Source organism: Indicator indicator, chromosome 4 (assembly GCF_027791375.1).
Source record: "Indicator indicator isolate 239-I01 chromosome 4, UM_Iind_1.1, whole genome shotgun sequence".
Lineage (NCBI taxonomy): Eukaryota > Metazoa > Chordata > Aves > Piciformes > Indicatoridae > Indicator > Indicator indicator.
The window spans coordinates 46,417,309-46,559,742 of NC_072013.1; the positions used below are offsets into that span (position 1 = coordinate 46,417,309).

General features: G+C 42.7%; 5 protein-coding genes across 6 annotated transcripts; 2 read left to right on the plus strand and 3 right to left on the minus strand.

Moving 5' to 3' along the window:
- Window positions 1–266: 266 nt before the first annotated feature.
- Window positions 267–7,285, minus strand: FAM161B (FAM161 centrosomal protein B). Its single transcript, XM_054400749.1, has 8 exons — window positions 7,137–7,285; window positions 5,568–6,118; window positions 3,541–3,878; window positions 3,027–3,154; window positions 2,556–2,723; window positions 2,096–2,195; window positions 600–730; window positions 267–357 (listed from the first exon to the last, which is right to left on the minus strand). Exons 1-8 carry the CDS (start codon window positions 7,283–7,285, stop codon window positions 267–269), a joined length of 1,656 nt encoding a protein of 551 aa, XP_054256724.1.
- A 424-nt stretch (window positions 7,286–7,709) lies between these two features.
- COQ6 (coenzyme Q6, monooxygenase) lies at window positions 7,710–17,446 on the plus strand. The gene is made up of 12 exons (XM_054400179.1): window positions 7,710–7,869; window positions 8,126–8,260; window positions 8,984–9,042; window positions 10,117–10,240; window positions 10,660–10,790; window positions 11,167–11,274; window positions 11,377–11,439; window positions 11,740–11,847; window positions 12,255–12,457; window positions 15,309–15,424; window positions 15,850–16,016; window positions 17,346–17,446. Exons 1-12 carry the CDS (start codon window positions 7,710–7,712, stop codon window positions 17,373–17,375), a joined length of 1,404 nt encoding a protein of 467 aa, XP_054256154.1. The 3' UTR covers window positions 17,376–17,446.
- A 562-nt stretch (window positions 17,447–18,008) lies between these two features.
- ENTPD5 (ectonucleoside triphosphate diphosphohydrolase 5 (inactive)) lies at window positions 18,009–41,470 on the minus strand. The gene is made up of 14 exons (XM_054400039.1): window positions 41,434–41,470; window positions 35,660–35,937; window positions 34,345–34,424; window positions 32,271–32,414; window positions 31,401–31,476; window positions 30,466–30,501; window positions 29,570–29,658; window positions 26,824–26,903; window positions 25,159–25,220; window positions 23,768–23,869; window positions 22,765–22,905; window positions 22,353–22,409; window positions 21,798–21,913; window positions 18,009–21,616 (listed from the first exon to the last, which is right to left on the minus strand). The coding sequence occupies exons 2-14, from the start codon at window positions 35,874–35,876 to the stop codon at window positions 21,530–21,532; spliced, it is 1,287 nt and encodes a 428-aa protein (XP_054256014.1). The 5' UTR covers window positions 35,877–35,937; window positions 41,434–41,470; the 3' UTR covers window positions 18,009–21,529.
- Window positions 41,471–48,980: 7,510 nt separating this feature from the next.
- On the minus strand, window positions 48,981–59,448 carry ALDH6A1 (aldehyde dehydrogenase 6 family member A1). The gene is made up of 12 exons (XM_054400109.1): window positions 59,389–59,448; window positions 59,070–59,135; window positions 56,566–56,640; window positions 55,134–55,295; window positions 54,469–54,547; window positions 53,608–53,910; window positions 52,766–52,887; window positions 52,327–52,516; window positions 51,448–51,629; window positions 49,872–50,051; window positions 49,593–49,691; window positions 48,981–49,178 (listed from the first exon to the last, which is right to left on the minus strand). Exons 1-12 carry the CDS (start codon window positions 59,446–59,448, stop codon window positions 49,074–49,076), a joined length of 1,623 nt encoding a protein of 540 aa, XP_054256084.1. The 3' UTR covers window positions 48,981–49,073.
- A 371-nt stretch (window positions 59,449–59,819) lies between these two features.
- LIN52 (lin-52 DREAM MuvB core complex component) lies at window positions 59,820–109,878 on the plus strand. Of its 2 annotated transcripts, XM_054400096.1 has the most exons (6): window positions 59,820–59,843; window positions 59,925–59,999; window positions 60,143–60,180; window positions 60,647–60,713; window positions 62,161–62,244; window positions 108,729–109,878. In XM_054400096.1, the coding sequence occupies exons 1-6, from the start codon at window positions 59,825–59,827 to the stop codon at window positions 108,782–108,784; spliced, it is 339 nt and encodes a 112-aa protein (XP_054256071.1). In that variant the 5' UTR covers window positions 59,820–59,824; the 3' UTR covers window positions 108,785–109,878. The 2 variants fall into 2 exon arrangements, with proteins under 2 accessions (XP_054256071.1, XP_054256070.1); XM_054400095.1 differs by lacking the exon at window positions 108,729–109,878 and having other exon boundaries at window positions 62,161–63,299.
- The last annotated feature ends 32,556 nt before the right edge of the window (window positions 109,879–142,434 follow it).

Below are 142,434 nucleotides of genomic sequence, written 5' to 3' on the forward strand. Positions count from 1 at the left end.
AGCCTTCTACCACATATATCAACATTTTAAACTTTTGTTGCCTGTTCAAGAAACTGAAATAGCTCACTAAGGGAGGTTGCAGGGTTTGCTGGGCTGGACAAAATGTGCTCTGAACAACAGCTGTTCTTTTTTTCCTTTACTAAGTTCTCACATCTTAGGTGTCATCCTAAACCTTAAAGCTCCCAAGGATTAACCTGGAGAATCTTGATTCAAAAAAAAAAAAAAAAAAAAAGAGAGAGATGATGAGTGGATTCTTCTGCTAGACCTTATGTTTCCATTTCCTTTCCGTTCTGTTCCTCTTGAGGTTCTCCTTCCTGTATGGTACAGTCATCCTTTCCACCCTGAGGCCTGGACACGCTGCAGAAATAATAATCATCTAATACAGCTAATTTCTGTGTTTCTTACTTGCTGCTTTGCCTAATGCATGAGAAACAGTGCTGCAGCCACAGTGCTTAGGATAGAGAAGCCATGATGCTTAATAAGAGGAGTGAAGTTGATTTATTGCCTATTTTAGATGATACAAACTGGAATGTTTTCATGACCATGGAAAATATTTTTAGTCAAAGGGTGAAGAGTTCTACTGCATTGTTTTTTATTACCTGTGAACATCAGATTCTTCTTCCAGCAAGTCAGTGGCATCTTTCCCTTTTTTCCTTACAAATTCTTCACTTAGGCCAGCCTGATGGAGGGTGTCTCTGTAGCGACGCTCTGCTCTCTGACGAGCATTACGCTATGAAAGCAAAACTTAATCAGTAAGCGTAGAACTGGGACTTCCCCATAACACTCAAGTTGTTTTGAAGTTCATGGCTGACACATCTAATGAGAACAGGATGACAGCAGAGGCCTCATCCAAAATGTTTGTCATCCATACAGTCCAGTCCCCAATGTCTCATGTCTCTCAAAGCCAGAGCACACTTTCTCCTGCTCCCGTTCTTTTTTTCCTTTTGCTTCTACAGCATTCCAGTCTCACCAGACTAACATACTTATGTCTGACTCTGACATTCACATAGAGAATATGTGCAAAAAAGGGTTATGAGAAATTCTGGTAGCATGTTTGCTTGTAATTTGTAAGCACTAATGAGGGTGGAGTTCAATAAATGGAGAGCACCTGTGAAATAGCTTCAAATCAGCTCATCTTCATGAAACTGAAAACCAAGCATCCTGCATTCTATACCCTTATTGCCTCCAAATAAACCTTACAAATCAACATAGTCAGAGGTGACCAGAGGAACTGGCCAGGTACAGAGGGATAGAAATCTTTTCCCAGCAGGAGTAAATGCTATGAATTCTTGCCAATATGGCAAACAAGTAAATGGTGAATTCTTGCCAATATGGCAAACAAAAATTTACCCATGTTGATCATACAAATGTGTTTTCTGCCTTCATTAGTGACTCATCTGAACAGAAAGCCTGACCCAGAAGGGTACTTCCTATTGAGAAATTTTGGATCAGCATACTGTCTATGTGTCACTCTCTCTCTAACCAGGAATCATCCCTGCAAGGTGATAGAACTGAAAAAGAAAACCCAGGGGGAAAAAATAACCTTATAAGGAGTGAAGATGGTATCTGAACCTCAAGTGCAATACAGATTTGCAGCTGGTACTGTGTGATGGATGAGGTGTGCTGAATGCAACCACAGATAGCAGAGCTTCAAGGTGATATAAGCAGCCTAACTGTTGTTAATCTTTCTAGTAGCACCAGAAGCACAAAGAAAAAGTGCTCAGTTGGAGAAGGTTTTAAGAGAAAAAAAAAGTTTACAGTTTCTAGAGTATAGGTGCAGAATAGCTGTTTGTATAATTTCTGGTGTCATAAGGCCTTGACTTTCGTCAGACTACGTATTTTGATTGCAGTATATAGGAGGGACTGGAAAGGTCTATAACCAAGAAATAAGCTTTAGTGTCTTTTCAAGTGGTGTGAAGGAATCCAAATAATACCTGGGTGGCCTTTCTCTGTGTTATGTTGAACGCAGTCAAGAGACTCTGCAACCATTTGTACCTTCTTCATGAATTAACTTAAGATGATTTCTTAATGCCTGTCTTCAACAAAAGAGAATGTATCCTGTCACCCACAAACACTCCGGAACTTCGACAGTTACCTTGGTGACCTGTTCAAAGAGGTATGGTCTGTCCTTCATTCGCAGCTGCATTTCTTCCAGCTCCTTTCTGTATTCCTTTGTTCTCTCCCTCATATTTTGCCTGAAATTGAAAAGTTGCCTGTCTAGTACAGGTTCCCTCTGACTGCAGCTGATAAAGAAAAATACATTCTCAATAACCATTTTTCCCTTGAGAAATAGCTATGGTAATTATCTTGATTCCAAAAGCTGAGGCAAAAAAAAAATCCTATTGCTGGCAAGCTATGACCCATTAGCAAAACTTTTATTACTAGACTGTAAGCAGAGAACCAAAGGTGACATGTTCAGAAAACCTTCTATTTTGTGTGTTTTTCCAAATGACACACTTCAGTAGGCTTGTTTGTACAAGCCTACTGAATGACGGCCTGATGATCCCCCAGTTAGTAAAGTAAATGGTTATGTCTGTGCAGAATAGGATACTAACCAGTTCTGTTTCAACTTCTCCTTGTGTGTTTCCTCCAGACTTTTATGTGGATCCAGGGCTTTTGCTTGGCTGTTCACTGACTTTTGGATAGCCTGACATTTCTTTTTCTGTTTCTCCATCCAGTAAATTCCTTCTTTGTCCCCTTCCTTTTTTTTATCTTGGGAGTGTCTGTATAGAAAAAAAGTTTACTAAGGAGCTCACTTAAGACTGTTGGGCTACATGCTAGCAGCGAATTTAACTTTTGGAGTACTCTAAGGATTTCATAATCTCATTCATAATTTCAGACATACGAGTCTGCAGCTCTGAAATCAAGTTGAATGTAGACGAGGAATTAGCAAAGAAAATGACAGAGAAACATTTAGGAAAAGTATTTTCTATGTAGTTGATGTGATGAAGAAAAACACCAACATATTGTCTTACGTTTTGGTCATTAGTTGGTATATAGTCTTGTAGGCAAACTTTTCTACTTACCTAATAGCAGATTCTCTTTTTCTAGTTGCATCTGTAATGTACATTGGAAGGGTATTGGAGGAGAGAGAGGAAAGGCCAGTCAAAGAATGACTTTTTTGCACTGAAACCTTGGAAAGTGGCTGAGAATCCTGGAGGAAAAAAAAAAAAAGGAACTTTATTCAGTGTGTTTGTTTACACTACAGAATCTTCTCTGTTCTTGGTCTGTGAAAAAGAACAGTTGGGGTATGTGGACAATGCACTCATTCTTCTCTCTTCCATCATTAGGGATTTACATAGAGAGGGACTGAGGGGAAGCGGAGTGCTTGAGAGTATGTAAGGGTGGCTGAGCCTTAGCTGTCATAGCTCATCTCTTTGTATAGAATTTTGTTCTCTGTTTTGTCCTAGTGTTCTGTAGTACTCCCAAAACAAGGGCAGAGGTCACAGGATGTTAACCATCTATGAGGATGATAAAAATGTAAGCAGTCGCTATCTTGACTGGAGAAAGCAGTACCAGAGAAATACCCATCCATCTCACCTTTATCTTTTCATTAGCCTGCCTCTGCCTGCCATGGAGACTGGAAGTTCTTAGCTTGAATGGCTTATTACGAGTTGCCTCTTTGATTTCTTGTCTCCTTACTGCTTCCCTCTGAAAGGCCCAGTAAAGTCCTTCAAAATCCGGTACTGTTGTATTAATCCTTGGCTTGAAGCTGAAGCTTCTGTCCTGCAAGAAGCCAAGTCTTTCCTGCTTAGTTTTAGTGGCAGTTCGGGACTGAGGCTCTCTCCGACAGGCGCTCGTATCTATGGGAGCTATGGAGCTCTTAAGCAAATCCTTTGCTCTCATTTGAATGCAGATCTCTCTGTAGAGTTCAGCTTCTAATGGATCAAAATCAAAGCAATGAGAACAATGAGTGATGTCAAATGCTGTGAAACTGCCACTGCACAACTCTGAACTTTCTCTGAGGGCTGCAGCTGTATGTATAGGAGAGACCGGGCATCCTGTGTCCCCTCTCCTCACTTTCCAGCCACTCTTTCTTTGCCCCCCAGGAAAAAACAAGCTTCAAAGATACTAGAATAATCATGGTGGCATCTATTTCTTAGGCATTAATCTCTAGATACCTCTTCCACTTACTCTAATACTGAACCAGCCTTCTCCTCCTATTCTTAGGTAACTTGTGCCCTTTGTCTTGCAAAAGTGTTGTTGATTAATCAGGATTCCAATTTTCATGTGTGACTCTGTCATTACATTGACTGTGTGATCCAAATGGTCTGTTCAAATGTACTTGCAGCAGCAGATGGCTTTCCTATGTAATATGCAGCAGTGTTTGTCTATATTGGGAAAAGATTTTAAGTAGGGAGCATTTGATAGAATCTTATATGACTTCTGTGAAAAAAATTCCCCTAGAAGGAAGATGTATAGCACCGAAGTGAGTCCTTTCCTGTGCAGCACTAAATGTCTGAAGATGCAAACAGCTGGCTGTGGGTTGAGTCTTTGCTTTTTAGAAAACAAAAACAAAATCAGTACTGCTGTTTGCAAAACAAAACTTTTTTGGAGTCTATTTATAAATTTGCATTGACTCAGGTATGAAATGTTCATTCCTCCTCCCTTCTCAGATGGAACAGGGGTTTGCCCTTTGCTCTCTTTTACCTTTATAATCCATTTAATTTAGCACACCACAGCAGAATATTTTCTGCTGAAAACTGATCAGGTATATACTCAAGAAGAAAATAGTGGGAAACAATGTGTGTGGGGGAAAGGGTAAGAAAAGCCATGAGAATTATCAAGAACTGGCTTAGTTCCTATATTTAAGTGTGGAGTCTGTATTGCCTACTCCAGACTTCAAACTGTGGGGCCTTAAGCCACCTGAAAAGAAGGCAAGTGTCAGGTTATTTACCTTGTCTGTTTAGAACAGTCCTAGTACCTACTGCATGTTTTAGCTGGAGAGCAAGTGGGAAGGTAGTATCAGAGAATGTCAGGAGACTGGATTACTGTACTGTCATTTAGAACGGAGCCTGATTTAGACTCAGGAAATACTTTTCGTCTAGGGGTTCTGTGCAGTACAGATCACTTAGGGTAAAATTGGTAGTGCCAAGATGGACCTCGGACGCTTCTGTTTTCACATTTGTGCCACAAATCATTCAAGTCCCTTTAGGCATGGAATCCAAGGCAGGGAAAGATTCACAAACTGTTATGATTTGCAGCAAAAGGGGTGTGGAAATCTATCTGAAAACTATCTTGGTGTACACATGTATGCTTGTATACACAGAAATACCCAGCCATCTCACCTTTATCTTTTCATTAGCCTGCCTCTGCCTGCCATATTGCTGCTGCCAACACTGATGGAAGGCTACTAAATTTAGGACACTCTACTGTACTGTAAGGGTGTCTAGATGAAATGTAATGACCAGTGGTACACAGGAGACTAGGCAGTACCAGGGGATGTAATGATACTGGCTTTATACTTCAGGTAATGCCCTCTGAGCCATGATCCTACCTCTCAGCGTGGAGACAGCAAAGGACAGGCAGGGAATTGGTTTTTTTTTGTAGAAGCCCTGGCCTTTTACCTTTGAGTTTATCTCCAAGGAGTGGGTCATAAGTAGATTTAGGAACTTTTTTACTGGTTTGCTTCTGTTTGGAGCTCTGATTTAGGGTTGCTGCTGCCAGGAACTTTTGTCTGATAGCTTCTTTCTTTTTCTCCTCCTTCTCCAGGAAACTGAAGGGCCGCTGAGTTGAAATGAGCAGCTCCTTTCTTTTCTTTGTTGCTATTTGCCTCCGAATCTCATTCTGCTCCATTATTTCCTGATAAAGAGGCAGAAACACATGGGCAGGTACAGGCTGTGCCCGGAATTGTTTCTGACATTCAGCTTCATCCTGGCTTTGCCTTTTATCTCTATGTTTGTCTAATTCAAGAAACATGTATGCTTTCATCAGCTGGGACTTCTTGCGAGCTTCTCGCAGCGTCATTTCGAAAGGCTGAGGGATGGTGATGGAAGGAATCCAGGGAGATGAAGCACTTTTTGGCCTCAGGCAGGATTTAGGCTTTTGCTGATCCCAGGTATGGTCCGAGGTGAGGTCAATCAAGGAACTGGACTGCCTTTTGTTACCAGATGTATGACTGTGACAAAGACATTATTAAGGGGAAATAAGTTCAATTGTTAAAAGAAGGGAGACACTGCTGATTAGGATAAAGATACTGGAGGCTGAGCTGTTCATTAAAAGATAGGCCTACTGAAGTTCATGAGCAGAGCTTTGCTTGTTTTCAATTTTCCACATATTAAAATGCAGTTATGCCTACTTAGCTTTGTCATACCATTTATGATGTTGCTAGCACTCTCTTGTCAGAAAGGCCACAAGAAGTCCCAATTTTAGGGATGTCTGGTTGATACCTACTCAACATAAGACAAACTCAGGAGAGGCAACAAATTAGGTACATAGATGCAAAAATCATAACTAGTAGTACCAATGCTGGCATTCTGAAAATGCTGAGGGAAGGGCCATTGCAAGCAACTGCCTTAGTGCAACTCTTAAGAGGTTCACCTGGCAACTTTTGAAGCTGATATTTAAGAAGACCACAAAACTGATGATTAATGGGTCTCAGTGGAATAGCAAACTCCTACTAGGATGTTTGAGGCTGATTGTGAAACTGAGTAAGAAGAGATAGTTAAGGAAGGAATTAATGTGGGTTAAATGAAGGATCAGGGTGGATGATGCACAGGGAGCGGGGGGGAGTGGTAAGCAGAAGGTGCTGATCACATGTAAACAGTCTCCTGGTCCATACACTTGCCTGGTGCTTCCTGCACTCTGTTCCTCAAACTATTTCCTTTGCAAGAGCATGAGTGTGTGATCTGCTAGTGAACTTCAAGCTGGACTGACTACAAAGACAAGAGGCCTGAGAGCTAGAGGGAGAGACTGGACAGTGGATAGAAACATGTGTGATCTGCTAGCAAATTTTAAGTGTGATTAGCTGATGAGCAGGAACAGGCTTTACACTATTCATGTTTTATGTGAATACGTTTGTGGACAGAGTTTTGGTACCATATATGTGTATTTTGGGGCTTCATGCTCTCGTCACTGGCCAAAAGTGGCAGCAATCCCACATGCCACTCTCCCATCCATACCAGCTATCCTCCTACCTGAGAGCCTCCCGCAGCTTTTCACGCAGGACTGCTGCCTCCCGCATGAAATCCTCGAGTTCCTCATCCTCTTCGAATACCCCGCGATCACCGTTTAACTGTGCCTGGTGCGGTAAGCTGGGTTCTAGCGGAGACCGTCGACCTTCCATCCCGAGAGGCCGCTCCTAGCTTCGCGTCTGCTTGGCGGGAGACGCAAGAGTTGCTCCGTTACCGCCTGGGAGGAAACCGCGTCGCCTGGAAGGAAAAACAATCGAGAACTGCGCGTTTCGGGGATGCGACCCCAGCATCCCCGCCCAGCATCGGCGCTCCCCTCACCTGCAGGCCGCCGCCTCAGACCTCCAGCGGTACCTATCTCGGCTCCCACCAATCAGCGAAGCCGGCAGTATTCTGGCTCCGCCTTTTGGTCTACAAGAATCCAATCAGACTTCAAAACGGAGAGCACCTGCCGATCGCTCATTGGCGCTCGGGAGGAGGTGTTGCGGGTAGTGCCCTCCCCCAGGCGGGCTGCGTTGTCGTGGTTTCCCGGAGCAACTTCCGCTCGGAGGCGGGCGGTGTGTCGTCACTTCCGCTGTGATGGCGGTGGCGTGCGGGAGGCGGCTGCTAGTTCCGTTCGGTGGGCGGCTGCGGGCCGGCCCCCGGGCTCCACTCCGGTCTGTAGCTTCCGCTGCGCCGCTCTACGATGTGGTGGTGTCGGGCGGCGGTATGGTCGGGAGCGCCATGGCCGCCGTCCTGGGTAAGGCTTGTGACCTCGCCAACTCCGGGCCACGGCGCACGTGCCGGGGGCTACACATACATAAGATACATGTTGTTCATCTCAGTAAGAGAGTTGTGGTCATACAGCTTTAAAATGCAAAAGTTTACCTGTATGGTAAATGCCTTTTCTTATTAAGCTTTGCATCTAGTCTGTTTAATTAAAAAACACATACAGAAATAGGAGACAAGATGCTTTGTTACAATATTCTTGCCAAAAATATACTTGCTTATTTTAGGGCACGATAGCCACTTCCACGATAAGAAGATTGCTTTGCTGGAGGCTGGTCCTAGGAAAGAATATGATTGCATGCCAGACAGTTACAGTAACAGGGTCAGTTCCATCTCCCCGGGATCAGCAACCCTCCTGAGCAGTAAGTGTGATGTCTTTGTGTTTTAAACAGCGTATCTGAGCTGGTTTTATTTTGTTTAAACAAAAGCTCTGAGCATGTGCTACCATCATCTGAAGCCTAAGAAGTTGTTTACCTTTGTCTCTCAGTATGCTGCATTGTGGTGATTAAATCAGGCTCCTCTTGGATCTGTGTTCTGGTATCCTCTTGGATTCATGTCCCTCTCCGCAGGGATGTTTTCTGGTATCTAGGTCTGATTTGTTTTATGAATATTTGTGACATTAGGCTAGTGAAAGCCTGTAAATTGCTCTCTAGAGCCTCAGGGATGTTCTGTTCACGAAAGAAGCACAAACTTAAGGCTCTGTCCTTGTGATTCATTTTCATTTTAAAGGGAGATTTGAGCCTTGATTCCTTAAGAAAAATGAAACGTTCTAAACAATGATGGCTCTGCATTTCTCTGACTTTTTTATTACTTGGTGATAGCTCAGTGAGAGTTGCCTGTTAAGTCACAGTGTTCACGTGTTCCCTTTCTACTGGCTTGCATTAACAGTGACGTAATGTGAGATGCTGGAGCCGTGGAAGTGTTGAGGCAGACCTGACCCTGCCTAGGGATGGTGCAAGCAGAGTCTGGGCATTGATAGCCAGGGAGGGAGGAAGAGAGTATGGAGTGAGCTTCAGTTTTGTTTGGTTCTCAGTGTCACATGTGATCCTGTATCTCCCTGCATACGTGTCCTCCTTCTTTTTCAGGTTTTGGGGCCTGGGATCACGTCTGCAGCCTGAGAATGAAACCATTCCGGCGAATGCAGGTGCCTCACTTAGGGCTGCAAATGTGTCTGTGTGTCTGTCTACTTTGAATTCTCAGGAGTGCTTCTATTAATGATGCAAAGGGCAGATTGTGCTTTTGATGATTCCTGTTACATTTTTGGGAATGGCAGTCTGCTCAGAAATATCTCTCCTAAGAATCTTGATGTTATAGGATGAAAGGTTGATTCCTAAAGGAAGCTGTAGATATTGAGGCATGGGTACTAGTCAGGAATGACAGAAATATAGATACAGGTTTGTATTGGTTTTGGTTAATTTTCTTCATAATAACTTGCATGGTGCTGTGTTTTGGATTTGTGCTGGAAACAATGTTGATATCACAGGGTTGTTTTTGTTGGTGCTGAGCAGCACTTACACCAAGCCAAGGCTTGAACTGCTCCTCACACCACCACACCAGTGAGTAAGGTGGGGCGTGCAGAAGAAGCCAGTAGTGGGGACAGCCAGGACAGCTGAACCCAACTGACTTAAGGATTATTTCATAGCATATAATGTTATGCTCAGCAATAAAAGCTGAGGGAAAGAAGGAGGAAAGGGGGACTTCAGAGTTACAGCATTTGTGTTTCCAAGTAACCATTCTGTGTGATGGAGCCCTGCTTTCCTGGAGATGGGAAGTCTGAATGAATTCCTTGCTTTGGTGCAGCTTTTGCTTTACCAACTTTACGTCAACCCACGAATTTTCTCACTTTTACCCTTCCAGTTCTCTCTTCCATCCCATTGAGGGGGAGTGAGCAAGGGATTTGGTGGGGCTGAGCTGCCTGCTGGGGTTAACTCACAGCAAAGTGGTAGGGTAGCTTTATATGTTAATGATGCAACAGGAAGGTAAGAGTAACAAACTTTCTTTCCAGTTAGTTTTTGAGATGAAGCTAGATTACTGTATGAGAGGAATTACATGGTGTACTTCAGCATTTGGAAACAAATGCTAGTCCAGGATGTGTTCTGTAGTTCTGTGCTTCTAGACTGCCACATGCTTTCCCTGTTCAGATGGGTGTATCCGTTCATGGTCCCTGAGGAACAGTACTTGATCATGTAGCTTCATGTCATGTATTTTTTCTTTGTAGGTGTGGGATGCTTGTTCAGAAGCCATGATCGTTTTTGAGAAAGATGACTTAGATGACATGGGTTACATAGTGGAGAATGATGTCATTATGTCTGCTCTCACAAAACAGTTAGATGCAGTAGCAGGTAGTGGACAACTTCTTTAATATTTCATTTACTGTGGAGAGCTGTCAGTTACTTGCTTTCTGTTGTGTGCACTACTTTGAGAGGGGAAAAAGATAATTTATCCAACAAGTAACTCTGAGATACAGGCAGTTTCTTGAGTGGGGAGGCAGAAACTTGTCTTCTGAAGGCTACACAGCAGGAAAGCAATTCCATATGTAGTTCTTCAAAACATAGTCTCTACAAATGTAGACTTTTTTCTTTCTGGAGCAGGCCTTGCAATGACAAAAGGTTGGCTAGATCTGTCTTTCAGATTGCCTTGGGAATGGTAGGGTCAGTTCTTTGGGTGCCATTAGGGCATGTGTGGCCTTTGCTGTTGTAGTGACGTTTCCTTTGTCATGCCTGTGTCATGCTGTGACCGTGGCACTTTGTGTTCCCATCAGACCGGGTGGATGTTTTCTATGGAAGCAGAGCGGTGAGGTATACCTGGCCCCTTCCCTCTCCCAGCTGTGACGCAAGCCCTTGGGTCCAAATCGAGTTAGCTGATGGATGCAGACTTCAGACCAAATTGCTGGTAACTAGACTTGTTATTTCTGTTGATCAAGGATCATCACTCACCCAAATCTTTTCCTCTGGATTTGGTTCTGATTCTTTGTGTGCTGCTCCACCCATGTGGAGAGCTTGGGTGAGGAGAGTGGCTAACTGTGAGAGCTGCTGTGGGACGCAGTGCGTGGCCTTTTCTGTATCGGATGAAGGTGACTCTGCTGAGTTGGAGAAGAGCAGAAGGGGTCACCTCTTCTGGTTTTGGGGAAATTTTTTTTCCTTTTTTTTTTTTTTTTTCTCCCCCTGAATGAACCAAAAATGTGGATGTGCAGGCTGAAGTTTGTCGACTGGAATGTTGGTTTTCTTAGGAGTTGCTGAAGAGGTTGCTTTGTATCCCTGTTCTGCAGATTGGTGCAGATGGTCATAACTCGGTAGTCCGGAAAGAAGCTGAAATTAAGAACATTGAGCATCGGTATGACCAGTCAGCTGTAGTGGCAACCCTTCATTTGTCTGAGGTGAAATTCTGCTAACTGACTCTTCCATAAACAGCAGAACAGCTTAAATAGGTGATCCAGGTCACCAGTTTGTAACTGTCTGCTTGCTTCTTTCCCTTGTAGGCCACAGACAATAATGTAGCATGGCAGAGGTTCCTTCCCACAGGGCCAATTGCGCTTCTTCCGGTAAGGTGATTCATAGTCTCTGTAATTTATTCAAAACCCTTTTTAGTCTGTTTCTAGTAGCTTGATTTCTGTCTGTGCCTTTCTGTGCCAGTTCTGTCTCTTAAGACTCTGTCTACCTGCCCTTTACTTTTCAGTTACTGCATTTGTTTTCCTTTCCTGCTCTCTCATTTTATTGTAGCAAGTTGGGCTGGAAGAATAATGTGCAGAGGGACTGATGTGGGGCAGGGTAAAGAGGAAATCTTTGGTCATTGTTTTTTTTGTTTTTGTTTGGTTTTTCTCTTTGACATTCTTTTAAACTAGCTGTCTGACACTGCCAGCTCTCTAGTCTGGTCTACATCTCATGAACATGCATCGGAACTTCTTGCTATTGATGAGGAAAGTTTTGTGGATAGCATCAACTCTGCCTTTGTGAGTATCAGCTTTGTTGTAGGTATGAGGCTGACTGCTGTAATCCCGAGAAATACAGTGGAACCCAACAGTCTAAAGGATAGTAATGAGAGAGGTGAATTCTCAAGTTCCTTCCCCTGGTGAGGATGATACTGAAAGGACACAGCAAAGAAAAGATAACCCTGTTGGACTGAATTAGTTTTGTTCTGAAAGTCACAAATAAGCTGACCTCAATTTCCAAAAGGTGGGAAGGGTAGGCTCATCTTAGCTGGAAGCTTATACACCCTAAAACTTGTTTCTTCTGCTGTATGGTTTTGTCCAAGTGGCTAAAATTCAGTATTTGGAGCATATTCAGATTGGTTTTTTTCAGCTGGATTCTCTTGTATGTGTAGTTCGGGTTAACATCTAAAGATGTTTTTTTTTTTCAGTGGAGCAATGTAAACCACTCCGACTTCATCGATACAGCTGGGGCCATGTTTCGGTCAGCTCTGTCACTCCTGAAGCCCTCAGGGACTGCAGTCCGTCAGTTGCCCCCCAGCGTTGCTAAAGTAGATCCAGAGAGCCGAGCCATGTTCCCTCTTGGAATGGGGCATGCAACAGAGTATGTCCAGCACCGTGTGGCTCTCATTGGGTAAGGTCAGCAGCGGATCATTGAGTGAGGGGGTTGGACTCAATGGTCTTCAGAGGTCCCTTCCAACCCCTAACATCCTGTGATCCTGTGGGTGTGTGGTGTGTGCTCAGAAATGCTGTGAGTCTAGCAACTCCCAGCCAGTGTGTGATGTGTGCTCAGCAGTGACGTGAGCGTGGCAACTCCCAGCCGGTGTGTGATGTGTGCTCAGCAGTGACGTGAGCGTAGCAACTCCCAGCCGGTGTGTGATGTGCGCTCAGCAGTGACGTGAGCGTGGCAGCTCCCAGCCGGTGTGTGGTGTGTGCTCAGCAGTGACGTGAGCGTGGCAGCTCCCAGCCGGTGTGTGGTGTGCGCTCAGCAGTGACGTGAGCGTGGCAGCTCCCAGCCGGTGTGTGGTGTGTGCTCAGCAGTGACGTGAGCGTGGCAGCTCCCAGCCGGTGTGTGATGTGTGCTCAGCAGTGACGTGAGCGTGGCAGCTCCCAGCCGGTGTGTGATGTGTGCTCAGCAGTGACGTGAGCGTGGCAGCTCCCAGCCGGTGTGTGATGTGTGCTCAGCAGTGACGTGAGCGTGGCAGCTCCCAGCCGGTGTGTGGTGTGTGCTCAGCAGTGACGTGAGCGTGGCAGCTCCCAGCCGGTGTGTGGTGTGTGCTCAGCAGTGACGTGAGCGTGGCAGCTCCCAGCCGGTGTGTGGTGTGTGCTCAGCAGTGACGTGAGCGTGGCAGCTCCCAGCCGGTGTGTGGTGTGTGCTCAGCAGTGACGTGAGCGTGGCAGCTCCCAGCCGGTGTGTGGTGTGTGCTCAGCAGTGACGTGAGCGTGGCAGCTCCCAGCCGGTGTGTGGTGTGTGCTCAGCAGTGACGTGAGCGTGGCAGCTCCCAGCCGGTGTGTGGTGTGTGCTCAGCAGTGACGTGAGCGTGGCAGCTCCCAGCCGGTGTGTGGTGTGTGCTCAGCAGTGACGTGAGCGTGGCAGCTCCCAGCCGGTGTGTGGTGTGTGCTCAGCAGTGACGTGAGCGTGGCAGCTCCCAGCCGGTGTGTGGTGTGTGCTCAGCAGTGACGTGAGCGTGGCAGCTCCCAGCCGGTGTGTGATGTGTGCTCAGCAGTGACGTGAGCGTAGCAGCTCCCAGCCGGTGTGTGATGTGTGCTCAGCAGTGACGTGAGCGTGGCAGCTCCCAGCCGGTGTGGTGTGTGCTCAGCATGACGTGAGCGTGGCAGCTCCCAGCCGGTGTGTGGTGTGTGCTCAGCAGTGACGTGAGCGTGGCAGCTCCCAGCCGGTGTGTGGTGTGTGCTCAGCAGTGACGTGAGCGTGGCAGCTCCCAGCCGGTGTGTGGTGTGTGCTCAGCAGTGACGTGAGCGTGGCAGCTCCCAGCCGGTGTGTGGTGTGTGCTCAGCAGTGACGTGAGCGTGGCAGCTCCCAGCCGGTGTGTGGTGTGTGCTCAGCAGTGACGTGAGCGTGGCAGCTCCCAGCCGGTGTGTGGTGTGTGCTCAGCAGTGACGTGAGCGTGGCAGCTCCCAGCCGGTGTGTGGTGTGTGCTCAGCAGTGACGTGAGCGTGGCAGCTCCCAGCCGGTGTGTGGTGTGTGCTCAGCAGTGACGTGAGCGTGGCAGCTCCCAGCCGGTGTGTGGTGTGTGCTCAGCAGTGACGTGAGCGTGGCAGCTCCCAGCCGGTGTGTGGTGTGTGCTCAGCAGTGACGTGAGCGTGGCAGCTCCCAGCCGGTGTGTGGTGTGTGCTCAGCAGTGACGTGAGCGTGGCAGCTCCCAGCCGGTGTGTGGTGTGTGCTCAGCAGTGACGTGAGCGTGGCAGCTCCCAGCCGGTGTGTGGTGTGTGCTCAGCAGTGACGTGAGCGTGGCAGCTCCCAGCCAACACACTGGATGGTTAGACACAATTTATTGTTTCAGTGTGATTTTTATCCAGCCTCAATTTTCATTCTGTGCTCTTGTGTCAACAAAGTTCTTTTGTGTGAGTAGCCCTCTGCCCACAGTGTGTGCTTTCTATGTAAATTGTGAGACAATTTCTCTTTTCTGGTTTGTGTAGTCCCATGAAACAGTCTGGTACCCCATGCTGGACTTGTTCTTCCCCCACCCTTCTTCTTTGTTTACCAGACTGAGTTTTAAATTCACCTTTCTTGAACACAGATTGTTCCAGATAGGATGTCATAGTATGTCATGGTGGCTTACAGAAACAGGAAAATGCCTCACCTTTTGCATTCTAAGCTTGCATGTGTTTTTCTCTTCCACAGCTGCAATACACTAGTAGCTTATAGTAATTCTTGGATGCTGTATAGCATTTCAGACGCATTTCACCTTTCCAGCTTGTGACCTACTCTGTGCCTGTTTAGAGTGCATAATCTTAATTTCATTCCCAAACTTAATTTAATTTCTGTCACTTTAAGACTCCCTTACCAATATGTATGGCTTTGCCCTTTGTAGGTATGTCTGGTCATAAAAGACCCTGATTTTGTTTCTGTTCAATGATATCCCACTTCTCTTTTGCATTCATGATGTCTACATGTTTGTGAAATGTCTCAGTGACATATAGCTCCTGCTGTGCTGAGGTCACTTAGAAAAAAACTCAAGGCCTGTTCCACATGTGGAACTGTCCTCTGAGGGAGGACGTTGGCTAGTCACCTCTTCGTAACTTTTCCTTTCAGAACTATTATGTTATCTCCCCTTGGTCTTGCTTCTTACAACTGCAGAGGCAGTCAGGTAGTTCAGCACACAAGGAGGTAGTGCATAAAGCATGTATGCTGCTGTAAAGTGCTCATAGCAGAGAGGTGAGGAGTGCTGTACTGATCCCTTCTGGGGCTTGTCACCATTAAGGCTTCAGGAAAGGATATAAATTTCTGTCTTCTCTTGCTCCAGGGATGCTGCTCACAGAGTCCACCCACTTGCAGGACAAGGTGTGAACCTGGGCTTTGGTGACATTGCCTGTTTAGCTCATCACCTCCGTGCAGCAGCCTTCAATGGGAGCGATCTGGGTAAGGATCCCAGACAGTGAGGTGGCAGGAAGATGATTAGTCCGACAGGCCTTTGCTGCTAACATCAGAATAAGCACTGCCTCTGTGCAGGTTTAGACGTGCTGCTGGCCCTTGTTTGAAAGGCAAAAGTGTCTTTGAAGTAGAACTGTTTAGCTGTCAGTTGGCTGTGGAGCAGTTAAAGAATCTTGGCTGCAGCTCCCATCCCACAAATCTCAAAGTTGCTTAAGAATAAATAAATTTTGCAGGATGGAAGTTAAAAAGGTGGTGAGATGAAGAGCATTAACTGATGGAAGGAGGCCTTTATTAAAAGGGACGACTTCCCTCTTTCTGTGTTTTCAGTTGTCAGTGGAGGCTGCTATATAGATAAGAGGCACAGTTGTTTGTGGCAGTCAGTTCTAACCAAAGCATTCAATGATCTCTTCTAGGCTCCTTAAAACATCTCTTAAAGTTTGAGACTGAGCGTCAGAGGCACAATGTCTCCTTGATAGCTGCTATTGATATGCTAAAGAGGCTTTACTCTACAAAGCTGACTCCCTTGGTGTTGCTGAGGACATGGGCATTGCAAGCAACAAATGCCCTGCCTCCTGTCAAAGTAAGAATCTCATTTCAGTGAAGGCTGTAGGAAGAGTCAAGAACTATGCATGAAACGCACACAAGCCGGGAAGAGATTTTATTTTTTTTTTAACAAAACCCTTTTGTTCAGAAAATGCTACTTGTTCAAACTGAGATTTTTGTGTCCTAAATGAGCCCCAGGAGTTTCTAAATAACTGACAGCTTGGCAGTAACTGTTTTCTCCTATAGCACAAGGAAAGGGATCCAAGTGTCTGTATTCTGTATCAGTAATTAGAGGTTAGAAATCATTAGAAGTCTTTAATTTGCTACAGAATTAAAATGTGGAACCTTGAATTGCATTCCAGACACGCACTATGAAAAAACAGCTTTGTAAAGCACTTGATATCTAAGAATAAGATCAGTTGACTTGACAGATGTGGTGTGCAGCTCAAACAAGTTACCTGTTTATGTGCTGTTTTGCCTTGTGAAATTGCTCCCTCCTGACAGAATCACAGAATGTTAGGGGTTGGAAGGGACATCCAGTAATCATCAAGTCCCACCCCCCTACCAAAGCACAATCACCTAGGGCAGGCCACACGGGAACACATCCCAGGAAGGTTATGCCAGTCTCCAGAGAAGGAGACTCCACAGCTTCTCTGAGCAGCCTGTTCCAGTGCTCCATTACCCTCCCCATAAAGAAGTGTCTCCTCATGTGGAGGTGGAAAGTGCAAGTCTCTATACTGGAAGTTACCTGAGAAAGGCAGTGGTGAGGAGGTTCAGTCTTGAATGCAGACCCTCTGTTTGCAGCCTGTCTGCTTAAATTCTGCTAGATTTTCATGAGGTTCCTTCCTTAAGCCACCTGCTCTTAAAGCTCTTAAGCACCTTCAAATTTGATGCCTCATTTCTGGATTTTAATGTTTTATTCTACAAATTCAAGTCACCTCTTTCCTATTAAACTAAGGTGACCCTTTATGTTATGGTCACAGTTATAACACTACTGAAGAGCAGTAAATTCTTAAGGCATAGTAGCTGCCAGTAGCAAGATGTCTGTCTGGTAAACTAAAAAAAAGACCATGCTGCTGCTTCAGTGCTCAGAACTTTTTGTTTGAAGCAGAAAACCAAATGAAGACCTCTTTTCTGAGCCCAGAATGTGTTGATAACACCTTTGTTTTGTGCTGCTTGGGAAGGAAAGGAATGCTGCAACTTCTTCACTTTCCTAGCGTACAGGGCTGGCTGCTCTGCACTTGGCTAGAATGGCTGACCCAGAGTTGTTGCCCATATATATAAAAGGGAAGGAGACTATAAATGCTTTCTAGGATGTATGCTTCTTACCAGCTCATAAATTCCTTACCTTTTTCTTCTCTTTTAGGAGCAAATTGTGGCTTTTGCCAGCAAGTGATCTGTTGTCAGTTTGGAACAGCAGGTGACCAAGGAATGCATTGCCCTTTTAAGGACTGTGACTGACTTGAATCTTTGAATTATGTTATTTTAATTTAACAATAAAAGCAAAGGGTTGAGCTGTATATTACATCATCCACTTATTCCTGCAAAAGTTCTGCTTTATCTGCTCTCCCCAAGAGAATTTGGAGTCTCTTCCTGTAGCACCACATCTTCAGCCACAGAACCATGTACATTGTGCTTTTAATTTTGGCTCTCTGAGTTCAAAACTGAGGTGGAAGCAGCTTGTCTGTCTTTTTTTGGCAAACACAGTGCTGAATTTTGCCAGCTGCAGCTTTTGCTGATTGGTTATTTTTAGTTTTCTCTGATGTGATTTCTAGGTCTGTAGTGTCACTCCTTGGTTCTTAGCACTGGACTTAGAAAGAAGGGGCAGTTTTCATGAGAGGGAGACAGCTCCTAGTGGCAGCTATAGTCTCTCTTCCTTTCACCCTTTTCCTTGCTCTTGGTGTTTTATTTGGAATAGTGCTGTGGAACTGGCAAGTCTAAGGGCTCCATGAGAAAGAGATGCAAGACAATGATAAGATCTAAGAAAGAAAACACCACAATCTCTTGAATATTGTTAAAAATGCTTTAATTACTAAAATAGACATTCAAGATACTCTGTCTTAGGTTCCAAATTCCAGCCTCCTGCATTAGATATTTGACACTCAGAAAATCAAGTGAGCACTGCCCATGGGCCAGATTTACACATATGCTTGACCAGGATCAGGAATGAACATCAAAAAGAATGAAACCTAAGTTTTGAACTGAAAGCCATTCCTTGTGCTTGTTATTAGGCAGTTCCTGTTAGTGACCAGCTAAAAGACATTATAAGCCAGGGCTGTGAGTAGAACTCTTCTCTAAAAAGGCTGCTTAGTCTTTAGTTAGGCTAATAAATAATCTCATTGCACTAGGGTGAGGACTTGACTAGTTTCTCTAGATTCCCCCACCCACCTTTAGTAGTTCAGATGTAAACAGCAGGAGCTAAATTCTGCAATTTCTTGCAAACAAAAGCTTTGAGCAGAGTTGTTTGTTTTTCTTGTGACTGCAGAATCAGGCCCCTGAGAGAGAGCAGCAGTTTTGCTACAGTTAATAAAATGTACCACTGACAATTCAGATAACACCCTGAGCATTCAGATTTCATGCAACTTTGGTTCTGGGAAGCAGATACCCCCTACTCTAGTACCAGAGTCTGAGGCAAAGAAGACAGAAAAGAAACTTAGTCTGTGTGGTACCTGCCATGTTCTAGACCATCCTCCTCCCTTCAGACAAAACCAAACTCCTGAGTACTCCTCAGGTTCAGCATATCTTCAGTTGGCAGATCTGCTGCTGCTGCTTGTTCTCTGTGTATATAACACCCCACGTTCCTTTCCAGTGACAGCCTCACTGCTTACAGCTTTTAGCCCCAAGATCTATTAAGAGTTTGTCACAGCACTGGATCAGACTGAAAGATGACCTTTGAATTATTAAATTTGCTAGTTTTCAGGAGTAACATAGCCTGGCTAGGAACCACTCCATCCCACTTCGTGTTCTCTGAGAATATAGAAAGTCAGCACAGTCATTTACTGAAGACAAAACAAATTCATGTGCAGTTGCTTTGTGCAGACCAGACCATACACCAAGTTTTGCCAAACACTAGGAAGGGAATATCAGATGTTTGTTGCGTTGAGAAAAGGCCACAACTTTTTTTCTATGTTCAAGTAGAAGCTCATAGTGAGGAAGGAATAGAAGTTTGGAGGAATTTCCCAAGATGGATCTCAAAACAGGTTCTGGCAAGGAGGAACACAGAATACATTTCATATTTCAAAGAAAGAGCTTGAATTCGGAGTAAGATGTCAGTGGGGGGACACCTATGGGCAGCTCCAGCGCTGAGACTCCTGTTACTGACTGAACTTGTTGAAACAAAGGCACACCTTGCACCCTAGTGCCAGAAAAGCTGAGACAGGAGAAGGGGGTATCTTAATCAGTCACAGTCAAACTTTTCTTCCTGACTAGAGGAAGTGAACTGAAGTACACAGCAGGGCAAACTTCTATATCTCCAAACTGGAAAGATCAGTGAGGGCTTGAGTGTGCTACTTTCCCCCTCCCCTTGCTGGGAATTGCTGATTATTTTCAAATCCAGTCTGCAGAGAAGGTATTGTGAGGGCAATCTTTGGTTTTACAGAAGTAGGAAAGGTGTGTGATATGAAAGGGGTAACTGCAAACACCTTACAATCACAAGAGGCCAGTGGATAAAAGCTTTGCTTAGTCCCACAAGTAATATCTCTCTATTCTTACAATGAGTAACTTCATCTTTACATTTTTGGGGTGAGTAGAAGATACAATTTTTTTATGAGCTAGCTGCCAACTATTGTCTCTGCAGCTGTTTCTATTTAGGACAATGCAAGGTTTGCACTTGGAGACTAAAGATATTCAAACAATCTTGATGTTCTCCACAGCCAGTTAAACAAGAAAACCAGGATCCTGCAGCCCAGCTTTTAGCCTGTTGGACAGGACACTTTCACAAATACTGATCTTTCACTGCTTCTGTGTTTGGTGTGGAAAAGATGGCAAGAGGCACTTTAAATTGTTACTCAAAAAGCTTCTTGCTGTCTGACAGAAATCTTGGGCTTCCTAAATAGCTGCAACCCTTTCATCGGATGCGCTGCTCCTAGAGACCTGTTGTATATATTAAAAATAATTCTGGATCAATGCAGGGCCACATACACTATTTTATGGGTCTAACTCCCAGTATATTAAAGATAAATGAAGTTTAAAACAATTAAAAATGGGCAAGAGATAGGCAAATGGGATAAGAAAGCAAAACTACTTCTGCTCATCTCCCTCTCTTTCTGATGCTAATTCTGCTGTCTTCCTATTTTCATCTGTTAAACAACTTAAAAAACAATTTGTTTCCTCACAGCTCTGCCTTCAGAGGAGGTCCCTAAGGAGAGTACAGGAAGCAATAAGCCCAGATAGGAAACCACACCTCAGAGCTCACTTGGACAAAATGGGCTGTGATGATCTTATCAGCTCACTGGCCCAGGTCTCCCAGGCTGTACAATGCCTGTCTGCCTTGTGCTAGCACTAGACTTGATTCTTGGGTGAGCTGATTTAACTCAACTTTGGCATCATGAATTGGTTCACAAAAGAACCTGAGGAGCACCAGTATCAGAGGAAAGGTGGCTATGGAGGTGCTTTGCTGAGAGCAAAGAAACAGAACTGCCTCTCGCAGCAAAGAGAACCCCTGGATCAGCTGCTTCATCTCCCTGCACCCTTAATGTCCTTGTGGGTGTAATGCAACAAGCATCTCATCTGGCAGTGGAGTTTAAATAGCTGTCCCGGCTGCCTAGTTGTGTCAGTACAGCTATGTGCTATGACTACATGCTACAGGAATCCAGGAGTCAGGTTGGGCAGCCAGATGGACTTTGTGGATGCAGAGACTTGTAACGGGCAGCAGAAAGAAACTAACAGGCATTTCCTGCTTAGGAAATGACTGCTGCCTAAAGAAATGCTTGCAAAATTACAACCTCTGTTTTGGTCAACACCTTTCCCAAAACCATGCCCAAAGTGTCCTTATAGCAGGCCCCTTCTTGAAAGACTGGAGTCGACTTCCAATGTATTAGCTAACAGCCAGGTACTTGGAACACTGATGCTGGCAGTGATCCAGAGTGCTTCACTCTGCTCTGAATGACTGCTGCTGCTACCTTTAGTTTCTGTATTTAACATTTCACAAGCAAACTTATGTATGTTAAAAACAAAACAACAACACATGGGGAGGTGAAGTCAGGTGTCTGCCTCTGCCACCACGTGCCAGGTACTCTGTGCTTCTAGCCATGGGATCCTATACAAATGTGCTGGTGAAAGCTGGCTTGGAGCCCCTTACCGATTCTCTGGTGGAAGTTTAGGCATTTTGACTTTCTGAAGGCAGCTTCTGGATCACTTATGGCAATCACAATTATAAATTATACTGCAGCAGCTCTCGTTATGCATGATCTGGGGTGAAGGTCTGTGATGATCTGAAGCTTTGGCCCATGTTCTGGTCTGTGATCACCTCCAGCCCAACGGCGTACCTGAAGGTTTCAATTTGCTTTCTCAGCCTTTCAGAAATGCTGAAGTCCACAGGAATGTCACAGCTCAGTAGGTTATCCCTAAAGACTGCAGTAGATGAAAGGTAGCACCCAAAGTCCAGCTTGTCTCTATGTTGTTTACTTTCTTTGTTAGCTGTAAAGGAAGACAAAGAAGGTGTTTCTAACTGTTCTCTACATTCATCTTACACAGATGACAGTAACTACATGTAACAACCCTGGGAAGACTCAGTAGATAATTAGCCAGGGAAAAAAAAAAAAAAAAGACTAATGCATGTTGATTTATACTGAAACTGGGATTTAACTGTTTTTCTTACCTGTAAGACTGTGTTGTCCCTAAATCCAAACCCCTCCTTTAGTAAAAGAGTGATGTAAGTGAGATCCATACAGAGGAAAGGACTGGCTGAGTTGTACCACTCCATGTTATCACAGACTAGAAAAGGAAGAAAAAGAAAAAAGGGGATCTCAGCAAGCTAAGGGAGCTTTTACCCACATCATGCATCAGAACTGACCTCAAGCCAAAGCCTAGTAAAACAAGCCACCCACTTCTATTAACAGCTACATGTGACACATGATACATACTACACAGCTGTTCTCTAATGTTGGAGAACAACCCATAGACTACTTCCAGTTTCTCTTAACTCCATCCTAAGTACATCTTTTATTACAGCAACATAATCCCATACCTCTTCTGCAGCAGTTACAGATGTTGGCTAATAAAAGGTCAGTAACATAACAAAGAAGGTGTAAGTGGAATAAAAGTTAAACAAACTTACTATTCTAAAGTCAAACTCACATTATATACTGCCTATACATTCAGATTTTTGTTATTTTTTTGTCCACATCAGTTTCCCAAGTCTTGTGACAATTACCTTCTTTGGCTTTTCTTTCAAAATCTCTCACTTCCAAAACACCCCCCTCTTCATAATCTGAAAAGGAAGAGGTGAGAAAACACCATTATGGACCTGAAAGCATTTGACTTCTGTATCTGAGCTGACCCTAGAGTGCAACTCAGTGATGCTGGGCTAGGAATGAGATGTTGGTAACACAAGAGCTGCAAGAATAACTGGAGCTCTAGGCATAAATCTTATCAGAACATCAAATCACACTGTCAGCTACATATTCATTCCTTGAAGGTAGATGGTGTATTTCCTCTTTCTCAACACCATTTCTTTTCCCTTCTTCCCTGTCTGCCTGCTCCTCATGACTCCAGCCTCCAGGGTTCCTCTGGCCACCTTCTGCTTGACACCCTGACATGTAGTAGATTATGCCAAACCAATTTACCAATTAGGTTGGTGTCAGCTGCTCGATCATAGTAATAGGAGAAGGCATAGAAGGAGCTTCCACGAATCTCTTCTGGTTGGTGCAGTTGCCCTTTGACAACCTTGAGTACTTCTGAGTAGCAAGGCTTGAATCCTATTTCTCCTGTTAGGAAAGACACAGATGGGGTGAGCCAAAGGGGCATATCCAGGAGGTGGAAGAGTCAGCAGCTATAGGAAGAAAAAGGGAAGAAGCAGAGATTAAAGCATGAGAAGATGTGAGAAGAGCTTAGATATACCTACTGTAATCCAGCATGCCACTTGCATGCAGGCAAGGACTCTAAATCACCATCATCAAGTGGTATTGGATGGCACAGATCATAGCAGTATGTGAAAGGTACACTGTGCAAAACAGTGTTAAGTGCATGAAAAGCTTCCTCCACATCAGGCAAAACTTCCACTGCTATGTTCTGTGGTCAGCAGAATCTCATTTACATTTGCTGCCACTTGCTAGATTTGCCTCCCCATCATTTTATCAACCCACTCCATACACTAAACCTCCAACTCAGCTCTCACGTTCCCCATTGTAAAGCAAAGCAACATCAAACACCAAAGGACTCTTGTTCTAGTCACTAATGGTAGCAGCATCACCTTGTTTGCAGCACTAGAGAAGGTATCTTATGAAATAGTTCCACAAATGATACATTTTGGCCTTCCATTTAATGTACCCTAACACAGCTGAGGTTTTGCAGTTAGCTCCAAGCCTCACTCTCCTATCTGCACAAGTAACTCTTATCCTTTACTATATAGTTTCCATGTGTAGTAAGAGATCACATCACAGACTGAACATGGATAACACAAGCCACCTATTCCTACAGCTTCAGATTTTACTTTGTCAGAAATTCACATCTCTGACTGGATAGGTATCCTTCATAACCCAAGGTAACTGATGGAGTATTTGTCAAGGAAAACTCTGATTCTAGAGATGAGACTTATGGTAGAAGAAGCAAGAAGCCTCCTTAGTTTACCTTCTTTGTTGCCACCATACCGGTATTTCACTCCTCCAAACTGCCACTCTGCCTCCAGTTGCTTTGGCAAACAAGAGCTGTGGAACATTTGTCCATCCACAGCTGGAATGAAACCAGAGAGGAGAGTCAGAAAGGATAAAAATTAACACTGTTATCAATCCATATGCAGAACCAGGAAATAAAAGGCTGAAAGATCTTCATTAAGGTCTTGAAGCAAAGGTATGGAAATCTGAATCAATGGATGCTGCACAAACTGATTTTGAATTATGGACCAGTCTCAGTCTGGAGAATATCTGAAAGGTGCCCATTTTGTCCTGTAAGCTGCAGAGCAGCTGGGCTTGTCATTTGTTAATGAGAGGTAAGTGGTACAAAGATACCTGCATAATGGCTGTTAACCACACAAGACAAGAAACAAGAAAGGTAATAAATCAAACACACAGATACAAAATCCCTGACAAAGAGCTGATAAGCAAGACAAATAAAACAGCCGAGCAATGAAGACAGAAACTAATCAATGGCCACTACCCTTTAAGGGTTCAGTCAGAAATATTGTATCTGCTGAGAGGAAAACACGATTACTGTGGCCAACACAGCTCTCACAGAACAAGCAAACATTACTGAATGATTGTGAAGAACTGTGGGACTGTGCAAAAATTGCTATGGGATGTTTAGGAGAAGGATCAAAGGCAGGGAAAGGGGGAGTCAAGGGATCAGAGAACATGAGTCTGAGAAAATGGAGTGGGATAAAAAGAAATGAGTGGGGTAAAAAAAAGTGATGGAAAGTAAGAATCCAGAAAGTGGAAAGAAAGACTCCAGGTCCTGGCCTGGAGAGAGACTGAGAGACTGGGCAAAAGGCCCAAAGTCTGGGCAGGAAGACTGGGAGGACTTTAAGCCTGGGTCACAGATTGGGAAGACTCCGGAATGTGACTACACGTGCAGGTTAGAGAGTGGCAGTGTGTGCAATATGCTCATGGACTTAAGCTAGACTGGTCAGTGAATGCAACAGGAGGTCTTGGGGAATGCAGCAGGCCAGACAGGTACCAGAGTGGGTTTAGCCTAAACAGCAGTCCTTAGGAAAAGGATCTATTTGTGCTGTTTGTGTTTTTGTGGATGCTCAAAAAACTGTGCATTTGTGCCTAGCCACATCTAGATAATGTATGTATTTTTCCATGTCAGGAATCTGCACTTGGGCCTCACTGCTGGCTGAACATGGATCTAAGGGAAAGCAGCTGTCTGACAAGACAACTCCTTAACAAGTGCTACTCTGTTTCCAGACTGATCCGTAAGGGCAAAACCAGAAAAAACACAAGGTACAGGAAATGGGCTGCTGACACAAGGCTAAGACTAACCATCTCTTCAAGTATCTTGGGTGTTTTATCATATGAACATACCTTCCACATTCAAAGCTCCAAGTATTGCTAGTCTGGCAGCTTTTAGTCCAAACCCCAAGTAGCTGCAAAGAAAGAAAGACATTACAGTTTGAACTCTTGCACATCTGGTATGAAGCACTCATAGCTTCTTCTTAAATCCTGGAATACTTAAACTAAATTTATCTCCTCTATAAAACAGAGTTCCCTTTGCCAAAATCATGCCAAATACCCAAAGAGTGACACAAATTCTAGAATTACAGAGCTGTGAAATGGACAGAACTGCAGAAAGTGGAAAGAGCTGATGTGATGTTTCTACAAGATATTAATGAAAAGCAAAAATGCACAATCTTAAGGGGTATGAGAAGAGTGCATGGGGAAGAAGATGGCCATTCCTGTGTCACACATGTAAGACTATATGCTCTTAGGGCAGAATAGGAGAGCTGCAGAACCTCTCACTAAATGGGAGCTGTGCCTTTGTGTGAAATTCACCTGTGACTCCACATTTTAAAACTATACTCACTGCAAGCTAGGATGTGAACATTTATGAGAGTGTCATTACCTATTATTGGCTTCAGCAACATCACAGAATTGTCAGGATTGGAAGGGACCTCAAAGATCAGCCAGTTCCAGTCCCCCTGCGATGGACATCTCATACTAGATCAGGTTGCCCAGAGCCCCATCCAGCTTGGCCTTAAAAACTCCAGGGATAGCTAGATTAAAAACCTATTGGCCTTTCATTCCCACCTCTGCATTTGGTTACTTACCCCTTTTGTCATGTCAATACAGATATTTGCAGAAGAATCAGAGTTAAACTAACTTCCAGCTGCCTCATTTTTTTTTTGGATGATTTTCAAATCTCAATTATTTTATGTGACCTAATGGAGCGTAGTGGTGAATAGAGCAACCATCCCCATTAGTAAATGTAAACAGTTGGAGAGGAAGACTATGAAACCAGCTCTGTGGTCAAGTAAACGTATTCTGTAACTGAGAGGATAATCCTCACCCCACTAGTAGGGGGCTGAACTCATCTCTCTATTATAGATGGTCAGGTTTTCACTGGACTGTAAGTCATGCAGATAAATTCTGGGTTTCACTGCAGATGTCTCAAACTCCTCAATTTAATCCAGCAAGCACAATTATATTATTCCAGGCCAAGCATCCCCTTCAGTTGGCTCAAAAGTCAGTTGTGCTCCATGGTCTGGATTTAGCTGCCTCTGGTCATCTTTCTTTCGTTTACATCAGTATAGGTTTTACTTTTTGTCCAGTTGCTGATGAGATGTGCCATTCCAAACTAAGAAGAGAAGTCTCTGGAAGATCCTCTTTGCAAATCTCTGACCAGGTTCAGTTCTGACTACTGGCACAATATCCATCTTTCTGCTTGGTACAGAATATTTGCCTTGAATTCCATCCATGAGAATTCTTCTCCATAAATACAGCGACTCATCATGAGCTTCCTCTTCACTTGACAGACCAACTAATATGCCCTTGCAGTGATACTAACCACAATCCTGGAAAGCTTCCAGCCAACTAATGTCATGCCCCACTTCAACTAATGTCTCAGGCAGAAAAGAAGTAGTCTTGGTCCCAACAGCTGGTAATAGGGATGACATGGCCATCTGTGGTTAGCTCAGGGGCTGCAGAAAGATTGATCTTGCCAATGGGAACAACAGCCTTTATACTTCTTACCTGTGAGTATAGAGCTTGTAGGTGCCATTAAACATTTCAAATGAGGTAATAAAATCTTTGGGGGTTTCCTTCAAAGTTTCCTAAAAGTTAAGAAGATATCTTTTTATTTCTAGCATGCAATAAAGAATAACCAACATTGATGTAATACCATAGATACAGCTGCAGGCTTTACTGCATACTCATCTGATCTCCTCTGAAAACAAAGAATAGTTTTCCAACTGCTGTAATAACTTTTTACACTGTAGCTTTTTACACTGAGGTTATTTATATACATCTTTGTGTTACTTCTATGTACAATAGGGAAACACAACAGATCAGGATGAAAATACTTTCCAGTTCAAGATACCTGAATTTTCCAGAGTACTTATGTGCTACTTTTAAATACACAGAGTCTTGATCAAAATCAGCAGCAGTAGAAACACTCCAGTTTTGCAAATTAGACCAGACATCTCAGTACAGGAATTCAGAGGAATTAAAAATTCCAAGTGAAGTACAGACCACACTGTCACCATGTTAAATGACTTGCTAATACTCAAACACTATGACTCCAAGTCTTACAGCTGGCTTCACCTCCTGGTTTAAGTGCCTTCCTTTAAATTAACCTCTTGTTTCAACACCTTGTTTTCCTCCTTTCAAAGTCTTTCTTCTGTGTGTCCCCCCACTGGTACTCAGTCCCTAACTTCCTGCCAAACCAACATTCAAATTCTTGTAAATCTGAATCAGTTTAGGGCTCATTTACTGTTCCTTTGTTTCCAGTCCATGAGATTTCAAACTGTTTCTCTCCATCCTTTGCCAGTGACCTCATTCTCCCATCCCTTCTTGGCCCTGTGTATTCATATCACACTGTTGCTCTGGGCCAAGCAGCACAATCTCAGAGAGGGCTGAAGCTGTAGAGGACTGAAGCTGTAGAGTCCTAGCAGTTACCCTTCAAGTAACCAGATATATTAAAAAACTCAAAAACCTAAAACCAACCAACCAAAACAAAAACCTACTACCAAGTAAGATCTGGTATTGTGGAATCTTAGACAGAAGCCTGTTCTTACTATTACAGCATTCTGTTACAAATTCATACAAGAGCAAATACATGACTGCCTCAAATTGCTGGAAGGGATAAAAAAAACACTACCCAACCTGCAAATCAAAGGGAGAAATCCCTGACAAACTCTTCAGAAACATGACCTAAGTGTGTGCTTTTTGTATGAACTTAACAATACAGACAATAAGCAGACATAACCTACAAGCAGGCAACATGGCCCTGGACTCACAGATTGCATTGGATTGGGATTGGAAGGGACCCTCAAAGGTCATTTTGTCCAACCCCCCTGCAGTCAGCAGGGACACCTCCAACTAGAGCAGGCTGCCCAGGGCCACATCAAGTCTGATTTTGAATGTCTCCAGTAACAGGACCTCAACTACATCCCTGGGCAACCTGTTCCAGTATTTTACCACTCTCATTTTAAAGAGCTTCTTCCTTATGTCCAACCTAAATCTACCCTGGTCCAGATTCAATCCATTGCCCCTCATCCTATCACTGCAAGCCCTTCTAAACAGCCCTTCCCCAGCCCTCCTGTTGGTCCCCTTCAGACTCTGCACTGCCTGACAAATTCCCACCGTTGGTCCTAGTCACTAGCAAACTCCCACGACCTTTTCTTGCAACGCTCCAAGGAGATGCCTGAATCCTGAGCTGCAGTCCAGCCTGCCTCACAGCTCTATTTATTCTCCAAAACCCTGACATGCAACACCCTTTCCTGTTGGTCCAGTGCCTATTTCAGCAGGTGTTATCAACACAAAACAGAGGACAGGCCCCAGAGTGCTTTAGGCGTTGCTGAACAGGATAAGGTTGCACATCATGTTTCAACATGACTTGCCACTGCAGAACTGAAATACCCTGATATGAAAACCACATGTTTTGTGGTCTCCACACATCTTTTGAGAACCTTCCTTTCTGTAAACAAACAAGCAAACAAAGTTGAACAAAGGAGTCTTTAAGAAAGGGGAACAAAGCCAACTTTGTGCTATCCAAGTATAGAATATTACAGTGCTTTTCTAATGCCCATGTGATATCAAGCTATAGAACACCATAGTGCTCTTCTAATGCCCAGGTACTCTTCCCATGCAAACTATAGATGTGAAAAATCTGGGGCAGAGAGGGGAATTTTCAAAAAAAATGAGAAGAGAAAATGCTAAAAAAATACATAGAGGCACTGGCTAGCTATTATAAAAGACATTTGCCCCATGAGACAACAACTCCAAAATTTAATGACGATCTGCTATCAGACTGAAATTGTAAAGAAAAACAAACAAACAACACACACACACACAACAAACAAACAAAAACCCCCAAACAAAACAAATAAACAAAGCCAACAAACAACCAACCCACAAAACTCAGAGTAATATTCTTGTAGTATGCAAGAATAGTCCCTGGAAATATTCTTCATTTATTAAATACAAAATAATTGTCTGCATTAATGGAGCTTTCCCAGCCTGGGTCTGTAAACAAAAGCTGTCTCCCTTTGGTTTCACCCGTTTGCTTTCTTTCTTCCTTGTTATCCATTTGTTTGCAAATGCCTATCAGCCAACTGCTGATATCCAAAGGAACAGGAACACAGATATTCAGTATACCACAGATATTCTGCTTGCACCAGTGCTGAAAAAAAAAAAATCTATCAGAGAGCACAGTAGTGCTCAAAGGTCTTTCCACTGGCCCTGCAGTCCCATCCACGTGCTTTTAACCACTCCTCACCTCAAATCGTGGCAGGAATGTGATTTGGGTTGAGGCTCCTCCCAAGTCCAGAATCCCAACAGTATGCTGATTTTGGCCAGCCAACTGCCCTGCAAACAACATCATGCTCAGAACAGCTCCAAGTGCAAAACACTGCATTCATGTTTGACAGCCACTATCTCATCACATCATCATAGCAATACAAGGTGGCTGAGCTGGCCTTCAAAGATAAAAAGTATCACAGAGATAAGGTAGGCAAGCAGAAGGAATTACGAAAAGATTCATAGGACTTTCTTCCTTGATTCCAATTTCACCTCCAAAGAGACAAAACCAGGTAAATCTCTAGACATCCAGCAAAAGCTGAAAGGAAGATACAAAAGTCTACCCTGCAGAAGACTGTCAGGGAGAGTACATGAATTCTGACACCACCAGGCAGCTGGTCAAGAACAGTAGAAGAAAGATACCAAGAGCAAAACCAGCTATTATAATTTCTCTTCACCCAGTGCAGCTTTTTTACATGCTCCAGCATCTACCAGAGCATTGATTTTCTTTCTTTTTTCAGTGGATTGCATTCCCAGAACAACTTAGAGGGCTAGAGCACCAGTGCGTTCCCTGTTAATGCCACAGTTGCATAGTTCACAGTGGGATGAAGATCACCATAAAATTTGCTTCCCACTTTAACTCCCCCGGTATGTTAGAGCTTGCCAGTGCCTCCTAGGCCTTCTGGATGAAGAGGCCTACTTCTTACTACAGGTGTGGCTAACCCTCTGGAACACAGCCCATCCAAGACAATTCATTGCTCGAGCCACAATGGGGAGAAAAAGCAGGACATGGCAACCAAGGAAGAGTGAGTTTGTCTACCTCCACACGAGAGACTCAAGTTCATATCTAGAGAGAAGTTATATAGAATTAACTACCTGTCAAAAAGTTCACGGTGACCCAGGCTAAAATTCCTGCAATGAAAAAAACCACAAAGTCACCACTGAACACTCCCACAGCCTCCTCCCCACCATTCCCACTCCTTCACATGTTATTTATTTACCTGAAAATCATTACTAACTTAACACAACTGCCCTAAACTCCAGAGATTAATTCCCACTTATGCATATGTCAGGATATAAGATGAATGTAACACCACAGATGACACACAGGATTATTACCTGCCTATTCTCCAAGTTAATACATCTGCAAACGTAGCCAAACTGTTACAGCAGTCTGTTCTGCACTGCAAAATCATCACTCACTCAAAACCTACAATATATTTCACATCATCTTGTATGTTACTTCTTTTACTACTTTACTAGCTCAGTTTTTCCCATCAGAATATTTTTATTATTTATTTCATTACCAAATTTTTTTTACTTGCCAATTATCCTTCATTCTCCTCTAATACTCAAAATGCTTTCAACACTAACCCGAAAGTTGCTGAGCTAATCATAATAGGCTATTTTTAATGCTGATATTGCAGAGTTCATGAGGCATTTTACATAAGCTTCCTATATATTGCCATGTACACCATCTTTTTTCCACTAGTTCCCAAGAGCAGGTTTCAGTTAGTTAGCTTGCATTAGCCTGCATAATTATTTCTGAGATGAGGCCCTGTACTGGAACCTCAGAAGGTCTCAGAGGAACCTTCACTGAGCTAACTCATAAATCTCTTTGTGTGTCTGCATTTCCAGCCTAACAGATGACCAGGTAACCACCTAGTTAAAGCAGGACTGCATTGTTTCAAACAGGGTTGAAACCTTCTATTTATTCTCGGTTTAGGGACCATTTCTCCTTCCATCCCACATTCATAAGATCTCTCTAGCATCTCTCTTTGCTTTCACTTTTTCCTCCTTACAAAATGTACCTTCATAAGACCCGTCCATGATGCTAACACTGTCCTCTGGAACAAGAAATGGTGATTCCTCAAAGACTTCTCTCACCTGAAGAAAGAAACAGTGATTAGATTCCTTAGTCCTACAAGTCTTGTTCTTCCCAGAGGGTGACAGAGAAAGTTTTCTTTTACACTGGAGTATGAAATAAGATAAGTTTGTGTAGCAGGCAGTATTCTTCTTCTTTCAAGGACCAGGAAAGAAATAAAGAAGTATCATAGAATGGTCCAGGCTGGAAGGGACCTCCAAAAGTCATCCAGTCCAACCTCCCTGCAGTCAGCAGGGACATCCCCAACTAGATCAGGTTGCCCAGGGCCTCGTCAAGCCTCACCTTGAATAGCTCCAGGGAAGGGGCCTCAACTACGTCCCTGGGCAACCTGTTCCAGTGTTCCACCACTCTCATAGTGAAGAACTTCTTCCTGATATCCAATCTAGATCTGCCCTTCTCTAGTCTGAAGCCATTGCCCCTTGTCCTGTCACCACAGACCCTTGTAAACAATCTCTCTCCATCCCTCCTGTAAGCCCCCCTCAGATACTGGAAGGCTGCTATCAGTTTTCCCCAGAGCCTCCTCTTTTCCAGGCTATCATAGGTCTCTCTCCCCATGTTTTCCATCCACATCAAGACAGAGGATTTCAGGGCCATACAAGAAAATCTGTGAAGTCCGTGAGTTTTGTGCTGTGATGGGATCACAGTCAATTTTCATAGCTGAAACACTCTTACGGTAAATAGAATGGAGAAATGAACCATGAAAGATGAAACAGTGTAAACCACTGGCTGAAGCCATGACAAACAGGAAAAGCAATACTAAAGATTACTTAAAGTATCCAAAAGATCTTAGTATTACCTCCAAAAGTAGAGCCTGAGCTTTCTCCTCTGACAGCAAACGCAGTCCAGCTGTGGCTTTTAATACTACAGGGGTCTTCTTCCAAAGAGAAGGTGGCACAGCATCTACAGCTATGGCCAGCAATCTTTTGACAGATTCAGCACCCTAAATTCAGGAAAAAAAAATTCTTACCATTTCCTCCTACAGGACAACAGAAAATAGACCTCCCAATTCCCTCTCAACACTAGTGAAACCAATATTCAACAGAGATACTTCACCCACTCCCAAGATAACTATAAAAACTGCTCTAGACATCTCATTAGAACCTGTGCTATATCTTAGCTGAGAGAAATGTCACCCTTTGTGGAAGGTATTTTTTGGAAAGGATGGAGGGAGGTGAGGGAACTGATTAGCTGACAAACCTAAACATCTTGCAGTGAAACTAAATGATGCAATTACTGACTGAAGTTACAAAGGTCAGGGGCAATGTCTATAGATTTCAGTGAATGCCATATAAGAACTCTGGTGTGTCCACAGCAAATAGTGTAATTAAAATGCTATCTGTAAAATTATTACCACATGAGCTACAGCTATCACTACTGGGCTTTCAGTTATTTACAGTGCTTTCACAACTACAGTTTGGCCTTAGAAAAAAAATACTCTTCTGTCACATTTCTAGAAATTTCTTTTGAGGTGAATTCTTTCCCTCTCCTATCCAACAACAATAAAAAAAAATATTTAGTGAAATGATGGAAGACATTAAAGTTTAAAAAAATCCAAAGCCATTTGCTCTTCCATAAAGTTTCTTACTCAAATTTCTGTAGCACTTTATGCAACTGAGAAACCTGAAACTCCCCTTATGCTAAGGCCCTGACTCCAAGACTACTAAAGCACACAAAGTAGAGTATCTAATCTATCATTCCTCTGGCACCTCCTTTAGCCTGTGAAATGTCTGACTGTCAGTGCAGGAGACCTGGAAAATGACAGCTTCCTTCAGAACTGGCCCTGTGTAAGACAATAACTGAATTATTTTAGCATACTCTGCTCTGTTAATAATTTCTGCCTCCTGATCCAATAGAGTGGCATGGAACAAGTGTACTGTGCAGGAACTCACAACCACCACAACCTGAAAATAAAGAGGGCACCTCACTCCTATTATTTTATTAAAATTACAGCTGTTTGTGTTATCAATACTTCTGATAGTGTAAGATGGAACTGTTCGACTGTGCGTATAAACAAAAGAACAAAAGTCCTGTGGCAGGAGAAGAGTAACTGCCTGTACCTGAATCATTATTCAGCTAAAATTGTAATCAGGTATTTGAACTGAGCGTAACTGAAGCGAGTCCTGCATATCACTGAGCACTTGCTTCTATGCCATGATTCCAAAGATAATAGAAATTAATCAAAACAAATTACTGGAAGTCTGAGGATAGAAGCAGAAAATACACTTAAGGACTAGCTTAACCTGCCAAGCCCATCTTTATGCTTCCCCTTCTCCATAACTTATTAACAAAAATTAACTTTCCTAGATCTGATTATACAAACAAACAAAAAATTACACATTTTTAAGAGTCAGAAAAACGCACCCTCTTTGCTTGTCAGTGTAACATGACTAAAAAAGAAAACCCTCACAGTCTTAATCCCTTATTTTCTTCTAAACTAAACAAACCAAAACCATTTTGACCATGACTAGCACTGAAAATTTCAACAAAAAGGAAAAATGGAGAAAATTACTAGTAAATGAGACAGGAGTATATATTAGCTCATATTTGGGGTAGCTATAGGGGAAATAAACTTTGAATATGGATTCTGCTAGAGCAAAAAAAATCACTTTGTCTTTGAAACTTCTTAAAGACACATAGTCTAGTTATATACAGCATTTAAGCAATCAATTAAGCCACTGATCCACTGATGAAATACATAAAACAACAGTTCCCTTTTCACTGATTAACTCACAAAAATAGAGCAATAGGCTTAGATAGTCTATGAGTAGAACTTCTGCATTTTTCTGGACTCTTTGCATTATAACTTGGTAGAGTTCAACTGATATTAGCAGAAGCAAGACCTACTCACAGAGACTGAAGGAGAGCCTTACCTTTTCAGGCTGATCAGCATATGCAGAAAGACCTGGCTTCACAGACTCAAAGATTTCCCCTTCTAATTCTGGAAGGCTTTCTGCACAAACAATACATTGCATGAAACAATCAACCACTAGAACCTTTTTCTTTAATTGCAAAAAAAGTTTGCCTGCAACTCCTGTAAAGTGACTGTCACTGATTTCCCCTTGCAAACAATACCATTTGCCTCCTAAACCAAGAACTGCTCCTTCACTTCAGGAGCATATCTAACACAATGCTACCCTTGTATCCCCCAAGTTCACAAACAATTTATTAACATCAGGCTTTTATAACTGGAAGTATGTCCACTCTGCATTTATGAACTACAATGAGTTACAGCAATGTTGTATGACTCTTGCCTCATCTTAGTAAAATTTCTTTGCCTTTCTGTTCCCAAGCTAACTGTGAAATACTAATTGATATTAAGACACACACAGTTGGCTTATGATTACCCTTAAGTGATTCTTCCAGTTCAGAAACACAGAACAGAGTAGACTGGTCTGCAGAGCCAAGCAGTTGCTGTTCCCAGAGCAGCTTGGGTGCAGAACCTATCCCTAAATACTGCAAATTACAAGTCAGGTTGAGTTCATCAGAGCTGGACGTTGTACTAGTCCTTCCAAACAAAGGCTGAAATCACGTGTAGGCACATGGATACTGTGGCCCTGATGACCAGACTTCAACCTTTGCAAATTTGCTGACTCTATGTACCCAAGATAATCCACCCTCTTGAATCATGTCTTGTGTGCAGCCAACTCAGGCACCTCTACAATGTGTCATAAGCAGATAGTGGTGCAGGAGTGTGGTGTGTCCGCACAGGGGAATTCTCCTGGAAATGGCTCTGACCTTTGCTGCTTATCACTCTTTAATTTACTGATTTTAATTTGCTACAAAATATGACATATAAACATATGTAGAATTTAAGTGTCTCTTGCTGGTAACATGTAACTTCACCAAAAAAAAGCATAAGCCTCTTTCCAAATCAATGAGACATTCATTGAAACACCTGCATAGATAAAAAATTCTTTGGAAATTCAGAATTCTCCACTATATCCAGAACGAAACCTCTTGGTTTCAAAAGATCTTAAAAAAAGAAAGACATTTTTGCAGCAAAACACCACCACAAATGGACACTAATCATCTGACAGAGGACCATTTGAAGGTCAAACTGTAGAAAATCTTCAGTTTTCCCCAAATGCTGTGCTGGGGATAAAAAAAAAAACCCAAAGAACTCTTTTGGCAAGTGTGAACATAAGTTGACACACTCCAAGAGCCCACACTGGCACAGGGTCTTACCTGGGCTCTTCTGCACAAAAGTGTAAATGTGAATTCGGGTCCCAGTGCTTCCTGCGTCAAACATTATGCCATAAAAAGTGTTGTCTTTGGCATACAGAGGGCACATGTTAGGTGGAAGGAAATCCTGAAACCACATCTCCCTGTTTGAATGGGAAAGAACAAAGGACAAAGAAGAAAATGCCAATGCTAGAAGGATGGGAAGTCTAGAAGAAGCCATATCGCCAGGACTTCTGGAGGCAGTCAGTCATGGATCAGCAATCACAGAGCTGTAGTAGGTCCTGTAGAGAAAAGCAGGAATGGAAATAACAAGAGTTCTCTACTTAAAAAGTCTGTAGAAAAAAACCAAACTAGAACACAACCTGTACAGATATATTCTGCCCTTTAAATGCATTTCAACACCTCATCCAAAAGGTGTGATTTACTGCACTTAGTGCTACCATTATATCTAAGTGATTTGTTCTTTCAGAGTGAAGTTTTATCTATTTCTTAAATGCAGAAGAGTTAAGAGTACTTTGCTTCCCACTATTTCTAATTTTTACTTTATTCAGACAATGTTTTCTCTGATTTGGCTTGAAAGTCCCCAGAACCTCTCAAAAGCCAAAATGCCAAATTCTTCTGAAAAGAAGCACCACCAAAGGGAAGCTCAGGGCAGAACCACTTTACCCAAACATTTACATGTTTGAGATGCTGTGGCAGAACACAAGTGTTATTCAGAATCACAAACAAAGAGAATTTCAGCTTGAGCTAAGAACAGCTGCTGGGAGAGATTAGCACACAGAAAGTGAAGGCACATCCTTCCAGCAGCATCCTCATCCCCAAGAGAAGCCTGTGCTGCACAAGAGGGACTGAACTGTAAGGTGCCCCCTGGGCGCTGCCTCTCAGTATTTTTCACACTTTTTCTTTCTGTCTTCCTTTTGGGTTTTCATCATTTTCTCCTGACACAGTTTTCATTTGCAGAATTACAAAAAGCCCAGCAAAATCCCACCACAACCTCACACCTAGACCAGTTGCCCTAAACACTCAAGTTGCTTATACAGCTTGTAGCAATAGCTTCAACAACCCAAGGCTCCGAAGCTGTGTGACACAGTATTGGATACCAAGATGCACCAACTACATCCCCTCTCTTTTAACATCTATCTCTTTGCATCTATTTTTCCAAAGAAATGCTAATAAAGGAAAGATAAGGGCACAGAAATAATAAGAGTTCATTAGCTGCCCAGGTAGAAAGGAGAATATACAGCTTTGTTATTTGCCTTCCAACAGGAGAAAGGAGTGCGTGGCCGGATGCCCCACTATATGCAGTACTGTCTCCACTCACATACACATGGAGTGCTCAGCATACAGAAGGTGCAAAGAGCTCCTTATCATTCTCCACACACTTGGTAACATGTCCAACCGTCCACAGCACTGAACATTCTACTTCATAAACCTGCTCTTCTGCTCTGTCCAAGACCCTCACAACACCTTGAGCCCTTACAAAGTCATTGTCTTCTAGTAATCTGCTCAGCCCCACTGTATTAATTCTCTTGAAATCTTTATTTGCTGTTACATGTTAATGCATTCCTAATCTTAATTTTTCTCCTTTCCTTTCTATATGAACCTTACATAACCTCTATTTTCACACTTCCTTCTTCCACACCCAAAAAATTCACTTATCCTCCACTACCTTTGTCCCAGATTTAGCCCTATTTATTATGGCTTTTATTATTTCCATACTTCACCTTTGTTCCCAGTTACAGCAAAGTGAGATTAATTTTTACCCATTCTCAGCATACAATGTCACACTAGGGTCATTCCTCAAGTGTCTAAATCACTCAGGCATTTAGCTGTCTCTAGGGTGAAAAAAAAAACTGGGCAGCCCACTGCAGAAGCACAACTTTGGATGTCTTCTGTGACCTTCACATTTATTCTCCCATTCCTCATAAATGCAGAGCGCTGTAGGCAGCAGCACAACCTCTTGATCTACTCTGCCTTAGAAGTACACTCTGAGAAGAGGAAAAAATGACTTTTCAATTCCACAAACAGGCAATAGTCCTGGACACTCTGTGTGACAGATCAGCTGCAGTACTTTCTAAATCATTAACATTTTGTGTGGAAATTAGTAAACACTTCCTTCTAAGCAGTAACAACTTAAAAGCCTTGTCCTGAACAGATTTCATGAAGAGTGCTGAGCCTTTTGGCAGTTTTATAGCTATGGATTTGTACTAAGATGTAGCTGGCATTACCCACCTTTGCTTAACCACAGCAAGGAGGTCTACTGAAAACCCAAGAAGCTGTGGTGTTTGAACACCATACAAGCTGCATTAGTGAATACCTTGCAGCTGGTCACTAGAGGTGTTCTTATTCTCATGCAATGTAAGGATTTTGCTTACTGAACCATCACAAATACAACCCAAGCACCTGCCTTAACAACTAACTCGAGAGTCCTATTACAAACAGTACATGTGACACTTATACAAGCCTCTGAGTCTCTGACGATCCAAAAATATCTAAGCAATTGCCATCATTAACACATACTTTTCTGGTCAAATCGGCTAGTGAATGAGCCTTAGCTTCTCAATAAATACTCCCTCACTAAGCTTCTCTTCTCTATTCTTTCTCACACATCCACCATCATTTCACACTTTCCATTCTCTATTTCTCCTCTGACTTTCTTGCTTTCCACGTTAAAAAACCAACCAAACAAATAAACAAAAAAACCCAACCCTACACAAACAACCTTGGAATTTATTTTTCTCCACCCTCATTAAGAATTGAAAAAAACCCCAACATATTGATCTTCAGCAATGACTGGTGAAGACCATTTAATCAATAACACTAGCAAAACAGTGTCCACATGAAATATAAAAATAGATGAGTAGAGTAGGAAATCCGAGACAAGAGAGGGAAATAGGCAGAACATAACAGAAACAGCAATAAAAAAGGAATCTGGAAAAACACAGAAGAAAGAATGGAAGAAAAAATTTTGGGGTAGACACAGACAAGAGATTAGTTACTGAGAAGGAGAAATATTTCCAGAAGAGTTCCCCTAGAACAACTTAAACTCCTAGCTGCTATCAGAATACAGTAGGATGGGTAAAATGAACAACCAAGAGAAAGGAGAGAACAGTAATACGAGCATGAGTTCATTAATATAAGCAAGCAGTTGAGGAGATAAAAGGCACAGGTCACCACCAGCCAGCTCCAGTTACTGCCTTCATAGATGACCAGTACTAACTGTGGATACATTAGGCACACACCTGAAGCAGGACTGAAGCAACAGCTATTCCCAGAGATTCCTAATGAAAACCACGCCAGAGTGCTGCCACAAGAGACACTGTGCCTGCACTTCTTGTCTTCACCTTTTTCTTTCAGCCAGTGGGAGTGGACTATGTATCAGGCAAATGATGAGGTCACAGAGGCACATAAAACATCAGTCAAACTGCTTTATTCAAATTTGAGTTTATCGTTGCTCAACAGGAGCACTGAAACATGCTTAGGTAATTACAGGGGACCAGCTTCAAGAAGCTGGAAGTTAACTGAGTTCAGTAAGTTAGTAAAACATTTACATGACCATTACAGATGGTCACAACAGCACCAGTGTGAGTTCAGTGACACAGGGTAGAAAGCTCATTTCCCAACCCACAAAAACATGTGTAAATATCATCTGTATAGCTACTAAACCAAAAAGCTGAAGCACATTCAATATGACGAGTTACACAGATTGTACATGTTAAAAATCATGGAATGCTGCAGAGAGACTGCCAAGGCAGAAAGCATGAAGAGGAAGAAAAACACAAACCAACCAAACAAAAAAATCCCAAACAAACAAAAAAGCCCAACAAACAAAACCCAACCAACCAAACTCTCCTTAAACAACGAAAGTAAACACAATGCCAGAATAATTATAGCAAACCTTAAGATAGCAAAACGCAACCTTACTTAAGAGTTCACAAGAGACAGAGAAACTCTGGTGACTTTCAAGACAAGAAAGTGTCACCCACGTTCTTGAATGTTTCTGACAGAAGAAGCTGCAAAATCCAAAACACAGCAAGAGGAGCATCTCCCTGCAGAAAGGAATGTCTGCTCTGAGGGAGAGGAAAACCAACATATCTGATACACAAAAATTTCCCTTCCATTTCCTAAAATATTATTGGGAACCATGTGCGCACAAAGAAAAATACTGGAAAATAATCAGAAACACTTACAACATATAAATTTTTAGGAAAATATTTTAGGAACCAAAATAGATCAAGTTATTCCTACTGTTATTTATTGCTAAAGCACACCAAAAATAATTCAGAATGGAAAGTTAATTTCCTGCACTTAATCAGGAACAAAATCTATTTTCCAGATGAGCAGCTCTTAGGGTAACAAGATCCATTTCCCAGATGAGTAGCTTTCACACTTAACATTCATGACTAGACAAATACTTTAAAGAAACAAAGTTGTTATGTTCTTTCTGGACCTTTTTTCTAGGGGAAAAAATAATAAAGCAGTTTTCTTGGATCTTCTTGGCAAAAATAGAATCGCCTTAGAAGTACACAAGTTTAAAAATCACAATAGAAAGAACAACTGGTCTCACTGGCAGAATTTTACAGCATCTCTGTAAAGAAAATGGCACAATATTCTTTGCACATACACGTTTTGGCTAAAATTCTGGATCTAGAAATTTAAACGCTAGGGGGGGAAAAAAGTAGAACCAACGCACAAACATGCGTTATCAGCAGGCTTTATCTTTAGCATTTATTTATTCTCATTTCTGCCCAAATGGGTTTTCAATTTTCCTCTTTAATTAGAACGGGGCAGTTCTCCGAGGGGCTGCTTCGTTGACCCCCTGAAGCACGCCGGCGTCTCCCCCTCCCTTCACAGCTCCCACACCGAACACCGACGGAGCTGCGAAAAGTGTCTTTTATTGGAGCAAGCGGTGCTCCGAGAGAACAGACAGCAACCTCTCTCGGATGCTGGCAGATTTTGGGTGCAGAGGGTTTCAGCTCCGGTCCAAGTCTGGGGAAAATTTCAGTTTAAATTTCAGCAGGACGCTGTGAGTTGCGTGCCTTGAAAGCGTTCACCGGAGCTTCACCCAGAACAACTTGGAGGCGTGCACCGTAACACCTCCAAATCTAGCTGCTGATAGGGCTGAACCTCCAAACGTAGCTGCTGATAGGGCTGAAGGCTTCGAACTTTTACGCACCTCAACGTCAAAGCTTTCCGCCTTCCTCCTTGTCAAGCGCAACCTGAACCCTCACACCGAACACACCTCAAAAACTTCCCCTGTCTGCACTTTCCCTCTGCGGCTCCCCCCGCTACCCTACCGCCGGCAGCGGTAAGCACCGGCCTACGGGATCCCGTGGCTCCCCTCCCGAAGCCGACACCAGTAACACCAGCCAGAAATACTGGCAGCCACACTCGTGTTTGCCTCACTACCCACCCACGGCACTACTCGGGCTTGAGGCGGGGCGTCCTTCTATCTGCCCCAGGCGGCACTGCCGCCGAGAGTAACGGAAACGCCGCAACCTTGTCGGGCTTTCTCGGCTCTCACGCCGCTCCCAGCCACCACACCGCCGCAAAGCTCCCCATCCCGAGGCGAGGGGAACAAGCACGGGGCGGGGGGGGGGCGGCTCGCCCAGCCTGGGAACGGGTCGGTGCCCGCTCCTGTACCGCGCCGGCAGAACCCGGGCGGGACGGCGGCAGCGCCCGTGCTCCTCACCCTGGGGCGGTAAGCGGGGCGGCGGGGCCGCCGTCTCCATGGCAGCGCGGCACTGTCACACACCTCCCCCTGCCCGCGCGCTCACCGGTGGCTCGGGGCGCTGGCAGCGCCGCATCTCGCCGGTCCTGTGTGTCACGTCAGCGCGCCCACGTAATGTGCCCGTCGCGGGGGTTTCGCGTCACGGGAAGGCGCCGTCCGGTTGCCATAGGAACGGGCCGCCGCGCGTGCCTCACTCGGGTTGCGGCGGGCGTCTCAAGGAAGGCAGCGTGGCGACCGGTAACCTCGGTCGTGGAGGTGAGGCCTCCGCCGTAACGGGCGAGACGGCCTGCTGTGGAGACGCGGCGGCAAGGGGTCATGGCGGGCGGGCGTCGGTCGCTGTGTTGTGTCGGCTCCTACTGCCGCAGGCTGCCCGAGTGTCCGAGAAGAAGCAGGACACGGCTGGCGTGGCGCAGTGGGAAATTGGGCTGGCGACGACCGAAACGTCTCGGGCCGAGTACTGTGAAGCTACCCGCTGGTCGGCCAGGAGCGATGTGGAGCTGCTGCTGCGACGGCAGCAGGACGCGGGGAATGAGGCGGCGGTCGTGATGGCCTGCCTCATGGAGCAAGGCCAGAAGGCGGAGGAGGTATGCGCGCAGCGGGGCAGGCCCTTCTCACTTGCCTCGGCCTCCATATACAGCTCCTTACTGTGCGGCCGTCTGTAACAAAACACCTAACGGTGGGTCCTGCCGCCAAAGACGGAGGCGGGCGGGACGGCGTTATTCCCTGCAGACCTTGCCCGTCCCGCTGCAGTGCCGGGCAGCGGCGCAGAGGGCCTGGGGAAACTAGCGGAGGGAAGGCTCTGGGCGGGCTGGGCTGCGAGGGTCTCGGCCCTGGTGCCCGCTCTGCCTGGGACCCTCTGCCTCACACAGGAACACGACGTCCCGTTTTGCTCCCCCGTGTGTACGGGAGAGGAAGCAATATCCTGGAATTGATTCAGGGGAGGGCACCGGAATGGTCGGGGGCTTTAGCGCTTGGTGTACGGGAAGAGGCAAAAGTGGTTGTTCAGCTTGAGAAATAAGAAAGCTGAAGGGGAGCCTGCTGATTTTAGCTAGATGGAGGAGGTTTTAAAGACTATAGAGCCAAACTCTACTCAGAACACAAGAAGAAGCCCTACCATGTAGCTCCTTTGTCCTCTATCACAGATTAGTTCACTTTAGCCCCGTTCCCACTTTTCTAAATTCAAGTACTAAGCAAAACCTTCAGTTAGAAAAAGAAATTGAAAATGGAAAGTATAATTAAATTATGTTAACATTCTAAGTAATAGGAAGATACAAAGCTCTGATCCTTAGGGCATTGGTGTGGTCATATGGTAGGAGATGTTTTCTTGCTTGTATTCCAGTTTTCTTTCAATACAGAATATTGTAGTCAGGCCCTTTTCCAGCTGCCTGTTCTTTCTTTCTGTATCCTTTTTTTTTTTTTTTTTTTCCCCTTTTTTAAACTAGCTAGTTTCTCTGGCACTGCACGATGTCCAAAACAGTAAGGAAGAAAACTGTCTGCCCACATAATTGTAATTCTTCAGTGGAATTACAGATCTGTTTGTATCTAATACATGCAGGTGTTTGTAGTCTAAGCTTATGTTATTTCCTATGCTTAACACAAATCAAATGCTTTTAAACGTGGTTTAATTGACCTGAATGTTGCCAGTGAGGGACCTTTCTCCTCTTTATGCAGCTTTTTGAAGGATACTTCCCCCTCCACTCCCCCAGTTAGTTTTTCATTTTATAGATTGAGAAACTGAAGCAAGAGATGATAGATTTGAAAATGCAAGCACAAGATGAGAAGAGGAGGCTGGTGAATGAACATTTTGTGCTTAACAGTGGGATCTTCTGAGCAAGCTGAAAAGTATTTTTGATTTCAGCATGAGGAACAAGCTAGGGCAGTTAACTGTTGCAGGTTTTGATGCAAACATACTGCATGAAGAAAGAACTTTGAAAAAACAGTGGCGGTGTGGGAGTTATCCCATAACTTTCAGGTAGTTATGGGAATATTTTATAACATCTGAAATAGTACTAGGAACCAGCAGAGTAAGAGTGAGGCCAGAGGCACAGCAAAAACATTTCATTTATACTGAGATAAACAATAACTACCTTGAATTATTTTGTAGTTCTCATTCCTTCATTACCATTGAACCAAGAATTGTTAAAAAGAATTGAGAAATCTGGCTTCAGTAAGAAACACAGAACTGTGCTTATCTGCACTTTGTGACAGTTATCTCCCATCAGGCAGATTCCACAAGGAACTTTATCTCATCCTCAGGTTGTGAAGAGCATAAAAGGTTATAGATTATAGATGTGTTGACTTGACCTTTTCTGAACTCTAGATGTCCACCAGAGCTGCTCTATCACTCCCCTGCCTTAGTTAAACAGAGGGAAAGGCTCCTGAGTTGAGATAAGAACAGGGAGAGATCACTCAGCAATTACCATCCCAGGCAGAACAGGCCATTTCTTCCTGGGCTCAGCTTCACTCCTGATTACCTCCTCCTCCTGAGCAATCAGCTCATCATACATCACCTCTGCCACTCCTTCCTCCTCAGAGGGAGGTCTCTTCACGTTTTTCCTGCTCCATTATGGGGCCTCTCCCACGGCAGACAGTCCTCCATGAACCTTCTCCAACATGAGTCCTTTCCACAGGCTACAGTTCATTTCACAAACTGCTCCAATGTATGCCTCTTCCTTGGCATGCACTTTCTTGGGAACAGACTGCTCCAGTGTGGGTTCTCCACAGGGTCACAAGTCCTGCCAGCAAGCCTGCTCTCCAGTGTGGGATCCTCTGTCTCCAGTGGAACTACCAGGTCCCTTCTCCAGTGTGGGCTTCCCATGGGGTCACCATCCTCCTGTGAGCATATCCACCTGCTCTGGCTTGGGGTCCTTTATGGGCTGCAGGTGGATATCTGCTCCACCATTAACCTCCCTGGGCTGTAGGGGAACTGCTTGCCTCACCATGGTCTTTGCCATGGGAATCTCTGTTCTGGTGCCTGGACTACTTCCTCCCCGTCCATCTTTACTGATCTTGGTGTCTGCAGAGTTCTTTCTCTCAAATATTCTCCCTCCTTTCTCTGCCTGTAGTTGTGCAGTCTGCAACCCCCCTTCTTAAATATGTTTTTCACAGAGATGCTGCTAGTATTGTTGATGGCCTTGGCCTTCGCCTTGGCCAGCAGTGGCTCCTTCTTCAAGGTGGCTGCCACTGGCTCTGTCAGACATGGGGGAAGCTTCTTGCAGCTTCTTACAGAAATCACTTCTGTAACACACACCCTGCACTACCAGCTACCAAAACCTTGCCACACAACCCAAATCCCGTGCTTTATGGACGTTGCTTTAAGCTTAATTGTTAATTTATAGGCTTGTTATTTCACTGGAGGGAGGCTTCTGCTGAGTTTGCAGTATTCCAATGAGGAATACCTTGTGTTTTACAAAACACTGCAGCTCAGTTCTGTGTATTCTGGGGGTTTTCTTACAGTAGTCAATGATTCTTATTTTGCTTGCTTCTAATTGAGAATTTCTGTTTTACAGGCAGACTATTATGACCAATGAATAAAAGAACTGGAAGAGAAATTTCAGAAAAAACTCAGAGAATATGGCCAAATTCAGTCTGAATTGAAATGAACAAAGGCATTTTGCAGGGAGAGAGCAGCTATGGAGAAATATCTGGAAGATGTGAGTTTGTCATAAATACACATTTGAAATACTTATTTAAAAAGCAACTTTTCTGTCTGCATGGCAGCATAGGGTTTGGGAGACAAGAAGAACTGACGTGGCAAATCTACTGGATTGTTTTCTTTAAATTTTGCAGAGAGCGAGGGAAAGCATTAGGTATCAAAATGCAGGTTCTGTAGCCAAAAACCACTTCTGTAATGGTCCAGTGCTGTGGGATAGTTCTGGTTTTTTTAGAGAGTAACATAGAATCATACAGATATGTGGATGGAGTAGAGCATTTAGTACACACTTCAAAAGCATGTATAGAGGAGCTAGCAGTTGATTATAAGCAGCATAAGTCTGACTGGTCTCTCACTAGTCAGCTCAGGGTGTGAATGCTAGTACTACATCTTTTCAACCACATAAGCTATTTAGAATATTAAACTAGGGACTGTCTTTCACTAAGCACTCAGCTCATGACCTAATTAGACATATTGGGAGCTATAATACAAATATTAAATAGTAGTATTGCATGTAAAACATCCCAGCCTGGGACAAAAAAGTATCCCAGCTGAGTGATGTGAAAAAAATGCCTTGAGCAATTTAAGTGCCTTGCTGACTCAGCTGTACTAGATTTTTTTTCAGCCATAAGAAGGGGCTTAGAAACAACACCAAATGCTTTCTGTGGGGACAAATGTTTGGTCATCAGCATGTGATTTATTAATATATAGCTGCTTTTAAGCTATGAAATGCAAGTTAGGCATTTTTCCAAGATTGCTTGAGGCATTGGACTTTGAATGATTTGCATGACTGAATGAGTAGACAAAAGATTTCTAAACCTGAGCATTAAACAGTGACAGAGTGTGTGCAAAAGACTGTCAGTGATGTGAAAATAAGGGCACAGGTGAAGTATGAAGGGTAAACAAAGCAATAATGCAAGTCAGAAAGTTAAGTGAAAATTACAGATGGTGTGAAACTTTGATGGAGTAGTGCCAGAAAAGACTACCAAATTCCCTCTTGAAGAGTTGACCCACATTTCTAGTTACATGACTGAAATAAAACACCATTGTTAAAAAAATTCTGGTTTTAATCATAGTTGAAAGAGAGTGTGGAGATTCCAAACAGGAGGCATCAGGAAGTGGTAAGATTGGAGAGAAGGGTTAAGAAAAGACTGGATGAGGCACTTAGTGCCATGGTCTAGTTGATTAGATAGGGTTGCATGATCAGTTGGACTTGATGATCTTGGAGGTCTCTTCCAATCTGGTTGATTCTGTGATTCTGATTCTGTGATTTCTTGACGAAAAGGTAAGGAGTGATAAAGAGTTAAAGAAACTATTATTAGAACAAAATTATTTCTCCTGCTGACTATAATATTCACAGTTCTTTACTGATCATTTTACAGTTCTCATGTCAATACAAAACACTTGTTTGCTTATTTGTTTCTCCTCATTCCTTTTTAGTTCTAATGATTCCTCCACACATACAGAATTTCACAATGAACTGAACTCATGTTCAATTTACAGTGCTAATTTTGGAGAGTGTACCACAGTAGCTCAGCTGCCCTGGCATTTCTTGCTTGCTCTGTTTTAGAAAACAAGTTTGGTGAGGAATTAAAACCTGGCTAACCATAAATCACCATCAGATGAGGATTATTTTGTTCTTGTGTCTTTCTCACAGAAAATACACCGGAGTTTTCACTGCTTCAGCTCCTGACGGTGCTAAAGAAGAAAGCAAAATTGGGTAAGGTTATAAATTACACCACACTATCTAACATCTCCTTCATCCTGGTTATATGTAAATGGATGCAATTGTTGCTGTCATCTCTTCCACTTTCAAATACTTTGGTTTGTCTGAAGATTAGTGGGCCTATATACAATCTGTACACAATAAATGGATGTGTAAAAAAATAAATGAATTTTTTATTTTTGTAATGTTGATCTTTTAGCAGCAGGTATTTAGACTCAGCTGTCATGGAGAAAAAAAATCTCATTCTCCCTTAAAGCCTCTTCTTATTGAAGACTGACTTTATTATTTTTGGAGATTGTCTTGTGAAATGTCATCACCATACAAGGAGATGCATTTTCAGCTAGCATAGTGAGTTTTGATTAAAAGGCAAAAATCTATTAAGCTGATACTGCATTCAGTTTAGATTCACTTAGAGAGAGTGGACCAGGATGAAGAGTGATGTGCCTGCTTTACAGATACAGATTTGGACACTACTATAGAGCTAAATTACTACACTCCAAGGCAAGCAATATTAACTTACCCTGGAGGAATAAGTAGGGAGGGGCTCTGACATGCCATCACGTCAGATATGAAGCAGTCAAGCACACAAAAGAAAAGTTAATACTTGGACATCCAAAGAGCAGATAAAGGTCATAGGCACAGAAAGGTGCAAGATTTCCTTTGGAGGGGCAGACCACCACTTCCAGAAGTGGGAGCTGAAATGAGTTGTAGCCTTTTTTTTGTATAGACAAAGTCAAACAATGTGTATGTGGAAACAGAAACAAGGCATTCCCTGAAATGAGGAAATTGGTACTGAGGTCTCTGAAATACTGTGTAAAAGGAAGATGGGGTACAGGAGTCACACACCACCCTCTCCTAAGAGGAGAATAAAGTCAACACCACACCTATATAATGTCTTGCCAAGGAACAGTCATATTCTGTAGAAATGTATTAGCATGTTTTTAATTTGTAATCAAATTGCAAGGTGAGAATTTCCCCTCTAGAATATAGCAGAGGGAAAACCCAGGATACAAACATTAGTGAATGCACAGCAATTGTAACCTGTCAGTTACAAGGTGTCTTTAGCAGAGGCAGGATACAAAGTGTTCACATTCAGGTTAAGTAAACAAGTAATGGTTACAATCATCAGAATAAGAGTATTTTCCATGGGTGCTTGAATGAGTTCCTTGCAGACCCTTCATAGCTGCATCACCTGTCAGGAACCAGAAATTTAGGCTCTCCAGCTCAAAATACACAGATTGTTTAAAAAACAGGGAATACTGAGTTTTATCCTTCTCTGGTAATGGCATCTGTACTCCCTAGAGAACATGACTGCATTTGAACAAATGTGAAAAGGAGTGAGTCAGTCAACACAAGAAATACAGCTCTAGCCAGGATACAGCCCTGGCTGCTTTGTGATTGATTTAAAAAAGCATGTTTTTTCTTCCCACTGACTTGACTACTTACTCTGCTTTCCACCCAGACCTACATGATAGCGTGACACAAAGATACATACATGTGCTAATGTTTCTATTTCCACAGTTTCATTATTTTACAAGACCTGTAGGCACCTATCTGTTATGACAGTAAAAAGGCAGCAAATAACTTTAAGGTATAACAGAACTGACAACAAGCTGGAGAGTACAAGCCACATGCACAACAGGAACAGAAGTTCTCAAGCTGTCAGAGGCACAGTAAAGGTCACTGTACTACAGAGGGATTTCTTTCATCCTCAGACAAGCAAATACACTTTCTTGAAAAATCCTTAGAAAGCTATTTCCTGAGTGTCTTGGAAACTGCTCAGCAGATGAAAGACTGACATTTTCAACTCCCAAGCTTGCTCTCTTCATTGTAGTCACTTCTGTGAGACACCCAAGGTCCCAGCTATATCACTCAAAGTACTCATCTTTGAGAAAGGTGAACGCAAAATCTTAACATGTAAGATGAAGAGGTAAATACAAATGCTACAAGAGGTAGCTGGGAGTGAGTCACTAAGGTGAAAGATAATGAAGTGGAAACCAGAGTAATATTCAAGTTCAGAGCGTCTAGAAAGAAACACAAATTAAGACCAATCTCACTGTCTGCCCTTCCAATTAGATAAGGTGGTTTCATCTATGATAAGATGTAGAGGAAAAAAGAAAGTAATTCAGCACAGCAACAGAAAACCCAGACTGTGCATTACATGACCCTGCCTGATCTGCACAGGCACAGGGGTCCTTGAGAAGATGGAGGCTTCTATTCATTCCCACAGAAATGATGATAGTCAGGACAAAGCTGGGAAGTGCAGCATAGAAGAAGGGCACGAGGAACAGCATCTGCAAATGCTGATTTAGTTTCCCATGGTTGGCATAACCACAGCAGGCTTGGTATCGGTGGCATCTTCCTCTTTCCATTGAGAAATTACAGTTTTCAGCTGTGTGTAGAACTGCACTCCCTGACGGAAAGAGGAGACATGAGGATCAGATGTTTAGCCATACGAATTCGTCAGGTCTGCACTAGTGATGTATCAAGCAGTTTTTCCTTTATCTACAGAGGACTGAGTTTTTCTCAGTGGGAACAATTCCTGTCAGCCTGTTCCTTTTACTGCTTCCCCAAAGATTCTGGTTTTGTGAGAAAGCTTGCTACTTCTTGCTCCCTTCTCAAATCTCCTAAGACAAGACTTGCTTTTTTGTATTTAAGGAGGGATTTGCTATTGCATTATGGTGGCTGTGATCACTGGCTGGCCTTCACTTTCCTGACTGGGACAGCTTCGAGGTCTCTTTACTCATGATGGCCATCTCCCCATTGCCACTGATAATGTGATTTAGCACAGTTCAACCCAACAGAGTACTCTGAATCAGTAAGATACCTGCTTGCCATAGAAATTGGTGTCCCCTCTGAAAGAAGCACGAGAGCCGGTGAAAGAGAACATGGGCAGAGGGACTGGGATTGGAACGTTGACACCCACCTAAACCAAAGGAAAGCTGCCATGTTAATCACAAGAAGTAGCAGACTGCAGATCACTCTCCAAAAGCTACTGAATTTTGTTTCCTTCTGAGGCTGAGCAGTCAGTGATTAGTTACTACAGTGGATGGCTCCCCACTATAAAAGGTGAATACTAACAGCAACAGTCCTAGCTTGAACGTACCTGCCCCACATCTACCAAGTGAGAGTATTTCCGAGCTGTGGCTCCATTGGTGGTGAAGATTGCAGTTCCATTTCCATAGGGGTTATTGTTTACCATCTTAATAGCATCATCCAAAGTGTCTGCTTCCAGAACAACTAGGACAGGTCCAAAGATTTCCTCCTTGTAGCAAGTCATGTTTGGCTGCCAAGACAAACAGCAGAAAAAGCAGCTTGCATATAGGACATAATAAAACTTATCCTAGTAAACAGGATACAGTAAAAACACATGCTGCTAATGCTCAGGATATGCTGAGGATCACCCAACATACTGCATTGCCACAGGCTATCTTTCAGTCCTCCTTGCCTTTTCACAAGTTCCCAGGCCCTGCCATCTATCTAGTCCATTAAAGAGGGCAGCACTTGTCATTTCCAGAGCGCTTTCTGCTTTTACCACCTGCCTAACCTCACTTACAAGGCTGATTAAGACCAGGATTAATTCAGCATAATTCAGTTCTTGTTGAGAAAATTACTAGAATCTGCTATCCCTTCCAACTTGGTGTCCAGGCTTTATGGCTGATAGTTAGCAACATCTGACAAATACAGGAACACCAACTGAAGAGTAATTTAACCACTAACAGCTAATTCAGCAAGCTTCAAAACATTCCCTTGAGAAGTTGTAAGTTTTACATGACTTAGTATATTATTAACCATTGCATTAAAAAAATAAGAATCACAAAATCTCAGTGAAACTTTTGAATACCTATTTATGACACAGCACCGTAAAGCGGTTTGAGATGTTTAATGAAAATAAGATGACAAAATTCTGAGACACATTAAAACCCTCAACTATCTAATAGAATAAATTCAAGAAAATACTAAGAATACGAAGTACAATAGGAGAACTTTCAAGAAGGGTTTTGCTATCATGAAATCACCCAAAGGCTCACAAGGAATTGAATACTTTTAAGGAAAACATACCAACTAATTGCATAAAAATAAAAGAATGAATGTAGGTATGAAAACTCAAGTGAATGTATGCCTGGTAAAGAATACTCCCCCCCATTAATGTCCATCTGTTGCACACCATGCATTACATTGAGAGGTTGATTCAACGTTATGAGTATATTAAAAAACAAAGACATTTTGTATCTTACCTTGAAATTATTCTCATCAAGACTTCCACAAATATTTAGCTTTTGTTTCTGCAAGTCCTTAAATTGCAAACTGAAGGAATGTGTAATGGGCTGTTTGTTGTATTCTTCCTTAGGCATCTGCTGCTGGCCATTACTACAGGTAGCACAATAGGGTTGATGGACAGTTTAACATAGTACAAACTGCCTGTCTCTTCTTTGAATTGTCTGCAATCCATCCAGGTTAAAGATCATTAACCTCACTCAGAGTGTGTTGCAGCACTGCAGATTCTTTTATCACCTCCACAGCTGCATTACAATGAGCACTTCAGTGGAACCGTGCAAGGGAAGGCTGAGCCATTTATGGACTTTCTACCTAGTGATTATTGATTACTAACTGATCTGTGTAACCCATTTTTCAGTTGGCCCTGCAATACCACTATCAAGCACTGGTTTTGGTCATCTTACCTTGACCTTGGCAAGAATTGTTGGCCCAACAAAATTGCCATTTTCATAGCCCTTCACTTTGATATTACGTCCATCTAGAAGAAGAGTGGCACCTTCTTTTACTCCTTTCTCAATCAGATGGCAAACCCGTTCCTTAGCTTGGGGACTGATTAGAGGCCCTAGGTCTGCTCCAGGCTGGTCTCCTGTGAAGAGAGAGAGAAATCAAGATTTTAACCCTGACAGCTTCCTCTTCACAAGCATCATAGAGAGAACTACACTGGCAGGAAAAATCTGAACATCCTTATGTTTCTGGGACACAGAACAAAGGTTTGAGACATTAATGAACAGTACTAGTCTGCAACTCACAATCAACAACTAAGAGAAGTCATAAGCATATGTATAATCTTATATCACTGGGAAGCTGAAGTTCAACAACAGATTCTTCTCAGACAGGAACCTTTTTCCCTTTGCAGGACTCTAATGAATGTTAGAAAGGGTGATTCTGCTAGAATTAGTAACAGTCTAGTGTTTCCAAAGCACTTGCAATTTTTCCTTTTATTACATGCTTATTGCAAATTGGAAGGATTTCTAAGTGAGGCTGCTATATAAATGACAGGTTTGAGTTAAACACAGGACACAACCTCAAAGCTCCAGTTAAAACAAGACTGATCCTGTAAATCTTGCATCACAGTCATACGCCAAGCCAGCCTTCTTACATATTCCTAAGTCCAAGACTAGGGCTATATTTCCCAATCCAGACAATCTGCTAGCTCCTACCCCTACACAAATCAATGGTACCAATAGCTCCAAGGGACACACTGTAGTATGGCAGGTACACTGACCTGAAAAGCTACAGTTGTACAGAAGCAAAGTACCTCTTAAGAAATTTTCAGTCTGTACCTGCATTTACACGTAGATTTTTGGCTCTGTCCACAAGCTCTGGCAGCCATTGCTGAGCTTCTCCCACTAGAATTGCTGTAGACAGGGCCATGCAGCGTTGGCCAGCTGCTCCAAAAGCAGCTCCAACCAACTGGTTCAAGGTGTTCTCTTTGTTGGCATCAGGCATAACCACACCATGGTTCTTGGCTCCCTGCAATGTAACACACACCCAGTCTCCCATCATTAACCACCTCAGACCACTTCTTTTCCAGTTTTCTGGCAGTATCTTCATACATTAGCGAGGATTCTGCCGCCAACAGGCTGGCAAGAGGGGCAGCCTCGTCACTTAACTATCAGTAGCAAGGTCAGCCTCTGCTGCCAAGTGGTGTGGTCTGTTTCAACATCCACAGCAGACAGAGGCAGTCTATGTGTTAGCATGTGTTCCATGCAGAAGCATTACCATGTTGGCCTGGACTCTCTTGCCATTCCGGGATCCTCTCTCGTAGATGTACTCGCCAGCCTGATTAGATCCCACAAAACTGATTGCTCTGATATCCGGGTGGTCACAAATGAAATTCACAGCTTCAAACGGGAAACAATACATTGTAACTGTGCTGCACAGCTCCCTCTGTTCCCATCCCCACAGTGCTAGAACCATATATATTTTTTTTCTTATTAAAGAACTTTCTTCTGTGTTTCTTACATCTGAGTATCCCCATTACCTCTGTGCATTTCTCCACTAATTTCTCAGCATGCATACTCCTGCTCCTGTCCTCAAACACCTGTCTCTCTGCTATCTCTTTATGCTTTGGGCATCTTCGAAGTGCCCACTGCCATCTTTTTATGCTTTGGGCATTTTCCATGGTGCTCAGGTGATGCTAAAGCAAAGTTACTGTTGTGTATTTCTATCCTCACGTTCTGAAGCTATTTGTGTGCATGTTAGGACCTATAATCCCTCAATGTGTGTTCAGCGAGGTATTTAATTCTTGTTTAGGCTTCCCTTGGGAAATGAAGATGATTTATCTGTCTATTTCAGTTGAAGCTTAGGTTGCTAAATAGAATTTGAGCACTTACATGCCTTAGGAACTCTGACCCCAGCCCTCAAATTCATATCTCCTGAAAGATTTGGTACAGGATGGCAGAGAATCTCCCAGTCTTCCTTCATCTCCATCAAGAGGGTTGAAGCATCTGTTCAAACCTATCTAACAGCAGCAGTATCAGACTCTCCAAACAGTACCTCCGCTGAATACAGACCACAGCATTTAAACACTCCAGGAATCTCTCAGGAAGGGCTATTATTACCTTCATGTTGTCCATGGATGATATTCAGGGTCCCATCGGGGGCACCAGCATCCTGAAACAGCTTAGCAAGGAACATGAGTGCTCCTGGCACACGCTCAGATGGTTTCATCAAGAAGGTGTTTCCACAAACCATAGCCATGGGGAACATCCAAAGAGGAATCATGGCTGGGAAATTGAATGGTGCAATTCCAGCACAGACGCCCAGAGGCAGACGATAGGTGCAAGTGTCCATGTCTTTAGTGATGGAGGGCATGGTCTCTCCCAGTATGAGGGATGTCACGCTGCAAGCATGTTCAACCACCTCTGCAGCAGAAAGGGCAATACGCCACTGGATGATCTCTTAAAAATTAGTCCCCAAACTCCCTTCTCACCACTGCCTTGACCGAGGTCTTCCAGCCTCTTTCCCCACACCTTAAAACTCATCGTGCTCCAGAAAATCCCTTTTCTTGGCCAAGCATCAAGAGCTCTTTGTGAATGGATTCTCTCTTGAGTGTGTCATATGTCTTTGTGATAGGAACACAGACACCACAGCCCCAGTAAAAAGCCATACATATAGTATTACTGTACCACCTGGGACTCAGCTTTAGACATCTGAGCAGAAGCAAGAAGTTCTTGGGCCTTTACAGCAATCTGTAGTCACTCATAAGTATAGGAAGGATCTAACAATTTGGAATTGATTTAAGGGAAAGCTACCTAAGGGAACTTTTCAGTTTAGAGTTACAATTGCCCCTTTTCTTTCAGTAGGGGCTATAAATGGAGCTACTTGGACAGAGTTCCAGAGCAATCAGTTGCTCAGGAGACTCTCTCCCTTCCTATGGGTTCTCAGAGCCCCTTTTTTAACAGGAGGAGCCAGCAGCTTACGGAGGCCTCGGAACACATCTCCCTCAGCATCAGCCAGGGTCTTCCCTTGCTCAAAGGTGATGAGCTTTGAAATTTCTTTCTGAAAATGGAAAACACGAAGTTTATGAATGTTAGGAAAGTGCCTGTCCATGAAATAGGGTGCAGGGATAAGACAGTTTAACAGTTGAATACCACCATAAACAGACTGAACAGAACCTGTAAAAGTCTACAATGACTAATTTGCTCCTTGTAGACAAGAAGTCAATAAGCCACACAGGTGACACTTAAGAAAATACAATCATGGATTGCCTTGTACTCTACAGCTTTCATGTGTCAGACCACAGGCACAACAAAGAAGCAATCAGGAAAATCCAAAGACATAGTAACATACTTCTCCTGCTTGTCTTTATCAATTGGCACATTCTCCATCAAGGTTGAAAGTTCTTCTTGTGGTCTTTGGGTAAAGGGACAAATGTAAAATAATAATCCCTAAGAAGCACTCTTTGTCCCCTTTTGATGAAGAATGGTTTGCTACACCTCTCAATGACAGTGTCTCAGTTGATTCCTCAATCATGGCAGCAGGACCTCATCAAGAGCTCTGTAAACTCTGAGTATCTCAATTGAATTCCTACAGTCAGTTGCAACGCATTCAGCAACAGCCATCACACACAGCTGTGGTGTCTCACCAGATTGTCTTTGATGAGTTGTTGATAACGCAGAAAGATTTGCTGGCGACTCAAAATGGATGTTTCTGACCAGGTCCAAAAAGCCTTTTTGCAAGAAGCCACAGCTGCCTCCATCTCACTGGCTGTGGCTTTTGGTACGCGGCTAACCACTTCATTTGTGGCCTGAAGAAAAAAAAAGTACATCAAAACTCAACTTTTTCCACCTGTCCTTGGCAATCATTGAACAGTCCTCTTGCATCCTGTTGTACAAGGAGCTGTAGTTCTGAGCAGAGAAGTACAGAAGAGACAGGCTTCTTCCTTGGTGCACAGAAAAGGCCTGGGCTACAACTGGAGTAGTTGGAAAATCTGCACTCTACACATTTCAAATTAAGCACCTAGAAAACTGATGCAGTGCTGATTTTTAAGCTGGAGTTTAAGTCACTTGGCTATCTTGAAGCTTTCAGAAAATACAAAGCAAAGGTTTCTGTGACTGTGGTCTGTTGCCTCTGCATCACCTTAGCTCATCTGCTGTCCCTCTTGCACATTAAATAAGTCAAGGTTCCTTTGAAAAAGCAGTGCTAATTACACACTCATGTACTAATGCTAGTTTACCTAGACTACTAACCCACAATAGTACCTTTACAAGCAGCCTTAGTTCTACTGTATTTAAACTTTAAAAGCTTGTCTTTGCCAGTTTAACCTCCTTCTGGTCACCATATAGAGACTGAATGAGCTTCATGAACATGGCTCACTGCTCTCATCACTTCCACAAAGGAAGTCAAAGTAGGGTTTTACAGAGAAGTCTTAGAAACTGCTGTCCACATTCTTACTAGGTGGGGGGAGGGTCAGAAGGGTCAAAATTCTGAGTGCAACCTCATGTCCACATCTTTGGTGGAGGACTCAGACAACTACAAGTGCTAATAATCAAAGATTATTTTGCACTGCATAGCATCCAACTTCTAAATTCACTGTGCAAAACGTGGCTTACAGATAGAAGCTCTCTGAAAGGAAAGGAGCTTCAGCTGTCAGGATTTTTTGCTGTGGTCCAAGAGTGAAATCAGTCTCTATCAGGACTCACATTCAGCTGTCATCAAATCACATCTAGTTGATTTCACATACAGGGAGAAGGAAACCTTTTGGAAACATGGCATGTTGATCACAGAGCCTTTCTATGAGCAAAGGAAACATAAGTGGAGTTTAAGCTTCCTTTCTGGAGACCAGGTTTTATAACACAGGGGAGATAAAGGAGGTCATCACTTTCCTAAGACTGCCATTTTCATATGAGAAGGAAATTGAGAAGCAGTTACACAGTGCTACATCCATCTTAAGATCCAAGTCTAAACATTTCTCCAGAAATGTATGCACTTTGTCCCTTTGCCAAATGCTTGAACAGAGGCACAGACCCTTGCTGCACACTGACTGCTAATATATACACTGAGACCACTTCACTTACCGGGTTGTGGATATCAATCCATTCAGTAGTTTTGGACTCAACAAACTTCCCATCAATGAAGAGTTTGGTTGTTGGCTGTGGAGGACAAAACACTGGACAGTGAGTGATCTCTGCCTCAAGATGCCTAAACACAAGGCTTTATTACACACAAGCCTTCATCGTTTACCACTGTGCTGCCTGCTAAAAAGTCTAGATCCAGTTTACAGCCAAGACCCAGATAACTGCTTAAGCTGAAATTTTTCATGCTCTCTGCCCCATTTTCTCTCCCTTTACACCAAAATGGCCAAAATTCTTTCTAAAAGCAGTTACAGAAAAAAATACATTGCTATGCTTAAGTTCAGAACTATTTAAATCTACTTAATCACCCAATGTTTACTAAGGTAGAAAACTGAAAACCTGTAATTCATAAATGTTCAGAAGTGACAGTTAATAATTCTCCTTCTGAGAATTCAGTGTACCCAGAGCAAACTGTACTACGTGTTTCCTTCCCACCAAGCCACTAAGTATGTTCATCTCTCCAGCTCAGAGCTGTGGGAATAAAATTGGACTTTACCCACTCCCCACTTGGTCCTGCAAAAAAGAGCAAGGGATCCACATCTGCTAAATTAACAGTGACTGTCCTGGCAGGCAGCACAGAAAATAGAACTTTCCAACTCAGGCACAGAGGGGAGAAAAGGGAAGTTTGGAATAAGAAGTTCAGGTAAATGTAGGACAGAAGTAAAAACAGGTAGAAGCTGTAACTAGCACTGGATAGGCATCAAAATTGTCATGCAGGAAAACAGATCAGGACTATGTATTAATTAAGAAACTAGGAGCTGATATTGGGAGGTAAGGAAAGAGATAGAAGAAAGCAAGAACCAGTTAACCATGCCACAAAACAGTGGCTTGGGGGGGGAACAGATAACAAGGGGAAAAAAATCTGTGGTGTGAAGTACAAAAATGGGACAGATCAACGGCATTGGGATATAATTCCAAATATATCAGGAAACTGACTAAATTAGGACATGGAATTATGAGAGGGAAATGAGGACTGAGATGCTATCCGAGGTATAACAAAGGGAAAGAGATCAGAGGAAAAATCAGGAACATAAATGGTGTTGGCTGCACAAGTAAGTACAGTGAGAAGTGGATGAGAATGAAAAAAAGTGAACAACAATGAGAGTTGGGACAAGGTGAAAAATAAGAAAGCTAGCATAAGAAGTGTAAAGAAAGACTGTTAATGGATAAACAAGGATTTGGGAGGTAACATCAAGAGTGAATGAAGAAAACCCACCAAACCCAACTTGCAGATGATTATGCAGCTGGAATTATACTTGGGAAAGACGAAGAAATCTGTCCCTACAAAACACAACCCCGTCTAGAACCTGGAAAGAAGCACAGGAAATCTAAGTCCCCTGACTGAGATTCCTGACTGTCAGTAAAGGTCTTCTAGTGCTGGTTTAAAGAATGACAAACTACTACTATCAGTCACTCCATTAGCCCATGTGCCATGTATCTGCAGCGGACCTACAAGCTCCAGTGCTTTATATCCCATGTGGACTTCAGTGCAATGGAATTTATGTTCTTTCAGATTGCTTAAAAGGGATATCTAGAAAATTGCACATACAAAGAAAAATATTTTAAGTGAGCCAGGAAATGTTGAATTAAGAGTGATCGTGCTTTTCCCTTAATATCTCCACCATTTTTTTATACGGAATAAACCCGCTGTGGGAACAAGGACTGTAGCAAAGCAGACTCTTCAGAGAATTGTGATCTAGCTGTTCAAAACTTGGACAGTGTACAGCCATGGATGCAGGGGAAAAAGAAGGCACTGCAACAGTTAAAGCTGTTTGGTATTGCCCAAAGGAAATCAAATCCTCTCCCTTCCATAAATAGGAGATAGGAGGCCAGTCCACACAGCTAGAAACAATCTTTTTTTCCCCCCACACATTATAATTAATCATCTAGTCTATATTAAGTTTTGCTGATCTTATTGAAGAGATATTACGAATTGTAAAAAAAAATCTAAAAGGACGGGGTGCACACACGGCACAAGCACATGGGAGAAAAACGAAGACGCGATGGTCTGACCTACCGCACCGCCGTTAGGTGTACCTGCTGAGCCAGGTAGGGCTCTCCGCAAGACGTAACTTGAGGCGATTCCCAGCAGGTGCCCCGGCGGCACTTCCCAGCGCCAATCAAACAAACTTGACATTGAACGCTTTTCCCTTCCCTCTAGTTGCGCACTGGGGCCCTCCGCGCCCCGAGCACGGGCAGTCCCAAGCATCTGTCCCTGAAATACCAACCCGGAGCCACGGCGACGAAAGCCGAGCTCAGCAGCTGGAAGAAAGGACCTTACAAGAGAAGATCCGAGAGCAGCCCTCGGCCGGCTGCGGAGGGCAGCAGCGGCGCCCGGCGCTTTTTCTCGCCCTCTCCTCGCCCGCTGCCTCTGCTCAGAGCGAGCGAGGCCGCTCCTCAGGCCCTTCGCCCACCCTGCCCGAAGGCTCCGCAGGACGGACACTCACCACCGAGGAAGAGGAGAAGGAGGCGGCAGCTGAAGTAATCCAGGGGGTACCATCTCTCCGTGGCAGCTGGATGGGAGGGGAAGTACAGACCAGAGCGATTCTTCAGGACTCTCGACTGCTCCCGGCCCTCCCCAGCTTGGGTCAGGCAAGCAGTCACCCACCCATCCCCCGCTGCACCGCCATTGACTACTCCCGCATCGGGACCGCCCCACCCACGGGGCCCCAGTGCCAGGTGGGCCGCGACCCCTCTCTGCCGCTCGCACTGCTGCCCCTTCCCGAGCCGCAGGAACGGGAGCGGGACGGGGGACCGCGGACTCACCCTCAACGCCACGCGTCGCCGCCCGCCCCAGGCACCACGCGCCACCGCTGCCGCCGCCATCCCGACCGAGGGTCGCTGCCTTGCGGTCCCCGACGGAGCCCCTCGGCCCGCCCCTGCCCGCCGGGGCACCGCCCCCACGCGCTCATTGGTCTCCCCCTAATTGGCCTCTTCCCTCCAGCGGAGCCTTTGCGGCCCACAGCCAATCGCCGTCAGCAAATTCCCCCGCCCCCCGTGCCAGGCCGTGGATTGGCCGTGAGAGCTAAGCCGCCCGCTGACCCTCAGAGGCTGGATCGGCCGAGCACCGCCCCCGCGGTGACGCCTCCTGGCGGTGGCCGTGGGAGCGACACGTGGTGTTCAGGGCGTGGTTTGTTTTTCCTCTCGACACGCGCTGGGGTTTTCCTCCCGCGGTGGAGACGCGTCACGTGAGGCGGGCAAGATGGCGGCTCCCACGGACGGTAGGGCGCCAGGACGTGGGCTGTGCCTCTCCGTTCCCTGTCCCGTTGGTGGGGTCGTGCCTTACCTCTTCTCTGTTGCAGGCACCGACCTGGAGACCTCGCTGCTGAGCTTCGAGAAGCTGGACCGTGCCTCCCCGGATTTGTGGCCCGAGCAGCGTAAGTCTGGCGGGCCCGCGGCCGTCTGTCAGCTGGGGCGGGAGGGGAGCCCCTTCCTGCGCAGGCCAGGCACGGGATGGTTACGGAGGGGAAACTTGGGGTGCTGCCGCCACAGGTTCTCACCCCGCGCTCTCTCTTCCTAGTGCCTGGTGTTGCTGAGTTCGCCGCCTCCTTCAAAAGTGTGAGTGATCGCTACTTCGCCTTTCGTGTTACCCGCTGCCCCAGTGGAGGTTGATCTGCTTCTTCTTGTGGGCTTTGTGTCTTTGTTCTGTACAATATATCTCCGTTATTATTTCAGTATGTGCTAACCTAATCCTTTTGCTTTCACTGTGTCTTTTATATGTATTTATGCTTCATGCTTTTTATGCTTTTTAATGTGGACATTACATCTTGGAAGAAATAATACTTTAAACTTTGGTAAATCTTCCTTTTCATACTGACTGTGATTTGTGTAATTTTTTTTAACTCTAAAAAGTCCTGGAAAGGCTAGAAAACAACACAAAACATAAAAATATGTCTGCAGAGCACCTGGAATTCTCATATTTTTTTGCTGTTAATGTAGCCAGTTTTCAATGTGAGATTAGACTTTGTATAATTCTGAAAATGCACTTGTCTGAGTACGAACTTACGGCTTTTTTTCCAAACAGCCTATTACAAATTCTCCTCCCAAGTGGATGGCTGAATTAGAAAATGATGATATCGATATGTTAAAGGGTGAGTATGGACATGGTTAGTAGGAAGTGAAGTTGTCACAGCAGTTAGGAATTCAATACTTGCTTAAAGGACTTAAAATACTCATTCTTCAGGTGTTCTGGAGATGGCCCTGTGATCTCAGATCTCTAGTCCTCCCAGGTGCAGAATCTTCAGCTCAGGAGTCTCTTTATCTTGTTAACAATATGCATCTTTCCTTAATCTAAGTAATCTCCAAGGGAATATCCAGATGTCAGTGGCAGGCTGGTTATTCAAAACAAGCATGCAGGAACTAGTTGAACAGTGTAATATTACATAAAATGTTCAAGAAGGACAGGGAACTGCTTGAGAGAGTCCAGCACAGAGCCACAAAAATGATTAACAGAGTGGAACATCTTGCTTAGGAGGAGAGACTGAGAGAGCTGGGGCTGTTTAGCTTGGAGAGGAGGAGACTAAGGGGTGACCTCATTAATGTTTGTAAATATGCAAATGGTGAGTGCCAAGATGATGGAGCCAGGCTCATCACAGTGATGCCCAATGACAGGACAAGGAAGTTGAGGCATAGGAAGTTCCATGCAAACATGAGGAAAATTTTTTTCACTGTGAGGGTGATGGAACACTGGAACAGTCTGCTTGGGGGGTTGCAGAGTCTCCTTCTCTGGAGATACTCAAAACCCACCTGGATGCATTCCAGTGTGATCTGGTATGGGTGATCCTGCTCTGGCAGAGAGTTTGGACTGGGTGATCTTTCAAGATGCCATCCAGCCCCTAACATTCTGTGATACATTTCCATTGCCTTGCTTGCAAGTCTCTTGCTGCATAAGTATAGTGGGTAGTGGTGTGATTTTTTTTTTTTTTTTTTTTTTTTTGGTGGGCCTCATGTAATCAAACATGATGATCAGCTTGGAGTTGTTGATTGACTTGTTTGGGGGTGGTCTTTGTGTGTGTCTTCACTCATAGATCCAAGATCTGTAATCAAATGGTTAGGCTGTATGAGCAAGTTAGAGAAGGGCCAGCTAGCATGTAGATTTTCTTCATGTTATAGCTATTAGTTTGCAGTAAACATCCTAGAGCATGCTCCAAATGAACTGTTTCAAAAGGAGAGTAGGACAACTTGACTTCAACTTGCTGTGAGAAATGTGGTTATTAATAACACATTATTAATGTATAGTAAGTCTATTCCCTTGCATACTCTTGTAGCTTGTTCATGTAGCATTGTGAATTTACAAGAGCTTCCAAAATACAAGTTGCTCATTGCAATGATTACAGTATGGACCAGATCTGTGACTGTTTGTTTTTTTTTGGTAAGGGAAGCTGGTCTTTTCTGAGTGAGTTAAAATCAGGAGTGGCATCAGTATGAATTTTGAACATGGTCTGTTCACTGGAAATAGATCTCATCAGTAGTAAACAGGTAAACTGTCACTATGTGGCCATAGACAGTGTTAAAGTTCATGCTTTTCTCTGTTCTTAGAACTGGGGAGCCTCACCACAGCTAACCTGATGGAAAAAGTTCGTGGCCTGCAGAACCTGGCTTATCAGTTGGGACTGGATGAATGTAAGTGTGGTATGCAGGTGGGACTGACTGCATTGCAGATCTTCCCACTGAAGATGATAAATTTTTATCTGGAAAGTGTGTTGACACATCTGGCAAGTGTCTGACAGTCACAATTAGTGACTTTCCAAAACAGGATGAGAGTGAGCTTACATCTCTAACCTATGGCCCACCTCCATGGAGGAGACAGCAGAAGCAGCAAGAGGTCATATGCCAGTCTGCTGTGGCATACAAACTTATGTTCCTGTCTTAACAATTGCCTTAGATAAATCGGGTCACTTTTGCTTCATTTCACACTTGACATACTAAAGCTATTTCTCTGAATACTTGTGGCAGTATTTAGAACAAACTTCATGCAATGCTTCCACAATGCCTTTCAGCACTTGGTGTTCATATTGTTTTCTGCTTTTGTATCTTTTTTTGGTTATTGTTTTCCACACTGAATTATGGCAGGAGGTGATGTCACTGAGTGCTAAAGTTGACCTTCACCTCACTTACAAACAGCTGATTTTTGTTAGCTTTTTAAGGAGTAGCTGCTTTTGTCATTGTGTTTAGGACTCTCTTGTCAACTTTGAGGATTTCAAGAGTATTGTATTTTAAATGCGACCTGTACATACTGATACATTTATTTTTCTTAATTTTGCTCTTAGTTGCAGTTACTCTTAAGCTACACAAAACACCAAAACAGGTTTTTCACCTTCTCTTCAGTGGATAGCAAAAAAGCATTGATAGACCTTTAGAGCCTTCCTGACTGTAAACCTAGGATATCCTGAGTCTTAATGACCTCTTAATAAGAAAGCATATTTTAACATACTCCTTTCAAGATTATTTTAATTCCAGTGCTAACATCTATTAAGAGTCTGTGAAGCATTTAGTGAAGTAGAAGTTGGAATAAACAGTATAAAACCAAGTCAAATATGAAGACTGGCTGATGATTTAATTTCTCAATTTAATTAACCTCTAGGCTTGAATGTCAGACAGTTTTGTCCTGATAGATGGAATTTAAGCAGAGCCTGGGTTATTTCAGAACTAACAAGGTTATTGTTTCTTTAGGAATATTTGTGGCATGCATTTCCATTTATTTCTACTGAGAAACATTAAATATGGGAAGAAGACAAAGCAAGCAAACAGTGAAATGCCTGCAGTCCCACAGTTGAAACCTTTAGTCTATAGTAATGTTGAATTTTCAAGCATTATGAAGGTTTTTCATGTTCATAACTTGTCACTGAAGACTGTTTTCCTTTAGGTTATAAAGCATTTAATGCTATCTTTGTTATAATATACATTTGCCTTGGGAAATTTTTCACAGAAAATTAGATGCAGAGTTTGAACAGAGCTGCTCAAGACTGTTTTTCTTAATACTCATTTTGAAGATCTTTTCTCTTACAGATTTAGATAATGAACAGATCTTTTGGATTTTTCTTTTGGTTCTCTAAAGTAAGGGAGTTGTAGTTGTGGTCCAGAGGTACTGGACTTTATTATCTCTTTGTGTATTAAATTGGCTGTTACTTGAGGTGGTCTTTAAAAACCTGAATTAGCACCGCTGCTTGTCCTGTCTCCTCTAGATGGCACCATGAGGCTTCCCATAGAAGTCTTATTGCTCTTTTTGTGAAACTCCAGTTTGGATTATGATTTGAGGTTTTCTTTCCAAGGTTGTGGGGTTTTTTTGGTGACGTTTCCTGTTCTGAATGTGCACAGGTGGCAGTTTTGGTTTATTTTGTTTATTTTTTCCTTACCATGTTTTCAAATGTTTTATCTGTGTTGAGTGCGAGAAACAGTTCTGCAACAGGCTTCCTCCAGCTCTCCTCTTCTACATCCCATCTCAAATCCTGTATATTTTCAAACACTTCAAATTTCATTCAAGATATTGATACAATGCTGTGATTCCTGCAGTACTGCATGACAAATGGATCTGTTGAGTGGCTGTAACGATATGATGTGGTCTGGTTTTGAACCCATTCACAGCACACTTGATGTTAATTTGGGTACCGTTTGAAAAGTTTATTCATCAAGATATTTTTGTAACACTGAAATTGAAATCCAAACAATTGATTTGAGATGGTGTAGTTTGGTAAATTAATAATTACTGAATTACATGCCTTGTTTCTTAATTTTATATGAGCTGTCTTAGTACTTTGGCTACATAAGTGGGCTTTCTTGACAAATCTAGAATAAATGTGTTTTTGCTGCTTTCATCTAGGAACAGTTAAATACTGTTATCCATATTATTATGTCATTCCTACTCTCCCTAACTTTTTGGCCATGGTTGGAAGGGCTATCTTCTATAAATCAGAATTTCTTATTTGCACCATTTAATTTGCTGATGACTTATGCTGAAGATCTTTGTTATGCATCAGAAAGGGTCTCCAGGGTGATCTTGGGGAATCTTCTTCAGTTCTCATCCTAGCATGCTAGTATGTAGGTTGTTGCTCACTTGTGCCTGTTCCTTGCAGAATATTCTTCCCTTCAGAGAATAGCCCTCTTTGAATGAACCAATTACTTTTCTTCTAATTTTACTGTCCTCTTAAAGGATAAGGTTATTCTTAGGTTTCTGATTTGTGTATTTTGCTACAAAGTGGTTCTGATGTTCTCCAGCAGCTTGCAGGCTCAGTACCTGGTATAAAGAATAATAAAATCTGTAAAAATTAAATAATTTTTGAACATCTTTTCTGAGGTTCAAGCTTGTGGTGCCTTACCTTCTTTTTATGTTATGTAAAATTCTGCCTAGTCCTCTTACTTGTTACTGCTTTTCTTTTTGCTTCAGCTCTCTCATTAGAGCTTCTATTTTCATTCTTGTCAAAGCTATTTTCTTGGTTAGAGGACATTTAAAGCATTTTTAGTACTAAAAAAATCCTGCTTTGTGGATTTTATTGTCTGTGATAATGTGGGTATTGTAAGAGTGGGAGGATGAACAGGGCTCAATGAACACACCTACTTTTAATTGTTCAGGTAGTTAGGGTGACTTTGGGAGGCATACTATCACTGATGAATGTGAACTGCAGTCAGTCAGTGAGTCTCATTGCTGCTGCTGGCAGAAGTCTGGGGGGAGAAAAAGGTATAGGCATGGGTACCTTGTTATGAGCTTTTTTTCCCACTCTTTCACTTCTGCTTTGCTTGGAGCACAGAGTAGTGAGCACTGCAGAGTGAAGAGACCACAGCTGATGTGGGAAGCAGGAGCTGATTCTTATTTGGGAATCCTGTCACAGATCTTGACTCAATGATTGTGGCCCAACAAAGAGCAAGTTTTGAAACAATTTGTGTAAATAACTGCAGATTTAGATACCTAACTTTGTTTTTCTACTGTATGACCTCTTGCAGCTTTCAGAACAACTGTGTCAAAGTTGACTTTAAAAGATTTTTAGTCTTGATTTCATGAGTTAGCAGCTCTGGGAAGTGCATTTATTGCTAGCAAGCAAACTTAAGCTGGTGTTAAGAGACTTTTGTTGTCCTTTGTTGCAATTATTTTTAAAGATCTGCCTTGTCATCCTTTTGAATACATATATATATATACAGAAACATGTGTCTGAGAGCTACATACATAGAAAGCCGTACATTTTTCTTTTAGATTTAAAAAGTAAAATAAAAAAACAGTTTTTTTTTTTCCCAAAATTTGAAACAAACCTATCTGTGAAAGTAACAGGTAGAGTGGGGAAGCACAAAAAGCACCATGTCACTGAAGGAGTGTGATTATTCAGGAGACCTTTTGGAAGCCCTTCTCTGTGTATTTCTGATATTTTTCAGATGACATCTGCTCTGCTAGTTCAGAAGTCCTAAACTCTGTGTTTGTGTAAAGTTTTATTCATATTTTATATATATATATATTAGATATGTGATCTGGTATTGCAGCCGTGTTTACGGAATCTCTCTGATTCCAAAGAGATTATCTGGCTGCTAAGTTATCACAGTATGGCTTTGGTGATATTGCTAGAATAAAAAGCCTTATTCTTCTTAAGCCCTAATATGGTTGTGAAGGTAATGGTGCTTTTGTGCACTATCTCCCTTAAATATTAGGAAATGTGGGATGACTGACCCCACAGATGTGAATACTATTTCTAATTTGCTTCTTGGTGATTTTTTGCTCCTCTGCTCTACTACATTAAGTTGAATTTTTCATTTGGAGTCGAAGCTCTTTTGTGCTTTTCCTACTGTAAAATTGGGAATGTAAGAATTATCCAGTGTCGAATCTTCACACTCTTGAAGGTGCAACGAGACAGCTACAAGACATGCTCAACCAGTTCTCCCTAGTTATGGTCCCTTGTGGCTTTCATTAGACTCTAGCAACTTTGCTCCCATTTTCTTTATAATGCTAATTTATTTTCTGTATGTGCTCAAGCAAATTAAATACTAAGGGTACTGTGGAAGGGCTGTGTTTGATGGTAGTTATCAAGGGCCAAAGAATTAGACCTGGATAACCTGGGAAGTGTCAGGTAAACAGCAAAAAGTTTGCCATCCTGTATCACCACACTGGTGAAGGAAAAGTCAGCCAGGGTTTAGTCAGTCAGTGATAGTTTTTATTAATATGAAGAATGAGTAAATGACTAGGAGTTTTAGTCTGCAGAGAGACAACTGGTGCACCATGTGGGAAAAAGAAAGACTTGTAAAACTGATTAATGCAGAGAATGTGTGAATAAGGAATGACTCTTCACTGTTGCTCATAGTAGAGGAGCCAGAGAGAATAAAACAGTGTGTCAGAACAGGCGTGAGGAGGTATCACAGTATATCAGAGGTTGGAAGGGACCGCAAGAGATCCAACCCCCCTGCCAGAGCAGGATCACTTAGGATAGTCCACACAGGAATGCATCCAGGTGGGTTTTGAAACCCTCCAGAGAAGCAGACTCCACAAGCCCCCTGGGCAGCCTGTTCCAGTGCTCTGTCACCCTCGCTGTAAAAAAGTTTCTCCTCATGTTGAGGTGAAATCTTCTATGTTCAAGTTCGAACCCATTGTTCCTTGTCTCATCACTGTGAACCACCAAAAAGAGCCTGGCCCCCTCCACTTGACACCCACCCCTCACATATTTATAGACATTGATCAGATCCCCTCTCAGTCTGCTCTTCTCAAGACTAAAGAGCCCCAGGCCTCTCAGTCTCTCTTTATAGGGGAGCTGCTCAAGTCCCCTAATCATCCTCATGGCTCTCCATTGGATTCTCTCCATCAGTTCTGTCTCTCTTGAACTGGGGAGCCCAAAACTGGACACAGTATTCCAGGTGTGGTCTCACCAGGGCAGAGTAGAGAGGTAGAAGAACTTCCCTAGACCTGCTGGACACCTTTCTTGATACATCCCAGGATCCCATTGGATCCATTGTTGTTCCGTGGAGAACTTGCTGTCCACCAGCACTCCAAGATCTTTCTCTGTGGAGCTGCTTTCCAGCAGGGCAGTCCCTAACCTGTCCTGGTGCCTGTTGTTATTTCTCCCCAGCTGTAGGACCCTGCACTTGTCCTTATTAAACTTCATGAGGTTTGCCTGCACTCAGCTCTCAGCCTGTCCAGGTCAGGTTGGATGACTGCACAGCCTGACAGGTGTCAGCCAACCCCCCCCAGTTTTGTATCATCAGTGAGCTTGCTGAGGGTACTCTCAATGCCCTCATCCAGGTCCTTGATAAAGATACTGAACAAAACTGGACGCAGTACCGGTCCCTGGGGGACACCACTTGCCACAGGCCTCCAAGTTGACTCTGTGCCATTGATGACAACCCTCTGAACTCTGTTGTGGAGCCAGTTTTCAATCCACCTCACTGACCAGCCATCTATGCCACATCTCCTGAGCTTTTCTGTGAGGATGTTATGGGAGACTGTATCAAAAGCTTTACTGAAGTCAAGATACATGACATCCACTGCTCTTCCCTCATCTACCCACCTGGTCATAACTTCATAGAAGGCTATCAGATTAGTTAGACAAGATTTCCCCTTGGTAAATCCATGTTGGCTACTCCTGATAACCTTCTTGTCTTCCATATGGTTAGAGATACATCCACTGTGCATTAAAGTCAGAACTCGTTGTTCCTGGAGGTTGTGGGCATGGACTTTATTTTGCTCAATAAATGAAACAAATTATTAGAAAATAAATCCATCAAGTGAGCCTGACTACAGAGAAGTCACCTGTGGCTTGGAAATCTTGGGGGATGCAGAAGGCTGGGAGAGGTTACTAGGCTGTTACTACAGCTGTGTGCTTCCCTGCTCTTACACTCTGCTGTAGGTGTTTGCCATTGGTGTGTCAGAGTCAGGGTGGTGGTTGAACCTTTTATTTGACAGTGGGTTTTTTTCTGTAAGTGTATTTATTTTAGTAATACGCTAGACTGTAGGGTATTTAAGCAACCACTGCTAGAAATCACTAAGGTATCTTCATAATGGAGAGACCCTTACAGAGACAGCAAGAGATTAATGGACACATGAATGAGGAACAGCTACCTTGCTCCTAAGTTAAGCTGTCCTTGGTTGTGAATTGTAGTCCTCTGTAGCCTCAGCAACCTCTGAAATTTCTGGAGAATCATAAAGGAGTCCTTCTGATCTCCAGGCTACTTACAAATTGCTACTCTTTCACAGATCAGTAGTCTTTGGTTTTCATTTCTCTCAGATGAAGGCTGTCTGTTGTGATCTCTTGCCTGCAAGTTCAGCTATTTTGTAGGTTTGGAGGAGTAGAGCAGTTCTTTTTCCTTCATCAGGACTCAACTGTAGCATATTTTGAAACATACAGAGTTAGTTCTTCCTGTGATCCTTGCAGGCTGCTTTTGACATGGATGATTTCAAAGCTAGGATAGCTGCTCTTCTCCCTACATGGTTGAATGTTAATTCACTCATTCACTTGTTTGGGTTTGATTTGGGTTTTTGCGGGAGGGGTTGCTTTTGTTGTTTTAGGGGGGTTTTGGGGGCTTCTGTTTATTTTTACTCTTTTATCTTTTTTTGTTTTTACTTTTTTGATGCTGATCATAGGTAGGATGTGTAAATCAAAGAGTCAGTCTTTGGTGGGCTGGATTTGTCTGTTAAACTAAAAATCAGAGCATGAATTACTGAACTTTGTAGAAGTTGTTGAATTAGAATCAAATTAAGGATAGAAGGAAGAACAATATATCCTCTTAGTGAAACATCTTTCCTTTTCTGTAATGGACTGTCTTTTGTAGGAGTGTCTAGGTGTAGCATCAATAGGCTCCACACAAAACATGTGGCCTTCATACCCAAACAGGCATATATCAGTGATGTAATTGATCAGGTAAAAATATTTCCTGACCATAGCCACTTTTTCTTTAGTTGTAAGTTAATCAGCACAGAGCCTTTTGAAGCTCAGAAGCCTTACTTTGTGAACGTGACCCCACTTCCTGCAGTCCAGTGGCTTAGTGGCTTTTTCTAGTTGCCTAAGTGCCTTTTCTGGTCTGCATGCACATTTGTTTGTAAGAAAATGTTTCAAATCCTTACATTTGTAGGAAATCAACATATTAACAGGTGTGTGTAATAAAGAATGTTTCAATACTTGGTGTCAGTAGGGTGTCTTGTCTCATGGTGTCTTCTGAAATCTCTCATTGGTCTATTTTAAGAAAAGCTCCATATCCACTCTGCATGAAAAAGTGAGCTGGATTCTTGTGGTTTCTTGTTGGTCAAAACGAAGATTTGGATTCTATGCAGAAGAGCAGACGCTTTCTGAAAATTAACTCTCTTATTTCCTTGGAGAAATAGACTACCTAAAGTGTTGTGCTGGAGCTGGAGAAGAGAACTGACTTTTCTAAAAGGAAAAAGGAAATTAAGTGAAAGATGATCAGACCTTGTCCTTGTGGGGGACTTTAACCTACCAGACATCTGCTGGGAACTTAATTCAGCAGAGAGGAGACAGTCCAGAAGGTTCCTAGAGTGCATGGATGACAACTTCCTGATGCAGCTCTTAGGTGAACCTACCAGGGGTAAGGCTCTGCTTGATCTGCTGTTCTCAAATAGAGAAGGGCTGGTGGGAGATGTGATGGTCGGAGGCTGTCTAGGGTGCAGCGACCATGAGATAGTGGAGTTTTCAATATGCAGGGAAATAGGGAGGAGCAGTAACAGAACCCTCACTTTGGACTTTCGGAGGGCAAACTTCAGGTTGTTCAGGCAACTTATTTGGAAAGTTCCCTGGGTAACAGCCCTTAAGAAGAAAGGGGTCCAGGATGGTTGGACCTACTTCAAACAGGAGCTCTTAAAGGCACAGGAACTGGCAGTTCACACATGCCATAAGACGAGCCGGCGGGGAAGACGACTGGCCTGGATGAGCAAGGAGCTCCTGAAGGATTTAAGGGAAAAAAAGAGGGTTTATCGCCTTTGGAAAGGGGGGGGAGGCAACTAGTGATATGTTTAAGGATGTTGTTAGATCATGTAGAAGAAAAGTTAGAGAGGCAGAAGCACAGTTAGAAATTAAACTGGCCGCTTCCGTGAAGGACAACACAAAGCATTTTTATAAATATATTAATGCTAAAAAGAGGGGCAAGAGGAACCTCCACTCTTTATTGGACGTGGAGGGTAACATTGTAACTAAGGATGAGGAGAAGGCGGAGATTCTAAATACCTTCTTTGCCTCCATTTTCAACAGTAAGGCAGGAGGACTTCAGGATAACTGGCCTCCTGAACTGGTTGATGGGGTCAAGGAGCAGTGTTGTACTCCTGAAATCCATGTGGAATTAGTTCGAGACTTGTTGAGTCACTTGGATATTCACAAGTCCATGGGACCTGATGGGATTCATCCTAGGGTGCTGAAAGAGCTGGCAGATGAGCTGGCCAAGCCTCTGTCCATCATTTTCCACCAGTCCTGGGTCACTGGAGAGGTCCCAGAAGACTGGAAACTGGCCAATGTGACACCCATCCACAAGAAGGGACAAGCAGAAGAACCTGGGAACTACAGGCCTGTCAGCCTGACCTCAGTGCCAGGGAAAATCATGGAGCAGATTGTCTTGGGGGCAATCACTGCATACCTGAAGGATAGCCAAGGAATCAGGCCCAGCCAACATGGATTTAGGAAGGGCAGGTCCTGCCTCACCAACCTGATCTCCACGCCTGGTGGACGTAGGAAAGGCTGTGGATGTAGTCTACCTGGACTTCAGCAAGGCCTTTGACACTGTCCCCCACAGCAAACTCCTGGCCAAGCTGTCAGGCTGTGGCTTGGACAGCAGCACTCTGCGCTGGGTTAGGAACTGGCTGGAGGGCAGAGCCCAGAGAGTGGTGGTGAATGGTGCCACATCCAGCTGGCAGCCTGTCACTAGTGGTGTCCCCCAGGGATCAGTGCTGGGCCCCATCCTGTTCAATATCTTTATTGATGATCTGGATGAGGGGATTGAGTCCATCATCAGTAAATTTGCAGATGACACCAAGTTGGGAGCAGGTGTTGATCTGCTAGAAGGTAGAAGGGCTCTGCAGAGGGACCTTGACAGGCTGGACAGATGGGCAGAGTCCAACAGGATGGCATTCAACAAGTCCAAGTGCCAGGTGCTGCACTTCGGCCACAACAACCCCATGCAGAGCTACAGGCTGGGGTCAGAGTGGCTGGAGAGCAGCCAGACAGAAAGGGACCTGGGGGTACTGATTGACAGCAGTTGAACATGAGCCAGCAGTGTGCCCAGGTGGCCAAGAGAGCCAATGGCATCCTGGCCTGCATCAGGCATAGTGTGGCCAGCAGGAGCAGGGAGGTCACTGTACCCCTGTACACAGCACTGGTTAGGCCACACCTTGAGTACTGTGTCCAGTTCTGGGCCCCTCAGTTTAGGAAAGATGTTGAATTGCTGGAGCATGTCCAGAGAAGGGCAACGAGGCTGGTGAGAGGTCTTGAGCACAAGCCCTATGAGGAGAGGCTGAGGGAGCTGGGACTGTTTAGCCTGGAGAAGAGGAGGCTCAGGGGAGACCTCATTGCTGTCTACAACTACCTGAAGGGAGGTTGTAGCCAGGAGGGGGTTGGTCTCTTCTCCCAGGCAACCAGCACCAGAACAAGAGGACACAGTCTCAAGCTGCGCCAGGGGAGGTTTAGGCTGGAGGTGAGGAGAAAGTTCTTCACAGAGAGAGTGGTTGGCCATTGGAATGTGCTGCCCAGGGAGGTGGTGGTTTAGATAGTCATGAGGTTTAGGGTGACAGGTTGAACTCGATCTTTGAGGTCTCTTCCAGCCTTCTTGATTCTATGATTCTATGATCATGTGTTGTGGATCCAAATCTATACCCACAGCAGGAATCTCAGTGCCAGTTATTAGAAACATAAAGCAATGTTCTTAGCAATCTCCTGGACAAAAGAGTAAGGAGGATGCTCACTTTTTGTTACAAGTCGGCACCTCCAGAGGTTTATTTCTAGCACTAGAGTGTCTGTGTTAATCTGAATGAAAAGAAAATATTTTGGTGTCACCTACTTTATTTTAAATATGTTGGACTCAGAAGAGAACTCTATGTGCCAAGTTTAGTGCTCATTATGTGCTTGAACTTTAAATACACAGTTTATTTATTCTTGCAAGGAGAGCTGTCCTGAATAGGATGAAGCAGTTTGAGGTGTATGTACTTTGATTATTTGTGCTCTGCTTGGAATTTCTTTTGTAGCAACTGTTTTTGGTTTTGGTTTGGGGTTTGTTTGTTTGGGGTTTTTTTGTTGTTGTTTTTTTTTTTCCCCCTTGGTTAGTTTCCACATTCTTTGCCTTGCTGAATGAATCCTCATCATGTTTCAGTTTTGCCTGAAAGCATATTTCTCCCTTATTTTGTTATTTAGTACTGTGCTTGGCAAGGACTTTATGTGGAGTAGTATACTTCATGTGCTTCAGAGCTTGAAGGCAGAGTTTTATGGCTGGGCAGCAAAATTATGCTCCTTGGACACTAGATTTCTGTAATATGCAGTTAGCTTAAGGATTTACTTAGTAGAGTAAGTGGACCTGAAAATGTATCACACTTTGGATTGTTCGTTGGTGAGTTAGGAGATGATGACAAGAGTTTTTCAGGACTACACAATCAGTTGAATGGTTGGGTTTGTTTTGCTGATAGAAGAAAATAGGCTGTTTTCAGTTTACATTCATAGTAATTATTGGTCCTTATTTGATTGATTGTTTCAGAGAGGTGAAAAGAACAGTTATGTCATCTGTTAAGGTGTTTATATGGCCCTGTCACTGTGATGTCCAAGCTGCTGTGATTGCCATATCAAGCCTTGGCCTCTCTCCCCCTTCTCTTTATACCCTCCTCCCACACTGTAGATCTGCTTCTTCATTTTAATGCACGGCGCTGTGGTAAGAGATACTCTGCATCTGCGGGAGGACGAGGACATCACCTTTCCTTATACTGCTCACTGGGTGGTTTATTTACAGGCAGGATCCCTCCAGGGCAGCTCCTGTTGGAAGAGCAAAACATCAGAATTCCAACTTGAAATTTCCATTTGTACGTGATCTGTGAATTAGCTAATTTTGACATGTAGGTAGTTAAGAAATGATTACAGTCAGAGGAGTCATGACCTCAACTTTTCATCATCTCCATTGGCTTGTGCCCCAGTTTGGAAGTGAAGAAGGTATGGGAAGTTTTAATTGTACCTGTGTGATTTATCCTCAGTCAGCTCTTTAATTTCTTCTGGCTGTCTGAGGTTTCCGACATGCTGTAAATTTCTCCAACTTTTTCATTATCTGCAATTTCTTTATGACTCATGAATCGGAGTGGAGAGAGAGTGTGGATTTACAGCAGAGATAAACATGTCCATAAAGTCTGTATCTGTGTCAGTAATTGTACTGCTGTCAGTGACTGTCCTGTTTTACAGGTCTCTCTTGGGAGAGGAACACGCTTTGCTACCAGTGTCAGAGAAGTGTTCACTTTGATTTGCATTAACTTGCCAGGAGATTAGGTTGTGATGGTGAGGATGGAAATTGAGTCTGGACCTTGGCTGCTATTGTTTGGGATTTTTTTTTTTTTAATAAGTGTGTGTGTGGTTGAGTTGCCCTCTATGTGCAGAGGCAAAAAAATAAATAAAAAAAGCCCCAGGTTCCTACTGTTCTTAAATGCAAAATCAGGGAGATACAGTTGACTGATGAAATCAAATGTGATACCACCCATATGCATAAATTGTGCATTCTTACCATAAAACAAATGCTGTATCTAGGTAACTGTCATATATGGAAAAAATACTGCATGGATCCCTAGGGTGGTCTCTGCCTGCTGGTGAAGTAGAATAAATATTTGTCTAAGATTTAAGAAATTTCTGCATCTTTGCCTTCCCTCTCCTCTGAGGGGGAAGTGCTAGTGTGGATTTCGATGGTGAGTACTAATACAGCATCAGTCTCCAGGCACTGCTGCTCTGCTTGCTGCAGAAGGAGGTGTGTGCTGTTGGACTTTGAGAAAAGGGGAGAAATCTCTGAAACTCCCCTAAGTGTGCCAAAAGTTCAAACATACATATTTCACAGTATCACATAGTATCACAGTATATCAGAGGCTGAGAAGGGACCTCGAGATCATCAGGTCCAACCCCCCTGCCACAGCAGGATCACTTAGGGTAGTCCACACAGAAATGCATCCAGGTGGGTTTGGAAAGTCTCCAGAGGAGACTCCACAACCCCCTGGGCAGCCTGTTCCAGTGCTCTGTCAGCCTCACTGTAAAGAAGTTTCTCCTCATGCTGAGGTGAAGTCTTCTATGTTCAAGTTTGAACCCATTGTTCCTTGTCTTATTACTGTGAACTACCAAAAAGAGGCTGGCCCCATCACTTTTAGTTTGTTTGATGCCAGTTGTTGATATTTGTGTACATGGAATCTCCTTTTGTTATATCATAGAGTTTGGGTTGGAATTATTGTTTGTTTGTGGCTTACTAATTTTTTATCACAATAAGAAGGTATTAGATAGTCTCACCAATTACTTTCAAATATTCAAAGTGACAGTAAACCCCCAAATTTCCATTATGTCAGGTATGCATTGAGACCCTCAAATGCAGCTGGTTGGATTTTTCTAACTCATATGGACACCTTTTACAGAAGCAAGATTACTGTAATGTAAACCCTGTGACTGCATAGATAGCTAGCTTTTAAATGTGCATAGATGTAGGAGTGTTAGACATGCTAAGATGACATCAGAATTAACAAGGTTGTTAATTGTGGAGCCTAGTGTTGGAAATACAGAGGAGAGGTTTTTTAGTGTTAGTGTCTTTTTAGCTCCAGTAAGTGAGTTACCAAAATCATGTAGAAGGACCATGTGCTGAGTGGCCCAGTAGCTAGCAGATAACTGTGCTCTTAAAACTGCTGCTGATCTTAATGACTGATGCTCAATGCCATAGCAACATTCTAAATATAAACTGAGTTACTGTGAGATGCTTTTTTTTACCTGATCTTTACTGAAATGTATGGCTTTTTAAAAATTTTCTTGTTTTTTTTTTTTCCCTCATCATCCTCCTCTCCTTGCCTACATCCCACGATCTAGTTAGTGAATCTGATTTTGTTAAAACAAAGGTTACCTTTGAAAGGTACTTAACCAGAGTGTATTACTTCCTTTATTAAAACAAAACCCAAACAGCAACAATGAGAAAATAACACCAAAAGCAGAAAAAAAAAAACACAATACACAAACAAAACTACCAAAACACCCAAACCACAAAACATTTGTGTCCTACTCTGGTATTCTTTTCTAAATGACTGGATGATCTTTGAGGCCTCTTCCAACCAGATGTATTCTGTGATTCTTCTCTCTCTTTGGATCCTATAATTTGTTAGATAGTAGGAAGAAATGCTTCCTTCTGGAAGAGTTGTTGAGTTTATGATGATAGAGTAAAGGTTGATCTAGGTACCTTCCTGTGGTTGAGAGGAGGGACCATTTCAGTGTTAGTGGGGAGTAAGACATCTGATTCATCTGGAGGCTTAACTGACCAAACTGGTTTGAAGACTGTGAAATCATTCATCTGATCCATCACCATTAGCTTTTGCAGGATTTTTAGTATGCCACTCAAAGCAGTAATTTGTGCTTTGTGAGGACATCTAGAACGTTGGCCTTGGTCAGTCAAGTAGTGGAACATGTGCAACCACTAGGGTGGTTGTGTAGTCTCTGTTCTTGGAGATTTTCTGGACCTGATGGAGTAAAGCTCCAAGCAATGCCATCTGACCTCATAATCAGCCCTGCTTTGAGAAGGAGACATCCTGAGCCCTTATAACTCAGATCATCTAGTGATTTGATGATTCTGTGATCCAAGGTCCTTTCTAGAAGTAAGTTAATTAAAAACCTGCATTGCCAAATCTTAGCTGAGCACAGCACCAAACGGTTCAGTTTATGCGGTTTGAGCAGGATAATTCAGGTGCAGCTCCATGGTCTGCCTCCATGTGAGCAGCTTGATTAGGACCAAGAAACCTAAAGGTTCTTGTATTGCAGCAATGGTTTTCATGCTTTTGGGTGGTGATGAATGGATTTCCAGATATTTTAACCCAAAGAGCTGCATCAGCAGTTTGGACTGGGGAACCTGGTTTTCTGTATAGGGAGGTGTAGTCCGTTCAGTATCCTTTTTTAAGCAGAGGAAGAGAATGGTCCTCATACAGAGAGGTTCTTGTGTGTACTGGCCAAAATGAACACTGAAACCACTATCACCTGTCTAGACAAGCAGGGGGTCAGTGAGGCTCGACTGAAGAGCTTTTAGCCACAAAAGTAAAGGAATGGGCTGTCACATTAAAACGTTTCTACCTGCCACATGCTTGGTACAGAAAGAAACATGACTACAAACAAAATGTTCTTGCATTATACTGTCAGAAGCCTATTTTTTGCTACTCTCATTCTGACAGGATAACTTGTAGACTACTGTCAGTGGAGGAATTGAGGATGGGGAAAAGTTTGATCAAGCATAAGGTTATGTGCATTTTTTCATTACAGTTTTAAAAACACAAAAATGCCAAACAAATCTAAGGAGATGCGCTGGCAGAGACTCTCAAACCTCTGCAGCTGGCCTGTATTTATTATTTAAAATTTGTTTGCTGTCTACACCTTTATCAAATTAAAACTTCTGCTGTGTTAACAGAACATTTACTCTGTACTTAAAAGTCTCGAAAATATTATCCCTGTATCACTTCTGTCTGGACTGTTTTCTTGTAAATTTTGGCTTCTGGCAGGAGGAAAGAGAATTTTCTTCCATGGTTTGGGTAGCTGGACCTATTTGCAGAGCAGCAGCTGATCCTGGGAAGAATTGCACTGGAGGGTGATTTTTGAGACCTAGGTTCAGTTTCTGGCACTGCCGCAGTTCTGCTTGGTCAGTTTATTTGCCTTGTCATGTTCCCTCCTATTTCTCCAGCTGTAAGGTGTTCATGTTAACTTTCTTTTGCAAGCCATTATCGTTAAGTATTGCATCCAGTATGCTAATTTTGTCCCCTGCTTGCTGCTATTATACTTCACAGGAAGGCATCATAACAGTGTTGTGGATGATTAGGGGACTTGAGCACCTCCCCTGTGAGAAGAGGCTGAGAAACCTGGGGCTGTTCAGTCTTGAGAAGACTGAGAGGGGATGTGATCAATGTCTATAAATATCTGAGGGGTGGGTGTCAAGTGGATGGGGCCAGACTCTTTTCAGTGGTGTGCAATAATAAGACAAGGAACAACAGGGACAAGCTTGAACATAGAATTCTCATTTCACCTCAACATGAGGAGAAACTTTACAGTGAGGGTGACAGAGCACGGGAACAGGCTGTCCAGAGAGGTTGTGGAGTCTCCTTCTCTGGACACATTCAAAACCCATCTGGATGCATTCCTGTGCAGACTACCCGAAGTGATCCTGCTTTGGCAAGGGGTTTGGACCTGATGATCTCTGGAGGTCCCTTCCAACCTCTGATGTACTGTGATACTGTGTTTAGTAGAAATAAAATGAGAATCAAGTGCTCTGCAGCCTGGGATTCAAACAAGATGACTAAGAAAACAGAGCCTTTTCTCAGCTGTTTACAGCCATTATGTATAAAAATATTGCTATTTGCAAGCAGCATAAATGTTATAGGATTAGGATATATCCATACTAATAGCAGGGTTTATTTACCTATTTGGTAGCACATTTGCCCTGCTAGGTCAGAGGCAGTGGGGTTACTCAGTTCATAAAGATCAGTCTCACTGTTTGTTCAGCCAGCATTTGTGCTTTGAGAAAGGAAATACAGTGTATTTGGCAAATAGGCCGAGCGCATATTAGTGTGGTAATGCTGTATTCCTTTCCTCTATTTTGGATCAGGTGATAATGCATAGAAGCCTGTGTGGAAAATCTCCTATCATTTTGTCGCTTTATTGAATGATTTCAGTTGTTCTGAGCATGAAGTCTTCTGTAAGATCAGTAATGGACTTGCCACATTACCTTTCACATCTCCAGTAAATGCAGCTCTGAACATCCCCTCTGTATAATGCTAGACCAAGTCTGATAGTATCTGTCTCTTATTGTCTCATTAACTCCTGAACATTAGAACAAGATAAAAATGCCCTAAAGCCTCTTATCTGATGATTGTTGTAACCTTCTGAGTGCCAATAGTTTAAGTTTGCAATCAAATGCTTCCCCTGAGTGTAAGGAGCAGTGATTAAACCTGAAGTGTCCCCAGAGGCATTTACAGCTGTCATGGGGTTGGTGGCTGCCCCTCGACAAAAGGAGAAGGAGGGGGCTGGAGGTCCTGGTGGGGCAGCCACTGTGCAGACCTCCACGTGGCTGCCCCAGCTGTTCTGCTTTGCCTAATGAATTGTTTTACAAGGAGAGGCTGGATATTGTCATCACAAGCTGCCTTCCCCAGGGACTGAAGCCAGCCTGATAATGACTAATGTTAGTGATAGTAATTGAAGTGTGATGGCTCTCCAGGGGCTTGCACACCGTGGAGCTGTCAGGCACTTGTGGCTGGTACAGTCCCATGAATACCTCAGAAATGCTTTTTAATTGCTTGACTTTCATAACTAGTTCCCATATATCTCCTGCAGAAATATACATTTTATGGGGGGAGGGAAAAGAAGCTGGGAACTCTGCTGTGACACTCAGTTTACACAGGTCGTTTACTGCCCTGATGTGTTTCTAATGAGGATGGCTGTGTGTTCTTGCTCCCCTGTGGTCTTGGTGTGATCTGCTCAGTGTCTGCACAGGCATGTACAGCTGATTTCACATGAAGACACCTTCTAAGCCCTATCTTCTGTGATACCAGTCCTTGATGTGTGGAGATTGTACTTGATAATAACAGGAGGCAATAACTTTGGTTCAGAATTTAAAAGGATTACTGGTATTAATAACATGGAAGTAATGATGGAATAAACACCTTGTAAAAAGATAGCATAGCCATGTGTCCCAACGGGAGCAGGCCAAGAGCTTTTGGGGGGTTAGGACAGATAAGTGACCAATCTATATAAAACAGAGTGGGGCTTGGTTTGTTTGGGTTTTTTTGTTTGATTGATTTATTTGGGGTTTGGTTTGGGTGGTTGGTTTTTCTGTTTGTTTTTACTTTGGATTGGTTTGGTTTTCCCTGATGATTTTCTCCCTTTGAAATACATTGTTGAATATAGCAATGGGCTTGAGAGAAAAATAGCTGGATTGAAGAACTGTACTCCTGACTTTCATGATAGCCTTTTTGGGTATAAGGGGTGATTATGTTGTTATGTTTGGCTTGGTGGCTGTGTTTGTTTTGTTTTGATTTTGCTCTATTGGCATTGGCAGATGAAAACTCATTGGATTAAATTAATGGTTTCTGCCAGTAACAGCATAGATCAGTGTTTTATCAATTCAGGAAACAACTTTCAACAGGGTCATGACAGCTGCCATACTCAGACCAGTACTCTCATAGTATCTTAACCATGGCAGTGGACTCTCATTTTCCCACCTTTTCCAACAGCAGTTAGTGTAGTCCCTTGAATGTGAGGCTTCTATAGCTTTAACTATTAAAAATATACCTATTTCTATGTTTTTATGTAATACTTCTTCAAGATCTTGTTAAATCTAACAATGTAATGTCTTATGATTTTTAATTAATGAGCTAATATCTTGAATGCATAACAACTTGCATTCCCCCCTCCCAGCTATGTCCATTAGTCTAATAATGTAAGATTTAATCTCCTTGCAAATTTTGCTTTGTCTTTATTTCCTCTTATAGATTCCATTTGACTGATTTTATTACTGTTCCTGTGCATGCTTTTATTAATTTCTCTACAGTGTGTTTTTATTGAACAAAACTTTAATGGCTATTAAAGGGATTCTCATGTATGAAACAATTTGATCTGGTGTGATATTGTTGTACTGGACTGAGAGCTCTTGGGGCTTAGTTTGCTACTTATTATAAGGCTGGTCATTTCTGAGAGTATAGAGTGAAAATAACAGGTCTCCTCTGTCTCAGTGCTGGCTTGGACAGAAGAAGAATGCAATTAATATTGCTGCTACTTGAGGAAGCTGTGAGGAGAGAAGAGATTTATATGCAAAGTTGAGTGACCAAGAGAGGGAGATTGGAAAAGAGGTGGGAAAGGGGAGACCTTGCCAAATAGGCTTAGAAGTATCTTACCAGATACCTACCAATACTGAGAGATAAAAGGATAGACTGGCTGAAATCAGGGTTTTTAATACTAGATCAATCATGAGACTATGGAACAGATGGGCAAGGTCAAATGATATGACAAAAATGTGCACAGAGGGGAAGGGAATGATCCCAATTTTTTAGTACCAAGTCTCATTTTTATCTCTGTTTTTAGATGACTCAATTCAGTCCACTGTAAAGTCAATATGAATTATCTTAATAAATTGAGGACAAGTTAAAAAAGATTATACTCATTAATTTCACCCACTTCATGGTCTTAAGTGTTGCAAACAGAATTTTTTTGCTGTTAGTTTGTTAAGTGTTGGTCTATCTTGTTTCAGGCCTAATGCAGTCTTCTGAGAAGGCTTCTCTCCAGCTCTTTCAGAGCATCCTAAAAAAACACTCTAGGAAACAGAGCTTGCAAATGAGAGCCAGCTTGAGCTGTGGGAAAGAGGCATGGCTTTAGAAGGTCATTTAAAAAATGTTGGTTGTGCAGTTAGGAAGTGTCTTTGAATTATTTTCTTGCCTGAAGTCCCTTAAATAAAAAATGCCCTTTCTGGGGGGGAAAAACCAAAACCCGACTAACCAAAACCCTGTCTCACTAAAACAAATTAATATTGATGAAGAATTTACTACATACTGAGGGGTGACCTCATTCATGTTTATAAATATGTGAAGGGTGAGCATCAGGAGGATGGAGCCAGGCTCTGCTCAGTGATGTCCAATGATGGGACAAGGGGCAATGGGTGCAAGATGGAGCATAGGAGATTCCATGTTAACATAAGGAAAAACTTTTCACTGTGAGAGTGATAAAGCACTGGAACTGGCAGCCCAGAGAGGTTGTGGAGTCTCCTCTGGAGACATTCAAAACCCACCTGGATTCCTTCCTGTGTGACCTACTCTGGATGACCCTGCTCTGGCAGAGGGGGTTGGACTAGATTCAGGTCCCCCTAATATTCTGTGATATTGTGTGATTCTGTTGCTTATTTCACTATTAAAAACTCAAGTCTTCATCCTAATACAACTTTGTTTGGGTGCTGAGACATTTTGAATTGTCTCCATCTGTACAGGAGGTTTTGCTGTGGCTTTTTGAATACTAGCTGGAGGTCAAAAAGAGTGCTTAATGCCACTGCTAGCAGAGTAAACGTAGTACCTCTTGTCGTGATATTCATTGCAAGTTTGCTCTTCACCTCCCCTCTCCAGTGAAGTGCTGGCTCTTAGAAATTTATTTTGGTAATAAAACATTACTTTATACTTGCCCATGAAAGCATGTTCGAAGGCTGTTTGTGGCTTCTTTAAAGAGATTGTTGTCCTCTGAGCACACTGCAAATTCATACTATAATTAAGCCCGATGAATTAACACACAGAAAGTTAAAATCCTAGTTTTCAGTGGTTAACTTAGGCTTTTAAAATGTGGAAGTAAACCTGTAGTTGGTGTGCTGTAATTCAGCTGTCAGCCCCAAAATGTTATGTATTGATGGATTTTGGTTCTGAGAAAATGGGTGGGTTTATTCCTTCAGAGATTTTATTCTTGCAGAAACTTTTGGTCACAATGAGGAGATAATAAAGTTGTGTTTACTGCTTTTCACAGTTGTAAGTCATGACAGTAAAGCTAAAGGATATAGTTCAGTTATTTTCCTGTGATTTATCTTACAACTTCTTACTGTAAATGAGGAGATGGAAATAGGAAACTCTATGCTGTGTAAGTAGAGATTTTCAGTTCATAATTTAATTTTGAGGAGATATTTTTGCTGATTGGTTGCTGCAGCACAAGCATGGAGGTAGTTGAGAGGCATCTAATAACCAATTAAGCAGATTTCACTTCTGTGTTGTTTTGAGCACTGTTTTAGTAGGAGCTAGTGAAGTCTTATACATTTTTCTTTGTAGAAATTATTTTACATTGCTAGAGTGTTCTCATATGGAGAATTTTCTGTGCTGAGGCATATATTCACACACAGTTTAAACTGAAAGCAGTGCCAGTTATTTTGGTGTCAGAATAAACTGTCATATAAAATCTGGCATTTCACATATTTGATGATGTTTTACAAACGTCTGTATTATAAACAAGTCTCTCTTTAAATCTGTGCACAGTGTCTCTGAAACCTCTTGTTATATTTTAGAGCTTTCTACGTTCAGCGGCAGTTCAGCAAATGTTAGCTCCCATTTAAAAACATGATTTCTGTTTTCTCGCTCTGAAGTCTAATCTCTGTTCTACTGAACAAGGCAAAATCAGGTTTGGGGACTTGGTGAGGAGCCCAGGTGTTACAGTAAGTAGTGTTGATGCCCCTCTCCTGGTGGCTTGATGAACTGTTTTCCTGTGGTAGCTCTAGAGGGCTCTCTGCTGTTGGAAATACATTTCCAATCAGTTGTGTGATGTTCTCAACCTGTTGGTCATTAAAGAACTCGTAACACTTTTTTATTTGAAAATGCTAACCTCATTGTCATCAACAAAAAGACCCTTAGAATCTAATTTTCTCTATTGTCAATTAGAGATTCTCATTATTATTCAGAACTGTGTTCTGTTCTTTGTGTAAATGGCTGTTGCAGCATTTAAATAGTGTAGGAAGTAATCTTTGTGGGTGCAGTTTGTGAAGTTCCTTGTGTAAGTCACCAGGAGTGTGATGGTACCAGCACTGACTATATGTGCAAGGCAGATAGGAAATAATTATCCCAGGCTTTATTGTAACCATGTAGTTTGTTACTGTAGTAACCTTAGAAGTATATGGATGTTGTTATGGGACTGTTAGGATGAGTAGATGACTAGATGAGGCAGGATGAAAGTATGAAGAGTAGTTTTCATCAGAGAAATAGACACTTGTCATCCAGTTATATCAAGTGTCATTGAGAAAGAAAGGAATGCCTGTGTAATACTTTGGATTTTTATTTCCCAACCCTTCTCTTGAGTGTTACACAGGGACACGAATCCCAGTTCTATCTTGCTGGATGTGCAGTATTCTGCTGGGTTCAACTGGGTATTCTGTGTCAGACTTGCTTACATTAAAATGGACTTTAAAATGGTTAGTTTGAAAATGATTGAAGCAGTTAAAGGTTGTAATGCTGTGTTCTCTATTTTAATACCAACTTCCAGTCTCTTCTAGTTTTGTAGGTTTGCTTTTCTATATTTGTGGGTTTATGCTGACAGTGCATTACATAAGGGAAGCTGATGGCTTGGGGAGCTAGCTGGTGACATTTGGGGATAATGCAAGACAATTGAATAGGTATTCCCTTTTGCTGGATATATGCAGTAAGATAAGCAAGAGCATGCAGTCATTTCAGTGTGAAGGCCAATGTCTGAAACATAGTCAAGGAAGACACGTTTGCTGACATGAAGGACAGCAGTTCACATCTCCTGGAGCAATTGTCTTTGGTTTCAGAATGTCAGCACTGCATTGCTTTCAGTTGGTTGTGCTTCAAAGCTATGAAGAGTAGAAATAACTGCATGGTGATTACAGGTTATATTCTCCAACACATATGGACAGAATGGGCTGGACAGCCAGCAAGGATGGTGCTACAGTTTTCTATACTGAGGGAGTGAAAATAATGTTGAATTTGATCCTGAGTGAGCTCCCCAGTAAGAGTATGTGAGCATTTCTTGCTTTACCTGCTCTGTGGTAAGTTCTGCCTTGTGCACTTTGCAAAGCCCTCACTTGAAATCACCAATTTGAATTTACTGCTGAAGGGGGAAAAGTGAAGTATGGCTAGCTTCAAGAAGAGAACAGGTTGTTTTATTTCCATTGGTACCATTTGCAGTTCCCCAAGCAATAAGGACTAGAGAAACTGGCTTTTGAGAGCCACATTTTGATTAGATATTTGGGCCTGCTGTGCAATCTTGTAATGTTTGCCAGTTGTGCCAGTGTGGAAATCCTCCTTATACAGTGGAGGAAAAGTATTGATAAATCTTTCCTGTAAATTCTGGGTTTTTTTTTCTCTTTTTCTATGAGCTGCTTTTCATAATAGGAAAAATATCCTGAACTACCTTTGTCTTCATAAAACACAAAGTAATAACATTTAAGCTATTTCTTTTTTTTTTTTTTCTGGCAGCAAAAAGGTGCTTCTTCCAGGATTCCTTTCCCCATGCCATGCCTGACTTCAGATACCTGCAACACATGAGTTCAGGTCATAGATGAAATCAAACACTCATTCCTCCTAGCATTTTGGATGTATTTATTGCATGTACTGCATCTTTTCATGCCTGACCACTATAATTTAAGAAGAAATCATATCTTCTTTTTTTTTTAACGTAAGGGTATGGGTTGTACTAGTTTAGTGGGAGATTTTGTGTCAGTTTTAATACACTAGTGAAATTTTTCTGTAATGGGATCTTTAGCAAATTAAAGCCTTGTATGCAACTGTTGAGCTTGTGCTTGTAACTTCAGAGGGTAAACATAGGTGTAGCCAGTTTTAAACTACATAGGATATTGGATTGTTATTTGAAATATATTTTCAAGAAATTGTGCTTGAACTGAAACAATTTCTGTGAGATGTATTATTTTTGGAGTGGGCTCTGCTTCCTCCATTTATTTATGCTTTGACTTGTTATTTTTGAACGCTTTCCTAGTCAGTTAATAATCAGGTCAGAGTACTGAAGTCACTGAAAACAATGTTTCATAACAGTTTCTCAGGGCTACAGAAATGCTCTCAACATGTTTAAACATGCTTCTGTCTATATTCCATATAACACTCTACATTTGTTAAACCCTGTCAGCTTCTTGAGATCTAAATAATTTAGGGGGGGGAAGAAGTAAAAATACCTTTTTGGCTATTGCATCTACCCAAGGGACATTTTTTGTCTGAGAATTTAAAAGTACAATCCCTATGTTTACTTCCAGTTGAGCTGTTCAGAAAAGACACAGAGAGGGATACAGTGAAAGCTACTTGGCATAAATTTGTATCGAGAAGAATAAGGAAATAAACATTTTCTGTAGTCTTCCATTCCTAGTTCTTTTATGGTTAGTAACTATAGTGGGTAAAATTCAGGTGGGTGTGAGTTTCAGAGATCACTACACAGCTGAAAGGGATAAAAAGAAAGTGTTTTTCACCAGTGATGGCCTTGAACCTTCAGAGGCCTGTATATAAGCTTTATGTGACCTGAAGCTGTATCCTAATTGGTTTGAGATGTATTAAGTGCATGTATGATAAGTCTTTTCACTTCAAGGTCTGCTTTTTACTGAGTACTCTATTTCACTGTGTAAAATTATAGCAAAGCAACATTGTTGTTGCTGTTTGTGTTAGCCATTTTCACTTTCTGGTAATCCAGCAGCATCACTGAGTTTGTGTCTTGGTTTAAAAGTAGAGTGGCAGTGTTTGTTGTATTTGAAGATGAGTTCAGTTGAAATTATCTTAGCAAAAAATAGCTTAAAGCTTGTAACAGTCTGCAGTTTTCAAAAAGAAGTTGTTTATATGTAAATTTGTACATTAATGTTACCTGGCAGTTGTTTTCAGCACTATTCTGAATGTTTTATTGGAACTTTAAAATAATTCTTGTGCTGCTTGTTTGTTTGTGGGTTGTTTTTTTTTTTTTGTTGGTTGGTTGGTTTGTTTGTTTGGTTGTTTCTGACCCAGTTTCCCTGCATCACCTGTTCTGTTTAGGGAACTTTTTCAGCTAATCCATGCCCTGAGCCATCAAGGATGGTAATTCTCTAGTTGCAAGGGATGGCAATATCTACTCCCTGAAGAGATGGCTTCTGAATGCTCATATAAGGTTCTGGCCCTAAATCTATTGATCACGCTAGGGTCACCACAGTGCATTTCCTGGGCTGAAGTCGCAAAGTCCCTGGTCTCTGGGTTGCCTGCTGCTTCCCCTGTTAGAATTCAGTGTGGCAGACCCACAGCACCCCTGTCTTTCATGAATGGAATTCAAAAAGACACTTACATTTCCATAAATAAATTAGGAATTCAGTGGCTTCTTCCGGCTAATCAGGGCAGGCTGATAAACCTTGCTAGCTGTTTAATAAATGAATTGTGACTGATTACCTATTAATATGGACGCCTCAGGAATTCACCCTGGGGGAAGCAGAGCAGTGAAATAGAGAGGGGCATGGCCCCCAGGGAAATCAGGGCTTCATGTTTGCAGCTTAAATATCTCTGTGAAGTATCAATAAGGAGGTAATTGAATTTTGAACACAAACATGAGCGCCGGATGGATGAAGGAGAGGGGGGGCTCTGATCATCTCTTCATGCCCCTTCATACTCCCCTCCCCTTTCCCTTGGAGACCACTCTAGTGAAGATAGATGCTAAATCCATTAAATAAAGATTAGACTCTGTCGTGGTAGAAAATGGCAGCTTAGCTAGATCCCTGGGCAAATTGGGACCTTTAGCAATACAGAAAATTAAAATATACATTTTTAACAAGTGTGCTGTCGACACAGTAATAATGACGGTGTGGCTTGTGGGGTTTGCTCACCTTTCAGATCTGCTTTTGTATGGTTATATCATTTGCTCTTGTTTTGAAACCAGCCTGCAGAGAAGACTTAGGGGAAGGAAAGGTTGTTTTTTTTTTTTTTCCCTCCACATGCTTAGGCACTTTTTCTTGGCTCTTATGCTTGTATAGAAGATCAGTACTCTTCTGTTTGAATATGGAAATAATTAACTTTGGCTCCAGTATGCTCAGTCACATGTCTAGAAAAGTAGTTGGAAATAATCTAGAGGATGGATAGACATGATATTGGAGAGTGAAATGGGCTTCTTTTTAAAATGGGATTTATTCTTTAAGCACATGGCTTTGTTCTTTAATTACTCTTTCTTGAGTTCTAACATTATGGGAGAAACTAGTATGGGGTTTGCATTATAAAATGCCAGTGTTCTTTCTTTTCATGCATGGATTGTAGAAACACAGCTGAAGTGGCCTTTAATGGAGGACAGTCTTCCTTTGTAATACTGTGCTAGACATAGAAAACCATCAGGCCTTCACAGCTTTATGTGTTTCACAATTTACTCTGTTGCAGAAACTCAGTAGATCCTTCTGGGTTTTGCAGGCAGATCCTCATCTGCCTGTACAAGTAGGAAACTAATTGCCATACTAGAGAGAATGTTCTTTTTCTACACAAGATGATTGTTGTGCAGAGCAAAACCCAAAATTGTTTCTGTTTAACTTTTCTCAACAAGAAATGAGCCTAAACTACTGTATTCCTGTAGAAAATTGCTGCTCCTTCCTTCTAGAAAATTTTCTTTTACTCCAAATAGTTTTGAGAAAGCTGAATTATAGCAGACTGAGATAGTAGTAACGTGGGTACTTATAGCTGTTCTTCCATGGTATCTCCCTGACAACACCATGTTTCTCTTTTCAGACTGCTATCACATTTTAGCAATCATGTCTGGAAAACCTCAGCTTCCACTGCTAAGAACTGAACCCAACATCTTTGGTTTAGGAAGAACAAAAGTAGATATTATTTAGTGTTAGAAAAGTAGTATTAAGTCCATTCTGGTGACAGTAATGAGTGTACCAGGAATGTTTCGGCTTTCATTAGCCCAGAGCTGCTGCAAACAGCAGGAAAAGGTTTTCCATCTGTTTCCCAAATGTGATGGGTAGAGTTGAATCTGCTGATGTGTATTCAATACCACACTGCCATCATGCCAGCTTTGAAATGAAAATGCTGGCTGGAGCAAAGTATCATGAGGCTTAAAGTTCAGAGTGAGAGGCTTCCTGTTCTGGTTGTTGCTTCTGGTTTTGGATTTTGGGGTGGTTGGTCTTTTCTGCTGTGCTGGCTGCTGTGTGCTTGGGTGGGGGGAACTCTTTTTATCATTGGCTTCTGCTGCTGCCTTTGCAGGTAATTGTGTAGTGTGTGTACTGTGAGATCTCATTAAATTCCTTATCTGAATTCAGAGGTTTTTTGTGCTACTTTTCCCTCACATCTGTGTGTGGGGTGGCGGGCTTGCTTGTGAGAGGAGGCTGTGTTAACCCTAGACACCAAACTATCATCTGCTTCCACATTCCAGCAGTTTACTCACTTGTCTTTTATCAGAGGGGGTTTGGTTGGGAGTATCTTTATTCTTTCATCCAGACATGCTTCTAGCAAGGAAAAAAATTTTCTAAACTGGCTCAGCCTCAAGAATTCTCTTTCATGGTGTTGACACCAAATTGAAAATGAACAGGTACCATCCCTTAGCTAAACTGCAGTAATTGATTGTGTATGTGTTGCAGTCGGTCTCAATTTAAGAAGAAGCCAGATCTCAAGCTTCCTTTGGTAAATATAGATTACAGCATTGGGTACCTTTGGCCAAGCATGTTCATCAGGGGCTCTTTCTCTCTTGAGACTTCCTGGCCTTTGTCCTCTTGCAAGGTGACAGTTCCTCTCCTGAACTCCACCCCCTCTCTCAATTTCTTAGTATGCTTAGTATGCTATCTATTTGTAGCCTATCTAGTTTCCTTTAACCTTGGCTGGCCTCTTTCAAAGAAGTCACCATTTCTTTGACAGCCTATGTTCTTGTTTCTGTTATGATACTGGTATCCTTAGCCTCACCTGCCCCTCTGCAGGTTTTGGAGATTTTTCTGCTCTCTTCTCCCTGCATGTAAACTTAGACTAATTTTCTAGCTGAGGAGTCTTCCTTTGTGTATTGCAAATTAAAAAGGAGACTCTTGCTAGTTTGTTCTGTAGCTTCTGAAAGCAGACGTTTGCCAGGAACCTCACAAGCTTATGGCTTTCCACATATTAAGGCACTTAGTGATGCAGCATTTTAATTAAATTAACCAGAATTCACAAATTGTAGATAGACAGATTTTCCAGATCATCTCAATATGAGCTTTTAGAGTGATCAACACTCTGCTGGTGTTTAATCCATCAGACTGCCATATGGAGCACTGAGGAGCAGAATATCTGTTTATTAACAATTGTTGTTTTTTCACATCAGCCAGTACAATTTTTGTATTTGAGGACTTGAGAGTGCAGTCTGTGGCTACATCTCTTACACAAATGTATCAAACTCGTGCCAGACCCTCATTTCATGTCTGTCCCTCTTTTTTACTGTAAGTTGTAAAATGGCATGATAGATCAAGAGGGTCATTCCATCAGACTATCCAGAAGTTCTTTGGCTGTACTATCACAGGAGGAATGTGTCCAGATGTCCTTTTTGAGAAGTGATGGATATCTGCAGCATTGTGGTTTCCACAAACGTTTGAGACTTGTTTAGTGAAGTTTTGCATATGAGTTATAATTCACAGAAGTCAGAAAGGTTTGCCCATCTTCAAGATCAAGCTGGCCATTTATTCACTCAGGCTCTTCTCAGTGAGGCCCAACAAGAGGACAAGGGCCAATGGATACAAGCTGGAGCGTAGGAGGTTCTGCCTAAACATAAGGAAAAACTTTTTCACTGTGAGGGTGACAGAGCCCTGGAACAGGCTGCCCAGAGAGGTTGTTGAGTCTCCCTCTCTGGAAACATTCAAAACCCTCCTGGATGTGTTCCTGTGTGACCTACTCTAGGTCATCATGCTCTGACAGGGCGGTTGATGATCTTCTGAGGTCCCTTCCAACCCCTAATGTTCTGTGATTCTGTAAAATACCTCTGCTCAAATGTTAGGGTATTTTTGGTGTTGGACTTCCTCAGCAATAGGAGTTACTTGTCCTTTCAGAATAGTGGTCTGTTCCATTTTATTGTGATGTGCAGGTCTGTTTCTCTTCCTTTAGTTGAGTGAAGACTGACAGTTGTTGGTCTCTTTCCAATGGGAAAAATACTTCTCAGGCAAGAGGAAAACCCCTTCTTTTCTCATGACATCTTATTCCTGTCTTCAGAAGGAAGTATTAGCCATTCTAGAATGGGAGTTGTGATGGGACCAGTGCAGAAATGTGTTTTGAAATCTTTGCATCAGGCTCTTCTCATCAAATCTCCGTTAAGGTATTTTTCCCTATTTTCCACTGTCAGACCCACCTGAATTCTGTGCAGGAATAAAGTGCAGTAACTTCTGTGCATCTGAATACTTTCATAACTGTTGCCTTACCTACTTTCATGGATGTGTTGATGGAGTGTGGGGAATTAAGACAACTTCAGTTTTCATCTCAATTTAGGTAAGCTAGGAAGAGGAGGGAATTATTAGTATGGATTCATGATGATAGATGGAAAGCAGTGGTTTCTCACCTGTATTGGAGTTGTCCATTCTTATCCAGCAGATGGCATTGAAAATGTACCCACTGCTCTCTCTTCTTGCTAAGCTGTGCCTTAGCTGAAATCTGAAATCCTACAGGCTGTATGTACCCATTCCTTTTCTTTGGTGCACTGTTGCAGATCACTTCCTAATGAGGATTTGGAGTGCCCCCTGCCTCGTGGGTAAAACAAAAGCCAACACATCCATGGATTAACGGGAAAGGAATTTAAGGCTGGTGTGCTATACCCTGCAAGAAAATCTGTTTTCAGGATTTCACAGTATTCCTTTAACCATTTAGCATTTGGGCAATCTCTATTAGTAGTCTTCTTTTTCCTGATTTAAATTATTTCTCTGTCCATCTGCTTGTCTGCTAGTCCTCTTGGTATTTGTGACATGTGGGTAAATAAACAGTGGTCTTTCAGTAAGCTTAGCACCAAAGCCATGTTAAGCACTCATCTTTTTGACTAGTCCTGTTCCTCCTCAGACCTGCTCCTGATAGCAGAGAACACCCTCATAGTAGAGAACTTGTTCCTAACATCTAAATCTGCTCTTCTCTAGTTAGAAGCCATTCCTCCTTGTCCTGTCACCACAGGCCTTTGTAAACAGTCTCTCTCCATCCTTCTTCTAGGTCCCCTTCAGGTACTGGAAGGCTGCTATTAGGTTTCCTCAGGGCCTCCTCTTCTCCACGCTGAACACCCCTAGCTCCCTCAGTCTATCCTTATAGCAGAGGTGCTCCAACCCCCTGATCATCCTCATGGCCCTCCTCTGGACCCTCTCCATCAGGTCCATGTCCTTCCTGTGCTGGGGGCTCCAGACCTGGACACAGTAGTCCAGGTGAGGTCTCACCAGAGCAAAGTGGCAGAATTACCTCTCTGGATCTGCTGGCAATGCTTCTTTTGATGCAGTCCAGGATGTGATTTGCCTTCTGGGCTGCAAGTGCACACTGCCTGCTCATGTCCAACTTCTTGTCCATCAGCACCCCTGAGTCTTTTTCCACAGGGCTGCTTTCTAACACCTCATCCCCTAGTCTGTATTGATAGTGAGGATTGTTCTGGCCCAGGTGCAGAACCCTGCACTTGCTGTTGTTGAACTTCATGAAGAAGTGACAAGTGTTTATTATGCATGAAGACTACAGTTCTGTAGGACTTATCTTTGTTTCCTGTCTTTTTTTATTCTTTTATCTCTATTCTTTGTTTCCTGTCTTTTTTTATTCTTTTATCTCTATTCTTTCTTTTCAGTAAATATGTTGTTTATTGTAATTACTGTACTCATGCAAAGGAGTGCATGTTGTTAGTCCCGAGTTGCCAAATAATTTGAAAGCAATGACAAAATTTATGTGTACAAAATACAACCATCACGTGGAGTCAGCATGAAAGCTCACATCAGAACTATGTTTCATGGCTTTGTTTGCCTCATACTGTTTATATATACTGCTCTGTATTGTGACTAAGTGAGCAACATTCCCATTGCAGAGTATTTAGACCACATTGGGAGTTAATGAACATTTCTGCCTTTTTAGAACCTATGGGATTAAAAATGCTTTCTGCCAGCCCTTTCATTTCCTTTATATCTGAGGATCTGAGTAGATGTGGAAGCCAGAGCTTTTAACTCTCTCTTCCTCCTTCTCCAAACAAATTGTGATCCCTCTTTTGGTGACTGTGAGCACTGCTGCTGTTCTGTCCCTGATTTAGCGTTGTGACCAAGTGTAATGTTTGACTCCCCAGTAAATCCAAGCATCCAAGTTGTAATCTAATTCTTTCACTTTTCTGTATTAACACCTATGGAATAAAGCCTTCCCTATCTACTCACACAGCTCTTATCCAAGTTCTTATAATATTACCCCTTTTACAGAATCTCTTACTTTTGATCTTGACTAACCGTATTCCACTCACAAAGATGAGCTTATCATTTTCACTATGATCAAGATCTCCATATGGTTGTCCACACGCTTTGATATGGTATCAAGCCATTTCTTTCCCTTTTTTTTCTGTCTTCAGTATGTATGTACGTGCTGTATCTAAAATACTGCACTCAGCAACAGAAAGATGACACTTCCAGTCTGTCACAAATGCAAATTACTGTGAGCCATTGCTGTGTGTTTCTAAGAAACTGTTTTCCCTGCAAGCTTTGAGGCCATACCCTTAACATCCACATCCTCATCCTCCTTCCACCTGCCATGTGCAGTGTACAGAAATCTTGATAACTGCTAAGATTATGAGTTGTGAGTGTGGTAATTTTCAGTGTTGTCTCACGTGACTGTGTAGCTTTGATGTCTGTATTTATACAGTGTCTGCCCTAAGCTCCTTAAGGTAAAAATAACTTGTTCTGTGTTTGTACAGCATGTAGCAGGCATCAAAATAATTATTCGAACTGTACATCAACATTGCTAGCTTGCTGTATGTTTTTTTTAAAGGTATGTGTCAAGTTAGCATCCTGGCTGTTTTCTCCTCTTTCTGTTGACACCTTGAAAGTATTGGCTTCCTCTACTTTGGCATTGCATGTCCTAATGTATGGAATAATCTTTGTGGAGTATTCCTTGAAGGGGTTTGATGACATGGAAACAGCCTTCTGTGGGAGTCTTTAAGGCTCTTTTGACTGACTGCTCAAGGAAGCAGTTTTAGGAAACACCACAAAAAGATAGGTCTCATGTTTGGCACCTGCTTGGACTCTCCAAATCAGAAACAGAGTCACTTGAAGTTCTGTGTGCAGTCAGATCTTAAATAAGCTCAACTGCTGTTTTGGAGGCATTTATATATTTCTGTGGATTTGAGGTTCTCAGTTTAGACACTTCAATTTGGAACTTTAATTGGCTTGGATTTAAGGCTTGGATCTAAAACACTATTCATGAGATTAAAATGACATTTCCTTGTTTCATAATAATTTTGTTTCCTCATTTTTGGAACTTCATAAAGTTATATGCTAATAGAAATATATACAAACCAAGGGATGAGGGGATCCTAAGGGATGGGTGAAAAAGTCATAACAGGAGTGACTGCACCAGGAATAGAGAGCAAGTTTCTATTTGAAGGCTAAAGTGCTGTCTGCTGGGGTATGAAGTTGTTCTAGGCCAATAATTGGAGAAAACTTTTAAGTAACACAACTTTTGTTGCATTTGAGATAATTATAGAATCACAGAATTATTAAAGTCAGAAAAGACCTCTTAAGATCATCAAGTCCAACTGTCAATTCAGCACCACCATGCCCACCATTCAGAACTATTACAAGAAACAGAAGAGGACACAGTTGAAGTTGAAACATGGTAACATGTTTTTTCTTCTATTATAAAAGAGAATGGAGTAAAGTTTGTTCTCTGGACCTTCACTTTCTGTATAAACTGCAGGTTCCTCGAAGGATCATAATGTCTTTAAATATTTGGTGTCATGTATGTAAATAGCAAAATCTTTTTTCCAAGAAGTTGTAAAGCAATTGTAATTTGCTATTACTTCTGGTTAGGTTACTCTGACAGTTTACAAATTAAGCATGATCTTCATTTGCATTTGTAATCACAAAGTTTTAGTTAAACTGCAGTGATATAGTTTATTTCCTTAACAAAAGTTTGTCATTGCAATAGTTCTGTAAAGAGTAGGTTTAAAAATAATTGCCATAAGCTGAGTTGGATAGAGGGTGGTACAATAGTAAAGCTAAACTATTCTGATATTCTGTATATTGAGGTTTTTTTTTAATAGGGTTTTGATGTTTCTAAGCTAAAAATTTGCTGTTTGGCAGGATTTTCATGACAAATCTATCTGAATTTACCAGAGGATTTAGTTACACAAAGTAATTGGAGTTTGTGTGCAGTTGGTGTACCCCTTAAGCCTCCTGAGCTCCCAGGATGGTCCTGAACACCCAGGTGAACTCAAGAGTACCCAGCATGGTGAAGCAGAGCAGATTGCTCTACTTCTGTGTGTCTTCAGGCTTGAGTGAATCTCCAAGATACAGCAAATTATTGTGCTGACTCCCAACTCTTCTTCTTGATTTCAGCGCTTGTTTGTATTTTACAACCACTATTTCTCTGTAAAGTTTCATTATCTTTTCCCAGAGAGGAAGTAAGCCTTATTCTCTCTCTCGGAACTTCAGATACTTTTGTTACTTAAGGCAGTCTTTTGGTAGGAATAGTTTTGAGACAGTGGGAAATATACCATTCACTTCTAGAGAGCTGCTTATGAATCAGGAGATTTCTTAATGAGACTGGGGACAAAAAGTATGTCTCTTCGATTTTTGAGAGGCAGCACAGTTGTTATTTTACATGTCTGAAGTTTAGAAGATAAATTGAAAATTCCTGTTGACTCCCAACTCTTAAAAGAATAGGAGCAGGAACTCAGAAAAAAAAATTAATGGAAGCCATGCAGATTAAAAGTAGCAAAAAGAAGTTGTTTTTTTTTTTTATTCAGTGAATAATTTGATGTGGAACTTTCTACCACACTGGGATTTAATTTGATTATAATTTTTAGACCTTTTTTTTTTCCTAGACCAAGCAGCTATTGAAAAGGAATCAGGCAATTAAATGGATGATAAGAACATTGCTAGTTAGAACAGAATAAAATCTAAAGTGAAGTAGGAAATATCAACTGCTTCAGGATGTAAAAGAAGCTCTTAGGAAGAGGAGGAATCTTTCAGAGGCAATTATTCCATATGTCTTCGTGATGGAGTTGCTTGCTTTTATGTTTCTGTGATGCTTCTGACATTGGGTGCAGTCAGACAGGATACCTGACTGAGTAGATCACTGTTCTGCTCTGCTCTACCATTCCTGTGTTCACTTATGTTTTTTATGACTACAGACCTGGCAGATTCTTGTTTAATAGGAAACAACATTTCTACAGTATTTTTTTTTTTTTTTAGCAACTGCTCTTAGATTCTATCTGTTGATAGAGTTTTACATACAAGATTTTAGTCAGTGTAAATTCAGAGCATGCTCCCAGTTACATCTCCAGAGAGAACATTTATTATTAAACCTTTTTGAGTGTGTCCCTGGTGGCAGCTCCATAGAGCAGGTGGCCTGCATGGCACAAGCACACAGGGAGTCAGGAGCCTGTGTCTTATCAGAGCATATAATCTAAAAATCACTCAGCCTGTTTCTCTCTCCTGGGGAGATGACACCGATGACACAGGACTTTTATGCTAAAAACTAATTGTTAACCTGCAGAAGACGTCATTCAACACAAATCCCACCAGAAAAGGGCTGGGTGATGGATGTTTCTGGGGAGCAAGCCAAACTGTCATTCGCTTCTCAACAGATAGTTCTCTGGGTTGCTTCAAGATTTTCATGCCTAGTACCTGTCTTGAAAACAGCATTTATTTTTTTTTTTTAATGCTTACAATTTTTGTTTACCAATATATGCATAAAAAGACTTTGAGGAGCAAACGGTTCCTCCCTTGTCTTACGGCATAAAATGCACTGACTCTTAACTGAGGTGCTTAGGTTTGCTGAAACAATAAGCAAGGCGGTGGCTAGATGGAGGGTTGAAGGCCAGGAAACAGTGTTGAACAGGAACACAGCTAGCAGGTAATGTTTGAGAAATGAATTATTCTTGCATGGACTTCTGTTGATAGGAGCACAGCCAGCAGATCAAAGGAAGTCATTGTCCATCTCTACTCAGCAGTCATTAAACTGCATCTGCAATGCCACATCGAGTTGTGTCCTCTGTTTCCCAGCATGAGGAAGACAGTGGTAAACTGGAATGAGATCAAGAAAGGGCCACCAAGATGATCAGGGAGCTGAAGCACTTGCCTTGTGAATAGAGGCTGAGGGAATGGGGCTTGTTCAGCATGGAGAAGAGATGATTTCACAGACCAGATAGCTGCCTGCTAGTACCTGTGAGAAGGTTATTGAGAAGATGGAGTCAGGCTCTGCACAGTGGTGCATGGTAGGACGACAAGAGACAACAGTCTTAAAAGGAATCAAGAAGGTTTCTGACTGGATTCAAGATTGAAGTTTTTCAGCATGGAGCAGTTAACTGCAGGGATTGCCAAGAGAGATTGTGCAGTCTCCATCCATGTATTTTTTTTTTAAGACTTGAGTGGCTAAAGCCCAGAGCAACCTGTCCTGAACAGAAAGTTGACTGGAGACCTGCCAAGGTCTTTTCAAACCTGAGTGAGTCTCTGGTTCTGTTCAATTTTTCTCATATGATACTGTACTGTATACCTTAGCATTTGACCTGTGTTTTCATAGATGAATTTTTCTTCACTCATCACTTTTTCCTTATATCCTCCTTTTACTTATACCTCCTCTCCATTGTGCCTTTCTACTTCCAAATATCTGATAGTCACATTGTCACTGGATCATGGAGTCTTCTGGGATCTCCTGGCTTCTGAATTTTCTTCAGTGTTCCTCAGCCTCAGAGCAATCTCACCAGTCACTTAATCTATGGAGATTCCTCGTGGCCATCACCACCTTCTGCATTACTTTGAGTGGTCTTGTAGGTGGCTTGCCATCTGCTTTGCTGTAGTGCCTCCATTCTTCATTTCCAGTAAAAGATGATCAACAATGCTCTGCTTATTAAAAGACAGCTATGTCACTGTATTCAGCATTCATAAAAGAAAAAAGTAATAGTAGACATGGATTCAGATCAGTGGATTGCATAGACTGGGAATTAACGTGAGATTTTCAGAATCAAAATAGTATCAAAACTTAATGGACTGCTCTCAGTAGACCTTCTGGAATGAAAAACGTTGTCTTGTCTGTTTTGGCTTGTTTCTTTAGGAATGGCTGTTGACTAGTATGATTTATTTCTGGGTTTCAAGAAACTTGAACATCTCTCCTATGTGGAAAGACTGGGAGAACTGGGGATGTTTAGTCTTGAGAAGAGAAGACTGAGAGGGGATCTTATCAATGTCTATCTGAGGGGTGGGTATCAAGATGAAGGTGCCAGGCTCTTTTCAGTGGTGCCCAGTGGTAGTACAAGGAACAACAGGTACAAGCTAGAACACAGGAGGTTCCACCTCAACACGAGGAGACACCTCTTTCTGGTGAGGGTGATGGAGCACTGGAATCTTCTCTTTATAGAGACCTTCAGTATTGATAATTCATTGTTACATCAAGAGCTGCAGTCCTCTGTATGCAAAAATGTTTCAAGCAGGAATCTTGGGATTAGAATTAATTTTAAAAACGTAGTCTGCTTTGTAAAGACAAGACATACCTCTGGACCAATAAATACAGACTACCATAGTATGAGCTTCTTTCATTCAGGTATCTCTTCCCATGGAGCCAGTTGATAGAAGTTAACGTTTGAAAATTCAGTTCTGCTTCACAGCTCAAGCCTAGTTAATGTACTGACAGGGGCTTCTTTCTCCCTTTTGGAGTTCAAGGAAGCTGTACAGTTCTTGAACCAGATCTGCAAGCCTCCCCATAAACATGCCTTGATGTCTTCTGATTGGATTTGTGTGCCCTGGCTTGCATAACCATGCAGCTTGTATCCCAGCATTATTAGCCCAAAGGAGTATAGGGACTTACATAATCATTACATGACTTTTTTTTCAGTAACTGTACTGTAAATATGTAATTCTCCCTTCTCCTAATAACTCTTAATCCGTTTGTTGCTATTGGCTTCTGGGATTAGATTTTGCCCTGGCCACTGATAAGACTTGGGGAAAATGGTTACTTTCAGGGTTCACCTGCTTTGCTCCCAGCTGCTAAATACCTGCTTTACCGTGTAGCCAGGGGCACCATATTATGGTGCACTACTTTGGGGCAGTGTAGGTAGCATTTCTGCCTGTATGCCTTCTGAGAAGGGTCTGTTCACATCCAGAAACCTTTCATACCCAGCTGTGTATATGTTCAGTGCAGACCTCTCTGCTTAGTTTCTTTCTGTGTCTTATGATCTTGAGTAAACAGTTTTAATTTAATTTCCCCGTGTTATTTGATAAAGACAGTTCCTCTTCGAGGTGCTGTAGTGAGAAAACCTCAGTAATCAAGAACTCTTTGTTCACCCCCAAGGGTAGGAAAGCCAGGAAGGTATTAGTTTATTTTCATTTTGGTACAAGCATGTAGGAAAAGAGCCTTTAGAGTGCTTCTTGTTAAATCAGGTCCAATTTATACTCCACCATTTGTCTCCAGCATCTGGAGCAATATGATGAAAGATCTCCCAATCTGTGTTCCAGTGGTAACTTAATGCTAGTAGAGTCCCTTTCAGGTCTATGTAATTAAAAAAGTATATTTTTATATATTTTATAATTATTATCTTGGGTGGTGGTATCTTCAACCACCATAACTTATTTACAAAATAAGTATTCACAGGTTCAATTATTCAGTTGTGGGTTTTACACTCCACATATAAAGACAGTTAAATGATTTAAGCACAGATCTAACATTTCCAATACAGCAATTCAAACTGGACATCCAGGTGCTGTGGTCTGTTTCCCACGAATGAAATTCCATGGCAGACTGGCCGGGTACTCACGACTTGCTCCTCTCTCTGGTATCTTCCCAGATGCTGTGGCTATAATTCGAGCAGTCCTTGCCTTGGAGAGGGCTAAGGAGCCTCTCTCTTGTTGTGCCCAGTTCACAGTCTGGAGCTTGCCCTTGGCTCAGAGAGGGCTAGGGGGCCTCTCTCTTGTGTGCTCCCTTGCTGAGCTGCAGCAGTATCTTCAGTTCTCTTGGAGCTTTTCCCCTTTCTGCCTTGGTCGAGGTGCAAGGCCTGGGTGAAGTTGTTGATCTGCTAGAGCAGATTATTCAGCTGCTAGCAACTCGGGCAGCACTTGGCTCTTGTCTCTTTGTGGTAAGCAGGCCCTCAGCTGCTACTCTGGTGGCATTTGGCTCTAGTTGCTTGCTGGTTGAGAACAAGGCAAGTTGTCTGACTTCTTGGCTGGTTTAAATACTGTCCCAAGACAATTAATGCCCTTTGGTAACACAGAACCCTGATAACTGCACCTATGGGATGGGGCATATCCAGACATGGCCAGGGGCACACACAGTTTACAGCTGTGTTACAAAGTTAACTACATGTGGTACAGGAAGTGTCCAGGCTTGCACATTCATGGATGCTTACAAGGTTGATCACAACTGCTGTACATTTACCTTGGCCATCTGGACCCCAGGAACTGTCCAGATAAGCACATTTGCAGGTGCTTAGCCCATTGGGGTAGGGCATGTCTGGGGGTTTGACCCTTCAGGACGGTGTACTTGAAAGTTGTATCCTCAACTTCAATATAACATTGCCTTTCATACTGCTTTTCATGTTAGAAACATAAACTTGAATTTCTTTCTTTAAGCCTTATAAAACACTTGAACATAATTTTTTCCCTGTGTTTAGTTAATTTCAGAAGTCAGTACCTGGTCTTAGGTCCTGACATTTTGGGCATGTGAAATATTTTTGTGTTTGACCTTGACTTTATTCGAGAATAAATATTTTTAGCTGCTAGTTCTGTGTTGTTGGGTTGTTTTTGGGTTTGGTTTTGATTTTGTTTTGGTTTTTTATTCAGTCAGAGTCTAGGGGGCAGACACAAGCAGTACTGAGAGAAGTGAACTGTATAAATCACAATTAGAATTGCAGTGCACAGGTGTCTGAAGATCTTACACAATTGCCAAGCTATTTGTTTCTCAAATGAGAGGGGCTTTGGGAGTGTATTTTGGAGAATAAAGGGAGCAGAAGGCCTTCCATTTGGATGTTAGGGTTGTGGGTTTGGATTTGGCTTTTTTTTTTTTTTTTTTTTTTTTTACTGAATCATAGTTTAAATTCTTCCAGACTTGATACATTTGATATCTTTACAAAACCAGCATAATGAATGGTTGAAAGTGAGCTGCTGCAGCTGCTGATGGGATTTATAACTGGCTTCAGATAGGAATCAGCGTTTAAGAAAACAGTTCCTTGCATGCTGGTTTTCCTTTGAGCATCAGGTTAGGTCTTGTGGTTTAAAAATGAGTGGCAGCATTCAAAGATGAATTGTAATGATGTTAAAGGAGAATGGTGTCACAGGATCACAGGATGTTAGGGGTTGGAAGGGACCTCAGAAGATTGTCGAATCCAACCCCGCAGCAGGAGCAGGACCATGGAATCTAGCCCAAGTCACACAGGAACACATCCAGATGGGCCTTGAAAGTCTCCAGAGAAGGAGACTCCACAACCTCTCTGGGCAGCCTGTTCCAGTGCTCTGTGACCCTCAGAGTGCAGAAGTTCCTCCTTATGTTGAGGTGGAACCTCCTGTGCTGTAGTTTCTATCCATTACTCTTGTCCTATCACATGGTGCAACTGAGCAGAGCCTGTCCCCTCCCTCTTGACATCCAGCCCTCAGATATTTATAAATATTAATTAAATCCCCTCTCAGTCTTCTCCAGACTAAAAACACCCAGGGCTCTCAGCCTCTTCTCATAGGGCACATGCTTCAATCCCTCAATCATGGAATCATAGAATTGTTAGGGTTGGGAGGGACCTCAAAGATCATCTAGTTCCAACCCCTCTGCCATGGGCAGGGACACCTCACACTAGATCAGGTTGCTCAGAGCCACATCCAGCCTCCTGGTAACCCTCCATGTCAGCATCAGGGTTATGGGTGAGTTCTGTTGCAGGTACTTGAGGATCTCTCTGGGAAGGTAGGCATCTTAAATCTCTCTGCTAGTCATATACAAAGTAATATTGCAACTAAAAAAATGAAGTGGATGAAGAGCAGCACACAACACAAGACACTCAGTGCATCTGGAGTCCTGGCGACCACTGTATTTTGCGGTTTAAAGCACAGTTTCTTCCGTTCTGTCTTCCTGTGTGCTGCTGTGTGTCAGATCTGTATTCCTGGGCCGTGAGGCTCCATTAAAAAATAAATAATAATGGCAGCCCCCTCTTCCCCCACCACTGGCTCATTTTCTGTAATATGGTAATGCTATCACCGTAGCAGTAATTACGGGTCATCTTCATTTCTTTCATCTCTGCTGCTTCTGATGGCTTCATTCCTTTGACGGAGAAGATTTGGCTCTGGGTGCTGTGATTATTTTGTTAAGCATTATTCGAATAGACAGGAGTGAGAGAAATTAATCAATCCAAATGCAATTAGCATCATGTTTAACCCAGTGATGGACGTCTCAAGGTGAAACAGCCAGGGGAGTTTCAGACATTATTATTCAATCCAGTGGCTCTTATCTAAATTATAATCAAGAGAGGTTTTTATTGGCTTCGCAGAGAGATGTAACTCTTTCTCTGCTTTGAGGGTCAAAGGGATCAGGTCTTTGGCCCCACAGGATTTTGAACTGCGGTCAGCTCCTACAAGTGGGAGGTACTGTGGGAGTTTCCTTTTATATGGGGGTCACTCAAGACAAAATATCTGCACATCCCAGTATCTATGACCTGGAATGTAAGTTTAGTGGCTCCCTGGGCATTCATTGGCAGGGATGTCATTGCCCTTAGCTTCAAGTGTTTTCACTGACTGGCTTTGCCCAGTCATGTGAATGACCACTGTTTGTAGTTTCTGCATTTGAAGCTCTTGTGAACACCATTTTTTGCCCCTGAGTGCAAGCAGAACGGTGCTGCCTTGCAAGGTAGGGAAATCTGATTAGGGGAACAAAGTAAATTATTCTCCAGAGAAGAAAAATAATTTTTTTAAGCGGATATAATTTTGGTATTTATTGATAGCAACAATAACATTTTTGAGGATATCTTAATCTGCAGCAGATCTGTTATCACCATTCTGGATAATCCTGAATGATCTCTCAGGTCAGGTATATGATAGAACACCACGAGGTGGAAAGAGGTCACATGAGGATTTCATGATTCAGGAAAGCATTAGGTATTTGATTCCAGTTCTTGAGGCTCTAGCTAACAACCACTAAACTGTGGTTGCTTCACTGGTTTAAAACGTTAGCAGTATCAGCTATTTACCACTTCTATGCCAGAGATGTTTTCATAGCACACTGGGAGGAGTGGCCCATGTGCCTCACCTGCTCTGATTCACAGCCTGGCTTTGTGCAAGCCTCCACCCTCTGTGGCATTTCAAAACAAGTCATGCCAAGCTGTGAACTACAATTGAAGAAAGAGCAAATTCTGCTCTCTCATTCACCAAGGGAAGAACAGTGATGTTTTGTACCAACGGGGGTGTTAATATTTTTAAATGCTGCAGCAAGACTTGACAGAGCTCATCTTTCAGAGCCTGAATTCTGGCATAGTTGCTGACTCCTTTAGTATACATCTGTACATCACTCTTTACTGAGGCTGTGACCCCATCTCTAAGATGGGAATTAAATCACTGTATGTCTCAAGAATATTGTGAAGCTTGATAAACTTTGCAAGTGCTTTGATATTATTGAAAGATACCACAGTAATGCAAGCTTATTCCACCTGGAGGCTTATGCTGACCTAAGAAATGTTTCAGGAATGCTAGCTGATTATGCTGGTCTTCAGTGTAAATGTGAAGTACAGGTCTGAGTATATGTGCCAATTCCACCTTCAGTAAAGGCAACTGACATTGCTGTCACTAACCACTGCTCTCCTGAGATGGCAGTTCTTGCTCTTTATGAAATTTGGCGTGGTGTGGCTTTCACTGATGCGTATTTGTCAAAGGCCCACAGTTACCAAGTGGCATTTCATTTGGCAACTATGTTAATGAAGTACCCAGTGAGCAGAGTAATTGGAGCTCTTTCTGTGAAGGAAGAGGAGCAAGCTGATGCCAGCAGCCATCTAGGTGATGGTAGGATTTTGGGGGGAGGGGTGGTCTCGAGATAGAAAGTGGTCCATACAGATCTATCTCTGTGGTAGAAGTTTAGATGATGTTGGCTGGGTAGCAACATTCTGTTGGTCTTGTCTGACATGTCTTTTTGTCTTTGTGGACTGCTTAGTGATGTCAATCTTGAAGATTTTTTCTCATTTCTAGATTGCCTTTTGGCCATCACTTACCCTCTAACTCCATGACTACTTTTATTTCCCTTTTAAATGTAATATTAATAGAGCCCAGGCATAAGATGTGGCTTTGCCATTGGCTTGCACAAGTCCAGTCCAGCAAGACTGCCACGGTTACAGGCAGATTCCTCTAGGCTTTTTCTGTGTTCTACCAACTAAGAAAAAGAATGGTTGTGTCTTCTTATCCTTCTTATCCTGTGTCTCAGGTCAAAAGAAATAATTTCTGATGCAATAGGCCCTCATGTTGTGGTAGAAGGATTAAAAAAAACATAGGAGTGTTCTGCTGTCTCTCTGCAATTCATGTTCTTTGCTCTAAATTGGTAATCTCCACTGATCGTTCTTCAGAAACAAACTTAGTTTTGTTTTCTGTATAGTCCTAAGACACAGCAATAGTTTGAAAGTGCATAATCAGTGCTTTAAAGGAATCTTTCCATGGTGAAAATCAAGTTCTTCATTTACCATAAATTCAAATGAATGGGAGGAGTAACTGATAAGCTAATAAAGTATGACAGTGCCTAAAATAATCTTTTTGTAGTCAAGAATGTAGGATTCAAAATGTGATGCTGTAAATCATTTCATGGCTAAAACCATGTTCTGTTCACAGGCATTAATTGTATTTCAAGGGGGTTTTTAGTAGTAAGACTTTAAATACTAATACATTTTCAGGTCAGAGGAAGAGTACAGGCAAGTTTGTCCCATTAAATTGTACATCTCAGAGGCAAGGAAGTGCTTCTGTAGCAGCTGACTTCATTTTAAAGTATCTGTGAGTTGAAGATGCTCACAGGCTTTGTTTTGAGATTTTTAGGTAAGTACAGAGTTGTAAGGAGCAGAAGATTATAATGATCATGATGAATGTGTTATAAATAGAGTTTGCCACATACATCTTTTACATAGACTTCATCAGCAAGTGTGTTATGCTTTTGCATTTAAGTGTACATTAAGTTTAAAAAGCCTGGACGTATATGGTGTTGCTTAGGGATTCTCTGGGATGAAAGTTGCTTATATAAATGTAAATCACTCTTTTCGTTGCTGATTTCATAGTGGTAAATCCTTCCGTTATTTCCTGGCTATCCAGGCCTTGTGGCACAGTATGTCCTGTGCCATCCCATGTGTGAGAAGGCTTTTTATGGGGAGCAATCAGCCTGGATCCCAATCTCTGCTGCAGTGGTTTGTTTGTTTGTTTGTTTGTTTTTTTTCTAATTAAATTGTCACCAGAAGGAATATCCGGAACAGCAGTTTTCATTTTCAATCGAGGAAAAATTGAGTCTTTGTCATTTGATTAAAAGTTACTTAACCTTTAAATTGCTACAGATGTAAAGATAGCTCTGAGTTTCCAATGTAATCGCCTCCAAGTTAAAATCAGGAAAATCTTTGTGTAATGAAACCCATATGTCATAGTGAAAGGATGCAAAGCACTGGCAGAGTGGGCTGCTCTAGCAGGAGATTCTGCAGCCAATCTTGTTAACCAGGACTGCTTTTGGTAATCCCTCATCTCCTCACTTGTAGGAAATCAATCTGTACTACTGAATCTTTTCAACCAGCAACCACGAAATTTACTGTGGAGAGGCAACTTGGGGACAATTGTAGTAGAAAAGGAGCCCCAGGCAACAAGGCTAAATGTGGGATTGAGGGATTGAAGTTCTAAAGAGGAGATTATATTAAACCTTATTCTGCTCCCCTATCAAGTAGAAATGTCTCCTTTCAGCCCCAGCCTTTCCCTCTCGGTACCTGTTCTTGAGATCTGCTTGGCAGATCTTGCCAGGCAACAAACTGAATTCACAAAGTACAGCATTCTCTCTTAATTATGATAGCTTGATACCATTTTCAATACACCTCCCTGAAAAAGTCTATTCAAGCACTCAACTTCCATTGCAAGGAGTGCTGATAACATCTTAAAGTGGTTTTTCTATGGTCTTCAGTATCCTTTTCCTCCTCCCTGGCAGGTGAGATTAATTTGTATGCAAGCTATTGTGATTGTATCCATTGTTGGTTTTTCAGTTGTAGTAGATGCACAGTGTGGGCAAGGTTGTAGCTGGGACTTGACATGGAGATTCATGTTTCTGTCTCCTGCTGCACAGCCTCTGTAATGCCTGTTTGCTGGTACCATGAAACCTGTGCTTGAGCCCTCTCTTCACTTGAAGTCTGTGGTTAAAGCAACCATTTTAAAGAAAGAATCCCTAAGGTTTTAACTACAGTTTTGTCCAACCCTTTAATTAAAAAATCCACTTCTATCTGCTATGCAACTGGCTTCTCCTGGTCCCTTGGGTAGTTGCTTCAGGCAGGTTTTACTGTCTCTCTTAGACTGCAATCATATTTAGAATGTGGGTGATGGTTTCTTCATTCACAAGCCCTTCCCTCACTCCAGCCAGCTCCAGAAGGCCCCATTGGAAATGATACTCCCATTATTAAGAATTCATTTATCAGAAGCAATACTGAGCAGAGCAGTCAGTTTAATATTAGAGGCTTTTCTGTACAAAACCCAAGCTCGAATCATACTCCAGTGCAGATTAAAGAGGAACAAAGGGGAAGGAACAGCCAAGATGTTTGAATGCAGTAGCATGTAATATGTATTTGGCCTGTGTTTACCAGGAACACATTGAACTGTAGCTCTTGGGCAGATAAGAGAAGTAGCTGAAGCAGGGAAAACAAGATTGCTAATGTTGTGGAAACTTGCCTTTAGTTTGGCTATGATTTTTTTTTTTTTTTGGGGGGGGGTGGTGTATGTGATATGAGAATGCTATTTCTTGGCCACTTTAGTACATCCACAAAGATGTAAGGTCCCTTTTTCTTTTCGGTTTGGCATCATATCTCTAAAAATAAAGCCTGAGTATGTGAGGAGAAGAGGAATACAGAATAGCAGAAGGCTGTCTCCTGCTCCTAATGGGATTTTGTAGCAGCATGTGCGAGTTTGTTTCAGAAGTCAGAAATGAACAGATGTTGGTATAAATTACCTCTGTGTCTGATGTCTTGCAAATTAAAAGCGCGGTTGGCATCACTAAACAATTTCACCAGGTTGGGGGGGGAAGCGGGTGGTGATTATTGTAGCAGGTTGGTAAGAATCTTTAAGCTGCAGCAGAACAGGATAGCAAGGATAAAGGAATGAAGAATAAAATGAGAGGTCTGTGAATTAATCAGAAATGTTAACATCTCGGATGACAAGTGAACAGGAGGGCACGTGCTCTGGAGCAACCCCCAACCCACAGTAATTTTCACTCAGTGCACAGGAGTCTATGCTCTCTGGCTGATTTATAGGGTGCAACCCTCTTCGGGGGAACAGAATTGTCATGCATTCGTATATCTCCTATATGGGACTTGCACTCCTGAAAACTTTCCACTCCATCAACTACAGTTTGGCTTTGTGCCTTCTCCGTTAAGACCGTTTTAAAACCATGCATCTTGGATGGTGTGAGGCAGGGAGGTGACAAAGAACTGGTGCTGAAAAATTTAGTCCTAGCTGAAATTTTTTAAAACCTGCATTTCTATTTAATCATGTTCTTTGTGCATAACAACTTAGCTCCTGATAAAATAATGATCACTTTTGCAGCACCTTCTAGTTGTGTGTCACTTCAGCAGCGCTTAAGAGATCCAAGCTACTTCGCAAAAGGGAAGGTAGAGATACAAATGAGTACTTTTGTGGTATTTCACGCTGTGAATCAGAAGCAGAGTTGGGAATGGATCCCAGATGATATAATTCACAGCTGGAGGCATGAACCAATCGAATAATGCAGCAATCTGCTTGAATCTGCAGCCAGTCTGAAGCATGTTCAGTGGATTTTGCAGCCTATGAACACCAACATGCACTAGACCATTCACAATAGCACTCATTGTTTTACAGAGATCTTGTTGATGTCAATGCTTTGTGGAACAATTTTGGGTAGACAAATTAGAAGGTAATAATTTAAAGACGAGGCTTTAAAGCACAAATTCTAACTTTTAGGTGAATAACAAGATGTCTTTAACTGAGGGTGTGTATTGAATATTTTAAACTGAAAATTCTTGTTACATTTTAGTTCTGTTCTAACAGATAATGAGTCATGTCAAAAGAAGATCCAATATCAGGAACAAACCCTCATGAAATTGTCATTTCTGTTGTTCCTCACTGTAGATAGGTCAGGAATTGAATGGATGAACCAGAAAATGAAATCCTGTCTCTTTCCAGAGTCCTTCTAGGCAAGGTGTGGGACATATGCATGTTATCATCATCAGTCCTGTGCATAAAACCCTCCATGGTTTGAATGCCAGCACAAAGCTTATACCTTTATTTAGAAGAAATGAAGGGAAACACTGGAGGGAAGATTGTGTTTCTCCAGGACTGAATTGCTAATCATGTTTTCTTCGATGCATGTATTGTTATTGCAAGACAAAGACAGTATTAGGGCTGCTCTGCCAGTTTGTGATCTTACAGGCTCACAAGTCAGAAACATCTCTTGCAGAAAAGTGGCTGTGTAAACCCTGCTGTAATACAGCTACCAGAGATTGATGGTGCCAGGAGTGAGAAAGAGACATATAAACCTTGCCTTGGCTGTATTAAACATCGAAGGACTGACAATGCAGAGAGAGAGAGAAGACCAAAGCTCTATAAACTTAACTTTATTACGCTATCCATATATGAACTGCATTGAAGGAATATAAACCCCATTATATTACAGCATCCAGGGACTGCCACTGCTGAAGGAGAGAAAATGCTGTCTAATTTCTGTTGAAGATCATGGTATCCAGGGACCAATAATCCTGAAATGGAGAAAGTGAGAGTTCCATAATCTCTGACGGATTATAACATCCAGGAACAATTGCTGTGAGACAGAGTGATGGAGATCTGGATTACACCATTCAGAGATGGATAGTGCAGAGAAGAGGAGCTGCTGTGAGAGCATAATGCAGTAGGAATAGAAAGCATAGATACTATGTAATGAGACAGCCTGTGCAAATTATTGCTGAGTTTAGAAGATTCCAGGTCCTGCCTGCATTTCTAGTATTGTCAGAAATTCAAGATGGAATGCAGTTTTATTTATTTTCCACTTTAAAGAAGTTAAAAATCCTTACTCACTATTGATATAAGCACAAATCTAAATGAATTTCTTATCCTATGGTTAAAATCTGTAAATTATATCATTGTTTTGGTTTCTTGGCTTTAAAAAAAAAAATTGATCTCTTTTTCCTCCCTTTTGATTTCAGCTAGAGAAATGACTCGAGGGAAATTCCTGAATATCCTAGAGAAACCCAAAAAGTAGCTGCCACATCTGGAGTTTGGACAGAAATACCCCATTTTACGTACTGTGGATCCAGTTGAACCCCAGAACTTCTATGAAGTACAAAGCTCTTGCTGTAGACCTTCAGAAGCAAACATCTCTTTTTGCTTCCACAGCTCATCCTTTCGCAGGGGAGAGGCCTGCAATTGGTTGCCTTGGAATTTGGACTTCATCTGACCATAAGATGTCCAATAGGAGGACTTGGCCCTGACATGCTGTGATGAAGTTACCTGGTTTAAGTACCTATTCAAAGTGAATAGTCACAGTGTCCTTGCTCAGTTGCCTGCAGTGGCAGCACCTGTTTGCAGTACACAGCAGATCTGAGACTGGCCAGTACCGATCATGAAGCGTTGACCCTTTGTGTGGGTTTTTTTTTTTTGCCTTAGATGCATTGATTTCCATTGTGCAACTTCTGTGCTAAAAGACTTCAGCAGATTTTGGGGTGCAGATTCACAAATAGCACTGGTTCAGCAGGAGCATATGTTTTTAGCGTGGAAGCTGAGTGCAGACTGTGCATTCAGTTCTAGTTACAGCCTACAGAGAAGCATGTCTGTAGGCCTAAGGAGGACCTCCACACCTCTGGTGTACCAGGACCTTCATCTCAGCACTAAGCAGTTCTCTAATGAAATCAAGACCATAAGGGAGTAAGAGATGTTGCTCTATCACAAAGGAAAATATCCTTACAGAAACTTCTGCCAGTACACAAAGAAACAGCTTTGTCACTCCATGGCAATTCTCTTCAGTTTCTACCTCTGTATGAAGTGGAAAGTTGCTAATGTGAAAGGTGGTGATCCCTTGCCCCCAAGCAGGGACACATTGTGAGGATGATCTGCTTAAACAGAACATTAACATTTCTGAAAATAACATTTTGTGGTATTTTTAACTACTTACAAAACAGCAACCAGAGAATTTTCTTCCCTTACAAAAGTAGAAATTTTAAGACACAGAATATTTTGTGACTTAGTCTCTTTCAGCACACAGTTTTGGACTTTATTCATCTACAGTTACGTGCTTTGTCCATCTGTTAACACACTTCTGCCTGTTCACCCCTGAGAAGAGGTAAGGAGCAGCACATTCAGACTTTTTTTATTTAAGAGAATATTTTTTTTCATTTCATTCTCTTTTTTTTTTTTTCCTAGAAAACAACTTCTTAAGCATTAGTGTGCTCTTTTTAGAGTACAGTACAATATAGAAACATTGGATGAAGAGCAGGGTTTTTTCCTCTATTTAGAAATGTTATTTTTAGCGCACAGGCTTTCCTAAACTTGTGGATTTCCAGGCTGCAGTCACATGTGAGGAGAGAAGTGAGTTGGAAACAGCACACGTAACAGGCTGCCCTTAGAGCACTGCATTTTTCTGTCCTCACAGAAAGAGGAGACTCTTTTCAGGTGTGTGTACAATCAGAGGAGGAGATTTTTTCAATCAAATAGAATTCTCTGAGTTTTCTCTAAAGTGCTGATGGGCTTTTTGGTTTGCAGTCGGTGGTCTTGGTTATTACTGGTCAGAACTAGGCTCATTTTGGACAGCTCCTGTTAAATAAGCAGTTAAATCCCTCATCTCAGACCTATCACAAGCACTGAATATTTAGCAACGTAAGTAGTTTGATTTTAAATTTAATGGATTTTTTTTGTCTGTACTTCACAGTTTATGCAGGGCTGAGCTTAACAGCACTGCCATCCCTTGAGAACGTGAGAGTTAAGACAGATGCATGTGAAGAGAAGCTGAAAGTGGTAATTCAGAGACAGAGGAAAAAACTGCTGGTGCAAACTGATATTGATGTAGCTTTAAGTATTAAATTATACATTTTGAATATACTATGTATATAATGTGTACACATATACGACATAATGGAATTTATCTTTATCACTGATATGAGTTTGTGCATTTTATAGAGGTTTGTTGGGCCAACACCTTAAGGAACTGAGAGCTGAAAGGAGGAGAAGTATAAGAGAAGATACAGAAGTATATGTAAATTTTCTGATATATTCAGTAAGGAGTTTAAAACTTTAGGTAGTTTTTAGTAACATACATATGAGGTTTTTTGCTTTTGCTTAAAACAAGCAAACAAAATCACAAGCCAAACCAACCCCCCCACACAACCCAAAAAACTCCACGCTTTCACCATACCATATGCAGTGTTTATCTTCTATAGGGCAAGCCATGTAACATGCTTTAGAATGTGATATTCATTAGCTTTGTACTTGTCATCTGTAGAGATGAGTCAGTGATGTTTGGGGTTTTTTTATTGGTCATACTTCTATGTGTTTTTGTTTGTTAGCCAGAGAATTGTACTTTGTTATTGTTTTGTGGGTTGATAATAAACAAATACAAAGCTTATAGCCCTCTGAGATGCAAAAGCATTTTCTTAGCCCTCTAGGCAATATTCTTTCACAAGCTCTTCTTCACACTTCTACCACCACCTAAGGGTTTGGCCTGTGAATGCTCCATTCCCACCAGTAAATAAATATTTGGCAATATCCAAAGGGTTTTCATACCCTTTTGAACCCTGGGTTTTTTTTTCTTTCAATTATGTCCTTCCTTGATATTCCTGCAGTATCTATCTATAGAAGAAAATCAGGGTGACTTTTTCTTGCTGATACCCCTCTGGTTCTTTTAAAGGAAAAAAAAAAGTTTTGTTCAATGATGAGAATGAAGAGTATAAGAAACTCAAGGTTTGGTAATATTGATGAGGTTAATGCATTGCCTTATAAAGTGTTTTCCTGTGCTGGTATGTTAAATGTTACTGTGAGGTCCTTGGAAATAAACCCAGTATGTGTTTAGTTCCTTTAAGTGCCAGTGTTGCATATATTCAGTTGTAAAGGCTATTCACTGCATTCTTGGAGTATCAAATGCTTTGCTATTTAATCCAACTGAAAACAAGTTCTTGTTTGTTATGTTCATCATTATCAAAATAGAAGTCTAGTTGCAGTGGTAACAGAATAATGTAACATTCCATTTAAGTCAGTGTTCTGTCATTATAAAAATGAACAATTTTGGAACAATCCTATGACCCACAGTTATCAGCCTTGCTTCATATTTCCCTCATCGAGTCACCTAGAAAGAACAGATCGGTGAAAACCGACCAATCCAACTTGGAGGTAATGTTTGAATCTTACTCTGGTTTAATTTACTGAATTTTGTGTTACGTAAAAATGTAAGGTGCCATTGCAAGTCAGCTCATAAGCCTGTCTTATCTGTAATCTTCTCTTTGATTATAAACAGTTGTAGAAAGCTAGGGAAGGACATAAACAAAAGGCTTACACAAAATGATTTTGCTTTAGGGTAACTTACACAGCATCCAGCAATCTCTTTTAGTTGACTCTGGTCCACAGTAGACCCTACCCTCCATAACTTTATCTTAGTTCTAATATACATGTACTTTTGGCCTCTAAAGTGGCACTGGACAACGAGTTCCATAATTCAGTTATACAAAGAATGGGGGGGAAACTCATTGTTTGTTTTAAACCTTCTTACCTGGTAACTCCATTTTCAACCTTAAGTTTGTTGGAAATAGTTGTTTGGGGTTTTTTTTCTTCTTTGCTGTACATGTACTTGTCATGATTTTTCAGCTCCTGCTGTGTTTTTGGATCCATGGTTATGTTCACCTTCCTTATGTTCACAATGTTCAATTGTCTCTTTTCCATCAGAGACTGAGTTGGCATAATCAAAACTGAGGAGTATTCAGAGTGTGAGCATACTGTGGAGGTGTGTAAGTCCTAATTACAGCTTGTGTTTTGTTCCTCTGCTGTTTTCTCCCACATCATTGTGGGCTAAATCCTGTTTTGAGTGTTCTAAGAAAAGGATCATCACTTCTGTATGCACAGTCTGTGCATGCAGCTGATCTCACCCACTTCATCTTCATCCACAGTAACATGTCTTGGGCAAACAGCACTTTTTCCAAATCACGATGACAGTTATGCCAACCACTTCACGTTGAGGAAGTGATACTGGGGAATTCCACCATCAACCTATGCAGTACATAAAAAAGATAAATTACATCTTTGTCACATGGTCTGAAATCCTGGCCTCCTATCCTTCCACAAGTTCAGTAACACTGCATAAACATTTCTGTAATATTTGTAAGCTTACTATCAATTTTTAGGCATATGCAATCGATAGGAAAAGACAGCTCACAAATTACTATTGCAGAAAATCCACAGACTGATCCATGTGCTCTCCTAAAGCCAGCAGTCATTCAAAACACCAGAGGTAGGATCTTGAGGATGATTGAAATGCCTCTATCACATTTACTCTTAAGTTCCTCCTAAGGAGGAACCCCAGGCAACAAGAGTACTCATAATGGGGAAATGCATCACAACTTCGAACTATCTGAACATGACATGAAAACTTAATAGAACAGGAAAATAATCTTCACTTCGTAGCGTTGTACCTCCCCCCAGTTTCGTGTGCCATTCTGTATTGACATTTTTTCAAAAGTCATTAAATAATCAGTCTCTATAGAAGACAATAATTCATTGAAAGACAAATCACACTTGAACAGAAAGCTTCCCCTGCACCAACAAACTGACCTGAATGGAAGTGATTAGAACAACAAATGAAAATGTTGTGAACACATTTCTGTCATCACTAGAGTAAAATTTTCCCTCTGCAGAAATATCCAGACTTGTGCTTCCTAGATGCACATCCCAATATATAAATCAGCCAGTGTCCCAAATACTTCCAAAGCTAATGTATGTGTGATTCCAAATATACATTGCCCTGATAAGAGAGGAACCTTGATATTGTAAAAAGGCAAGAGAAGAAAAAAAAAAAAACAGTAAAAATACAGAAAAATAAGGGAAAGGAAAAAGAAATTAAAAAGACTGAATCCTTTTGGGTTTATGTAACACTGTGATTCTTGGAATAAAAGCTACTCTAGAGATGTAAGGATTGGATGCAAGCTAATCCTTACATCAGTATTTGGAGTTTCTTTTGGGAGGACCTGAAATGCAAAATCCTGAAGTCAGTTGTGACCAATTGGTTGAAGTCTGCATAAAGATACAAAAAAGCTTAAGTGGCCAGAGAGGAATGGAGAGATCTAGTTTCTGTAGAGTGTCATCCACATTCCACATAGAACATGTGCAACAATGCCTTTTTTATTTGGATTGTGCTCGATTTTCAGCATGGCAGGATTTCTTCACATTTTGACTTTATCATCCGCTAAAACTGACCATTTTTTAGACTTGACCTTTTCCATCATGCCCCTTTGAGCAGGATGACTGACTCCAGGCAGCTGATGCGTGTACAGAATAGGCGTTTTCTTGTTGGGTTGGTGTGGCTGACCTCTGGCCTGCCTGCTGATTCCTATAATACAGATCAGTGACCAGTGAAGCCAGAACGCTCCCTGCCTGTCTCTGTTACAGACACCTCAGTAAGGAACAGAAAAGAGGAAGAGGACTGAGGTTGAAAGCCCTTACTTAATTGCTAGTAGAAAAAGTGGGTAATAAGAATGACCTTGCACCTTGTTTATTGACCAGATCTCTGGGGGGACAAAGTACTTGACTTGGTTCTGTATCACTTGAAAGGCTTGCTCTGTGGCCAGTAGCTGATGAGTAGGCTTAATAATATAGGGTAATTAAATTTTGTGCTTGCAGGCACTTGGATGCCTAAAAACACCAGGCACATCTAACAACTTTCCTTGTACTCACAGAATTTTAGAGAATTTAGAGAATTTGCCATTTGCCATCTTCCACTTAGTGCAGTAGCCCATAATGCAGCAGGTGATCTTAGAAAAGGCAGGAAGAAGGCTCATCATTCAGGAGAATGAGGGACAAGAGAGCAGCAGAGTGACCCAAGTGGGGCATGGCCCCTCAGGCTGCCTGGTTCTTTTGTTTTCCTCCCCCTGTATTAAAGTAGCTTATTAGTTACAGCTGGTTTTAATTTATATATAATTATCAAAAATTGCCTTTCAGGGTAATCACCACTGCCTGTCTTTCTCATGGATCAGTTTGCCACCCTGTGATAGGTTTCTTCCCCTTGCTTAGGACACTGGAGTATCTCATGTAAAACTGGGGGACAACTTGCTTCTGGTGAGGCTTGTTGCAGGAGGGATCAGTTTGTAATCAGCTGTGCAGGAGGCAAAGGGATCTGGAGGCCCTGAGTATCCTTAATGGGATCAGCTGAGGTATTTTGCTCTGAATGGGCTTGTCATCAAAAATTAGGGAAAATGTTTTGCTGAAAAATTGGTTGATGATGATTTCTCAAGAAAGTGTCAGGCTGAAAGAATGTGTCTTTCTTTGCCTTGTTTTCATCAGGGAGTTTGAGCTGGGATCTCCTACCTACCTCACAACTTCTGCAAGTTCTCATGTTTTTAATCATTTTAATCTTTAGAAACCTGTCCTGTGAGAGCTGGTATGTGTCCCCTTCCACGGGAACTGACAGGGTCTCACTGACACCCATGCTTCTTCCCAGCCTGAGCTTTGAGGCAGGCCCACAGCATGGCCTCACTGCAGAAAAGCAGATGCCAGGTGCTGCATTTCTCTTCGTGTAGTCCCCAGCAAGCCTTGGCAGACACTGAAGGCAAATCTTTGCAATCCAGTGTTTGGTTTTGATGGTGCCTTTCTGCGTATGAGTACTTTGTCCTGCTGGCGGTGAGAAAGGAGAAGGAAGGCCAGAGAGTTGAACTTGGTTTTGCACCGTGCAGGTGGACGGTGATGGTGGGGAGAGGGCAGAGATGGTTCGCATCCACAGCGATGGCTGCTGCCCTGTGCTGTGTAGCTGGGCCCCAGCGCTCAGGTCGCTTTTCTGGCTGTTTCTGTCCCCCTTCTCCTCACGGTGCCCGAGAGGCGGCTCCCCGTCCGTCCGCGGCGCAGGGAGCGCTGGCTGCTGCTCGTTAGAAGAATTGCCCCAAGTCAGACCTATGGTAGGAGCCGTGTGAAGCGGAAGACAATTAGGGGCTTATTAGTGTCCTGGGGAGACGTGTAACTTGTGTTGCTGGGACTTACCAAAACAGCGAGAGTCTTACCGGCAAGCTCCAGCCGAGAAAAGACTGAGGGATTGTCTCACCTAATTACGGGGAATGGGCCTCTTTGTGTTTGTGATTCGGTACGGTTGTCCGATCGCTTTTCTCTGGCTGCTGGCTCAGGCCGAGCTGGAAGTGTGCTAATTAGAAGAGAAATGGACGTAGTGATCCTGTCAGCTCTCGTTACCGGCGTGGACAAAGCCGAATATTATTCTGAGGCAGTGTTTTGTGAGTGTCCCCCTTCCAGCTCTCATTAAGGGCAAGGTTGGTGGACGGGGAGGGGACTCGACCACATGGGTTGGCTAATGGAGCACAGTTACCGTTACTGTGCTAATTAACGGGCTCAGGAGGCAAATGTTTCTCCAACCAGCAGTCCCAGCAGCTGCACTTGGTGCTTCCAAAACCCAACCATCTTGCTAGTCAAGCCAGGCAAACGTGTGTACGAGGGGCCAGCAGTTTACATATGATGCACCCATCAGCCATCCAAAAGGACAGAAACACCATCAAAATGTCAACAGAGAGAGGGAAAGAGCATAGCACTGCAGCAGCAGCAGGCTGCTCCAGCAATCCCTTTCCCCCTGGTGCCCTGTCAGAGAGTGAAGTGTCCTCTTCTGCTCTGCAAAGGTGGGAAGTGGACAGCAGGGCAAGACCTGAGGAATTGCTGTGGCCTCAAGGTGCCATCAAGAAATAGATGTCCTGTGAGTAGTTGTGATCATCACAGGTCCTGGTGTGGCCAGGAAGGAGAAAGCTGGAAAGGTGAAAGGTGACATGGAGGTGAATCAGACTCTCTCTCATTACAGGGATGGTGGGACACTTACAGTCTGAGGTGAGAAGTAAGATGTACATACATACATACCAGGATGCTTCTTGTGCCCCAGAAAGGCAGTCAGGCAAAACTGAAATCATTCACATAGGTTAAGGCAGGTGAATATGATGACCAAAGGGGCCATTAGGAAAGACTAAAAACAAAGAAAGAATGTGATTTCATGCCATTAATCTAAGCCATCTACAGTGAGCATAGAAGAGTGGTGAAAGAGACAGAACAGGAGCCAGAGCAGGTCCATAGTGTCACAGCAGCTGAGATAGCTTCAGCAGAAGGGAGGAACAGTGGATACTCCAGAGGGTCAGTGTAATGTAGTAACTTGCTGAAGTAATTGCTGGTTGATGTTTCCAAAATGATGGGATTAAGTCTGATTTGGACATTATGGTCCTTCTAAAGGTCCTTAATTAATCAGTGCCTGTGGGCTAGATACAGGAAAATATATAATTATGTCTTAAAGCCTTCAATTTGCTTTCTCTGTTTTAACAATGTACTCAGTGTATGTGCTCATGCATGCTTGGGTACTGTTTGCAGATATATTTGGTCAAGTGTTAAAGTTACAGGAGTTTTCCTTTCTTCTTTCTTGGGTTATTTGTCACTGATGGTGAAGCTTTTCCAGTGAGAGGGTTAGCTCTGTCTTCCCAAGGCTCCAGCAACATTCTCTGCCATCTTGGCTGGAGCTTGAACTCTGCTCTGTGAACCCAGCAAGGATACTTTTCCTGGTACATCATACACTCTTATGTCCTACTCCTGCAGAGCTGTAAAGCCTTTTTCTTTTAACTGGGACTCATTTCCTACTGGCTGCTGTGATGGCTTGAAACTTAGGAGTCTTGATGCAGGGACTGATCTCCAAAGAGGGCTTGAGAAGTATCTTCCCTGCAAAGACATTTTATTCTAGAAGGAGCAGAGATGTAATCCTCTTACTAAAACCCTGAGAGGAAAGGCAAAAAAGCTTTATTGCTCCTGCCTTACCCTGGTGAGCTGGCAGCTTTTATGCTGCCTCACAAATAAAAAGATGCAGAGAAAGAAACATCTGAATGCAATTACTCCACCTGACCCAAGGCTCTCCAGCAGACGCTCAGTGAAACCCACATCACCACTGCTTTCAAGTGTCCCAGCAGAACAGATCCATAACACCAGTTTCTGAAAAGGAAAAGCTACTGTTACGGGTGGCAGATTGCCACTGCATGGCCACTTACCTAGATGCTTCAGGCTTGGAGGAGTTCCAAATCAATGGCAGAAGACTAAAGACCATCATACTTAACCTCCATTTCCAAGTTCTGGAAGTCCAAGAGTCAAGTGACCTCTTTAAGTAAGGGCTGGTGACATTTTCCATGTCAAGCCTTCCTTGAGAGACTGGACTTCACAGACAGCAGGAGAAAAGTCTCCAGAAAGACACATTGCTGGTTTTCCCACTTTTTACCAGTATCTTTGCCTAAAGAGGTGTTAGGATGCTTGCTTGTTACACCTCTATTTTACTGGCCTGTCACTTTGCTGTATAAACAGTATCAGGCCACGTTTCTGATTTCCAAATACAGATAAGGATCAACTCAGTATAAAAAATGTTGGGGTTTTGTCCTTATGAGGAAGATGTTCTGGTGAATCAACATCCCTTATACAGATTAGCAGTACTTGAGAAGTGAAAAATAAGCAGATGGAGGAAAAAGGTACAATCCTTTACTACTTTTCTGGTATTCACCTACTACTTAAGGTAGCCAGCCTGTGGTCTGGAGTGGTTTTTGGAGGCCATCTCTGTAGCATTTTATTAATTGCATTAGAGTAGTCATTTAAATCACAGTGACCTCAGCACATACCAAAAGTTATTGAGCTGGCAATCACAAAAACACATAATTAGGTGAAGGTCTTTGTTCTCAAGAGCTTATGAGTGGATGGATGAAGCAGTAAAAGAGTAGGAGGAAAACAAGAGATACCAACACGTAGAATCATAGACTCAGAATTGTTAGGGTTGGAAGGGACCTCAAGGATCACCCAGTTCCAACCCTCCTGCCATGGACAGGGACACCTCACACTAGATCAGGTTGCTCACAGCCACATCCAGCCTGGCCTTAAAAACCTCCAGGGATGGGGCTTGTACCACCTCCCTGGGCAACCTGTTGCAGTGTCTCACCACCCTCATGGTATAAAACTTCTTCCTAACATCCAATCTGAATTTACCCATGTCCATTTTTGTTCCGTTCCTCCATTCCTAGTCCTGTCACTACCTGACATCCTAAAAAGTCCCTCCCCAGCTTTCTTGTAGGCCCCCTTAAGATGCTGGAAGGCCACAATAAGGTCTCCTTGGAGCCTTCTCTTCTCCAGACTGAATAACCCCATCTCTTTCAGTCTGTCCTCACAGGAGAGGTGCTCCAGCTCTGTGATCATTCTCGTGGCCCTTCTCTGGACATGTTCCTGCACCTCCAGATCCTTCTTGTAATAGGGGCTCCAGAACTGGAGCCTTATTAAGAGCCTTGTTAGATAGAGGTTATCCAGCAAACAGCTCAAACCCTCTGACTTCTTAGTCACAGTCCCCACAGTCCAGTGGCCCTTCCACTGCTTGCCATCTGCCTTGGTGTTTCATTAAATAGATGTGGCTTTAAAAAAAAAATATATATTTTTCTAAATGCAAGCACCTAAGTAACTGACAGGCATGAGTAATTTAAATTATAATAAATTACAGTACAATAACAGACATTTTAATCCTTTTTTTAAAAGACCTATAAGAACTATTCAGAGAATTAAATTTTTTTAAGTAACATTAATGCAATGCTAAAGAACACTAAAAAGGAGGGTTTCTCACAATGCCATTAACTGCCACGATTTGCACGGTGTACACATGCATTTAGGAGAGCTCTGAGTATCTTAATAATAATTGTGTTGTCTTCACTGATGTAGGATGCTTATCCTGACCTTCCCAGGCCTTTCACACTCGTGCAGAGAGGATGTAAGTGCTACTTTGCAGACTTCATGTAGCTCTACACTTGCTCAGAGCAAATGTTTGCCAACAGACCAGGACAGGAAAAATGTCATTTTCCTTATTCTGCTGTGTTGAATCCTTGCTCTTTCTCTAATGCTCTGTGGAGCAGATCCTGCCTTAACAGAGGATATTATTTAAAGTGATCACTGCAGCTCTCAAGGGAGAAAACTATTTGGCAAAAGAGAGGTCACTTCTCTCATTTACTTCAATAGTTTTGGAAAGAGAGGAACTTACAACAATTAGTAGTGGCCTACCCTATTAGTGCAAGGTTTACAGGAGTTTCACTAGCAAGCATCAAAATATTAACAAGCTGTTTTGGTGGAGAGAGGACTCTGAATGGAGTGATGTGGAAGACTGAATGAAAAATACAAGGAAGTGGAAAGAATTTAAAAATAGGGACTTAAAAACAGAAGAGAAGAAACCAAGAAAGGTAAGAAAGCACAGTTTGAAAGACAGTGAGGTATGGGCAGGAGGTTGGGGAAAATGCAACTGAAGAAAGCATACTGCAATTAAAGAAGAAAAGTAATGGGGAAAAAAAAAAACACAAAACAGAAGGGGAGCAAGCAGAAAGAGGTAGTGGTTCCCAGCAGGAAGGAATCATAGAATCAGTCAGGGTTGGAAGGGACCACAAGGATCATCTAGTTCCAACCCCCTGCCATGGGCAGGGACACCTCACACAAAAAAAGCAGAAGTTTCATGAGCAGTGGAATCAGACAGGGAAGTGTGGTTTTCCTTGTGGATGTGTATCTCAAGATTATGGATTCTCTGATGCCTAACAGAAGATGTGTTCACACTTCAGCATGGGCAGTGATTGGAATTTCTTTTGTCAGTCATTTAATGTAAAAAACACAGAGAAAGATATTACCTGCCCTCCAGAAAGTTGTCTGAAATTGGCCTACAGATCCCACAGTTACTGGGACATCCACATATACCTGTAGATGGGTGGTATGATAAAGTGGTGAACAGCTGAAATTGCAAATGGACTGAGTGATAGAGAAGGAGAAAACATTACGGAAATGGGGATTTATGTCTACTGTTAATGCAGTTAATTGGCTTTACTACCATTTTCTTCCCTGGTTTTACATTAAAAAAAATAAAAATAAAAAAATAATGAGGATCTATTTAAAGCCCTTCTCCCAAATCAGGCCAACTACGCCATGAATGTCTGCACTGCCTGTTTCTGGGGAGAAAAATCTTACTGCAGCTTTGTCTCCAGCACGCAATAGGTCCCTGCATCCTATACCACCAAAACCTGCCCGGCACCATGTTGACAGTGCATGTGGAGCACAGATACTGAAAAAGCTTTGTGGTCCTTCCATACTGGATCATTTGCAGCTCTTTCACTCCAACAGTCCCACTCTTTATATGCTGTTCACTGCAATTTGCCTTCTCATTGTTATCTGCTTATCTGATTCTTATCTGGTGTTTTCTAGGGCCCTCCTCCTGACTGGATACTGTAGTTTGGATGATACTTGAATTTTTACTGAGATCTCATTTTATTTCCAGCTGGCCTGTCCCACATGTCCTTCTATATGCACTCTCTTAACAAAATTTCCTGATTGTCAGGCAGGTGTCATGTCAAGAGGTGTTAAATAGGACAGAACTGATTGCTGATCTCTGGGAGGCAGACCTCTCCCTCCAACACAATATCTTTTTATGCATCATTATGCTCTATTTGCAGGTCTCCAGACAATTTTTCATCCTATGTGGTGATGTAGCCAAGCCAACTTGAAATAATTCTGAGTAGGATTTATGTATCAAATCTTTACTAAAATCCAAATTTATCAAATCCATCATGCCTTCATCCACTAATTTTATAATTGTATCAAAAAAAGCAATGATGCTTTTCCAGCACAATTTGTTCTTTATAAATCCCTAGTGCTGATAATTATTTTCTTATCCTTATCCCTACTTGGTTAGTGATTATTTTTCCTTCCATTTTTTTTATTCTGTTATTTTGCTGGCAATAGCTACTCCTTAGAACTCTAAATTTGCCTTTTCCCTTTTTAATGATCAATGGCACAATTCCTTTAATCTCTAGACAGTTTCCTAGTTTTTGTAACTTAGAAAAATTGTTGTCTATGGTTTAAAAAAGAAAAAAAAAAGGCAAGTTTGTCATTTTCCTTGTAGTGGGTGGATAGACTTCTCTTCATCACAAGCCCCAGTCCTGAAAATGTGAATGTGCAGGCAGAGTGCCACATCTTTGACGATCCAAATGTGCTGTCAGTGAAAGAAACCTGTGGAAATCATTAACTTACATGAATCCAGTCAGGCTTTTTTGCCTTGTAGTATCCATTCTGGGTAAATGTTATTGCCTCTTGACCAAGTATCAGGAGGGTATTTGTACATGCTTTTTATGTTCAGAAAAATCTTGAACTAAAATGAAATAAGAATAGCATCCAAATAAACTCCATACATATTTGTATACTAGTATTACTGAGTGAAGCTAACAAAAAGAACACTGTCTTACCAGATCAGTAAATTAATTTAGCCCCAGCATTGGACTGGAGATCAGTCATCAAACAAATGCCTAAGTAATCACCCCCTATAAATTCTGAGAAGCTGTCCTGCTAAACTGGCTATAAATCCCAGCTCAGAGTTACACCAAAGTAAATAGAATTGGTGCTTTGAAGGTGTGTCTGATGTTTTTTAATGTCTAGCACCTACACCACTTCAAAATGTCTTTCTTTAGGAGAAGGTGTGGCTAAGTAGTCTGAATCAGCTGTCCCCTCACTCCTTCCCTCAGGCTCACTTTTCCAGATCTACAACAGATACTGTCAGTGCATTAGTCAAAAGACTAGTCACACTTTCTACTTCCTTGCACCAACTGTTGGATGACAGATCATTTGCTAACCCCATGACAGTCCCACATTTACCACTCTGGGCTTGTGGTCCTTGCTCCACAGAGAGGTGGAGCCTAGGAAGGAGAAACTTGCTTGGTGGCTTACTCTTTCCTAAGTAACCAACTGCTCTCAGGGATTCCTGGTGACTTTGTGATGTACAGAGAAAGGTTTCCTTCTCTTTGGTTCTTGTGCTTCACAGTATCTTGCAGCACCTTCAGACAAATTGGATATAAGGTCCCCCTTGAGACCCTTCAGTTTAATTCAGGTCAGCACTGCTGCATGTTAACATAAACAGCTGCATGTAAGCTAAGTGTTCAGAAATAGTCTGTTTTCTACAGCATGGAAAATGATGGGTTTTGCTTCTCTCACCTCAAAATGTTAAAATGCAGGACTCATAAGGTGGTTTGTTCTTATTTGGGTCAAATGTCTTGAAAAAAAAAAAAGCAGTATTTTGTGGAAAATGTAATATAAAATTCCTATAGCAATAATGTGGAAAATATTAGCACAAAGGTCATTCATTCAACATTTATTCATCAGCAAAACAAAAATACATTTGAGGTAATGATAAATTTTCACGATTGCCATTTCTTCTACTAAACTAAAATGAGATAAATGTTCTTATTTTTCTTGCAAACAAGATAATTACAGTAACCCTCTTACTCCTGAGCCAGGCAATCGATCAGGCAGCTTCTCTTCTGAAACCCAGATATTGATAGAGAATAGTTACTTAAAAGCTCTTCAAGATGAAATATGTTTGAGATGATATAAAAAGCCTGTGTACCTGTGTGCATTCTTCTGCTGACTGACTTCTCAGGCACATTAAGCTAAGCACATGTATCAGTAATTTGTGCACCATGTATTACATTTGGGTTGAAGCACAGAATTTCGATCATGAGGTCTCATTTAAGCTTAAAATATGGGCTGGTTTGCTGGTGATTGGGAGCTGTGTCACTCACACAAGCAGCACCTAAAAAATACTTCTTTGGACTTCAGAATTGGGAAGTTGACCCAATTAATGTAACCATAGGCTAAGAATATTTGTGGCAGGTTCTGAGCGGTTTACCAGGGCTTTGACCTAAAATTCAGCAGTGCCACTACCAACCTTCTCAATGATCTGGGACAGTTGTCACTACCAGCCAACATACACATCTAAAAACATGGGCACATATACAGTAATTCTGACCTGGATTTTAAAGCACCATTTCATCAAGCTGCTGTTGTTGGCATCACAGCCTTTTGTTAATTCACACAGACCATGCGTATCTGGGGGGAAAAAATTACTTCTGGAGTGAGACTCAAAAAGAAAGAAAGAGCCTTTTTTTTTTTTTTTTTTTTTTTGGGTGGCCACTCCTTCCATATGTTACAGAAGAAACTATTTTCGGTAAGAAAAAGAGGTATAAGTATTTCAGAAAAGTCAGACCTAGGAAACCCTCTCTCTGGACATTCTCTGGGCTCAGAGCAGTTGTCCTGGCCTGATGTATTCTCTCAGGTCACAGAGGTACCTGAATTAAATGAAGACACTGGAGAATCACTGATTACAGATAGTGTTGTGAATAGGTTCAGACACAGCATCAGTAGCAAATGTAGTTATGAGGTAGGTACCTGTGGCTGGAGATGTGGTCCAGGGACATTAGCATTTAACAATGACTCAGAGAAATACCAAAATGAAAGAATAGATGAAGATTCAAGAAAATCTTAGTATTTTAGATCAAACACTCTTCCTCCTCAAATGGCCTGAGTTACGCCCAAAGAGGAAAGCAACGGAAAGAGTAAACCCACAAAGAAGAAGTCATGTTGCCAGTCCCCATCTGGGCATAGTTCTCATCCAGGACTGCTTCAGGTGAAGGCTGACAACAATTTTACACTGGCATGGGCATCAACAATTACATCCATGCAACTTCTGATGTAATGATCAGAAGCAGGAATATCTTAACCTCTTCCTTGGAATTTTGAGACTTTCTAAAACACCCAACCTGTTGGAAGTCTGGGTAACTTTTCAGAAATGGTAGAGTTGCCTCCCACTGAACATTTGTTGAGACCTTCCCTTCTTCTTTGGATTCTTAAGTGCCACAAGATTCCAAAGCCAAACATTCTGAGATAAAACCAAATTAAATTCAAACAGGTACCCCATCTTTGATTTCAGTAATCATTTCCATTCTGTTAACTTATTTAGAGAGCTTGTGTGTAGTTTGTGTAGGGAATACTTTCACTTCTACTACTGTAAAGCAGACTATTGGTATTCTATACCTCTCTTTGAATACTGGTGTCATTTGCAGTTGTTTTTTTTTTTTTTCTCCAGCACCCACAGACTTAGTACAGAAGGGAGATGGCCTGAAGTTAATGAAATTCTGGGTGTGCAAGAGACCTATATTTAAATATCAATAACTTGTTATGAACATAAACCAGTAACCAGACTCCACAGCTGAAGTGACATCAATTGGTCAAAATAGATTGCTGTAGGGTGTATTGCTCTGAAGAATGATTGATCCTATACTATGCTGATCCATAGATTTGAGATGATAGTCCTAGCAAAGCTACTTACCACTCCAAGGATCGTATCTGTTGCTACGTACCCAGAGGTGCTAGAACTAACCCTCTAAGCTCCAATTCAGCAATTTCCTTATATACAGAAGGAGCTCCTGACTCACTGAGTGGGGCTTTTGGTTTCTAGTGATGACTTGGGAATTCAGGCAAATCTTCAGTGTATTCAGACAGGATGCTTTTCTAAAGCTTAGGCCTTAGATGAGTCACAGTCCCCATGAAACGTTCCTTCTTCAGAAAGCACTTAGCCTCACAGCATAGCTTTCTATAGCTTTCTATAGCTAAGACAGAGCTCCAAAGGTTCAGCAAATTAAAACACAGAGAATGCATTTGTCCTATCTGGATCCACCTCAGACATACATTTAAAAGTGGGTAACCACTTCATCTACCCAGATCCTAGTGTTCTGTCTGTAAAGTGATGATAACATTAAGCATTCTTATAGAAAATGTATATGGTTAAATGTATCCCTGTTTATGACACTCTTAAGGCATTTGTGTCAACACAGAAAAGAAGAAGAAATTCACTACTAGGTACTCTAGTGCTGTACCTAATGCTTAATATTGTTGCACCAATGCCTAGTCTTTGTATTTATGCCAGAAGGCATGCTACACAGCTTGGAGGCCTTGTAATAGTCAAGATGAGAAATGGCCACGGTTTAGCCAATTTCAGCAATGGATCTGGAGAGAAAAAGAGGAAACTACCTGTCTGGGTTGCTCCAAATAACTCTTCTCCCAGGTTCTAAGTGATAAATGACATAATAAAAGTTGTTGGGGTGTTCTCTCAAATACAACTGAAATTATGGACACCTTCTCCCAAACAAGACAGACACAGGAGAGGTTCCAAGCAGGTGAGCAAAGTTTATTCATCACGTGGGTCCACTTGGCTTCCGTATAATGGATCATCACCAATCCAGGTGTCTCTAGGGTACAAAGAAGGAAGAGCAAATGGGAGAAGAGTACTAAATAATGATTGCTATAGAGACCAGTCAGCTTTACCCAACTCCATGAAATTTAAACAAGAGGTCTTAGAAAATGAAACCCCAGTACCTTTCAGAGGGATAAAGGGCACTGTGTAAGTCAGCTGTAGAATGCAATAGCAGGATATCGAAGCAAGTTGTTTAGTCAGGTTTCTAAAATCCACTCTCAGCAATATGCAGATGAGATGCCTCTAACTATTATTCATCCCTTCTAATCACACCAAGAACGTGAGGATGGCCCTTTCAGATAGGCCACAGGCAGAAGTAAGGCAGAGAGGTAACGCCAATGGGCAAAGGGAAAGAGTCTTATGATGCAGCTTCCTTTGTCTGAAGAGCCCCAATGGTCAGGTCAGACTGTGGTGTATGATGATTTTGGGGATTCTTCAACAGACTTTTATATGGGCACCCAGGAAGAGCTGTCAACATCCCTAGAGGTGTTTAAGAAGAGACTGGATGAGGCACTTAGTGCCATGGTCTAGTTCCAACCTGGCTGATTCTGTGATTGTGATTCTGCCTGCAATTCTGCTAGATCCCATTCCTTCCACTTCAGCTATTCAAACCTTCATGCCAATGCAATGCTCTTCAAATTACCTTGGTACACAGCCTGCACCTGCTAGGACAGTCCAGTACATGAATCCTGAACCAAGCTTAATAATGAGTAGCTACATTCATGATGTACCATGACTGGGACAAGACTTCCAAAAGATGAAGTCTAAGGGTAGTGAGCACTCCCACAGCTTCAAGAAAGTATCTCAAACCATGGCCACCCCTTTGTGACCCTTCCAGTGTGTTTCTTCAGCCACATCCTGCCTGACATAATCAGATGGCAGCAAGGCATATAGTTTTAAAAGGCCTTCTCTGCCTCTCTCTGCATTGCCAGGAACATCCCACACTTGTCAGTAATCTGCTGCAGCTGTCTGTCCCCCAGGAGGAGTGACTGCAAGGCCAGACCTCTGGGAGATGTCAGTCATGTTAAGTAACCCGCCTTATGCTTAAGGAACATGGTGATGCTGGTTTTATGATCAGGACGCCAAGGTTAGGACTTGAAAAGCTGGATTCAGCTCTTAGATTTTCAGTGTACCCTCTATGCAGGGATCCCACCTGCTCCAAAAGGGTATGATAAGGGAAAATTTGTAAATCAGGAGGACATGCCCAAATTCTCTGGTGAGGGAGACCATACAGGATGTTATGTAAACAGCCCTCTTGCTGCCTCATGATTTGCATGCAGAAAAGAGCAACTGAGAAAAGTCTCATTGAAAAAAAAAAGAAAAATCCGTGTTTTCAATCAGCAGTTGCATGCTCCGATGTCAGTGTGAAGTGACTAACGATGCCCCGCAATGCCCTGTCTTACAGCAAGGGTGGGTGCTTGCAGCCTGCCAGCAGCCACTCCTGACGTCCTGGGGAGACAGGAGACCAGTGGCACCCCCTCTGCCGCCACAGACCCCTACCGGGGCCATGGGCACAGGGGGGCACCGTGGCCGAGCCTACAGGGAGCTGCAGCCCTGGGAGCCCTCACTCCATCCATGCCCCCTCCCCTCTTACCTGCGTGCTCGCCTGTTTTCTCCCGGGGGCCGCAACCCCGTCCTCTCCACACGGAGCCTGCTTTATCACGGCGGGAAGCCCTCCCGCCCCGCAGCGTCCCTCCTGCCGCAGCCCCTCCGGGGGTGTCTGTCCTGGCCGAAGCGGCCGCGCAGCGTCCCGGGTCCCACCGGGCGGCCTCGTTTGTCCCCATCGCCGGGCTGCCCAGGTGAGCGGGCACCGGAGGGGGGACTGCACATCACCTGACCCCCTCCAGCCAATTCCCTCAGACAGGACGTCAAGTTAATGAGCCTTCAGGCCTGTAATTAGCTGTCAATTACCTCAAATTAATCAACTCCTCGCCTAATTAAGCATAATCGGCAGGTGGGCAGAAAACGGGCCATTGTGCGGGAGCCATGAGAAAAGCATGGCTGGCAAACTTGGTTAGGATCAGCGGCGCATTCCTGGACGCCGCGCCACCGACACCCGGGCGCCCGCCCCGCTCGCGGGCGCCCCGGCCCCGCCACCCCCCGGCCCCGGGCCCGCCACGGCGGGCAGCGCGGTGGCAGGGCGGCAGGGACGGGGGCCCTCCTGCCCCGGCAGAATTGAGGCAGCCCTCGGCTCTGCTGGGGTGGTGGGGGGTCCGCCTGCAAAATACCGTGGCGTGAGTGTCGGCTGGTGGACGAGGGGCGTTGGTTAATAGTTGTACTGCTGTGCCGTCGTGTGTCGCCTCGGCCGTGCTTTTCGCACTCGCGTGCTTTCAAGTGTCTCTCTGAGAAGGGGAACCGAAACAGCCCCCCGTTTGCTGACCCAGGCCCACCTCGGTTCTCAGCACACACCTGCCTAGCGTAGCGGAGATCTACGCGGGTGGAAAATGGAGTTTCTACGCGTATTAATTACCGCCTATAAAACGCGGCGTATTGAACTTATTTTCGCCTGGAATTAGCGCAAATCAAACCCCTTCGCCCCGCTTGGCGGAGAGGAGACGTTCCCAGCTGGGGCGGTAGCAGGACTCCTGCCAAACCTGAGCTGTCACCGCGGAGCAGGAAGCGAAGCGCTGCGCTCCGCTGCCCGGGCCGGGCGCTGCGCCCTGTGCCCTGCGCACCTCGCCAGCGCCAGCTTTGGCTCAGCACAAACACGGCACAGCGGCCGTCGAGCCGCAGCAAAGAAGGGCTGCCGGAAATGCAATTGCACGGCAAACGTATTGTGTGCGGTAGTGAAGTGAATAGTTTTATTATGCCTAGGAATTCGGGGGGATGGGAGGATATTTGTTTATTTGTTTAAATGTAGCCAGATTATCACCCAGCACGCTGGATTTACGCTGCATTAGTGATCGTCAAGATTAGAGCAGAATCGCCGGATAACAAACAGGAACACAAGACATCAATTTATGACATAATAGCAATAATAATGCAACAATAATCGTAACTGAGTGAAGAAGGATACAGTGGAGGGTGAGTTAGATCTCTCTCGTGAAGAGAGAGGCTGCCAGCATCAGAATAATTTTGATTAAAAATCCCTCAGTTGTGTCCAGAAGGATGATTGTAGATTTTATCCTTGACAGAGAGGAAAAGCAATAGCCCAGCCCAGGTCTGACAAAGTTGGTGTGCAAAACAAACAGCAAGTTAGGAGATACAGCCTTGACCATGTTAAGTACCCCTGCAGGTCCCAAAAGCCTCTGGACCTCTCAAGAGATGATGCGTATCAAACGTAGCATTTCTGTGCCTGCAGGTTATCTTGAGCGCAAGCCCTGAGAAGACAAGCTGTGGGCAGTCCCTGCCCTGCAAAGGGTATCCTTGGCTTGAGGAATGAGGGGCTGTGGTGCTGCCATGCTGGGGAACAACTCAGATCCTGGCAGTGGGCTTGGCCTAGGGGTATTAGATACTCCTCCTTCTGGCTCAGTGGCACATGCTGCAGCTAGGCCCATGAGGCCACTCTTTTTTTCTGCCTGCTTATTACCTTAGCAGAAAGTTTGGGCAGGGATCCCTCTGCACACATAACACAGAAGCCCATGAGATGCTGGAGGACTCAGCACCACTTTTCAGAGCTTCTCTTGTGCTTGCCATCTTAGGGTGATCTCTAGACCTTCCTGGGGGGACAGCTCTTTTATTTTTTTGGGAATCAGGAACCACTCCAGTATCCCCACTTCCCTCAGTTTATGAGTTTTTTTTCTTCCAGACCTCCTACTTCATCACATGTGTCCTTTTGGCTGAAGCACTGGCCCTGCTCTTCCGGGTCCATCAGCACCATCCATTTCCAAGGACCAGTTTGGGAAAGCTATGCTGTTTGATGATGTCACAGATGATGACACAAGCTGTGGGGAAACCATTCTTCCTGTTTATTAACAGGCATAGATGCTGCAGACACACACTGATTTCACCAGCTCATTCCCATTTACAGCTGAAGCACTCAAATGACTTACATCAAGGTTAACTAAGCATTTCTTGCACCAGCTCCTTTCGTAATCACTAATAACTCTTTTGGTCTGGGAGTATGACACTCTCTAGATGTGATCTCTGCCCAAGGAAGTAGCAGCTTCTTTGACTGTGCTGTGTTTGAGCAATAAGGGCTCACGTGTTTATGAGGTTAAGCACCCAGGCCACAGAACACATCCCACTATAAACCAAAACTCTGTGGAAATGAAAAAAACAAACAAACAAACAAACCACCAAACAAAAGAAACAAACAAACAAGTGAAACAACCCAAAACCCCCAACCGAACAAAACCAAGCAACCAAACAAAAAAATCCAGAACAAAACTAAACAGAGAAGCAGGCAGTAGAAATCTCTTAGGACTGGACTGATGGAGCAGCTTTCAATGATCCATTGAAAATCAATTCCAACAGGGCTGAGTTGTTACAGGTTGAAAAATCATGCTGAGGGAGGCAGTGTCTTTGCTAGTGGTGCACTGCTACTGCTGTTGCTGCTGCTGCTGCCAGGAGTCCTCCTGGCTGAGGGGGCTGTGCAGCAGGCAAGCATGAATTACTGCTGGCCCTAGACCACATGGAAAGGTGGACCACAGCCTGTGAACATCAGGCACTTAGAAAACTATGAAAGAAGGCCACACATTTTGTAACCATTCAGTGTCATGTAGTAACACCTGGTGCACAGCCTCATGCTGGCACTGAGGGCTGGCACAGGTGCATGCATGCATGTCTGCAAGTGCATGAAAAGTGCAAGCATTGCTGCATTCCTGGGAAAGAGCCTCCTTGGGGTCAGGGGCAGCTGTGCCCAAGCCAGGAGCCTTGAGGGTGACCAAATCATGAGGCTTGGTGTGGAGATGCTCCAGCACAGCTCCACACTGCCAGGATGGAGCCGGCTGCCAGCCAGAGCAAACCCACATCTGTCCCTGCTTGTCTGTGTAGACACATACTTAATAACCATTACTGCTTCCTAGAGCAAGTTTCTAGGCTTCATTATATTTCTGCTTGTCTTGCAGGGGATACAACAGGCACTCTGATAAATGAAGAGAAAGGGCAGCTTCCTTTGCAGGGGATTAACGTGACAGTCTCTCTCTCTCAGCCCAGGAAATCCTTTGTGCCATTCCTCATGGCTGACATCCCTAGCCAGCTGTGGATAGGGTGCACTGGACCCAGGGAAGCTCGGCAGATGAGCACACCGTCGCTGTCCCTGCACTCCTACCAGCAGCGTTTGCCCAGGACAGCAGCAGAGTTACCTGTCTGAATCTGGGTGCTACTGAAAGACATCTTGCTGGTTTGTTCCTAGTTTTGCTTCAATGACCTGAGCTACCCTTCACAACCGAGGCTGCTCCAGTAGACTCTTGCATAAGGAGCCCTCAGTGCATCACTATCCATGCCTGAGAGCATGGCCACTACATGATCCCTGTGCATCCCAGTCCTGTACCCACTTCAGATGCTGAAGGTTGCAGCATCTATTGGTGGGGTCACGATGCTGAGTGGGAACACCACTGCTAAAGGAGCAGAGGGCAGCCCAGACTAGAGGCCAGTGCAGGATGTGCTGCCTGGCGTCCCGAGGTATGGCGGGGAGCAAGCAGGGACCATATGGAAGGTGCCGCCAAATGAGGCCATTGAAGCAAAGGCTGCAAATGAGTTTAGTAGGCAGCCAGACATTTTGAGGAGGGGGGAGGCAGAGGGGGGAGTGGAGGAGAGCAGGAGAAAGGGACAGCCCTACTCTAAGAGGGACCTGCCAGGGCACGCAGGCATGGTGGGCAGCGTTCTCTTTCCCCCTATTCCGCACCTTCTCCCAGTGTCCTAACTTTATGACACCTCAAAGGGAAGAGAAGACCAAGGTGTCCTGGCCCCTTCTTTGTTTTTAATTACTTCCCATTTTAATCTTGATTTGCATGTCGATCTCTCAGAACTGGGCCAGGGACTCTACAAAGCCCTCGTCAGCAACTCCCCCAATAATAAACAGGAAAAGGCTTAAGGGGCAAATCACTTGCATGTTAATGAGACTGTTTGCTGGAGTCAAGAGAGAAAACAGCAAACAAACAAATGGACTGAATTCCAGCGGCAGCTGTTTGCTCCTTAATCTCGGCTCGTCAGAGCTGCCCTTTGATGGGACACAATCTACACAAACGATTGTGCTAAATCTTCTAATCTACGTCCTCATTATTACATCCCTTCTTACGCATGTAAATCAGGGACAAACTCATTTTAATATGTAGATAGATTATGGAAGGGAAGGGGAGGGGATTGGAGGGGAAAGGAGCTGCTGGTGGTGTCTGCTTTTGGAGGGGTGTTAATGAGGAGCAAAGGGAGGGGAGCTGTCTGCATAGAGACGAGGGTACCAAAGGGAGGAGGAGGAGGAAGAGGAGGACCTGTTGTCAGGACCAAAGGAGGGAGGTATAAAGAACAGTGTCATTGGGATGCTGGAGAAGACATAGGTATTGGGCAGCACTGGCAAGACAATATGACGAGGTGTTGAGGAGGACCTTGTCTTGGCACCTCCCAATCCTGGCTGTGCTGAGGCAGGATGCTGGTGGAGGGCTTGGTGGTGGCATAGTGAGAGGTGAGTGGACCACACTGCAGGAGCACCCCAGGTGCTGGCATTGTCCCTGTGTGCCTTGCAGTGCAGGGCCTTCCTACAGCACAGCACTGTAGTCTCCCACCCCTCCTTAACCTGCCCAGTCCCAGCACTGTTAGTGGGCTAAGGATCAAACCAACCAGCTTCACCCAGGTTGGAGCAGCAGACTAACACCTCAGGCTCCAGGCTTCAAGGGTGTCATCTATGCTGCCTTCAAACAAATTTTGTTAGAGGTATGGTTATGATCTTTAACAACGTTCCAAGTAGTTGCTTTGACAACAAACACAACTGTGGGGAAAAGAGTTCTGCATTTCCCTGCCTCTGGCATCTCCTAATCCAATTGCCAGCTTGCAGCCTGCCCCTTAACCTTCTTCTTCCCCTGGAACAAGGTACAGGAACAGCAAGATGGTGTATCACCATCTCTATTTATGCTCCAGGAGGGCAGCCTCCTGGTAAAATAGGAAAAAAAATATTTTAAAAGCAGCCTGGTTAGTTCACAAATTCCACACTGACCTCACACCAGTGAAGGAAGGATGTAGAAAATAAGAAGCAGATTGAAGCACAAAAGGTGAGTTTGGAAGAACAGCAGAGGAATGCAGGAAAAATAATCAAAAAAGCCAAGCATGAAATAAGTTTGCAAGTAGCAGGATAATCAAAGGGAACAAGAAATCATTCTGTAGATTCATTAGTAGCAAGAGGAAGACTAAGCAAAATATTGGATCACTGCTTAACAGGGAGTGAAAATTATTGACAGAGGGTAATATTAGGGAAACTAATAATGGTGATAAAGTGGTAAGATCTTGGCATAGAATAAAGAAAGAATGTGGTGGAGGCAATGTTATTGAGTTAGATGCCTTCAGATTTATTGGGTGTAATGAGCTTCATTTGTAGGCACTTAGAGATTTGGCTACAGCAATCTCAGAGTCAGTAGTGGCTGTCTTCCAGAACCTGTAGAGACGTGGTGAAGTACAGGAAAACCACAAGTATCACTACTTAAAAAGAGAGTGAAAGGGTGAAGGGTAATTTATGGACCAATCAGCTTCATTTCCATTCCCATTAAAATTCTGGAATAAATCACCAAGTTATCTCTAAATATCCATGGCGAAATGAGACAATCAACTGCATTCAGTGAGGATTTGTCAAGGATCAATCCCTTCCAGTTACTCTAATTTCTTGCTGTCTTAAAGCAACAGGTCTTGCAGGTAAGGAAGGAACAGAAAGATGTGTATCACTACTTCAATAAGAGGTTTAGGCTCCATTTCAAAAGCTATCCTTATGAATAAACTAGGCAAATACAAATTAGCAGAAACTACAGATAGACAGGTAGATAGATAGATAGATAGATAGATAGGTAGATAGACACAGACTAGGTAGGTAGATAGGTAGATAAATAGGTAGATAGACAGGTAGGTAGGTAGATAAATAGGTAGATAGATAGATAGATTTAAAAAAAATGCTGAAAAACTGTGCTTAGCAGTAGTGGATTCCTATCAAATTAAAGGATGTATTGAGACTAGCTCCAAAAAGGATCTAGTTCTGTTCACTGATTTAATTAGCAACATGGATGACAAAAGAGAAAGTGAGCACATCAGGAAGACACAAACCTGGAAGGTACTTTAAGTACACTGGAGGACAGGTTTAGCATTCAAAATCATCTTGGCAAGTTGGGAAAGTGATTGAAAAAACATAGATGAAAGTCAGTAAGAAACCATGCAAAGAATGTTGGTGATGCAGAAAAAATGAATGCATAAACAAGGGTTGGAAAACAACTTGTTAGGCATCAGTTCTTCCAAGAAAGCACTAGGGATTAGAATGGATTACAAGCCCTGTCAAAAATAGTATACTGCTGCAAAAAAAGGAAACCTCCTACTGTAAGGAACAGATAAGACTACAGCTGTCAAGACCTCTGGAAATCATCTTTCCTCCTAATCAGCATTGGTGAGACTTTAGTTGGTGTTTTGAACCCAGTTTTGACAATGCCTTTCAATGTGGTCCCATTGGAGGGTGTTTAAAGGAGGACAACAAGAATGATCCCAGATCTGAAACATATCCTGCAAGGAAAAACTGAAAGATGTGGTGTTGCATAACTTAAAGAGGGAAGACTGAGAGAAGATAAATCTCCAGACAGCAAAGTTGTAAAGGGAGAAGGGAAAATCTGTCCTCTGTACCCATGGCAGGCAGGGAAGTCTGTAGTAAGAAGGGAAACCGTAGTAAGAAAGGTCTGAGTTAGATATTAGGGACAAAATTAAGAAAAAATAAGGGGGAGGTGGGGAGAGAGAGAGACTGCAAGGGAGAAACTGGAAGAGATTACTTGGATGCTTGTTCATCTGTCAAAAATGAGATAGCTGGTCATGCCACAAGGCAGGCAGGAGGAAGAGATGGACTCTTCAAGTCCCTTCCAGTTCTACTTTTCTTGGAGTTCATCTCCTTGTTTCTGATATCCACCATCGAACCTTCAGCAGTGTTGGAGATGGAAGCACACAGAGAGGGATGAGGCTCAAGAAAATGTTGCTGGTTCAGTGAATGCACCACTGCTCTCCTCACTCACACTCTTTGCTAACTAATGAGCACTGTGACAGGATGGACACCTGAGAGATGACCGAATCATAGAATCATCATAGAATCACAGAATGGCTTAGGTTGGAAGGCATCAGCTTCCCTGCCATGGGAATTCACCATATCTAAGATCACAGGTGGGCATATTCCCAAGTTCCATCTTTCTTTAGGCCGCTATGAGCAGCTCAGCATTTTGTTCTAGTGGCTGTGCTCATTCTCATGTGGCATTGTCTGCCAAGCCAGGATATTAGCTCTGGTCTTCAAACCTCTCTCAGTCGATTATATCTGAGCCTGTATTTTCATCACAGCCCACCTGCTCCTGTGGGAAAATGCAGTTGACTAAGTCCATGATGAAGTGAGGGAAACTGGAGATGAAATGGAGATAAATGTCAAGGAGGCTTGGCCACTGAATAAGTTTGCAGAGGAAATACACTATGGCGAAGTGTTTAGGACACACAGCAATGCTTCCTTTCTTAAGAAGCTTTTCCACTAGAGCAGGAAAGAGGGCTTGCTATTGTAAAGTATGATTAAAACAAACATAAAACCACCCCCCAAAAATCCCTTCTTAACAGACTGTATTAGCAGTTACCAAAATAGTTTAATGGTCATAAGGAAGATGGTTTGTGGCCCTAACACATTCAGCAGCTCCCAGTATGCTTAAGGAAGAGCAGTATCAGAGAGACACAGAGTGTAGAGAAGACTGCAGGAAAAACATGGTGGAGGAGTGGGGAGGGTTGAGCAAGAATGTGGCACATGGTAGCAGTGCAGACACCTTACCAAGACTGTGTGAGGCTTAGGAGCCAAGTGTGCAGGATGCAAGGCATCAGCAGCAGTGCACAGCTCGGGTGTCTGGCACTGCTGGCTACCACCAGGAGGAGGGCAAGTGTGTGAGTGTGAAAACATCGAATCTGTTAAATGTTCCCTGATGACAGAGCTCCCAGAGTCCTACCTGTTACTCTGGGGAAATGTCTGTAGTCCACTGTCATCCATCTCCTCTCAGTGCTCACCTTCCTCCTGTGCACAGGTGATCTGTGATCTGCATTTGACTTAGCCACTTCCACTGCTCTTCCTGATGGTAGCCCAAATCTTCAGTGTTCCACATCAACAGGAAACGTTCTGGTAGTTGAGTTATTACTGTTCCCTTCCATTTAGTTATCACTAAGCAGTTCAGGCACATCTTTGTATGGCTCACAGACCCAAACCACAAGATCCTCGTCTTTTTCTTTCCTCTTCTTTAGACTCTGTTCAGTTTGTCAGCATTTCTTTTTGTGCAAAACTGCACCCAAAAAATTTGGAATCTTATCATTAGAGCAATACATCATTAATAGGCTGTTCCACAATGTCATGAATGTGGAGCTGTCCCACTACTTTTTTAGAGCTTCGATAGACTGCAAATGTACATTGTGGTCACACCAAGCTATTATTCCCAGCTGTTCTCACTCTCTGGCCCTCTGTCTTTCAGGCATATTTTTGGCTCTGGGATTTCCCTCCACAGTTTGCTGAGGTGACTCCCATGTCTCTCTGCTGCAGAATTCTGATTCTCTGCCCTGATGGGCACAAATGGTTCCCACTCAGTATCTTCTGCAAATGGCATCATATGCAGCTTGGTCTGCTTTTTCTGTTGTTTTTAAAGACTTAAAGAATGGCAAATTTAAACTCTCCTTGATGGAGAACTTCTGTCCTAGCTTGACACTTAAACACAGAACCTATTATTTATGGCCATCTTGCTGCATCCTCGTTCTCATTGATAACTCCTATCTGAAAATTCACAATAATTATCCCCATTTGCATTTTGCTAATTAGAACCTCAAGAATAGACCTGAAAAGGGAGTAGTTTAATCAACAAAATAAGCCACAGAACTGAACAAAGCCCAGTGTGTTTCTGACACAGGGCAAGAAGGGCACTTGAACCAGTTTAATTTCTTTTGGATTGTGTCCTTGGCAATTTATTTTGACAAACAAATATTTCCAGTAGCTTTCCCATATGCTGAATGCATCTGTGGTGTTCCCTTCCTCTAGGAGTTCCATAATGCTAGGACAATTCAATATGCACAGCAAAACTCCTCCTGTTATGACAGAGTGATGGAAATTGTATTTTAGCTACAGAAATTGAGTCAAACATTCTTTCCCTGTTTGGAAGACAAATTTATCTATCCTTCTTTCTTCAGCACCTAGTTCTGTGTCATCCAAGTCTAGGGGAAAAATAATACAGCCACAGCCCAAGACAAGAACTTCTTTTTAATCTTTGCCCTTGTTCTGAGGCAGAGCAATACACATTTGTGCTGTTCCATTGCTGGAAAAGCAGAATAATACCTTCTCTCCCTTAGAGTGGGGTCCATCTCACCCAACTTCAGATGCATACACCTGAGCTAGTCAGGGGCTACTTTCATAGTCAGTCTCAATCTTGTCAATAAAGTCAATGGAGATGTGATTCCTCTAATCCAGTGTGGACAACTATTTCAAAACAAGATGAACTGTGCCCTTGGCTCTACCTATTGAGCCTATTGACCAGAGCCCTCTGGCTAGAATGGGAATGTGTTCAATGTAGAGTCCCTGTGCTATAGGTGTTCACAATAGGTCTGATGAATCCCATCACCACATTGTGTCCTCCCTCTGGACATTATTTGACTCCATATGTCCATTGACTCGTTCTGATCTTTCCCATATAGATGACAATAACCAGAAATTTTGGGGAAGTTTTTTTGCCTGTTTGCTTCTAACACAACTGCTACCCTGCAGAGCTCAGCTATTGCTATTGATCTGCTATTGTTCTCTCTGAAGGCTACTTAAATAGGTTTGCCCTGATTCACAAATTCAGGGTTTGGGACAAGCAATGAAAGAGCACAGAGGCATTTTTCAAGGAGTGAGAAATAGTCCCTGGGGTTAAGATCAGGCCTCCACAAGGTACTAGGCTTGCTAATTGTTTGTGCTCATCTACCTAGCAATACTGAAGGTGGGTGGCTAGATGTTGAGAGATTTTAATTTTGCAAGATAGCAGCTCCTGGTCACAGGAAAATGACATTCAGCCAGTTCTGAAGCCTGGTGTGCCAGTGACTGAGCCAAGCCTGCTCTGTCCCTGATTCAGGGCACTTAGCTCCTTTAAGCAGGCTGAGCTGGGGGCTCACTCCGTGGGAGAGACCATCGCTGCCCAGGGCATTTCCCTGGGCTGCTCAGCTCTGCCTGGGATAACTGAGATGGATCAACTCCTGTGCTGCTACCCCAGGACACTGAAGTTTTGGAGCATCACACTGTAAATTGGGGTGATGGGTAACAAACAGCCTAGAAGGCTAGGGGTGCCTTCAGATGGTGACCTGGCCAGTATCTTCAGCCTTGGGAGACATTATGTTCATACTGGTTGGTCCCTTGGGTCAAGTGAGACAGCCCAGGCTTGATGGCCTTTTTTTACATGTGTTAATATCTGACACACAATACCCAAATACCCCCAGCATCTCCCCCTCACACCTGAGTCCTCCCAGGGAACAAGGGCAGCTTTTGGAGCCTCCTCATTAGGTCACTGGCCTCGGGAGCCGAAATCTCCCCTCCCCCCACCTCTGTGCACAACTGTTCCTCATTTACATAAATTATCTCTATTCAATTATCTGTCCAGATGTCCAAATTGTGCCACCAATGATCTGTGAATGAATTAAAAATGGAATATAATTTAATAATAACTGATTAGAAGGAGATTAGTTGTTATATAAAAAGGAAAAACCAAGAGACAGCTAGTTGCCCTTAATCCGAGCCAATCCACAGTAATTATAGAAATACAGTCTCGCTTGCTTGCCTTCCCCATTTCTCTTCTTCTCATCCCCCCTCCTCCTTTTCTCTCTTTCTCCATTTCCCTTTTCTTTCTGTCCTTTCTTTCCTCTCTCTCTCTCTCTCCTCTCTCTTCTTGCTTTTTCTTTTCTTGGTTTCTCTCCCTCCTGTGCCTTCTCTCCACTTTCTCCTCCTGGTGATATGTACCTACATCAACAGCATGGAAGTCCCTCTGGCTGCTGCTGCTGCAGCAGTGTAGCTGGGGATGTCCTTGCAGGTCTGACCAGCAAGAGCATTCAGCTGCATTAAGGTCCTGTCTTTCAAGCCATCTTATTGATGGTGTCTTTCTACTCTCACTTTTTGGTTAAAAGTTTCTGGAATCACTGCCTTTCCCCTTTTCTCTCTTCAGGTTTCCCTCTCCCTGACTTTTGGAGTCACACAGAGCAATTTCTATTTCGTGCTGGATGTAGTAAAATCGTAGGCAGCACAGGGGCTCTGGCTCCTCCTCTTGCACCAGGAAGAGCCAGCAGCAAGTCCCTGAGACCCCCAGTGTCTCTCCCTGGAGAACTGTGCCCAGACTCTTCCAGGAAAGTTATCACAGATTTATTTTTTCAGTGATGCTTTCTCTTCTCCCAAGCATACTTGAACTTAAGGTGAAATTTCTTTACATTGAGGGTGATGGAGCACTAGAGCAGGCTGCCCAGAGAGGTTGTGGAGTCTCCTCTGGAGACTTTCAAAACCTGCCTGGACACATTCCTCTGCAAGCTTCCCTAGGCATACCTGAATTAGCGGGGAGGGGGTGGGGAGGTGGGGACTAAGGTGATTTTCAGAGGTCTCTTCCAACCATAGCTACTGTTCTGTGCTGCAGACACAATATGCCAGGAGCAGGCTGAAAGAGAAAGTGCAGCACTTGCCTAGGAATTAAGGCAGAAAAAATTGGAGAGGAAAATACAGCACCCTGCTACCTGAGCTTTCTGTAAGAGACCCTCACCTTGTCTAGCAGAGCTCTCTCCCTCTGCCCCGGCCATAACCCACCTATATGAGGTGGAACTCCGGGTGAAAACCTCCATCACCCACTGCGCTGGCATGAAGCTGAATAACTAAACCCCATTACTAGTTTATTTTTACTCCTCTCATTAATTAGAACAAGTTAAAATACTATCATTTGCTGATGCTCACTGCTGAGCTGGAGTGGGCTGTTTATTTCAGGTAATCTCATAACGTGATTTGGAAACAAACAGTTAGCAACCAAAGTCAGATTTACCTCTTAGTTAAACACAGATGTGGGCAGTGATGATTAGGGGTATGGCTTAGAGAAACACTCTTTGACAGGAAAAATGAAGCTAAAACCCCAAACATGCTCACCTTCATAAACTCATCTGCCTGTACTAAGGTACCAGATATTTAAAACCCTCAATGTCTTGGCTTACTATGTGAATGTTGTCTTGTCTGACACCCCATTCCTGAGTTAAAATCTCTGCTCCCCTTTCAAATGTCACCTGCGCTGCTCACAGCAGAAGGTCCGCTTTTCTCTCTTCTAAGCACTGAACCATCTGCAGCCCATATCCCTTCCCCTAAAACTAGTCCATAAATAGCTGCTCCATCTCAGCAACAACTGCAGTGTTTGGAAAGTCAACTGAACCAGCTCCTGTATTCCTCCAGCATCAATTTAAATCCAGGTCCCCAAGATGCACTTAGTTACTAAGATCTGTCCTGTATTATTGACATTCTTGAGATCAGATCAGGCTCAGCTCTTGCACAGGAATTCGTGGCTGAAATCTTGGCTTTCCTGCAGAGATATCTGAGTTAACAGAGGGGGGAGAAGGACCAAGCATGGCTCAGGTTCCAAAAGATTCAGATGCAGCAGTGTTGTGTATGGAAGTATTTACACATAATGTTATTCACAAGCATGTGTTTGAAGTACCTCATCCAGAGTTCTATGCTTTATTCATTACCATGGCATCTGAGTATCCTATGACTGCAATTCAGTAGAAATCTTTTGGTGCTTTTGTTATCTTCTACACCCCTTAGTCAAAGAAGGAGTTTCAAAGGAAGAGTTTCTTCTAGCTCTATGGTGATCAGTTCTCTGCCTTTTTAATTATTACAGATTTCCAAGGCTCTACTGCCAGCTTTACAGGGGCTGCTGGATTTTGAGGTATCCAGCCTGGCTCTGTGCAGCTGGAGAGCATAACCCTTGTTGACTCTGCCAAGGAGGAGCCGAAATCAGAGCAACCAAAGGTCTAAAGCCCAAGGAAAAAAAACGAACATGATTTAATGGGCTGCAAATCATTTTGTTGAAGTCACTGATGACACTCTGATGTCAGTTGGTGATTATTTTACCCTTTAATGCTCCTTTTATTTCTTTGAAATAGAAAGGTATTTATAGACATTAAGGAGTTTAACATTAGAATTTAGATAATGCTACAGCTGCACCACCAACAAGCAGACAGTTCATAAATTAAATTTCAAGAATGTCAGCATCTAAACCCCTCAATGTTTTAAAAAGTAACATAAATTAATTACTATGAAATGTGTGAAGTTTTGATTACCCTGTCATTTATCCACTTTCATTAGCAGAAATGTAAATGTGAGGATTGTCATTCCAGTAACATGCAGCCTGGGTCAATTATCTTGTTGTTGTTTGTTTTGGTTTGTTTTTTTTTTTTCCTTTGGAAAGCCTACTCTACCCTTCAAAAATATTTATGAAGGTTTCTTCTGGTGAGCTAGTCCATGTAAGTGCTGGAAACATGAGGTCCATATTTATTCCCTGGTTAGTCAGTAACTCCAGGGCGGACTGTCAGTTCCGAAGGAAGCTGATCAAGATCCTGTTAAGGATCAGGTCACTGCAAGCAAAATAACTCACTAATTGCAATGTCTATATTGTTGCCAGCTTTTATGATGTCCCCTTGCATCTCACTGTATTTGTGGTTTTCACAAAGACCTCTAAGAATCAAGAGACTACCAGAAAATTTCAGCTTTTATTAAAAAGAGGCTCCAACACCACTGCAAAAGGTTTGACAGCACCAATGGGAGCCATTCCAATACTCAATTTGAAAAGCCTGCTGCATTCATTTGAAGCCTTCCCTCATTTTCAACATAATATATTTAATCTTTACAGACTTAATTCGAAAACTTTGGACTCTTGGGCCTTTGCAGAGCACATTTTTGTATTCTGATAATTAAAATGCTAGCGCCCCCGTGGCTGGAAGAGATGTTCAGCAGACTTTGAAGGATGTTATTTACATACCATTTGACTTCGATAGTCTTATATTTTGAGTACTGTTTTACTCACAAATAGTTCCTTTGGCTTCTACCAGTATTACTCAGTATGATAAGATGAGGAGAGGTAGCAAGTCTGCCCCTTAGGTTAATGCAAGACAAGCCATAGTTACTGAAGGTATATTAATGCTTTATGTTTTAAAAAAAACGTGGTTTGTTCTCTTTTAGAAATCCATCTCTGAAGCCCATATGAAAGCAGCATCCACCTTAGTATTTCTGTTGCAGACATTCAAAGTTAAAAAGATTACTGAAATGTTTCTCTACCATTAATTTCCCCAGGTTTAGATTTACTTTAGAGGATGTGTGAATTGGAAGCATAATCAAATCCTTAACACACATTACTTTTTCATTCCACTTTTTTTTGGGGGAGGGGGGTGTGTTATTTCCATCAGGGTTTTGC

What these genes read in the sequence shown, in the direction of transcription:
- COQ6 (XM_054400179.1), top strand. Translation starts at nt 7,710, where the DNA reads ATGGCGGTGGCGTGCGGGAGGCGGCTGCTAGTTCCGTTCGGTGGGCGG. An exon ending in ATCAGCAACCCTCCTGAGCA is followed by an intron (nt 8,261 to 8,983) that starts GTAAGTGTGATG and finishes CTTCTTTTTCAG; the next exon opens with GTTTTGGGGCCTGGGATCAC. An exon ending in CAACCCTTCATTTGTCTGAG is followed by an intron (nt 11,275 to 11,376) that starts GTGAAATTCTGC and finishes TTTCCCTTGTAG; the next exon opens with GCCACAGACAATAATGTAGC.
- FAM161B (XM_054400749.1), bottom strand. Translation starts at nt 7,285, where the DNA reads ATGGAAGGTCGACGGTCTCCGCTAGAACCCAGCTTACCGCACCAGGCA. An exon ending in AGGCTAATGAAAAGATAAAG is followed by an intron (nt 3,155 to 3,540) that starts GTGAGATGGATG and finishes TTTTTCCTCCAG; the next exon opens with GATTCTCAGCCACTTTCCAA. An exon ending in TCTTTGAACAGGTCACCAAG is followed by an intron (nt 731 to 2,095) that starts GTAACTGTCGAA and finishes TTGCTTTCATAG; the next exon opens with CGTAATGCTCGTCAGAGAGC.
- ALDH6A1 (XM_054400109.1), bottom strand. Translation starts at nt 59,448, where the DNA reads ATGGCGGCGGCAGCGGTGGCGCGTGGTGCCTGGGGCGGGCGGCGACGC. An exon ending in AGAGAGTCCAGGCCAACATG is followed by an intron (nt 52,517 to 52,765) that starts GTAATGCTTCTG and finishes GTTACATTGCAG; the next exon opens with GGAGCCAAGAACCATGGTGT. An exon ending in ACTTGGTAGATGTGGGGCAG is followed by an intron (nt 49,692 to 49,871) that starts GTACGTTCAAGC and finishes CCTTTGGTTTAG; the next exon opens with GTGGGTGTCAACGTTCCAAT.
- ENTPD5 (XM_054400039.1), bottom strand. Translation starts at nt 35,876, where the DNA reads ATGGCTTCTTCTAGACTTCCCATCCTTCTAGCATTGGCATTTTCTTCT. An exon ending in CACCGTGAACTTTTTGACAG is followed by an intron (nt 29,659 to 30,465) that starts GTAGTTAATTCT and finishes TGTTGTTTGCAG; the next exon opens with GGCAGTTGGCTGGCCAAAAT. An exon ending in TACAAGCTCTATACTCACAG is followed by an intron (nt 25,221 to 26,823) that starts GTAAGAAGTATA and finishes CTTTCTTTGCAG; the next exon opens with CTACTTGGGGTTTGGACTAA.
- LIN52 (XM_054400095.1), top strand. An exon ending in TCGCCGCCTCCTTCAAAAGT is followed by an intron (nt 60,181 to 60,646) that starts GTGAGTGATCGC and finishes TTTTCCAAACAG; the next exon opens with CCTATTACAAATTCTCCTCC. An exon ending in TGATATCGATATGTTAAAGG is followed by an intron (nt 60,714 to 62,160) that starts GTGAGTATGGAC and finishes CTCTGTTCTTAG; the next exon opens with AACTGGGGAGCCTCACCACA.